Raw genomic sequence first — 144179 nt, forward strand, 5'->3', positions numbered from 1 at the left:
GGTCCAGAACCAGTTCGAAATATCACTCGCCACTGACGTGGTCGGGAATCGAACTCAGTTGTTCAGGTTCATAGCGAAGCTCGCTGACCAATGCGCGAAACCGCTTATATCACGTGCACACACCCGATGCATACAGGCAACCCTAACCGATACGGATACCCAACTTAGACGACAAGCACCATTCCCCCAAACCCCCAAGAGGTAGTGGCATCCACCATAGTTGTTGTGCCAGGCTATGTGCACTTTTTAGGCTATTGCGTGAAGTGTCAAATGCTCGCCGACAGGTGATGGGTCAGGCCCCGGTATTGAAGGCGTAAACTAAGACGACTGTGCCACATCGCTGGGCTTTAGCTGCCCCGGCGCTCCGCTCGTTGTTGTGAGCGTCGCTCCTCCTTCACAGCCGGAGTTCATTGGGTGCAATGTTTAATAACAAAGTACAAGCAGCAGGTAATGTCATTTCAAGTTGCCATGCACACCGGCTCCACCCTACCCTCAGAAATTCACCTTAGAGATCATCCGTCTGGCATTTCACCTCGTGCCAGGCCCCTGATCGCTCTCCGCACATCCTTTGGCAGAAGCCCCGTCAGCCAGCCATTCATCTGGGGGCAGCTACTTCGTTCAATAGTTGAGGCTCCGCAGGTCAATCAGGGTCAGCCCTGCTATGTTCCATAATCCATGAGGCCAGACCGAGACGTTTCACTTGTCGGTACAACCCAGAGGTCGCAAACGGGTTTTGATTCCTTACCCGTACCCGGCCACACCAGGGTCGAAAACGGGTACCCGTACCCTACCCGATACCTGGCTACCCGTACCCGGCCGGGTATCGGGTAGGGTACGGGTATCGGGTACCTGGTTGCGACCTCTGGGATGAAGCCATGTTGCAGACGTGGGTGGGTTGATTCTAGGAACTTGAATTGTGAGAAGAGACAAGACGTTGGGAAATGAGTGACAAACGGTGACTCACCAGTGACTCACGGCCTACCCGTACCCGTACCCGGCCGCACCAGGGTCGCAAACGGGTACCCGTACCCGGCCGGGTACGGGTAGCCGGGTATCGGGTAGGGTACGGGTATCGGGTACCCGGTTGCGACCTCTGGTACAACCTGAGGTGGCATAACTTTAGCGGTTCCAATCGTTGTGGCCAAGAACAGTGAATGATGTGAAAAGCATTTGATATGCATGGGGTTATCAAGTAATTATCTCGTGGTGGCCATATAACATAAATACATCGGTAGGACTCGAGGTTGACTATCTCAGGTGGTACCAAATTCTGCTGTGACTCATGGACTAAATGTTTGGATTGAGGGGTTCCTTCCTGCTCCACGAGCTCACAGACACACCGAGCAAATCTGGCATTGGAGAGGTCGTAAGGTCAGATCGTTATACTGGCAGGAACCGCCAGGTTACACCAGTCCACAGGGGATTATTGTGTCCGTCGTGCAGGGAGGGGCTGGGTGGGGAGGGAGGGAGGGGCTGGGTGGGGGGTTTTAGGGGTGGGGCTGGGTGGGGAGGGGCTCGTCACCCCGTGGTGCCCTTATAAAACTCAACGTTTAACCTACTCACGCCGGCTTGTGCCCGCCCTCACAGTCGGGCATATTTGCGGAATACACCACGCCGCCGTTGACCCTGGCCATTGACCGAGCAACCCAACGTTCCTACCAGCTCCCTCCGCAGGAACGTGGTTCTTCTCCGGAAGGACAGTAAATAGCAGTGGCCTTGCAAGTTACTTTTTGACGGATTTAAAGTGCGATTTGTGAGCGCGGGCTGAGGCGGTGTACATGTCCTCGCGACCCTGTCACCGTTCATCCTCGTAGCGTCGAGCGGCTATCTGACCGTCCACAACAATGCCTGCAGTGAGCTCTCCACTTCCGGGCAAAGGATACATCGATACCACAACAACCGTCGTTCAGCACCAAGTGGCGGTGACGTCACAACAGCGCATGTGCCATGCTAGGTGCACTTTGAGGTCATGTGAAGTGTCGAAGGCCCGCTGGCAGGAGGTCACGGAACAGACCCAGTGTGCCATGGGTTGACCGACTGAGATGAGTGGCAGATGCACCAACTTTGCTCCCCACTGTGCTTTAGCAACCCGGCGCTCCGCTCGTTGTTGGCAGCGTCACTTCTCTGCCCTCCGTTGTCGTTGAAGGGCGACTGCCTCCAAATCCCCCACAGCATCCTTCATGAACCTCCTCCGCAGAGGCCGACGTTGACAGTGCTGGATAAATCATCGTCAGGTCCCAATCAGCTCCACATCCTTCTGCACCACATCAGTCCATCTCTTCTCGAGCCCGTCACACACTCATATCCATGTACGTTGAACTTCTTGCACACCATAATACACATCTCTCCTGTGCTGCTGCTGGTGGCCTGCGAGGTGTCCAGGATAGGGCAGGTCCATTCTGGCGAATTGCCCGATGATGCTGGATGCAATTACCAGCGAAACATCGTACTCAAAAATTGTAAATGTTGTGGTTTCACGCTTCAACACACCGGTGGGCTAAAGCAGTGAACAAATTTGTCTTTTGTCAACGTGACACTTTTTTACTGATTGGCCGTGTCGGGTGGTGGAGGGTTACGACACATTTATAAATAACGCGATCTAAACCCAAAAACGTTGATTATGAGGTCCAGTTCAGTGGGTTCTTGGAAGCAATCTGTGTGACATCGTTGGATGTCACTGTGTGAAGCCGGCCTGGGAGAGGAACGGCGTGCGATGTATGGACATCGCGGCCACCACTTGAATTTGGATGCAGTACCGGCCTTAAGCGGGGCTTGGTGAGCGCTGACAGCGATGGATGGCACCACGCTCGGCGTGCAGTGCCGGCCCCTACAGGATAAGGTGCAAGAGTGCCGGCCACGGAATTGGGTTTAAAGGGGCCATGGCACTCTGGTTGACCCCGGAGGACACGTGACCAGTGGTGTCTACACGGGGGCCCCCCAAAAGGGGGCTAGGGGTGATCACGTGTCCAGGTCAAGATCCTGCTCGACGATTCGAGAAGGCGGCCCGTGGCTAAGGGTGGAGCGAGCCCCACGACACAGGATATAAGCCGGGTGACCAGATGGACCGGTTGCTGTTGTTATCCTGAAGAAGCCTACGTTCTACGTTCTACAAGAAGAGTCTCCAACACGTGGACCTGGACCCAAGCTGTGGTCCTGTCCGTGGTAGCTCGTTACTGTGTGATTAGTGTAGTTAGCCTGGTGGTCACCACCATAGGTCGTAGTGTTTATTGTCAAATAAATGTGTTGCCTCCAGAGAGCACGTCTGCGACTCCGTTTGAGCCCACTACATATGTATGGAGCTTTGCGTGTCAATCCTCTGTATGCATGGGTTTTCTCCAGGTTCTCGCGTATCATCCTGCCACTCATGCCACGAATTACACCGGTCAACACATTTTTTCTGGCATAAGGTATTCGAACGGTTTTAAGGAAATTTTGGGGTGCTGATTCCAAATCTGGCATCAGTTTTTTGTCTATCACATCAGGTTTTTGAGATATCAAATATTGCATTTTCAATCAAAACTGCAGAAGAAAAATATTAAATAAATGTGGATATCTACATAAAATTATATTATAATCACACTATCCTAAAAACACAGCACCATATTTTAACACTAAAGCAGTCACTGACTCGCAACAACTTGCAATCATAAGTGACAGTTAATTTCGGGGAAAATCAATGAAAATGGGGTATGCCGATAGCATAAAAATGAGATGTGATAGAGCAAATCTGAGATCAGATTTGGAATCAGCACCCTGAAATTAGTCTAAAACAGCTGCAAAAGTCCAGGCCAGATTTTTTTGTTGTTGTTGACCAGTGTTATCTGATAATATACAGCATGCGCACATTGGTGTCAGAGAAACACAACAGAATCCCGACATGCTTTGCATGTAAAGATTACATCGTAACAAATGGCACAAGGCCATGGAAACGCCAAGGCTAACTGTATGTTGAACTTCATTCACACTGTACGTGGCCAACTGTGCTAATCAGAGGTGCGGGGGAAGGACAACAAACTAAACAAAAAACGATTCTAAAGAAATTCGTTTTCAATTTTAAAGTGTATAGATCCAGTGGCTTCCTAATATCGGAAGAACGTTCCAGACGGTCGAAGCACATCTGAAAGTGTGTGATGCAGCGACCATCTTTTTCCAATCAGTTTTATTCTTCTTAGGACTCATCAGTATAGTATAGCCAGCTGCTGCCACAGCAGAGGTCGCAACCGGGTACCCGATACCCGTACCCTACCCGATACCCGGCTACCTGTACCCGGCCGTGTACGGGTACGGGTAGCTGTTTGCGACCCTGGTGCGGCCGGGTACGGGTAGGCCGTGAGTCACTGGTGAGTAACCGTTTGTCACTCATTTTGGGTAGGGTACGGGTAGGGAACGGGTACCCGTACCCAGCCGGGTACGGGTACCCATTTGCGACCCTGGTGCGGCCGGGTACGGGTAAGGAATCAAAACCCGTTTGCGACCTCTGTGCCACAGCCATCTGCTGCCAAAACTTCCCACGGGGCTTCTAATGAGCAGCCCTCTCACGATAGTGGCGACAAATTCAGGGAAGCCCAAGGACTGACACATCGCCCCGTCTGCTACTTCAACAGAGCATGCTTGAATTATTTCGCTTTACTCTTATGGGATTTGGTTAAACATGCCTGTGCAGGATCCTCTTGAAAATGGATTTCGAGACTCGGTGAAGTTAAGTGTATTTGCATATGCAGCATTACCTTTAGCGCACGCATGCAATCGAACCCTTACACACCAAACACAATACTGACACCAGCAGTGATACTTGACATTTTCGACTAAACGGTGACGTTGCCATGGCGCTTGTGCCAAGCCACGTGCATTTTAAGGGTGCTGGAAGGTCGTGAAAACCAACGTTGATGTTTCGCGTTCAAGGGAATCATATTTTGGTTCTTTCGGTAAAGTCACGTAGAAGGGAAATAATAAAATAATAAAAATAAAACACAAGATAAAATTCTCACGACGTTTCGGTCAAAACGCAAGCAGCCGTCCTCAGGTGAAGAACAGGGCTGTCGGAAAGACAGCGCCCTAATGAACACTGCTAAGCTTGGAGAATTTTACCTTATTATGTTTTATTTTTATTATTTTATTATTTCCCTTCTACGTGACGTTACCGAACGAACCAAGAATATGAATCCCTGCAGTCACGAAAGCTTTAAATCGAAATTTGGAATCATATTTAAGAACGTTCAGTTGTCGATCTCCTTTGGTCGCCATCTCCCCCGCTAACCGCGTCAACAACAACCGATGCACGAGGTGTCCAGAAAGCTCTCCTTCACTCTTAGTTAATAGGTTACGTGATACCCCCATTATTGATCTCCCTGTTGGGTGCCAAAAACCGCCCCAGTGCGCACGAGACCAATTATTGGACTGTTGATTATCTCGAGTCAGATGGAAGATGAGTCTGCGAGTTATTTGGGCACGCAAGAAATACCTTCCAGAAGAACGCTACACGCTGGATCAAAGTGCGCTTGCGGGAAGACGCCTTTCGGACGATATATGGACCTTGCCCCGAGTACGTATCTTCTGAAATAATTGTAAATATGTATTTGCAGCCTTCCCAAGAAGCGATGTAGAAATTGCGATTGTCCGTCGAGTGGTGAATTCTGGGTGTGTCCAATTGGGGAAGACTGGCTTTGATGATGGCGAGATGTTAATTCCCTCGCCTGGTATACAGGAGGTCGTGGGTTCGACCCTGACACCTGTTTATTTGGAGTTTGCATGTTCTCCCCGTGGTCGCGTGGATTTTGCTCCGGATCCTCCGTTTCTCCCCCTTCACTTTTAGAAACATTTGTTTTAGAGCATTTGGCTGCTAAACATTTCCACATAAGCCACTTCATTGAGCCATCATTTGTGGCCAAGTCGCTTCTGCGAAAATAGCTATATAGCTTTGTGGACCTCACCTGGTAAAATAAAAAATAGTTCACATTTAGTTTCAACTCCCTCCCTGTGGACAAGACAGTGAACCACTGTTGGTCTGTGCTCTCGTGGTAAGTAAACTTCGACACTGGCAATTCTCTCAAACGTATTGCCATAAACAAGAATAGAAAAAAAACCCTCCCTGCATGTCCCACTCTGGCCTCAAGACCTTCACATTTTCTCCGAGGCCTATGCCCGACTGCCTCTCCCTGCTACTATAAAGTGTCTTGAGACGGAGTTGCATTCGGACGATATGTAAAAACAAATTGCATTGTATAGCTTCACACAAGAGACTGTCTGCCTGTTCAAGTACAGGGTCATTCACCTTCTTGGTTCTTTCGGTAAAGTCACGTAGAATGTAAACAATAAAAATAATAAAATAAAACAATAAAATAATTTTCACGACGTTTCGGCCACAACGGCTGCTTGGGTAGTGGCCGAAACGTCGTGAGAATAATTTTATTGCTTTATTTTATTATTTCTATTGTTTCCATTCTACGCGACTTTACCGAAAGAACAAAGAAGATGAATCCCTGCAGTCACCAAAGCTTTAAATCGAAATTTAGGGTCATTCACGTTCCTCTACGTGTCCGCCTACGACTGGCAGTATCTCCGCAAAATAAATATTCGGCCCCACCGTTTGCGAACGGCGCCTTGAGACGCGGTCTCGTTTAGACCACTATATATACACACACGCGTCGTGTTGGACTGTGCGTGCTGCTTCAGTTTTTAATCTGATGTGCCACGGGGATGCACTTGCTGCTGCTGCTGCTGGCAGAGAGCTTCTCCCTCCCTCCTCCTTGGGGGGACATTTCACGATCTTGCTGCAGAAAATGGCCAAGGAAGCTGCAAACGACGGCCAAACTGCGGCACTCACCCCCCCCTCCACCCAGCTTAGGATTGTTCAGACGATGGAGAAGTGCCAGAGACAATCTAAAGTTATAGCATTAATATTGATAAATAGCACACGCCAGGGAACTGGGTGGAAATGCCAGAGGGTGGGACGGCCAAGCGAAGGAAGGCACCCTTAGGATTTTGGTGTAAAAATGCCCGGGCCTGTCTCAGCCAACTTGAATCGGTTCGTGTGCGCTGTAGTCTTACTGCTTCGGTTGCAATATTAGTCTCAGAAAATGGCAGCCCATCGTACGCACGTGTCCGTGTCAATCGGTTTGGTGCAGTGGCCCATTTCTTCACAATGCAGGCCGAGTTTTGACTGCCAACTGTGTTCAACATCAGTGGCAATACGTGGTCGGAGGCTGTCCCGGGACTCGCTTAGGTTAATTTGGCGTTAAACGAGCACCTGGACAGCCAGGCATGGCATTGGCCAACACAACATACTTGTGTGCTATGTTGGCCTTTAATAGACGCCTGCTAACAGCGCTCGTCTCAACGGTCTGTCAGGCTGAACGGGAGATATTTGTAGAATTGTTCACACACACCAACAGTTGGTGAAACAAGAGAGGTGGTAAAGCTGTTTGCACGACACAACTCTGGCAACAAAGGCTCCATTCTCAGCCATGATGCACTTTAGTGGCAAAAGGTACCAGAGGCTGCCTTGGCCAGCGCGGTTTGTGAACACTCGTGAGACAAACGTGGCTGCACCAGGGAATGATCATACCACACATCACGCTCTCATATGACCGGCTGGTCTTGATTGCTCACTCACAGCACTAATCCCCGACAGTCTACAGAAGCCAACGCAAAATCTTTGTCCGTATTGTTTTTGCGTTTGTAAGTTTACACGGGTGTGCAGTGTATGACGGTGGAGTGCTCTCTCTCTCTTTAGTGCTGCCTAACGGCGTGTGCGACTTCACGATATTGGTCCTGGTCTGTCTAATAGTTTGAGCAATTCTACATGGATTGTGTCGGGTCCGCACGCTTTGCCTGGCTTAGCTGTTTTGATTGCATGTTCTACTTCTGCTTTGACACAAGCTCGGAGATTCTTAGCACCCCTGTCCCATTTAAAGGACACCAATACTCAGGGCCTTTGTTGATTTTGCTTGTCATCATTGAAGTTTTCGAGGGAGGAATAATCCAAGTAGTTTCCCGTTGCTTTCTTGGATCACAATTTATTTGAAAAGGTCATGTGGGGACCTTTCGAAACGGGTTTTGTCTGACGTCTCCACTGAAGTCTTCCCGCCTTGGGTGACCCTTCTGAGAGCACTAGGCTCTCGACGGTATAGCGATCAGCTTTCTCAGACGTACACAAACTCTCTCGCCGCGTTAAGGCACCGTTTCTCGAGTGCACCGAGTGAATAATAACTGGCGACGACGTGACTCTCTGGGAAAAATCAGATGCCAGATATCCAAGGTGACACAAGGTCCCCCCCCCACATCCAATCAGAAGAGCCATTGCATGTAACGGTGCACTGCTCCGTTACGGAATATTCGATTAGCCAACGCACCATGTCACCGCGAACGCTGGTAAACGATTGGCTGATCGTCGCCCCATTCTTCTTCGTTCGAGCGTGTGGCAAGTTAGTGCAAGTTATACGTCCCACCTGCATCCCAGCTTAAATAGTCGCTCCAAGCCTGGAGTGTGTCATTCAGACTCTTGTCTACTCGACAGACCTGCTCTCCACCTGAGGACGGCTGCTTGCGTTGTGGCCGAAACGTCGTGAGAATTATTTTATTATGTTGAATTTTGATTATTTTATTATTTCCATTCTACGCGACTTCACCGAAAGAACCAAGAAGATGAATCCCTGCAGTCACGAAAGCTTTAAATCGAAAAATTATACGTCTAGGTTTAAGTTTGCGAGCTGTGCGATGGCTTCGGGAGTAGGGCGACTGCCAACACTGTCCAGTCTGCTGGACGGCGGGCGCAGCCCGAATGTGAACCCATGACAACGCGGGAGACGCAGGTTTGGTCTGGGTTTTCCATCTTTATTTCTCGTTTCGTCGAGTCATTTGGCAAAAATAAACTGCCGTAAAAATGTGCACGAGCCCGATTCTCATACCACGAGAGATTCATTCAGAAAACACGGTGATGGGCTCCCCCTCAGTAGAACACCTCCGCAGCAGCCCAGTGTGGCGCCTGTGTATGACACAAAGAGAACACAACAATCATCGTACGAACACCACACGTCACCACAGCCATCTCTCTTTAGAAGTTATTAAATCCTTTATATCAAGTTCACTCGCTTGCTTGCTTGAGCGCTTACGACCGTGCAAATCTTTCGGTCGTTTTTTAACCCACTTCCCGTGATCCAATCGAGCTGACATTTTGCACACAGACGTCGTTGTGCGTGACAATTTATTTTCGTGAAAAAATTTTTCCAAAATTTTCCACTTTTTAGGAAAAAAAAAATTCATATTTAATTTAAAATACCAATGTGATAAAAATGAAACTCTTACTCAAGAAAAACAGAAATGAATAATAAAATAAAACCGATGCCACGCATATAAAGGATTTATAGTGAAAAACTTTGTTTTTACGGGTTAATTTTTTTTTGTACTTAGTTTGTTGGTTTTCCCCCCGCACCCCTGATGAGCACGCTGGCTACGTACGGTGCGAAAGAAGTTCAACATACATAGACAGCCAATGCTGCCAATGCCACCACACCGCTTGCCATTGGTTACTTCCTTATGCTAGATTCCACAGCTGTTGCAAAAATCACTCGACTTCCACCACCTGGCTCAAGGTCTGTTTTACTCGTTAAACGGTCGATATATCCTTCGGGGACTACTCTCAGTCTCATGATCACCACCACCACCATCTCTGGCTTTGGGACTTTACCACAGTAGTCAATTTTTGCCCTCCTCCATCATCCTCCACATGTGCCCCAACCATCGTAACCTCCTCCTCTCTCTTCTCTGATCTCATCTGCAACCCTTCCAACACCGACTACTTGCCATGTTCTATTCCAGAACTTCCAAGCTGCTTACCCTATCCTGGGATGATATTCTTAGTATCGTCCACAAAGATATTGTGCTAGAAGCACGTTGGGTCTATTTCTACTTGTTATTTATTCGGCTATTGTTAACATTTAGCTGCTTCTACACCCCTCCCGCCCCCACTATGAAAATGTATAGTAAGTGAGAACGCCGACACATTAGACAATCCTCTATTGTGCCAATGGGCACCGAAAAAAAACATTTTTGCTGCAAGTTTGGATTCTTGATGAAATTTTATCCCAGGAAAGCCTCACGGAACCTCTTAGAATTATTATCACGAGGGTCTGTGTGATGATTAGCCAATTCATATATGAAGCTTTGTGTGCGTATATGGCAGAAAACCAGAGACAGCCCATAGATACAAAAGGCGAATAATCAGAAAACCTTTTTCAGAAGACCCCGTCAGAATCCTACTTACTGTACTGCCTCATATTGCAACCACCAGACATCACCGTGAATCAATTCACATGTGATCTCCCACTCCCGCCTCACATTGGCCAATATAAATACTGTTTATGCTGCAAAGCATTTTGTGGGAAAAATGACAACTGTAATGTTTTGGGTTTCGAATGGATTGTGGGTATATTACCCATCATGCCGTGTAGTGTAAATATTGTTACATTTCATTTCTTGTTATTCACCACATAAGATGACACCTAAACTGTATCATTCTATTCATCATCAGCCATGATCTTATGCACTGCTGGATTAATGCCTCCCCAATCTGTCGCTATGTCTATGCCCAGTGTTGCGATGGAATCACTGACTCAATCTCTGCAATGGACATCCTGTAGGGCATGCTCCATTCTTTGTATGCTATTCCCTCGTCAGTCTTGACCACAGGCCATGCCACGCATCCATTCTCGTTATGATGGATCCTGCCCAAGTCCAATTATTTTCCTATTAATGTGTTTACTCCCTGAGCCATGTGTTCCACTTGCTCTATGTGTAATAACCAGCAGAGGTCAAAGGTCAGGTTTGAATCTGTGAACTCTCGGTTTTAGGGAGGGGGTGGAGGGGCGATAGCGCTCACCGCTGAGGCCACTCTACCCACAAATCCAAAACCCTCAACCTCCTCCATCACGGAGTCTCTCGGGTTTCCTCAAAACACGTCCAAATCAATTAGCGATCCAAAGTGGAGGGAATTAGTGGTGCAACAGCGCTGGGTTTAAACGAGTCTTAAAGGAGAGTCACAGGCCAACAAAACAATTAACGTTTGGCATCTGAATGTCGTAACTTTCAATCCACAGAGTGAAAGGACACCTGGTCTTGTCCGGTTTAAATCCGTGGGTGCGGATAAATAGGCGTCAAGGTGAGCTCTGACCGGTAAGTGAAGGTGAGGGAGTTTGTGTAGTTGTTCATGTGAATGACGGTGGGAAGGTGTGCACCTAAGAGTGATCAGGTGCATGTGAGTGGGTGCAAGGAGGTGGGAGAGAGGGTAGGATTGAGGGTGGGCATGGGCAGGTAGGGTTAACTGTGAATTCAGAGTTCATCGACAGGTGCCATGTGAAGTTTACGTGCAAGAAAATGAGAGCGAGTGAAGAATGGTGGTGAGCGGGGGGGGGGGTGAGCAAGCGTGGGAGTGAGGTGGCTGGCTGTGCCGGTGAGCGGGTGAGGGTGTAGGAGGTTGTGCGGGTGAGCGGGAGGGAGGTGACGTCAGTGAGCGTGTGTTTTTAATTTTAATTTTGGCAATAACAGGGCGTGGAGAATGGAGCATGGAAGGGACGAAGCCCAGCTGAGCGGATGATGCACCCACCCACCCACCCCATTCCACGCTATTCAACATACAAAACATACACAGACGACTCATCACACACACACAACTCACCGTACACACTCAACACATGTACACAACATCTAACTATGCACTGCACACACCAATCCACCCACACATCATCCCCTAAATGTAATTCAATGCGCACTCATAGATACGCTCAATAGGCACTAACACACATGTACATCTTACCATTGTTACACATACACAACAACTGGCCATACGGTCAAAAAAATATCCCACCCATCCCTCATCCCGGAATGCCATGTAAATTCAATGCACACATAACACCCACAGAGTGCACCAAACACAATCACTCACACATACCCACCCGTGCCCTAATTTCACAATGCAACTGCCGACGCACGGTACTTCTCAGACTCGCGCACAACTCAAGCCCGAGCACAAACCACAAGACGCAAACTCACACAACCGCGTAATGCAAACCCACGCACAACTCATCTCTGTAAAGATACACAAATCAACAACACACAACTGCACACGCATCTCCACAAATACCACGCCAAGTACACAAACCTACACGACACAACATGGCCACATCATTCTACACACTATATAGTAATATATTATTAAACTTTCTGAATTCTTTATATATACACACACACACACATGTATTTAATTCCCAGAACGGATGAATACATAGAGACTGCCCATCTTTCCCAGTGCTCCCTTTAATCCGTTGTGACGGCAGGATGCTGATGCCCTGGTCTCCATTGCGAGAGAAATGCCAAGATGACAATCGCGCCATTCCCTGGTTATAAAGCGCTCGCCCAAAGAATTTGGAAATTAAGACTCGTTGTCCCCACCTGAAGAAGGACGCCTGTGTTGCGCCCGAAACGTCGTGATTTGATAACATTTAATTCGAGTTGTTTTCATTTATTTTATTTTATTTATTTAAATTTTTATTTACGCGACTTTACCGAAAAAACCAAAGAGTATGAATCCTTGCGGTCACGAAAACTTCAAATCTAAAATTAAGACTCGTACATTAAGGCGAATGCCATCATGCAGATACTGACACCTGGCATAGGAATGTGGAATTTCCACAACCGATTTGAGTCCGCAGACAAAAGAGCTTACCACATCCCAATGCTGCTTTTCACAAGGCCACAGCACCTATTGCCATAAGGTGCAGGCCTGCAATGTCTTGCTCACACACCACTGCTGGCGGAAGGGCGTCCACTAGAAGGAAGCTCTATACAGCCCCTCGGGAGGGGATTTGGCCTACTCTTCCACGCTACCCATACGTCTAGGATGAAGTCGGAGTAACCAAACTTTACCCCACCACACAACATGCCAGTTGACCGACTGCTTCACCCATTTATCACTGCTGGTGATGGTGGTGGGGGGGGCGGCGCATGTGGGGGTGCACGGGGAGGGGGGTGGGGGGGTGTGTTTCGTAAACTAGCTCAATGTTTCAACCGCCGAACCGAGAGATGGAATAGAACCAAACGGACCTCCGGATAGCAAGTCCAGAGTGCAAAACCATTACGCGCAGCCGCAGCATTGATTTCGTCAAAAAATAAAAACAATTAAGCGTTCAGCTTTTAACATGCGAGTAAAAATAAGCGTGAATAATGCTATTGCCGCTTCAACACGGTGTTAAAAACACACGAGCACACGATGGTCAGGCCAATCCATTAATAGAGGCTCCTTTCTCCCCTGGGCGCGAGACCTTTCACCCAGCCTCATCGGCACCAATTGCACTGCTGCGCGAGTGTAACATTACATTTTTTTTATTCCTCAAACATTTGCTATTTAAGAAGTATTCTGTTGCCAATCTTGTCCCCAAAAGCAATAACAATCTGGGCAATGGTATTTGGTAAACAACGTGGTTCCGTAGCGTTCGAATTAGTGGGTTTGTATTATCATAATTGGTTTTTTACCCTTTCATCTGGCAACAAAACTGGCACCTTTTTTACAAGAAGTATACTGATGGTGCATTGTCTTTCAGTTGTGCGCCTTTTGGCATCATCTGGTCAAACACCATATGAAACTAGGCTCTAAGAAAAGCTGTCTCAGGTGTGGACCAATCATACATTATCAGAGTTGTGTTTTTTAGTTTGCATTCCGACCGCAGGTATTGTGGTCAATGCAAACATGACTCCTTGTTAAAAAGGTGTCAGTTTTATTGCCAGATAAAAGGGAAAAAACCAATGATCATATTTTGCTACTGGCAAAGGAGGTTCCAAAGGTGTAGTGGGTTTGTAGTTTTCGTGAGCAGATGTGAAGTGTCCTCTGATAGTCCATGAAGGTTTTCGTCAATTATTCAAGCTTTACAATAAGACAAATTATTTCATGATACTGCTGCTGCTGCGTTGGCAGTGGTGCACAAACACAATTAACAATAATAACACCGTATGGTGTAAAAAATATTTATAGCACAAACAATTACACATCAATAATTTTAAGGCGGTGTCTCACTGACGAATGCGTGGGGCTTTTAGTTGTTTCTCTTGACAATTCGACGGCAGTTTTAGCTGCGTCGATAAGGCAGCAACACTCACACACTTGGGTAGTTTGAAACACTGCACCGCACGCACTTCATTCCTCTAAAACATCCACACATGGGCCGTGGCGTTGGCGTCGCACGTCACAGCAAGGTTTTCAAGTTACAGGCGGTCGGTCGCCCACAACTTCGTTTTGCGACCCGTTCTGAACGCCGCCCATTTCGCGCTTTTCACTCGAGCCTCTCGGTTTCATATAAATAAATAAAGACGTTTGCCAACTTCGTCGTCTCGACCGCACAGTTTAAAACTGCTGTCTAATAATAATTCTTTAATAATAGATACCTTTTTGCACACCATGTATTTTTCCAGTGCACGCCAATAAGTGGCTCTCCAAAGCTCCCCCCCGCCTCCCAACCGCCCCTAAAAATGTAACCGTATATTCAAATATTATTGCAGAAAATAAACACGCTCGGGTTAGTCACGGTTTTCCCATGCCATGAACCAAGTACTGCCGGCCCTAAAGGTCTTGTCGGACAAAACGACGGACTGTAATCGTCAACGAATAAAAGCCCAAGCGGCGTTCAAGAGCATGCCGTTTCGTCTTATCCGGTGGCTTGCGAGGCACGGCCGCTGAGTAGCAAAGGTTGGATGGTCCAATCCCCCGACAGGCCACGCGGTGCATCTTTAGAGCCCCCTCTATAAAAAGCGCGAGAGCCTCGTACAAAGCTCGAGTTGTCTCTCACGCTTTATGTCCTCTCTCCGGCGCTACCTCCGCGTCTCTCCCCGCACACCGCCCGCCCCCCCACCCACCTCCACGCGGTTGTTCTGAGACATTTTCTTCTCGATGTTGACGGCCATCATTTGGCTGCGGAAGGAGAGGTTCTTCGTTTTCTCGATGACCTGCTGGTACGGCGACACTGCGTTGTTGCCCATCACCACGTGGCCCTGCAAGGCAACAGGTGACAGCACATTTAACGTCCGCAAATAAGACACGTGACTGACGCTGGAAAGAAGCCGACGAGCTATGAAGCTCGTGTCCAGCCCCAGTGTCCAGCCCAAGCTGCGGTCGGGATTAGTGGAAGAAAGTGTGTTAACCACACAGCAATCAAGCAATTGACCACACAGTAACTGCATTATTCGTGACAATTACACATGAAGAGCGCACTTACACCATAACAACACATACACAGCAAACACACAATTAACTACAGTGACTACACCATACACCGCACACAGTGATTACACTCCACAACATGTACAGAATTAACCACTCGGCGATTATACGACAGAGTAACCACACACAAAGCAAACCACAACCACAGTGACCCCACTACACAAAGCAACGACAACGACCACACGAGAAGCAGTAACCAAACATACAGCAACGACACCGTAGCATTTTAAGAGACGCACAGGCCCCAGGCTCTCAAACACAGCGAGGAATTATAGTCATAATAATCCTTGCATTTATATTGCGCCCATAATGTAAGTAAGCGTCAAAGATCAGTGCAGAGTTGTAGTTTTTCCTAGCCTAGGTGAACCCCCGGATGGAAGCTGACCCTGAGTGGCACAAAGTGACTCATCAACGAACTGCAAATGGGTATACCTGCCAGAAGGGGGCAATGATTGCAATGTGTAATCTTGAGTAATTTCTGAATATAACATGGCAATTAAGGATCCCTTGAGAGACACACCTAGCCCAGTGGCTCTGACACAGCCATTCTGAACGCTGGAATAGTAAAAAAAAACCCTCCCATCATATAAAATTTGGTTCTGCACTTAATTTCGTTAAATTACAGCTCAGCGCCACAGAAAAATAAAACAAAATGTCAGTTTATCACATGAGCATTAATCTACGTGGCAGGATCAATAGGAAAGTGCTGCCCTCGACTGTGTAGACCCGAGATCACTTAAAGGGATCTCAGAGGCAGCTCTGTGCTATCCACTTCAGTGGGCCATTTTCTACCGCAGAGGGTTTGCACTGCTCTGCAAGAGATTCGAATGGACTCGACAAAGACGAGCACTGCATCGCACGCTTTCAGATGTGCTTCTGCGGCCGTCTGGAACGCTCTTCCTTCCAATATTAGGAAGCCGCTGGAGCTATGCACTTTTAAATCGAGATTGAAAACTCATTCATTTCGAACTGCTTTTTGTGTTTGATTTGCTGTCCTTCCCCCCGCACCTCCGATAAGCACGGTTGGCTACGTACGGTGCGAAAGAAGTTCAACATGCATACGTACGTACATACATACATACACACATACATGATGCAATACCCATAGCACAAGTGGGTGAAAGTGGGGCAGGGGAGGTGGGGGGGTGGCGGGGGGCAGGTGGGCGGGGTGGGTGGGGGGGTGGGGGGCAGGTGGGCGGGGTGGGTGGGTGGGGGGCAGGTGGGTGGGGGGGTGGGGGGCAGGTGGGCGGGGTGGGTGGGGGGGTGGGGGGCAGGTGGGCGGGGTGGGTGCTCAAGGTCTGCACCAGCTTCGAGTCGATCTTGGCATCGAGCCGGGCGTTCCGGATCAGATTCACGATCCAACGCTCCGCCTCCTCCGGGGACATGTTCAGCTTGTCCGCGAGCATGCTAAACACGGGGGACAAGTGGAGGCACAGGGGAGTTATATCGAGGGATACGTGAGGACACATGGGGAGAAACAGACACAGATGTACACGTGGTGGGGGCTACATGGGGTAAACACAGAAGACGGACATGGGGACAAGTGGCGATGCAAAGAGATGCACAGGGAGAGACATAAAGATGTGACACAGAGGTGCATGGGGAGGAACATGGAAGGGCACATAGGAAGGACACCTTCGTAAACACGTGGGGTATGCACGGGGACACATGGGTATGAAGAGGACGCGTGCACAGGGAGTGCGAGGATGCATGGGAGACGCACAGGGGATTGACAGGCACGAATGTTATTTGATGCTCTCTTTCGGCATTCACATTTTTGACGCAGCTGATGGGCATTAACGTCAGCCGACGGAAGCGCTGCCTGCAATGCGGCGCGACGCGTAGCTACTCCGCACTGTTTGTGGGTGGCTGCTGCTTAATGAGGACATGCCTTGCTGGAGAGTCTCAGCCAATGTTGAATCCGAACCAAGGTGCCTTATTTCATAAACGATACACGAAGACTGTAAACGTTGGAACAACATCGACAATTAGATTGAATGTTACTTTTAAGGCATTTGAACAAAACTTCTCAGCTCTTCAGTTACTTTCAAAACACTGGACGGGGGACCATCACCTGGAGTGACACACAGTTGTGTCGACAAGGCAGACACGGAATGGATTTGACAGAACTACGCCAGACTGCACTGCACTTAACTATACTGGATCGGGCCAAACTGGACCGGTCTAGACCAGACTAAAACCTCATCGAGACTAAACAACTTGACGAGACCGGAGCGGACTGGATGGGAGCACCTGATGCTGATGCACTGGTGGATTCGGCAGAAGGTTTCGAAAATGAAGAGGCGGGCGTTCTCGATAAAGTCGTCCAGGCAAGCGACAAGGAAGAAGTCGTTGATCAACACCTGCAAAGGCACACACAAAGATAAATATCCCCCCATATAGACTTCAATAGTCTGTTTGGGGCAAGTGCTGTTAGCGGAGTGATGGGGTCCGGCACCCTGCATGCGCGGACGTATTTGTTTTCCACGGTGCTGATGTTCGCACGCCACGCCGGTTTCTCATTCAAGTCGACCTAAGGGAGGTGTGCAACAAAATCACATGAAATGGATCGTTGCCAGTAACCGAAACCGGGTTTCAGTGTTAGAACCAACTACCACGCCAACTCACACAGTCACACACATGCACCCAAGCACAAAGATTCCCCGTATAGACTTAATAGACTTTTAGGGCAAGTGCCATGAGCGAGCACCTATGAAGACCAGCATGGCACACGAGGGGGTGGGGTGGCCAGCACCACGCCCGGCCGCCTTAAACTACTATATATATAAAAAAATACCAGGTAAGGCCAACTGAGCCTTATAGCTCTTTTTGAGAAGGAAACTGGCCACACATGAGAGCGCAACGGAGTGGCTTATCGTGTGGGCATTCATAGCAGCCAAATACTCTATACGCATGCTTCTAAATGTGGATGGAAAAACTGGAGGACCCAGAGAAAAATCCACACAACCAGAGAGAGCATGCAAACTCCAGATAAACGGGCGTCAGGGTCGGGATCGAACCCACGACCTCCTGTGTACCAGGCGAGGCAGTAAACATCTCGCCACCGTGGCGCCCTTCGTCTCCCTAGTGGCGATGTTTCCATACCGCACCTCACTCATTTGAGGCTGATTCAACCTAGGAGAGGCCCACAGACACATACAGATGCACACAGATACATACATACATACAGAGACCCACCCACATTCACACACACACATATACCTTGATAAACCCTACAGCCAAGTCCCTTAGGACCTCTGGATCTGGCCCAGCCCAGGTTGCATGGTTAGTGTACATGGCTGCATGCTCAGTGTTATGCCCTCAGTGGACAGAACCCAGACCTGGGTCTAACAATGCTGCTTTCAGTGGCCTGGGGAGGGGGGGCGTGTGTGCACGTGGGTGTGCATACATCCCTCAGGGGTTATGTGTACAGGGCCCTGTTTGTTAGGGCGGACGTGGAGGTGTGGGAGCAGTAACGCAGTTCGTCCCCTCAGCGTTGTGCACGTCTGTGTGAGCGTATGCGATCATGTGTGTGTAGGCGTGCGTGCGGCGTCTGCACAGGGTGTTTGCAGGACAAGTCTAATGTGTGCGTCGTGTGTGGGTACAGACATTCGCGTGTGCAAAGTATGTCCCTGGGTGTGTGCAGTACAAGTCAAAGAAGATGTGAACATTTTAACAGGTTAACATCAATTTAACAACTTCTTTAACCCCATTGTTTAAGGTTTCCATGGGTGTCCCGGGGGAATCTGTGCCGGTTTTAAACATTTAGGCTGGCCCTGCCTATGATCCATCCTGGGTTTAACCAGACTGGATTGTGTGAGCTCACAGATCCTTTACAGATCTGGACACAGTCCCATCAGTGACCTTCTCCGGCAGGCGAGGCTGCTTTGGCTGGGTCATGTAGCCTACATGCCCAGCCACCCCATACCCAAGTAAGTTTGGCCAGATAAAGGGGGCTAAACAAGCATGGCACGAGCTAGAGAAAAGATAGACTGATGTGGTACAGAAGGATGTGGAGCTGATTGGACATGCTGATGACTGATACCAGTGGTCTCAAGATTGGTCTCTATGGAGGAGGCTTTTGAAGGATGCTGCGGGGTGTTTGAGGCAGTCGCCCTCCAGCAACAACGGAGGGCGGAGGAACAATGCTCACAACAATGAGCAGAGTGGCAGGTGGCTAAAACACAGCAAGTTGACAGTGCGGAGCACAGGTGGTGCGCATCTGCCAGTAATCTTAGTCAATCAAACCACGGGACCTGGGTATGTTCCATAACCTCCTGCCAGCGAGCTTTCGACACTTCACATGGCCTCAAGTGCACCTAGCCTGGCAAAAGTGCTGTGATGACATCACCGCCACTTAATGACGAATGGCGGTTGTTGTTGTTGAATAAGTGTAATGTGTCTGTGCTGACTACCAGCACCTAATTCTAAAGAATGTGCGCATACAAAGATTCCCCATGTAGTGCTGTTAGCAAGCAGCACAATGCCCGGCCGCATTTGTCTCTCCGGTGTTGATGCTAACATACAGCCCGCACCAAGTACTCATGTAAGGCAGAGTTGACCTAAGAGAGGCCTAGTTCGGTTCTGATAAACCTCACCCATGTCATTAACCACGACAGGGAATCAAAACTCGGGCGACCAAAGTAAAAAACGCAGTGTGCAACTGCAACACAACCACTCCCCAACATCCATACACACATGTAAATGTATATAACACCCAATCACACAAAAAATACAGGCTCGCTCATCCGACCCACATGCATCAAGACAACTACCGCACACAACGTTACACACTTTGCCTACCCGCCCCACAAACAAACAAATGGCAACAATAAATTAAGCGTTATCAACCTACTTAGGTTGAATTTACTGCCTCGTGAAAAGTAAAAAAAAATGCGGGCAAAGTAAAAAAAACATTTTAACGCCACTTACTGGGAACCAACTACAGCTGAAATAATATTTACACTTTAGAATTTATGCAAGACACTCCACCACCAACCCGCCCCACCCCACCAAGGCCCGGGTGCGTGATGAATGCGAGCGCTAACGAGGTTGTTGCATAGAAGCTGGCTTGCGACCGCCCCCGCGGTCTGCACGGTTGCATCATCATCATCGCCCTCCAACACGGGGGCCGCAATCGAAGGTAGCAGCAAGTGCAGCCAAGCTCATGGTTCTTTCGGTAAAGTCACGTAGAAGGGAAGTAATAAAATAATAAAATTAAAACATTAGAAAAGAATTCTCACGACGTTTCGGCCACAACGCAAGCAGCCGTCCTCAGGTGAAGAACAGGTCTGTCGAGAAGACAGAGTCTGTCTTCTTGACCATCAGATGAGTCTGTCTTCTCGACAGACCTGTTCTTCACCTGAGGACGGCTGCTTGCGTTGTGGCCGAAACGTCGTGAGAATTATTTTATTATGTTTTATTTTTATTATTTTATTACTTCCCTTCTACGTGACTTTACCGAAAGAACCAAGAAGATGAATCCCTGCAGTCACGAAAGCTTTAAATCGAAAAATGCAGCCAAGCTCTTGTAGTAATTTCTCCCTCTCCCCATTCGGAACTCTAAAGAGCTCGCAAGAAGCAGTGCAATATCACGCCAAAAACGGGCCGTGGAAGTTGACATTACGGAACTACTTGCGAAGTCGCTTCAACGGAAGTCTTCAGCCACGGAAAGCAGCACCTTTTAAAGGCCCACAACGATTGTTTGTTGCATGTCAATCACAAACTTTGTGTGTATAGGGGTGGATGCGTTATTTAAATTTAGCAAGCAGTAGCTGGGATGTGTGCTTGTGACTGAATATGGCACATTCCAGTATTGAGGTCTTATCAGTGATCTGCACACAGAGCATATATATCGGTGGTGCACCGAGCGTGGACGTTACATAAACAACTTCATGATATGTTTACTTATTTCATCAATGTGCAAAAAAAATCCATTAAGAATGTAATAGTCACTTTGAACCATTTTTTGTCACCAGTTCATCTGATTTGCTCTCACAGTCTGGTTCAACTTAATCGATGCCATGATCTTTGACTTTTGTGATGCAACCCACGTTACCCTTGGGAGAATAAGACTGCGTTTTATGTGCTCATCTTAACAGATGTGCTCCCATCTCCTGGCAAAACGTAAAACATTTTTTTTTTATTTGGCAAATCATCTTTCCCGCAGCCACATGGATGTTATGTGTGCGGTGCCCGACGAAGGATCACGCCGATGACACAACTGGAATTAAGCAGCGGGTGGGAAAATAATCTCGCGACGATGTGGCGGAGGAAAGAGCCCAGGGCTGTTGTCGTACCGTCTCGCACTCCCGCAGCTTCTTCTGCGCGCCGTCAAAGTCGAAGTTGACATAGAGACACTCCACGAACTCCGTGATGGGGTCGCGGTATGTGTACGACTCCTGCAGCAAAAAAAACAAAAACATCTTCCATATTAAAACTAAACTATTTTTTATGTTACCAAGTAAGGCCCCACTTATATTAAGTTCACTTGCTTGCTTGCGTGTTTACGACCGTGCAAATCTCTTGGTCGTTTTATAACCCACTTCCCGTGATCCAATCGAGCTGACATTTTGCACACAGACTCGTTGTGCGTGACAATTTATTTTCTTGAAAAAAAATTCCAAAATTTTCCACTTTTTAGGAATTTTTTTTTTTTCATATTTAATTTAAAATACCAATGTGATAAAAATGAAACTCTTACTCAAGAAAAACAGAAATGAATAATAAAATAAAACCGATGCCACGCATATAAAGGATTTATAGTGAAAAACTTTGTTTTTACGGGTTAATTTTTTCAGAAGTGACCTGGCCACAAATGATAGCTCAATGAAGTGGCTTATCGTGTGGAAATGTATGGCAGCCAAATACTCTCAAGTGCACGATTCAAAATGTGGAGGGAAAAACCGGAGGACCGGAGAAAAATCCACGCGACCACGGGGAGAACATGCAAACTCCAAATAGGCCAGCAGCTACGAAGAAGGCCTGAATGGTGACCGGCTGGCCGCCTTCATCTCCTCGGCGCTGGTACTCATTGAAGTCGACCCGAGGGAGGCCTATGACCGATTCAAATATTCGTCACCGTTATTGGTCGTGAGGGGGAATGGAAGTCTGGTGGCAAAGTTCGTAGCGCAGTGCGCTAACCACTACACTATAGCTCCCCACACAAACAGGGACGCGCGTAAACACACACACACACACGCGCCAAGCACCTACAACAACGACACAAAGACAACGCACACGTGTGTGGATGCCCACCTGCTGGATGACCTTCACCAGGTCCTTGAGCACCTGTCGCCTCTTGCGTGCATCCTTGTTGGCGATGATGGCGGTGGTCAGGTAGCGCAGGATGTGGGGGCACATGGTCTGAATCGTGTTCAGGTACCTGCAAGATACAAATGATGACTGAGGTGAACGGAGGACCAAGCTGGCACAGCTGAGAACCTAAATAAAGACTGCTTAGATGGAGGGTGGAGTTGGCAACAGGCCACATGCGGGCCACCATAATGAGTTAATAGGGGTTACGTTTCCCTACACCACCCATGTTTCCCACTACCCGCCTCCTTGTCGCGTGACACAGCCCGGGAAGGTGAGAGGCCACCACCAGATTGGGTCATCCCACGCGCCCCAGCAGGGGCCAGGGCCTCACATCGCATTCATCGCAGCGGGGATGGATTACCGCGTGGCTCCTGAAAGGTTTTTCCATTTATTTTAACATATTTTGTACATATATATAATGAAATAACAATCGCTGGCTCCCAGGCCTGCACAGAACGTCCTTGAAATGCATTACGAGAGTGAGCAGGCGAAAAGGAGAGATTGCGAGTGTGTACATGCGACACACTTGAGAGTGAGAGATGCAGTTGAAAAGTGTACGAGATCAGTATGTGTGCCTGCATAGCAACGATTACAAATTACTGTACGTGTGCAAGTGCTAATGTATGTCACTGTGTGTGCGTAAATAAGTCGTGGTGACGTCACCGCCACTTAGTGGCGAATGGCGGTTGTTGTTGTTGTTGTAAATAAGTACATGGTCGGCCTCTGTGGAGGAGTTCGTGAAGGACGCTACAGCGCAAGTTGGAGGTGGCCGCCCTCCAACCGTAAAAGAGGGTGGACGACCGATGCTTATAACGGTGAGCAGAGCGCCGCGTGGCTAGAACACAGCACGGGCGATGCATCTTCTAGTCACCCAAGTTAGCCCCCATTACATCTGGGCCTGTCCTGTGACCCCCTACCAGCAAGTTTTGTACTACTTCATGCGACCTCAAAGTGCACCTAGCCTGGCACAAATACCAGAGACGTCACCGCCACTTTTTGGCAAACAGTGGCTGTGAATGTGGAGAGGGGAGTGCAATTAGTTGGCGCGATATATTACCGATGTCAGCCATCGTAATCATAATGATCATTCCCAATGGACAACTGCAATCTGAATCTGGCAAGGGTGTACCCTAGATTGACTCAGCCCAACACTAGTGTCTGGTATAGTGGTGGTTGTGTCGTAAACATCAGCAGTGGCTGAGACAACGGCAGCTGGTCCAGCATGAATAGTGCTGGTTATAAGACCTCCATATGCGCTGTGTTAGCCTAAATAGGCACTCACTAACAGCCCTTGCCTCAACCCACACAGCTAAAAGGGATATATTTTTGGAGTCGGTTAATAACCTCTAATCGAGCAAACAAGAACCCACCGATGTGGGGTGAGAATGGGAAACAAGAGACAGACAGGGAGACTATTAAATGTGTGCGCAAATCAACATCATCATCAACAGCCATAATCTATCGACTCCTGGACAAAGGCCTCCCATAAGTAAATCACCAAAACTGCAGGTCACAACAAGACACTCACCCACCCACTGAACCGCATGGCAAGTTACGAGAGCATGCGAGACAGATTTGGAGTGACATTAAGCAAGAGGTGCGCGCGTGCGCGAGAGAGACTGTGAAGCGAGTGAAAGCGAGACGGAGAGCGCCGGCGAGAAACGGATAGCGACGAGGAAAGGGATGGACAGACACGGAGAGCGAAGTGACACGTAAGTGAGAAAGAGGACAGCTCCTCAAAGATTGCGTGCACATGAGCGAGTTGGCGGCGGGAAAGGGGGGGGGGGGGAGGCAACGGCGATCGCTAGGGTGATTGAAAGGCAGAGATAGTGCGCGCAGTGCAATGAGAGGCAAAGAATTGTTTCAACTCGGGCGTACTTTTACATTAACGAGCAAGGAGGGGAGAGTTATTGATTGGAAAGGGTCTCAGGCTGTTATTAATCACCGCTGGATGCAGTGCTCGCTCCTTTGTCATCGTCCCCCCCACCTCCACCTCTCCCATCAGCCAGCCCAGCCACCGCCCTACCCCGTTTAATTAGCCATGCTGGCAGACAGCCCAGTGGCACCGCTAACGAACCCGCCCAGCATTACGTCAGCCGCCCGTTAGCGCAAGCACTCCCGCGACGCGTTCACTCTGCCGTGTTTGCGTGTTTGCGTGTGTGCTTGAGTGCGTGTGTGCTTGAGTGCAGTGCGCGTGCGCATACACACCCAACAAACTCTGTTAAGGCAAGTGATGTTAGTGAGCAGCTATTAAGGCAGACCGACAGCACAAGAGTGGTTTGTGTGGCCGGCACCACGCCCAGCTGCATTTGTCTCCTCCGTGATAATGGCACAAACGCCGCACCAGGTATTAAATTAAGGCTGAGTCTACCCAGGGGAGGGCCAGGAATTAAACCAGAGCCGCCGGGATTAAACTGCAGTACGCTCACTCTTCTGTAACATTACCAGCCATACAAACACACAAAACCCACTCTCTCTATCACACACACGCAGACACAGATACTCTCTCATGCAGATTCACTATCACACTTGTGCACACTCTTACCCACACTCACACTCTCACCCACACTCACACAGACACTCATGCAACACAGCCGCCATTCGCCACCGAGTGGTGGTGACGTCACCACAGCGCCTGTGCCAAGCTAGGTGCAATTTGAGGTCATGTGAAGTGTCGAAGGCCCGCTTGCAGATCATGGGAGAGACCCAGGTGCTATGGGTTGACTGACTGAGATGATTGGCAGAGGCACCACCTGTGTAAGAACTCAAAAAAAGAAAAAATATTATAATATCCCCGTATAGTCTTAACAGACTGTTGGGGTAAGTGCTGTTAGCGAGCACCTATGAAGGCCGGCATGGCACACGAGGGGGTGGGTGGCCAACACCACGCCCAGCCGCCTTGTCTCCCAAGTGGCGATGTTTAGACAACGCACCAGGTACTAATTTGAGGCTGGGTCGACCTAGGGGCGGCCTTGGACCTGTTTAAATGTTTGCCACGGTTATTGGTCGCGCGCGGGAATCGAACTTGGATCGCCGGATTCGTAGCGTAACGTGCCAACCACTGCGCCACCGCTGCCCACATGCGCGCGCACACACACACCCACTCTTACCCACAGACACTCAATGCACACGCGCGCGCGCGCGCGCGCGCGCGCGCGTGCGCCACCCTTGCCAAGATCAACTTTCCACAACAACGATAAAACCCCGGGTGACACGGGGGACGTTTCAGAAACTCGCTAAAAGGGGGGAACGTAACCCCTGTTTTGATTTAAATGTATTATTTCTCTCAATCCGCCCCACTTTTAAGCCGGCGATCGATGAGCCTGCGAATGCTCGCGCACGTGTGGCCATCGGGGACGTGGAATCTTGGCAAAAGTTGCGGGGCGCTTCGAAGGGCGATGCTCGCCGAGGCCAGGCTGGTCTCCAGGGGTGAAGTATGGCAGCGGGGAGGGATGGATGGCGGGAAGGGGAACGCACGGTCAATGCCAACGCAGAGCTCGCGGCCGACTCCCAGTCGCAACGCGGGGGGGGGGGGAGCAAGCAAACGACGACTGTAATTTATAAGATATTAAATTACATATTTACCCAGGAGAGACACATCTGAGTCAGAAGACTCTTTTACTTGGGGGGGGGGGGGGGGGGGGTGGATCCCGTTACATTTTAACGTTTGACCAACGCCAATAACATAAAAGTTCGATTTAAAGCTTTCGTGACTGCAGGGATTCATCTTCTTGGTGCTTTCGGTAAAGTCACGTAGAAGGGAAATAAGAAAATAATAAAACATAATAAAATACAATTCTCACGACGTTTCGGCCACAACGCAGGACGGCTGCTTGCGTTGTGGCCGAAACGTCGTGAGAATTGTATTTTATTATGTTTATTTTTTATATTTTATTATTTCCCTTCTACGTGACTTTACCAAAAGAACCAAGGCCAATAACATTGTAGCATTCATAGCTACAGCAGGAAACCCGTTACAGAACAGGGGAGAGAATATATAAAACTGCACTCGAAAGGCACCGCGATCAGGAATCGGAACCCAGGCGCTGTTTGCCGTGAGGCAGGAGTGCCAATCTGCCGCCTATTGCACCACCAAATGTGATATACCAAGTGTTGTAGGCCAATGGGTGGAAGAACCTTTCACTTACTGATGGCCACATAGGACTTTCAATTACCGTTGGTGGGCAACCGCACATTAATACGTAAGGGTTAACCAATAGTAGCGCAAAGAATAACAACGCATGTCGACTGGGTCCATGGAGGCCCTTGCAGTGCCGCAAAGCCTTGTGAAGCTTTGCCTGTGTTGGTGCCACGAGACCTGTCAACGCATGGGGCAGCGTGGTGGTTCCAAAAAAGGTACGGCAGCACAGGAAGTGGGTCACTGGCCTGGTGCGAGTCCAGAGGTTCAGAATCGGTGTGACGCTTGCCAAGACTGGAAGGCGTATAAAAACTTTGTTGCGGCTTTCGTACAAGTTTTTTTAACTGGGCATGTAATGATCCCATCGATTAAAATATATTCTTTCGCTCAAGATACTTGCATCGAATGGAGTGTGCAAGCTTCTTCACAAGTAATGTAATTTACACGCAACTGTTTGGGTGGAATGGTGGCACGGCGGTTAGTCAACCGTGCTATGAACAATGGCGTCCACAGTTTGATTACGGGCCATGGCTAAAATCTGTTGTGAATTATATCTGAAGTATTCCTCGACCAACCTGCATTGACCGGCATAGTGAAGTATGGTCAAACAACCCACATGACCCAAAACGGTACGAGGAGTCTTTCAGCCACAGAAGTGCCCCTGATTATACATATAATCATATATACTCTTAGTTCTTTCGGTAAGGTCACGTAGGTAAAAAATTAAATTAAAATTAATACAAATAAAATAAAAATCACGACATTGGCTACCACATCCTGATAAGCTCCCCCCCCCCTCAACTTGTATTTAAGTGCTTGCATCTTGAATCCCTGCCTCACTTGATGCAGCAAATCTGGCTGTGACTGTCCCACCTGATGACGGAGACTTGTGTTGCCTCCGAAACGTCGTGATTTTTTATTGTTTTATTTTTATTAATTTTAATTTCATTTTTTACCTACGTGACTTTACTGAAAGAACTAAGAGTATGAATCCTTGCAGTCACGAAAGCTTCAAATCTAGAATCACATATATAAATAAAAATATCACCACTAGGCTAATGGAATGAGACAGAACACACAAGACACCCAGTAAAAACAAAACTGAAAAGAATAAATTACTGAATAGAACCGTGACCCAGGAATTGTGACATTTCATCGAATCGCAAGGCCCTGCTAATCACTACGTGCCGATTTTAAAAACCATAGATGATATACGCACGCGCTCGCCATTCAAAAGGTTATCGCGTATTCATGTACACTTTTTTGGGGGCTGTACACAGCAAATGGAAGACGTTTCATCACCACTGATGGCACTGCCAATTTCTGCTGTGACCCACTGGCCATGTTGAGAGATTCAATTCGCCATCGACGCGCTCGATCACGTCCGACAGAGGAAGCGGTGCGAGGTCGAGCCTTGCTCGCACTCATATGGGAACGATCTGAGAGGACCAGGTGTTCGAGGCGTGGGTTGTGCCACATAGCCAGATGGCAGCAGGGCAGTGTATTCTTGCATCCATCTGTGCGGAGCTTCGAGTGATACACCCTCCTGCACCCACCCCTGTATCCATTTCTCTAGTTTACTCTCAGAAGCAGCCAAACTCGCAAAAATGGAATTTAACCAAAACTCCCAAAGCAGCAGGACCCTGCTGAAACGGCAGCGAGGCTCTTCTGGATAGGTAGAGCTCATTATTATTGCAGAGGGCTCAAAGTTGGCTCGGCACGGGCCGTCCAAGCATGGGCTTGCAGTCGCTTGGAATCCAACTCGTCACTCTAAAAGAGGTTAAGCCAGTGTTTGGAAGTGCAGGGATTGGCGAGGAGGGAGAGGGTGGTGGTAGGGAGTCAGCAAGAGAGCGCGCTGCGGAGTGGATGAGCGGTGGGGGGGGGAAGGGCGTCCCGTTACGAGCAGCCACGCGAGTAACCCTAGCCAAAGTCTCGCGTGACGCCATCTCTTCTTAAACTATTTAATGAGCTACCTCATGTTCTAATCGATTTGTATCGCTCCTCTCCATGCAGCCTCACCGAGGTGGTGGGGGAGGGGGATGCAGCAGCCTTAACCATTTGTTGCACGGACGTTGGCCTTCAGTCTCCCACTTGCAGCCAAATGAAAGCCTCGTGTTACAGGTGCGGGTGAGTGAACGTGCATCGACTTAACAGTGTACATGTGTATGTGTGTTGAACTTCTTTCGCACTATACATGGCCAACCGCGCTAATCTGAGGTGCGTGTACCTGCTGCAGTGTGTAAGCACCAGCACTGGGGAAACAAGTGGTGGGGCGTGGTGCCGGCCACACGGCACCACCCACCATCCCGTGCACCGTCACAGTACTTGCCACAACAGTCGTTGTAGACTATTAGGGATGTCTTTGTTGAAGGGTATATGATTTTTGTGTTGGTGTGTGCATTCGTGTTTGTATATAACGTCTGTGTGAGTGCACACTATTTTTAGGTTTGTATGCGTGGGTGTGAGAATGAATGCACGCGTGTGCATGATCATGAAAACCGTCACTCCGTGTCCGAGTATGAGTGTGCATTCATTTTTGTGAGGGTAGTGTTTGTGTGTGTGTGTACACGAGTTCACGTTAGTGTTTGTACGTGTGGATCAGCATTTGTGTAACAGACTGCGCATGTGTCAACGTGTATGCATGAGGGGAACCTAGGTCGACTCAGCCATAAATTAAGACCTGGAGAAGTGTGTAAACATCAGCACCAGGGAGATAATGGTGGCTGGGCGTGATGTTGGTCACCCACCCCCGTCGTGTGCCGTACCGGCCTTCATAGCTGCTCGCTAACAGCAATTTTCCCAAGGGTGGAAAGTTACATAGGGGGGATATTTGTCCTTGTATGAGGGAGAGAGTGGTGGTGTACTGGTTATGGCATTGCGCTACAAACCCAGCAGCATAAATTCGATTCCTGGCTAAGGCTAACAATGGTGACTAATAAGGAAAGAATGGGGTAAGTGTCAGATGCATTTTTTATTTAATCAGAATTTTATATTTCTGAATATTTAAGGGAATTGTGCACGCATGTAAAATGCCTTACGCGCTCCCAACAGTGACGTCACCCGATGCCACGCGACAACTCCTTTAGATGGGGGAAATTGTGGAAGTGATGGCACGTGTTTCCGGATCAATTGTAAATGAGCAAAACATTCTCATTATCTGCCCTTTTGTATCAAGGCCTGATATTCCAATTTGTCAGATTATCTGAAAACAGGGGGCAAATCGCTCGTGGCAAGTGATATCTGGACTTACCCTAGGCCTCACTTAAGTCAACCGAGTAAATATCAGTGCCCGAGTGTGGTTTGTAAATATGTAAAGTTGAACTTCTTTCGCACCGTACATAGCCAACCATGCTAATCGGAGGTGTGGGTGGGGGGGAAAAAACAGCAACCTAAGAAGCAGTTCTAAAGAAATTCGTTTTCAATCTAGATTTAAAAGTGCATAGCTGCAGTGCCTTCGAATATGGAAAGGAAGGACATTTCCAGACGGCTGCAGAAGTGCATCTGAAAGCGTGCGATGGAAGTGACCGTCTTTGTGGCCTTTGGGGAGACAAAGGCGACAAAGTTGGCCAGGCATGGTGGTGTGCATCACACCACCCCCCCTTCGTGTGCCATTCCCGCTTTAATAGAAGTCCAGGAGCCCAGACCAGATATTTCCGTAGTCAGTGCCAGATGAGGTGGCATAACTTTAGCGGTTCCAATCTCATTTAACATGGCCAATAACAGTGAATCATGCAATAACCATTTTAAAAGAGCGAGTTATCAAATAATTTCGTGAGACTCAAATGTTTCTACCTTAGGTGGTACCCATTTATGCTGGGCGGAATGTGCTCGCTAACAGCAGTTTTCTCATGCACATGCAAGACTAAATATAAAGCTTTGTGTGTGTGCTATGGGTTTTATGGATTCAATACATACTATATATATTGAACCTTATAACCGAGACGAGCGTCCTACGGTTAAAACCCAGCAAGTTGGCACAGTGGGGAGCACAGGTGGTGCATCTGCCAGTCACGTCAGTCAGTTAACTCATAACATGTGGGTCTTTCCCGTGACCTCTCACAGAGCCTTCCACATTTCACGTGATAACATCTAAATGCAAATGTCTGGCACAAACGCCGTGGTAAGGTCACCGGCATTTAGTGGTGGATAGCAGCTGTTGTTCGAAGAAAGGATTACAGTGGATCCTTGTAAGACACGACACGCCGTCCAAAAGTTTGTGCCTTCGTGTTACATAAGTCCTAGTCATTTCATTTCCCGAGTCCCGGTGTTATGCCACTCACTGTGGCTGGTAGAGGAAGAGGTCGATGATGTTGTCACGCCCCTTTGTGTGGTTGAAGAACACGAAGAGGGACCAGTGGATGAGCCACGTGCGCTGCTGCAGCGCCTGCAGCGGGGAGCTGACCGACTGCGGGCGGAACACGGCGACAACGGCGTGACAACGCGACAAGAGCGTGGCAATGACAACACGGCAACAACATTAATGCATTGTAGCAACACGACAAAAATTGACAACCACATTCAAAAGTGCAAGGGTGCCACAGCCATCTTTCAGCACATGATACAACTGCCACCTAGTGGCAAAATCTGGACACAAAAATATATTGGACACGATTACTGGGGGCAGTGGAGTTGAGATGCACTCAAGAAGGCTCAAGCAATCAACAGCTCCGTCCGTCTCTGTGGCTCCCAAGTAGCCATTACGAGCCTATGGAGACACACCAAGCCTTGGGGCTTGAACCCAAGGTTTTCGCCGTGTGTTTTCTGCGGCAACTAAATGGACAATATAGGCCTAACGAAATACACCCACGGCTTCACCCAAAGATATCGTCCGTCCGGTACCTCAACGGCATAGACACGGTCATTGTGAACCTAAGTCCCATGCCCTAAGCAAGCTGCCCCATGTCTCTCCCAGCAACGCACGTTGTTATCGATGGTGTCCTTGAGCCGGGACAGGTCCTCCATGGCCGCCTCCCAGTTCTGCATCAGGATCTCGGACGCCAGCTTTCCCCACAGCGAGTTCAGAGCATTGCGGTCGTTGGCAGGGACCTGGAAGGGGGTTGGGGGAGTAGGGGTGGGGGGTGACAACCGCAATGGGCGAGGGCGACCGGTGGTGTCAAGGACCCCAGAGTGTAGCCAGAGTCAGGCACGCTAGGAGGAGGCTGTGTCCCTAGGCTGTGTCCCTAGGCTGTAACATAGTATCAGAGTATTGTTTTTTGTTTGCATTTGACTGCAAGTATTGTGGTTAATGTAAGCATGATTCCTTGCAAAAGGTGTCAGTTTTGTTGCCAGAAAAAAGGGGAAAAACCCTATTAGTATCAGGACTGTTGGAGTGTTGTATCGTAATAAAGTTACCTCTACAAGTGTCTCCGGAACCCATTACATTTTATGCGCAGCGACACTAAATTACCAGCTCACATGCCCATTCTACTAAACAAGCACACAGCTCATAAGCTTAAACTGTTTCGAGCTTAGGCTATCGCTTACACAAGCGCCTTTTAACACTAACGCGGTGATGCATGTGGTGATGTAAATGTAAATCCACCCCTGGATGAGGGCTTCCCCACTATGTGCTGGTTGTGGAGGTTATTTAACCATACTTCACTATACTAAACCGCGTGAATTGATGAAGCCAGGGAACAAAGACAAAAAGACAAAGATCTCCCCCCATGTAGCATTAACAGATGCGTTGGAGGAAGTGCTGTTTGCGACCACCTATGGAGGCGGGCACAGCACACAATGGGGATGGGTGGCCAACACCATGCCTGGCCCGCCTTTGGACTCTCAAGTGGCGATGTTAACACATAGCACTGCATACTCATTTCAGGCCGAGTCACTCGGTGAGGCCCAGACTGGTTCAGATAATTCGTCACTGCTTTTGGTGGCCACGAGCGGGAACCGCACAAGGACAAAGATCCCCCGTATAGCCTTAACAGACTGTTGGGGAAAGTGCTGTGAACGAGCACCTTGAAGGCCAGTACGGCACACGAGGGGGTGGGTGGCCAGCACCACGCCGAGCCGCCTTTGTTTCTCACACACGTGCAATGCGAGTGGGGTGTGGTACCAGCACACGGTGGAAGTAGAGGTACTCCGCTGCTCCCGAGTAGTTCCCGCATTCGTACTGGAACTTGGCGTACTTGTAGAGCGTGTCCAGGTACTCTGCTCGGAACTGAGTCGTTGCAGGACAAAGTCCGTGACGGGGAGGAGAGGAGAGGACAAGCCGTGATGAATCAACTCTCACAATCAATATTAGCTTTGGCTACAAATCACCAGCATTTTCCACTTAAGTAGAATAACTCAGTTTGTTTAATCACATTAGGATATTTAGAGCAACTTTTCCCATTTTCCCAAATTATAATTTTTTATCGAACCACGTGGCGTCGGTTTCAAAAGCCTGTAACGGTGATTGGAGGCTACTGCCAATTCTGCCATCGACGCCGAGACTAAAGCTTACACCCTATAGCTTTACTCGTTTAAATGTGAATGCATCTCAAATCGCAGATCTAATTGCGGGAAACATAACGGCAGTGGCGAAAACACGAGAGAAAAAAACTAAACCATACACATCAAGTGACAACAGAAAAGGGAACCGCAGAAGAAGCCAGCTGACAACCCCATACACAAATGACAGGGGAACTAGAGCCGCCAATCATCCTTGCAGCGGCTTTTGGCCAACCATCGAATAAAGACGGTAACTCCATTGTGTACTTTCGGATGCGCTTCTGCGGCCATCTGAAACGCTCTTCCTTCCCATATTAGGAAGCCACTGGGGTTATGCACCTTTAAATCATCTACATTGAAAACTGATTTCTTTAAAACGGATTTTTGCGTATAGTTTGTTGTCCTTCCTCCGCACCTCCGACGAGCACGGTTGGCTACGTATGGTGCAAAAGAAGTTCAACGTCCATACATTCAGCAAGGCCAATGAGGAAACCCAGCTTGGTCACGAGGCTGCTGTTGCTAGCCAAGCGCGGTCACTAAACAGAGTTGGTCGGCACTGGGTTGATGTTGGTAGTCGTAGGTGGTCATGGATACTTAACTTCATAGTCAAATTGAGCTGGCTTTGATGGTCACTGGAATGGTGTCGGTAATCATGAGAACTGATTTGGAAATGAACAGAGTTGTAATTGGTAGTCGCTGAGCTGGGGATGTCCAATGGTGTAATGTCATAGAACCGGTTGGTATTCATGGGGCTGGTCCTGGTAGCGACACGAACGAGTTGGTGGCGACTGAGTTTGTATTGGCGGTCACTAGCAACACGAGCTCTGGTGGGCAGGGCCGGTGTTGCTAGTCACGAAGGGTGCTTAAGCATAACACCGTGGTGGTCACGTGAGCAGGGGAGAGCAATGCAGCTGCGGCGGGATCACTGTGTCCCCTGTTGCCTCAGGAAAGGGACGCGGCCGCCCTCGCTCACCCCGTGGTTCTCAGCCAGGTAATCGAAGAGCTGCCGTCCATCCCTGCACGAGACACAATCACGCGACACACCAGACATCAGCTGTGGCTGCCATTGTAGCTTGGTTCGCGATGTAGTTGGTGATATATTTCGTGATGTAGGTGAAGGTGTACATGGGCGATGTAGGTGGTTAGGTACGTGGTAATGTACGTGGTTCTCTTAGCTGAAGCAGGTGGGATGTAAGATATAAAATATGATGCACTAGTAATGCAACTACAGAGATAGTTTGTCATGATCACGGATATTGTCATCATCAAGCTCATAGTCATTTAAATGGCGATATAGCGAATGCAGCAAATAGTGTAGCTGCGATATATTTATTGACGTAGCAGACTATATAACTTGGGAACTGGCTAACAATATAATTGATGAGAGATATGCTGATATAGGCATGTGTATGTGTACATTGTGCATTTGTACATGTGTATATGTGTATATGGTGTTCACGTAAAAGTTTGTATGCATGTGTGCACACGGTGGCTCAGTGGTTATGGTTCTGCACAAGCTCAACTTCAGGTCAGCAATATCTGAGGTTGTTATGTACCTCCCCTAGGTCGACGAAGCCTTAATTGAGCACTTGGTGCATTGTGAGAACTTCAAAAGTTGAGAGACAAAAGTAGCCAGGACTTTGGTTCGGACAACAGGGCCCACTCATGTGCCATTCCGGTCTTAACAGGGACTTGCTCACAGGTTATCTGTGAACCTTATTGGACATTTGTGAAAAAAAGCTTTATAGCTCATCGGATTCCTCCAGTATAAGTAAATATTCTGATTGTGATATTCTGAAGCATGCGCGTGCATGCAGACGTCACCGTGCGTTCTGGATCTGCCTCTGGACTTCCGCGTCTTCGAACATCTTCACTATGGGCTCCGTCTCCGCTTGAAGCTGCTTCAGTTGAGATACAACCTGTGCTCGTTTCTCCTTGAGAGCTGCAAGGCACAAGCAACATCACACAATGTGGATGTATGTAGTGTCTAAATGTGACCACAGCTCGAGATGCTGTACAGAAACAGAGGGACTTTATCTCATTAGGCAAAGGAAAAAAATTACTTTAGCCTGTGCTTGAATTAGGGCAGGATGTCAAGAGCAGGGATGGCTGGGGAAAATACTTTTAGACTATGGCGGCGGGAAAATTAGCAACCTCCCACTGAGCGAAGGTTGACCAGAGGCTTTCACAGAAAGTTTTGATTGCTGGGGGAACAGAGCGCGAGAGGGGGGAAATAGGTGGGAACAAATCCAGTGGGGTATTTGAAGATTGCGAGTGCAATCTTTAAGTTGATCAGAGATTGCATAGAATGGGCCGCTATTGCGGTGATGTGGTATCTTTACAGGTGTAGATCAGAAGTCTCGAAGCGGCATTTAGAGCTTATAGGCTATATGTACTACCACCACTGTGTGGTGGTAAATACAGTAACACGGTTTAGTGGTCTACGCAGTGCACTTCAATCATGGTCCACCGGCTTGGATTACTTGTTTAGGACTCCCACCATGGTCACGAGTGTTTAGTTTTTTTTGTCCTTCCCCGCACCTCCGATTGGCACGGTTGGGTACGTACCATACGAAATAAGTTTTACATATATAACAATGACCAAGTGTTGCATGGACCTGGCCGTCGTCTCTCGCTTACTCTGTGGGATGTCTTGGTTGGGGTACAGGTTCTTATTTACGTCCATGGCAAAGTCAACCATGTTCGTGTTGCTGAGTAGATCCAGCTTCCCTTGCAGCAGCTCCTTCTCATCATAAATCTAAGGACACACAAAAACGCACGTGTAAACACACGCGCACACACACGTGTGTGTGTAAATCCACACAGGTGTAACCACACACGCACAGGTCTAACCACGTAAGTGTAAGCACGGACACGAACATGGGTATAAAGGAATCGTAGCTGTACACACCGGTGCACGGACTGAAAAAGAGAGTGGCCTCCAACAGCCACGCTAAGAAACGTATAAAAGCTTACAAGAATGTCTGGAGACACGTCCAAAGCCGTGCTGCCTGCAGTGTATAACAAAGAGTCATGTACAGTACACCCCCCCCCCCCCTCTTCCTTTCACAATCAACTGCTGCACGACGGAATACCCACACGGTTTTAGGGATTTGGCAATACAGTACTGTACTGTACTTCCAGGCACTGATCAGTGTGGGGGTTGTGCAAGAGTTGGGGGGGGGGGTTCAGGTATGCTCCATCGATGTTAGCCGAGGCCGGGAATCGAACCTCACGTGGCAGGATGTATTGCGCGGTGTTCGGCTAACAATGGACTCAACAAAATGGGACCTTTTTTTTACCGGTATCAAAGTATTTTTTCAGTGCACTAACCACTGCACCACCGCTCCACCCGGTGTTTGCCTTTGTACATAACGGCATATATTCAATGTTTAGAGCGTTACCATTCACGTTACAACTCCGTAATAACTTCTGTGGGTTAATAACCGCATCGGGTAAACATTAAAATTATAAAAGCTTATTGATAAATTCCACACGTGCGCGGCGACCATTCACACAGAGGCCTACACAGGGCTCCCCATTCAGATTCCCTACACCACATAGGTCCGGCGGCTCAGCCCCCGGCCAATCAAAGCCGAGCAGCGGAACCCCACGTGACCCGGCTCCTCCAATGGCACGCGGCGCTTTTTAACCTTATCCGCGCTACGAAATCAAAACGCGGTTTCGGGCCGCTTCGCTTAGAGCGAAGGGAGGAGATAGCCGAGGGAACGACGTGGGGAGGTTAAAACCTCCCGAGATGGAGGTCCATTCGCCTCGACGGCTTCCCCCCCGCGCGCGCGCGCGGTACCTCTTTGACGGACAGAAATTCGAGCAGCGGGAAGACGAGATGCCTGTCCAGGCAGCGCCCGATGTTGGTGGTCAAGTCGAACTCCGCCATCTTGGCGCGGAGGGGAGGGGGCAATGAGACCTTGCGGGGGGCGGAGTCCCCTGACGTCACTTCTGGGTGGGGGTGGGGGGAGGTATTGGGGGGAGGGGGTGTTGGTATTGGGGGGAGGGGGGTGTTGGTATTGGGGGGAGGGGGGTGGGGGGAGGGGGGTGGGGGGTGTTGGTATTGGGGTGAGGGGGAGTGAGGGGAGTGAGGGGGTATTGGTATTGGGGTGAGGGGGGGTGAGGGGGTATTGGGGTGAGGGGGTGTTGGTATTGGGGTGAGGGGAGTGAGGGGGTATTGGGGTGAGGGGGTGTTGGTATTGGGGGGAGGGGGGTGTTGGTATTGGGGGGAGGGGCGGTGTTGGTATTGGGGTGAGGGGGAGTGAGGGGAGTGAGGGGGTATTGGTATTGGGGTGAGGGGGGGTGAGGGGGTATTGGGGTGAGGGGGTGTTGGTATTGGGGTGAGGGGAGTGAGGGGGTATTGGTATTGGGGTGAGGGGGGTGTTGGTATTGGGGTGAGGGGGGTGAGGGGGTATTGGTATTGGGGTGAGGGGCGGTGAGGGGGGTGTTGGTATTGGGGTGAGGGGGGTGAGGGGGTATTGGTATTGGGGTGAGGGGGGGTGAGGGGGGTGTTGGTATTGGGGTGAGGGGGGTGTTAGTATGGGGGTGAGGGGAGGTGAGGGGGTATTGGGGTGAGGGAGGTGAGGGGGTATTGGTATTGGGGTGAGGGGGGTGTTAGTATGGGGGTGAGGGGAGGTGAGGGGGTATTGGGGTGAGGGGGGGTGAGGGAGTATTGGTATTGGGGTGAGGGGGGTGAGGGGAGTTGTTGGTATTGGGGTGAGGGGGTGTTGAGGTGAGGGGAGTTGTTGGTATTGGGGTGAGGGGGTGAGGGGTGAGGGGGGTGGTGTGAGTGGTGAGGGGGGGGTGAGTGGTGAGGGGGGGGTGAGTGGTGAGGGGGGGTGAGGGGTGAGTGGTGAGGGGGGGGGGTGAGGGGTGAGGGGGGGGGTGAGTGGTGAGGGGTGGGGAGTGAGGAGGCGTTCGATTCCAACTCACGGTCAACACCAGTGACGATTATTCTGAACCGGTCCTGGGCCTCCCATAGGTCGACTCAGCCTCAAATGAGTACCTGGTGCGGTGTGTAAACATCGCCACTGGGGAGACAAAGGCGGCCGGGCGTGGTGCTGGCCACCCACCCCCTCGTGTGCCGTGCCGGCCTTCATAGGTGTTCGCTAACAGCACTTGCCCCTACAGTTTATTAAGGCTATACGGAATGTCTTTGTCTTTGGGTGGAGAGGGGGGGGGTGAGAATTTATCCCAAAGGATGATCCAGAGATACAAATTCCCTCGATAGATAATTTCGCGAGTAAAACTCAACACGTTCGTCAATGACACATTTTCGAAACGTGCGTTGAGATTATTTCGCTTATGCCCACAACATACAGCCCCACAGCCTATAGCACCTGTTTAATGCATGATGGTGGCCGCCCAACCATGCACCATCCAGGCTCGGTCCCTGCTTAGCTTCTGAAATATGACGAGAATAATTTGATGCTTTGATCTTTGGCGAGGCGACCTTTGTACTGGTTTTAATTCACCAACACTCATAATCAAGCCGTGTAGTAGCTCCACACACTATTGCCACTGGCAAATACGAACCTTGCAGAAACGCTTAGGCCAACGGAGCATTTAAAACAAATTTCATATTCCCTACTCTTTTTATTGGAACGGTTATTTGTTTTACATTCATGAGGTAATGGAGTTAAGAAAACATTTTCTTTAAACTGGGTGACGTTTATAGACTTGGGGGGGAAGGGTAAACAGCGGTTGTAACTATTCTGGAAGAAAAAAACCCCCCCACGGTTGTCCAACAAAGGATCGTGTGATTCCCAAAGCCAAACGCGCAAAGCCTCACAGAACCTAGTGCCACCGACGCAAACAACAAAGACAGCCAACAACGCACGCCCAGGTGACAGTTGAGCCACAAGGTTGTCGACGCAGCACCATGATACGACTGGAGTGGTGACAGGGGGGGGGGGCAAGTATGGAGTAGGTATGCAGCGTATTCGACGCATAGGGGCCCAGTAGGTCACAAGGGGGCCCGAATTAACAGATAAACAAGTAGAAAATGTGAAGGAAAATTATTCAACAAAAATATTCATTAAAAAAAAAATTGTCTCTAGTCTACCCGATTAAAGCATCTGGCTATCATATCAATAGGGCAGCATAAATTGGCACGATCCACCCCCTTTGAGTCATAGACCGATGGGGCCGGCATGCAAGCAAGACACATGATAACTTAATTGTGAGTACTGTATTGCACATTTCCATTGTTTGTATTAATAATGTCACTGTGAGACTGTCTTCCTCTAAACCGAATACGCGGTACAACTAAAATAATATATACTGTATAATAAAAATAAAACGTAATAAAATAATTCTCACGACGTTTCGGCCACAACGCAAGCAGCCGTCCTCAGGTGAAAACCTAAAGAACCAAGAAGATGAATCCCTGCAGTCACGAAAGCTTTAAATCGAAATATACTGAATAGTTAGAGCCTGCATATTATTGTATACGGGTTCAAACATCCGTACCTATTTCAGTTAAAGTGAGTCGAGAGAAAGGATGGGGGCCCACAGTGGCATCTAATGGCATACCCCGTTGAACGAGATAGTTGCGACCCTGAGTGGTAATGTAGTGGTGAGTGGCAAGTGTTTGGGAGCGCTTCCTCCCAATCGCATCCTATCGTGTCTGTGGAACGTGTCATAAAAATAACATCCTCCAGATCCTATCCCTAAATTTCCGTGCAACAAGGATCCAGCAGAATCAATGGATTGGACTTATCCTATGAATTAGAAAATACGTGATTTCAATGTATTCATGTGCCCAGCAAACACGAGAACGTTGGCCCAATGTTGGTCTAACGTTCCATATTTACTGGGTAGGTAAAGTAAGTCGAAGCCACTTGCTTTTCCAACGTGAAGTCGGACTAATTACTTCGGGTGGAGGGGGGGGGTGCAGTGATTAGCGCGATGCACTGTGAACACAACAACCCGAGTTCGATTCCCAGTCAAGACTAACAAAAGCTTTAAAGTGATATCCGAACCAGTCTTTGACCCCTTGCCCTTGCGCCAACCCACACTGACCAGTGTGGTGAAGTATGGTCAAGCATTCGTCCAGTTATGTCATGGATGACGTAAGACGGGGAGGGAATGCATTCGTCCAGTCGTGGATTAATTGTCAAAGCACAAAAATAATACGTTTATCCAACAGGCCAAATGCAATTGATCTAAAGGGGGAGGGCGTTCAACTAAGTAAAACATCTCGAGACTATCAATGTGCAAATATCAATAGTGTATATGCACTCGTATTTACCACCTTTGTCATTAATATTAACTAAAATATTGTTTATTTCACCAGGTAAGGCCCACTGAGCTATACATCTCTTTTTCAGAAGTGACCTGGCTATCACAAATGATAGCTCAACGAAGTGGCTTGTCACGTGGACATTTATAGCAGCCAAATACTCTGAACGCGTGATGATTCTAAATGTGGAGGGAAAACCCGGAGGACCCAGAGAAAAATCCACACCACCAGAGAAAGCATGCAAACTCCAGATATACGGGCGTCAGGGTCGGGATCGAACCCACGACCTCCTGTGTACCAGACGAGGTAGTTAACATTCCGTGACCATGGCATTAGCACTATCTGTGATCGTATCACCCTAAATATGCACGATCTCATTGAAGCTTGGCAACTGAGCAAGGATCGATGAATGCTTGAACGGGTGACCACCAGGGTTTGCCAGGTGTTGTAGACCTGATGGTTTGTGTGGCCAAGAGATGTCAATGCTGAGTATCAAGCCCCTCGTGTGAGTAAGAGGGCTTTCTCCAGATACCACCACGTACCAAACTAAACACTCATTCATGGGATTGACCAAACATCCCAATGTAGCAGTACTCAGAGGTGTGAGGAACCACAAACAAGAGGCAAAGTCAGAAGTCACGTGGTCTGCCAGTGCCAAATTCCCCCCCCCCCACACCCGAAGCTCTGTGGTCCTCTATATATGAAGTTGTTTTTGGCCATTTAATTGGTGTTTACGTGTGGGATGAAACCGGAGCATCCGGAAAAAAACCCACGCATGCGAGAAGGAGCAACGCTATGAGACATACAGATGGAACAGTGCGGAGTCCACATGTTGCTGTGTCCGTCTTCTGCTGGCAAGCCAGGGTGGGTATGTGGCACCTCCTCGCCACCCAAGGGAAGGGAGTTTCACAACATTTGTGCGGTGATCCACCAACCCGTTGCTGCCGCGGCAGTGCTGACTTGCAGGGAACGCGCATAGCCACCGCCGCTTTCCTGGATAATGAATTGGCATATAACAGAAAACATATATGTATACACACACACTAATAGGCCCAGATGTCTGTGGCCCCTCTTATGAGCACTGCACTGCACTTTTGTAGCTTATAAGGCGGTGGTAATGACGAAGGTGGTGAGAGGTTTTGGGGAAGGGGTTGTTTGCGCAAGCCACAATATGAGCTTTCAGGTTAAGTGCACAGAGGTCGTCACAAGATCCATAGCTCCAAGTTACCAGAAACGTGCGTAAGCAGCTGCCAAATATTATTAAGAAAGTTGAGCATGCACGTGCTTGAACATTCCTCCACACTCTCTCACGCACACACACAAAGACAAAGATCCCCCTTTATATACTGCTCGGCTAAATACGTACCGCTCGCAAGCACCTATCAAGGCCCGGCATGGTGCACGTGTGTTAGTTGGTGCGTGGAAGTGGAGACTCGTAGAGGTATGAGGAGTCACATTCTCCCTAATGGTGATTCAATGAATTGTTGTGGTTAAGGATCGGGATAACAAATATAGTAATAGATTATTATAATTATTATTTTAACTGCTGCGGTGAACGTAGAAGATTTCACGGTTTGCAGGGGTGACGTGAACCAATTACGTACAACATCTTTACAGTAATTCAAAAACATCCATTCTTACTAATTATTTGGTATGTATCTTGAATTTCTTTCGCACCGTACGTAACCAACCGCGTTAAGCGGTGGTGCAGGGGATGCTACTGCTGCGTTGTCAGTGGCACGCAAGCACAATTGAAAATAAAACTCAACACATTTGTCAATAACGGCAGTGTTATTGACATGGCCATTATTCATAGCGAGCATGTCCTATGAAGAAGGGGCATTGTCCGAAGCGTCGGATTTTATTATTTGTTTCATATACACAATGCAATGCATATACGCAATGTAATACACAAACGACATCTATCATAAGCCTAAGGAAGGTATAGTTAATCCCGATTAGTTTGGCACGAAACTTACACCGCGCATGAACCCGGATTTTCTCTCCTCTAAGCTAACGAACGCTCGAACCCATTTTATTCTGAGTCGACCTAGGTGAGGCACACTCAGGCACGGTCCTGATAGAGACCAGCGACTCGTTATTATGTGTCTCATGATCAGCAATCAAACCCAAGATAATGATGCGGTGAGAGAGCTGATTGCCACCACCATCATTGTCATTATCGTTATACTGGTAGGAACCCACTGGTTCCACCAGCCCACAGGGGATTATTGTGTCCGTCCGTCCATCGTGCAGGGAGGGGCTGGGTGGGGAGGGAAGGGCTGGGTGGAGAGGGGAGGGTGGGGAGGGGCTGGGTGGGGAGGGTAAGGCTGGGTGGGGAGGGGAGGGTGGGGAGGGGCTGGATGGGGAGGGTGGGGAGGGGCTGGGAGAGGAGGGTGGGGCTGGGTGGGGAGGGGACGGTGGGGAGGGGCTGGGTGGGGTGGGTGGGGAGGGGCTGGGAGGGGAGGGTGGGGGTGGGAGGGGTGGGGCTGGGTGGGGAGGGGCTGGTCACCCCGTGGTGCCCTTATAAAACTCAACGTTTAACCTACTCACGCCGGCTTGTGCCCGCCCTCACAGTCGGGCATATTTGCGGAATACACCACGCCGCCGTTGACCCTGGCCATTGACCGAGCAACCCAACGTTCCTACCAGCTCCCTCCGCAGGAATGTGTTCTTCCACTATCATCCACTGTTGGATGAAACCCTCCAGAGACCGTCGCAATCTCTCACAATCCCACGATGCAACAATATCATCCAGCTCCTGCGCACGAGCTGATTTATTTGCTCCTTCATGAGGGCCGTACGTCTTCTTGTGAGAGTTACTTTGGATGCCACCACCACCACAACCACCGCACATAAAACCCCCAACTGCCAAATACACAAACACATTTGAACAAACGCTGACTGTTAAACGGCCCTTCCACCAAACAGTGCAACACGCAGGCTTAACAAGCACACCTCTGTGCACGTATTTGACTCAACTTTAGCTTACATACGTGGCCTGATTTATACACTGTATATAAAAAATAGGCTCAGTGTGCCCCATGCTTTCACTCTTGCCTATAATAATATCCCAACCATCATCATCATCACACACACACACACCTCGGCAATTGTATATGTGGCTATGGTTCACTGATGAGTGCTAAAACATATGAAGCCAATCAGAACCTCTGGTTGCGAAATTATCAATTGAAAAAAAAAACGTTTTACAAGGAATGTCCATTGATAAAATTTCATTCAGTGACTAAAATAAAAATTTCCATTGCTCATGCTCATACTGTGGCATACATTTCTTTTACAAGCACCTATGAAGGCTGGCATGACACATGAGGCACCACACACACACCCTGCCGTCTTTGTCTCCCGAGTGCTGATATATGTGATCACAATCCATTGGGTATTAATTCAAGCCTGAATCGACCTAAGGCAAGCACACCCAAATTGAGATACCAATTGGTCACTGACGTTGTACTCCACGACCAGAAGTGAAACGTGGGTCTCCAGGATTGTACAGCCCTGTACTCATCATTTCACAATCCTCTAAAATCAGCTCCACCTTTTATTAACCAATATTTTTACTACCTTACACAAACTTACAAACACATACCACAGTACACACCACGGCCGTAATTATAATAAAATGCCCCCCCAATATATTGCTATAATAAAAATAATAATTGCTATGCTATGTAAATAAAAACAACAATTTGTTAAATATTGGCCACAATATCTAGACTTATCTTCATATAAATCAATGCATAGATTTCTGTTTATATGATTGTGGTTATGGTTGTACTTTATTAATCCCTAATCTCAAACATTACATACAATGAAACAAGAAATGGTAAAAAAAGGAAAAAAAAACAGAGAAATGTAATACAATACACTATTAGACATTGTAAAAAATAAATAAAAAAAGTCCATGCCATGTGTTAGTGAATTTTTTCAAATATTTTAGGCAGGAAATGAGTTTTCAAATTTAGATATTTTTCTGGGTTGGAACCCCCAGACACCCTGGAAGATTTGATCCCCCCCAATGTTGACTCCATGGCTATGGCCTTGGTACACACACACGCATATACTATACACAACAACGGCGATCCACCACTCATTGGTGATGACTTCATTCTGGCACTTGTGCCAGGCTATGTGCACGTTCAGGCCATCACGGGAGGTGTGGAAGGCTCGCTGCTGCCAGGTCAGGGGACATGCCCAGGTACCAAGGGTTGACTGAGATGATCGGCACTACCCTCCCCACTGTGCCAACTTGCTACGTTCCAGTACGATACAGAATATACGGGCCTGACCCTGCTGACGAGACTCAGAAAGTTGAAACGTATCTAAACTTTTATATAGACAAAGAATAATCCACATTTAATGAAAAAGGGCGTTTGTATTTGTACTCCATATTCCACGCTTTATTTAACCAGGCAAATACCCCCCAACATTAATTCTCTTTACAATGGAGACTGGGGGGGGGGACAAATGTTGGATAGAGACATTCATTAATATTTGGCTATAATTAAATTGCATGTGATTTATTGTTAATCTACACAAGTGATGTAACAATGCAACCACAAAAGGAGAATACAGAGAATGAGTCATTTCCCATTCCAACCACCACCACCATCATCATCAACGTCTCCACCACCTCGACAACTTCCACCAATTAAACTAACTCCACTATCACTAATACTTCCAAGTTAAACATCACCTAGGTCCCATCACATCCGGGACATCAGACATTCGGTCCCATCAACCAGATGATTACTCCAGTGGTCAAGTCAGGTGCTCAGTCTTTACGCTTTTGTGCAGATATGGGTCCCAAAGTTATTTTTTATTTGTCCTCGGAACTGGAATATACCGTGAAAAATTAGAATGTTTTTTTTTGTGTGTGCAGTCATTGGTGACCGGGATGAAAGCAACAACACTTCACACTCAGGAAACCGCTTCAATCTTGGTTGGCTGGACCTGGAATAAAACTCATGTCTTCTCAATCAACAGTGCCGGCTCAGAGCACCTGACATTAACAGCATCAGCCTCCTGATTCGTAGTGTAGCGTGGTCGCCGTGACTCCAGCTGATGCAAGGCATGAAATGGGACCCCCTGTCCAATTCCCCCCTCCTGTGGCCTGTGGGCCCACACTACACCATGGGTGGCGAGATGTTAACTGCCTCGCCTGGTATGCAGGAGAGGACGTGAGTTCAATACGGACCCTGACGTCTGCTGTGTATTTGGAGTTTGCATGTTCTGCTCGTCCTCCGGGTTTTCCCTACACTTTTGGAAACATGCGTTTCGCGTATTTGGCTGCTGTACATTTCCACATGATAAGCCACTTCGTTGAGCTATCATTTGTGGCCAGATTGCTTCCGAAAAAGAGCTATATAGCTCAGTGGGCCTTACCTGTAAAAGAAAAAAAATAGTTTATAGTGTGCTTGTACACTAAATAGCCATGCCATCGATCGTGAGCTCTCAGGCCACCTTAAGTCTCTGTGTCACAACTCCTCTCCGGAAGTTAATTTCTCATGGAATATTTTAAGGGGGCCTTCGATCCACAGTCTTCCAGATTGTGGAAGGTGTAGCGGATAAAACGTTTCCAGATGTCAGGCCCGCACAACTACGGCTGAAATTAAAGCCCTGCTGCACCCGACCGACGCACATTCGTCTCAACTACCTACACCCACACGCCTCCACCACCATGCCTTCGTAATGTTTGTACACCACATTTCCTCCACCACCGCCGCCGGCACCACCGCCACCACCACCACCACCACCGCTGCCATCAGCCACCAGCAGTACTCCGGCGGGGCCGAGCCGCGTGGGCACGCAGCAGCCGGGCGGCGGCGGCGCAGAGGCACGACCTCCCAGCGAGCTGAGCAGCGTCTGGATGACGGCATGGTTGGTGGAGGGGACGTGCGCCGGCAGGGGCAGGTGGCAGGGCCCCTCGCAGCGACGCGCCTCGTAGTGCAGCGGCGCGATGATCCAGCCGTCCCAGCCCAGGGCGCGGAAATCGACGCGCAGGGGACGGCGCGAGCACCGGCTGGAGCCAGCAGCCGCACCGGCGCGGCTCCTCGTCCCGGCTCTCGCCAAATTCGCCGTGGGTTTCTTCCGGCGAGCAGCTGGAGAGGGAGGCCCCGCGGGGGGGCGCCTGCTGCCGGTCTTTCGCTTCGAGCGGCCGACGTCTCTCGACGGGCTTTGGTTGGCGATGGAGAACGCCGCCGGGAGAGAGGTCGATGGTGCGGAGTTATGGGAGAAGGTGGAGGGCGAGGAGGATTTGGCGAACTCGGAGAAGATGTTGCCGCGTCGCTCGGCCCGGCTGTAGATGACGAGGAGCGCCTTCTCGACGGCACCGCGCCTGGCGCGGCTCAGTCCGATCTCGGAGGGAAGCAGAGGGGCACCACCGTCCACGTGGCTGGAGGCCGTGAGCTCCAGGCAGAGCAGGCGCGCGGCGGGGACCGGTCCTCCTCCTGAGAGCGATCGTCGTGTTCACAGAGACACAATAACGAGAATAATTGCAATGATAATGTGATTGTAGACAGCTTACAAGAGTGTAATAATCCTTCTTGAGACGGCTTCGGAATCAGTCCTTTTTATTTCCACTTCCACAATACACTTTACTCACTCACTCTCCGTTGCTGGCAGACAACGGAGAGAGGACAGACTTTACACTAAGTCCCCACCGCGCACGTGGCACCCAGAGCCCCCGTACACGCGTGACCCTGCTCTTGTCGGTTCCCAGTCTGCTCCCGATCGTTCTCCCTCACTCTCTCTTAATCCCTTCGTCACGTGGTCCCCCCAGCCAATCCTCCATGGACAGCCTTGACCATTCTCGATGGTTCCCTGTCAATCCCGGGACCACGCCCCTCATCCGGCTCCCCATTAGCTGGGGCCCCGAATGGCCAGGCCAATCACCCCTGATGACACGCCGTGATCACGCCGGGGCCATGCTCCCTATCTCAACCCTTATTGGCTACAGAGCAGGACCGGCAAGCCAATCCCCACGTGAACCCTCTATGGCTGTTATTACAAGAGCATTACGAGAGTTGGAGAGTGAAACACAAGAGACGGGTCAGATGGAGCAGCAGTGGTGTGACACGCCGTTCGCAAACAGCGTCAAATTGTTCAGCAGAAGCACCGACAATGAGCTGTGCATTGCCACCAGCACCACCAATATCTCCATTGCCGTAACCACTGCAAGGACGTCCATCACCGCCTCCACTACCACATCAATTTCGTCGACAAAACTACCAACGCCTCTGAGTCAACAGCACTAATACCCTCATTAACATCTTCAACACCACCAGTACCAACACTACCGTCATCATAATCACAGCACCACCATCCACCACCTCCAACCACCACATCCACTAATTAAACCATAAATCGTTTTTTTATTTTACCAGGTAAGGCCCACTGAGCTACATAGCTCTTTTTCAGAAGCGACCTGGCCACAAATGATAGCTCAACGAAGTGGCTTATCACGTGGAAATGTATAACAGCCAAATACTCAACGCACGTTTCTAAATGTGGAGGGGAAAACCGGAGGGACCGGTTAAAAATCCACACGACCACGGGGAGAGAGCGGGACATGCAAACTCCAAATATACAGCAGCAGGCGTCAGGGTCGGGATCGAACCCACGACCTCCTGTATACCAAGCGAAGTCGTTAACATCTCATAGCCACCGTGATGATGATGAGAGAGAGACACGCAAACTCAAAATATACAGCAGCAGGCGTCAGGGTATGGATCGAACCCGCGACCTCCTGTAGACCAGGCGAGGTAGTTAACATCTCATAGCCACCGTGATGATGATGAGAGAGTGACACGCAAACTCAAAATATACAGCAGCAGGCGTCAGGGTCTGGATTGAACCCACGACCTCCTGTGTACCAGGCGAGGTAGTTAACAATCTCGCCACCGATGGGGCCATCATTACCGCGGCCCCATACCACCACCATCACCACCGCCGCCCCATACCACCACCGCCCCATACCACCACCGCCCCATACCACCACCATCACCACCATCACCACCACCGCCCCATACCACCACCACCCCATACCACCACCATCACCACCACCACCCCATACCACCACCACCCCATACCACCACCATCACCACCGCTGCCCCACACCACCACCACCCCATACCACCACCACCCCATACCACCACCATCACCACCGCTGCCCCATACCACCACCATCACCACCACCGCCCCATACCACCACCACCCCATACCACCACCATCACCACCACTGCCCCATACCACCACCATCACCACCGCTGCCCCATACCACCACCATCACCACCGCTGCCCCATACCACCACCATCACCACCACCACCCCATACCACCACCACCCCATACCACCACCATCACCACCACTGCCCCATACCACCACCATCACCACCACCACCCCATACCACCACCATCACCACCGCTGCCCCATACCACCACTGCCCCATACCACCACCATCACCACCACTGCCCCATACCACCACCATCACCACCACCACCCCATACCACCACCATCACCACCGATGCCCCATACCACCACTGCCCCATACCACCACCATCACCACCACTGCCCCATACCACCACCATCACCACCACCACCCCATACCACCACCATCACCACCACTGCCCCATACCACCACCATCACCACCACCACCCCATACCACCACCACCCCATACCACCACCATCACCACCACCACCACCCCATACCACCACTGCCCCATACCACCACCATCACCACCGGCGTCCCATACCACCACTGCCCCATACCACCACCATCACCACCACCACCCCATACCACCACCACCCCATACCACCACCATCACCACCACCACCACCCCATACCACCACTGCCCCATACCACCACCATCACCACCGGCGTCCCATACCACCACTGCCCCATACCACCACCATCACCACCACCACCCCATACCACCACCATCACCACCGCTGCCCCACACCACCACCACCCCATACCACCACCATCACCACCATCACCCCATACCACCACCACCCCATACCCAACAACAACAACAACAACAACCGCCATTCGCCACTAAGTGGCGGTGGCGTCACCACGACGCTTGTGCCAGGCCATGTGCACCCTGAGGCCACGTGAACTGTCGAACGCCCGCTGGCAGGAGGTCACGGGGCAGACCCAGGTGCCACGGGTCGACTGACCGAGATGACCGAGATGACTGGCTGATGCACCACCTGTGCCCCCTACTGTGCCAACTTGCTGTGCTTTAGCCACCCGGCGCTCCGCTCGTTGTTGTGAGCGTCGCTCCTCCGCCCTCCGTTGTTGTTGGAGGGCGACTGCCTCCAACTGCCCAGTAGCGTCCTTCACGAGCCTCCTCCACTGAGGCCGATCTTGACACCGCTGGTACCAGTCATCGGCAAGTCCACTCAGCTCCACGTCCTCCTGTACCACATCACTCCATCTCTTCTCTAGCCCGTGCCGCGCCCGTTTAGCCCCCTCGATCCGGCCGAACAAAAGCTGTTTAGGCATCCCATACCACCACCATCACCACCGCTGCCCCATACCACCACCATCACCACCACCACCCCATACAACCACCACCCCATACCACCACCATCACCACCACTGCCCCATACCACCACCATCACCACCGCTGCCCCATACCACCACCATCACCACCGCTGCCCCATACCACCACCATCACCACCACCACCCCATACCACCACCCCATACCACCACCATCACCACCACTGCCCCATACCACCACCATCACCACCACCACCACCCCATACCACCACCATCACCACCGCTGCCCCATACCACCACTGCCCCATACCACCACCATCACCACCACTGCCCCATACCACCACCACCATCACCACCACCACCCCATACCACCACCATCACCACCACTGCCCCATACCACCACCATCACCACCACCACCCCATACCACCACCATCACCACCACCACCCCATACCACCACCACCCCATACCACCACCACCATCACCACCACCGCCCCATACCACCACCATCACCACCACCACCCCATACCACCACCACCCCATACCACCACCATCACCACCGCTGCCCCATACCACCACTGCCCCATACCACCACCGCCATCACCTCCTCCTCCAGCAGCAGCAGCAGGTCCCATCGCTCCGATGACATCAAACACCTCCCACCGCGGAGTTCCCAGTCCAGCTGCTGTCATTAGCTCTACCACCCTGGTGGAGGTGGTGGTGGCGGTGAGCGGGCCACTCGATCCGCACGGCCTCAGCTGCAGCAAGGCTCGGCGAGACACACGCGGGCGGCGGGAAGAGGAGAAGGAGGAGAAGGAGAAGGAGGAGGATGGTGCCGGGCGCTTGCGGAGAACACGAAGCTGTGCGGCCAGAATTGTGTCGCCCCGCGGCAGGGCAGAGACGTTGAAGAGGAGCTGCTGCCTCGCTGGGGAGTTCGCTGAGTCTGGCGAGAGCGGACAGAGAGAGAGAGGTCGTCCACGTTTTGAATTCTTTCACCGGTCGGTTGAATTCTTTCGAAGTTTGGTTCAACGCAGCAGCAGCAACAACAACAACCGCCGTCGCACATTAAGTGGCGGTGATGTCACCACGGCACTTCAGAATCATATGTGTTTTAGACTGGAGGAATCAGATGAGCCGTGAAGCTCTTTTTCACAGATGCCAAACTGGGTGCACATTCAGGCCACGTGAAGTGTCGAATGCTCGCTGCAGACAAGGAGATCAGGGGACACACACCCCCCTCCCCATCCCACCCCCAGGTGTTACGGGGTGACTGGCGAGACTGGAAAATGCACAGGATTAAATTTCGATTTAAAGATTTCGTGACTGCAGGGATTCATCTTCTTGGTTCTTTCGGTAAAGTCACGTAGAAGGGAAATAATAAAATAATAAAACATAATAAAATAATTATCAATGAGAATTAATTCTCAGTGAGAATGATTTTATTATGTTTTTTCTCAGTGAGAATTATTTTATTATGTTTTATTATTTTATTATTTCCCTTCTACGTGACTTTACCGAAAGAACCAAGAAGATGCACAGGATTCATTGGGTGTTTCCACAACGCACCTGTACCCAGATCCACGAAGCCGGACACTGTGTTGCAATTGACAGCCACGTTGCTGCAGCTGATGCAGCTGCTCCAGCTGCTGCTGCTGTTGTTCGTTCCGGCAACTATCGGCGATTTGAGCAGCTCCATCATGAAGCGGTGCGGGGTGACGGTGCCACGGGACGAGCAGTGGCACCGGGACGAGAAGAGCAGCAGCAGCGGTGGCAGCAGCAGCAGCAGCAGCCTCCGTACACAGCAAGGGGACATGGTCTCCCTGCTGATTGATGCTGGCTATGTAGGCGTGTGTGTGTGCTCTAAGTTTGTGTGTGTGTACTCGGTGTGCGTAGGTGATGTATGTGTGGCGGTGCTGGGTATGCGTTCTGTTGGTGCGAGGTGTAATTTAATTTGTGTGCGTGGTTTTGGATTTAGTTGGGGTTGGGTTTGTGTGTATGTATGGTCGGTTTTCTGCTTGTGCCGGGTGTGCAGGTGTGTGTGGTTGGGGGTTGTTGCGTGAATGATTATGTGTGCATGATGGGTGTAAAGTTGGTTCTTGCTGTGTTATAATGTATGTGTGTGCTTGGTAAGTATGCTGTGTGTGTGTATGCTGTTTGGTTTATAGATTGGTGTTGTGCCCTGTGTGATTGATACCATGTGTGTGTGTGATGGGTACTGTGGGTGTGTGTGTCTGCGTGTGCTGGGTGTGTGGGTTGATGCTAGGGATGTGTGTGGTTGGTGATGTACGCGTGAGTGATGCTCCTGTGTGATCAGATTGCCGTGTCTCTCTTTTGTTTCTTTACACCCGGGTCGCCGGGGCTTTCTCAGTCCATTCGTCTGTTGTACTCGCACTGACTGAGCGCATCACCTGTTGACCGTGAAGTATAATCAACGTCAACAATAATACAGGAATGACAAACCATGCCTTAGTAAAAGATTAAAAAATATAATTTCAAAACATCACAAAAATGCAATATATATACCATCACTTTGTCAATCATATTATATTAATACGTTAAATTCATATCCATTAAATTCAGAGCTTAATTTTAGCTGCAGCTCGCTGGAGCTGAGCTCAAGGAAAATGTTTTTTTCTGGCTGTTGGAAGACCCTGGAAAATATTCCATGAAATTAAGCCTCGATTAAAATGTTATAATACAGTACTCATTAATACACATTTTTTTATAAGAACGCACAAGTTTAAAATACTGTATTGATAATACGAAATATAAAGAATTTCATAAATAATCATCATTTAATTTAAACATAACATTACACTATTTTATATTAATGCTAAATTGTTTTCTTTGTAAATATTTATACTGCACAAAGTAAAAAAAAACAATATAGGCTACAAACATTGTTGAAAAGTGGATCTTACTGGTATCGTCCAAAGCTGAACCAAAATGAGCTGTACTCTTAGAAACACAAGGATGAGCCAAATAATAAATGTATCGTCAAATTTGGAGTGACGAGTATCCAATCATACCTGCACACACACACACACACTGCTCCTTGCCTGACTGTGCTTGGAGTCTGTCTGCTTCTGCTGAGGCCCCTTTTATTTTATACCGACCACGCAATGATGTAAAACCTGGTTCCTTTACTCCAGATGCTGACGAGAAGCCAGCCAACCATAACACACATGCACGCGCCTGTACACACACACACACTGGTGCCAGCAAGCATACAGCCCAGCTTTTAACCAGGCACTATAACAACCAACACATATACTCTTATACTGCTGGATGAGGGCCTCCCAAAACGCCCATAAAATTGGGGTCACTTGACTATACTTCATCTTCTTGGTTCTTTCGGTAAAGTCACGTAGAAGGGAAGTAATAAAATAATAAAAATAAAAATAATAAAATAATTCTCACGACGTTTCGGCCACAACGCAAGCAGTCGTCCTCAGGTGAAAACCAGGTTTGTCGAGACGCTGTCGTTGTGGCCGAAACGTCGTGAGAATTCTTTTTTTATTTTTATTTTTATTATTTTATTACTTCCCTTCTACGTGACTTTACCGAAAGAACCAAGAAGATGAATCCCTGCAGTCACGAAAGCTTTAAATCGAAATTTGACTCTACTTCACCACACTCTACTTGAGCATAGACCTGGCAACATAGAAGCACAATACAGCAATGGATTTTGCTGCACTGCTCTATGCAGCCCCATGACGTCGTCGCTTTAAGATGTTCTCTGTTCATTGCGGCATGGCTCACAGGGCTATAATACATACAACTTGAAACTGTTTGCGAATGGTGGTTACTGATCCAGGCACGATCCAGGCTCAACGCTTCCGAGTTGTGGAGTGGTCGGGCGCAATGCAGGTTATATATGGCCATAGACTAATACACGGTACTACTGATATAAATAAGACAAACATTTCCCTATAGCCTTTATATACCGTTGGGATAAGTACTTTCAGCGAGTACCTATTAAGGCCGGCAAGGCACACGAGGGGGTGGGTGGCCAACACCACGCCCGGCCGTATTTGTCTCCCCAGTGTCGATGTTTACACACCTCACCAGGTACTCATTTGAGGCTGTGCCGATCTAGGGGAGGCCCAGGTAATCGTCATTGGCGTTGGCCGTGAGCGGGAATTGAACTCAGGTCGTCGGGTTCGTAGTGCAGCTCGCTAGCCGCTACACTACCGCTCCATACACACACACACAGAGGGATAAAAACGCCACTTGATGTTGATGAGGCGCACTTTTTTTTAAATTCACTGCTACTTTTGACGAAGTCAACATCTGTGCACGTGTGGCAGCAGCATGGCCGGAGGAGACCGCTGTGTTTGCGAGTACACTCGTCAACACGTCGACTCAAACCCGGCGCAAATGTTCGTGGCAGCCGTCAACCATCTCCACACGTGCACAGCCCCTAGTTGACATTCCACTAATGGATGAGGGCATCTCCACCTTTTGAATGGTGAGCACATGTAAAAAATCATCCATGGGTTGTTTTATATTTTTTGAAATGCCGCAATTCGGGGGTCACAATTCCATTCTAAATTGTATTCTTTTTAGTCTTGCCTGTACTGTCTGTCTTGTATGTTCTGTCTCATCCTTTAAATTGGCCTAGAGGTGACATTTGCGATTTCTCACGTAAATGCAGCAAACCAATTTCTATCCAAAATTCGCTATATGCGGTTTGAATTCAATCATATGCGCCTATGCGTTCGGACGTGGGACAACAGTGTAGCTACTGAATGCGCTACTCGGCAGGCAGCCCTCTTGTTGCAGACCATTGTCGGCTGTGCACACCTTTTTGGGAACGCATCTACCGCACACAGCGAGGGAAACCCGCTATATATTACAGCCCTTTGTCAGGGCACAGCTGCACAAAGGCCTCCTTACGACGCCGTGGTGGGTTATGTGGGTTGTTGGACCATACTTCACCACGCTGGTCAGTGTGGAGTTGTTTGTGGGCAAGCATAGCCGTTGGAGCTTAGGAGCACAATTACAGCGTGTCGATGGATTTTGAAACACAACCGTTTGCACCTCGGATTAGCACGGTGGGCTTGATACAATGCGAAAGGAGTTCAACATACATACGTATATCCCCGCATCAACATATAACAACCTGTTCTATGCATTATGTTGGTCAGTCTTCTAAGCACTATCCATCCTCAAATCCAACTTAGCTTCAGAAATCTGTTGGCCACAGGCTGGAACTCCAGCATCCATCATCTATTTAGTGACGTTAGCATCCCCACATCTTCATCCAACGTCACTCCAGCATAGCCCTCAACACGCTCACCAACCTCGACATCAGCATACAACCAACCTCGCTTATCACCTTGCCATGTGAACACAGGAAGAAGACCCCCGTGATTTGTATGGGAGTACCGACACCACTACTTCAACAAGTATCATCAATATACAACGGGTACGTTTTCATAGTCATGCCAAAATTAGAACATTACTGGAAAATTACTCAATTTGGATTATGCATATAGCAGAATTCATTTGCCCCCCCGACTGGCAGCAGACCAATGCACGTTTTCAGGCTCAGGTGCCGCACAGGGACAGCTGACACTGGGGGTGCCTGAGCTAGACCAGATAAAAAGTCATCGCCCGCTCTACTAGTAGCAGTCTAATGTTTATCTTCTTGGTTCTTTCGGTAAAGTCATGTAGAAGGGAAATAATAAAATAATAAAAATAAAACATAATAATTATATTATTTTATTATGTTTTATTTTTATTATTTTATTACATAATACAATAAAATAAGTATATTATTTTATTTTATTATGTAAGCAAAATAAACAAAGACGCCAAGTTTTCTTTGTTCTTTCGGTAAAGTCACGTAGAAGGGAAATAATAAAATAATAAAACATAATAAAATAATTCTCACGACGTTTCGGCCACAACGCAAGCAGCCGTCCTCAGGTGAAGAACAGATCTGTCGGAAATACAGCGTCTGAATGAGAATTATTTTATTATTTCCCTTCTACGTGACTTTACCGAAAGAACCAAGAAGCTTTAAATAGAAATTTAAGTCTAATGTTTAGTTTGCAGGCTCAGGTGCCGAGCCGCCTTGTGCCTCACAGAGACGGCTGCCACTCGGGGTGCCCTTCCATATGTGTCGTGACATAGCGCCGACTGTTGGGCAGCAGCAGCAACTGCAGGTGGGCGCTTAGCGCGCACGCCGCTGAGCATATACGCGGGTGAGCAGGCAGGGCGGAGGAACTGGGGCAAGGGTCATGATATACCTCGTGTGGAAGCCCCTGGAACCCTCTAGAGGGTTCGAGAAGGGAGGCGCGGCTAGGGCGGAGCCAAGCTGCGCCGAGGGGAATAAAAGCAGCAGAGAACGAGAGCTCCGGGCTGCCGGTTCTGGAATTGGACTCGTCTCGTCGTCGCTGTCGTCGTTGTCGCCCTCGTCGCTGCCGCCTTCACCCGATCATTGCGCGGTCGGACAGTAGTTGGCCTTCCCGGTCGACGCCGTCGGTGTAACGCGGGCAGGGTCGTGTCTGGGACGGGGCGCGCGCCAGCGAGGTCGTGTGTGAGAGAAAGGGGGCCCGGGTGGTGGCGTGAGCTCGGCAACAACAACAGCAACAACGAATAAAGAGGGCAGAGCGCTGCCTCCTGGGAACACCTCGTCTCCGGCTGATTGTGTGCGTCGCACACCACCCGCACACGCACGGACGACACTCCATGTGTGTAGAGATGAGACGTGATGAAGGGATAGTATAGGATGCGATCTAAATCCATCTCTAAAACAAATCAATTGTTATTAAATCCTTTATATTAAGTTCACTTGCTTGCTTGCTTGCGCGCTTATGACCGTGCAAATCTTTCGGTCGTTTTTTAACGCACTTCCCGTGATCCAATCGAGCTGACATTTTGCACACAGACTCGTTGTGCGTGACAATGTATTTTCGTGAAAAAATTTTGCCAAAATTTTCCACTTTTTAGGAATTTTTTTTTTCATATTTAATTAAAAATACCAATGTGATAAAAATGAAACTCTTACTCAAGAAAAACAGAAATGAATAATAAAATAAAACCGATGCCACGCATATAAAGGATTTATAGTGAAAAACTTTCTTTTTACGGGTTAATTTTTTTGGTATTACGATATTGCTATCGTCGGGACGACATAGACGTCGGCAGAGGGCAGTGCAGGAAACCCCCATTTTATAGAATTTACATTCACTAACGCCGCCCAGCTTTTACTAACCCATACTGACCAGCGTGGTGAAGTATGGTCAAACAACCCCCACGACCTATACGGTGTGGGGAGGCCCTCATCCAGTAGTGGGATTGACAAAAGCGATACATACAAGTGTAGTCGTGTACATACGCCTGTATGCACGTCTAGCCAATCTCTACTGCCACCTATGGTAGCGTGTCGGTCATGACAATGTGCTGTGCAGATTGGCCCATCATTTATGTGCGATGAAGATGGGCCGTTTCCTGAAACGTCGCCTATTAAATATTGTTTTTCATTTAAGCCTTAAATTGTAAGGCCACACACGGTGTTGTTATGTACGAATGTGTTGAGTTTGAGGCTTTCGCGACCCATGTCCATAGATTGCGTAAATATAAATGTGTCGTTAAACCCGCCACCACCCGACACAGCCAACGAGTAAGGTTTGTCACGTAAACAGAGCGTGGCCAATTCGTTACTAGTATAGCACACACTGGTGTGTTGGAGAGCCAAGCCACAACATTTACAATCTGTTTTCTTGGGTCTTTCGGTAAAGTCACGTAGATAGGTTCAAAGAAAATAACAAAAAATGACAGAATCTATCTACGTGACTTTACCGAAAGACCCAAGAATATTAATTCCTGCAGTCACGAAAGCTTTAAGTCAAGATATGCAATCTGATTACGACGTTTCGCCAGTAATTACAACTAGCTTTATCAGGCGACAGCCAGATTGAGTAGGAACCTCCTGGTTACACCAGCCCACAGGGGATTATTGTGTCCGTCCGTCGTGCAAGGAGGGGCTGGGTGGGGAGGGAGGGGCTGGGTGGGGAGGGGCTGGGTCGGGAGGGTGGGGCTGGTAGAGGAGGGGAGGGGCTGGGTGGGGAGGGGCTGGGTTGGGAGGGTGGGGCTGGGTGTGGAGGGGAGGGTGGGGAGGGGCTGGGTGGGGAGGGTGGGGCTGGTAGGGGAGGGGAGGGTGGGGAGGGGCTGGGTGGGGAGGGGCTGGGTGGGGAGGGTGGGGCTGGTAGGGGAGGGGAGGGTGGGGAGGGGCTGGGTGGGGAGGGGCTGGGTTGGGAGGGTGGGGCTGGGTGTGGAGGGGAGGGTGGGGAGGGGCTGGGTGGGGAGGGGCTGGTCACCCCGTGGTGCCCTTATAAAACTCAACGTTTAACCTACTCACGCCGGCTTGTGCCCGCCCTCACAGTCGGGCATATTTGCGGAATACACCACGCCGCCGTTGACCCTGGCCATTGACCGAGCAATCCAACGTTCCTACCAGCTCCCTCCGCAGGAGTTGCCAGAGTATTCCTGTGTACGTTGAACTTCTTTCGCACCGCACGTAGCCAACCGCGCTAATCGGAGGTGCGGGGGAAGGGCACCAAACTAAACACAAAAAGTAGTTCTAAAGATATGGGTTTCAATCGAGATTTAAAAGTGCATAACTCCAGTGGACTTCTTAATATCGGAAGAGCGTTCCAGACGGCCGCAGCAGTAGCGCGATGCGATGGCCGCCTTTGTTCGATGACCAACCAATAGAAACATGCTGTACAATGGTTTTGCACAGCCGTCAACCCATACGGTTTAGCCTGTATTCTTGTACAGGGAAATTGAGTTTGCAGGTCCATACGACGTGCAGCCGTTTCAATGCGGGCAAAGACACGTTTTTGTCGAATTGTTTGTGTTTCTCCCCTTGTGATGGGGTTTTGTAGGATGAACGTTGAGATTGTGTGACCAATACGGTCGTAATTGGTCTGTAATAAGGTAGGGGTACTGATAATGGGTTGACAGGTATGTCGAGGTGAGTGTAGTGGTGAGTGTGCTAGTGATCGTCTATTTTCTTGGTTCTTTCGGTAAAGTCACGTAGAAGGGAAGTAATAAAGTAATAAAAATAAAACATAATAAAATAATTCTCACGACGTTTCGGCCACAACGCAAGCAGCCGTCTTCTGCGTTGTGGCCGAAACGTCGTGAGAATTATTTTATTATGTTTTTTTTTTATTATTTTATTACTTCCCTTCTACGTGACTTTACCGAAAGATTTCGATTTAAAGCTTTCGTGACTGCAGGGATTCATCTTCTTGGTTCGTTCGGTAAAGTCACGTAGAAGGGAAGTAATAAAATAATAAAAATAAAACATAATAAAACAATTCTCACGACGTTTCGGCCACAACGCAGAAGACGGCTGCTTGCGTTGTGGCCGAAACGTCGTGAGAATTATTTTATTATGTTTTATTTTTATTACTTTATTACTTCCCTTCTACGTGACTTTACCGAAAGAACCAAGAAAATAGACGATCACTAGCACACTCACCACTACACTCACCTCGACATACCTGTCAACCCATTATCAGTACCCCTACCTTATTACAGAGAATTGTTTTATTATGTTTTATTTTTATTATTTTATTACTTCCCTTCTACGTGACTTTACCGAAAGAACCAAGAAGATTTACCGAAAGAACCAAGAAGATGAATCCCTGCAGTCACGAAAGCTTTAAATCGAAATTTAAGATCGTCTATTTGTTTGTGTTTTTCCCCTTGTGATTGGACTTTGTAGGATGAACGTTGCTATTTATAAAGGGGCAGGCTGTGACCAATAAAGTCTTAATCGGTCTGTAATAAGGTAGGGGCACTAATAAGGGGGTTGTTTGGCAGCGATGCATTCGAGGATTATTTATTCTGGACTCGAGCACGTGTTTACGTTTTACGACAGCGACAGTCGTCACACTTTACGACAGCGAGAACTCAAAGTATCTGCCTTACGGCTTCCCCAAAACAGGCCTTCGAGCTTTACGACGCCCGGTTAATAATTTTGCGACAGTTGTCCAGGGGGGGGGGGGAGATTGTTGCTTTACGACTGCTCTACGGCAGCAAGTTGCACGCGTTTGCCCGGCATGGCTTCCAAGGACGTGGGGAGATCCGCGCTGCGCGCTCTCCGAGATTTGCCGCGCGTCTCCCTCATCAACCTCAAGCCCAACCCCGGCTCCCGCAAGAGGGTAACGCGCGCGGCGCCACCGTCGCGGGGACCCATGCCGACGAGCGGGAGAGCGCCTCTGCATCGACACTTTGTCACCGCTTAAGGAGTTAGGCCTCGGTCGGGACCACGGTCTCGCCTGAATTCTCTGCCGGATTCGATGAGCGGTCCCGGCAGGAGGCGTTCGGGGCGGAGGTTATAGAGCGTAGAGGTCAGAGGATTGGGCGGTTGTCCTTTTTAAATCCTTCATATTAAGTTCGCTTGCTTGCTTGCTTGCGTGCTTGCGTGCTTGCTTGCGTGCTTGCGTGCTTGCTTGCTTGCTTACGACCGTGCAAATCTTTCGGTCGTTTTTTAACCCGCTTCCCGTGATCCAATCGAGCTGACATTTTGCACACAGACTCGTTGTGCTTGACGATTAATTTTCGTAAAAATTTTTTTCCAAAATTTTACACTGTTTAGGGAATTTTTTTTCAATATTTAATTACCAATTGCTTAATGCTGGCAGACAATCATCTGACCCATAGGTGGCAGCCATCTCAAGCCAGAGGACGAGATGACTCTAGCCGCCACGCATATAAAGGATTTAGAGTGAAAAACTTTGTTTTTACGGGTTAATTTATTTTGACTAAATTGAAATGCCTTTGCCGGCAGACTTTGCCATGCAAAGGAATTTAGCATATTCATGGAAAACGCATTTCCCATGAATATGCTAAATTCTTCTTGATATGCACATTCTTTTTGTTAAGGCGCTCTTCTTCCACCTCCAACCCAGCTTATATATAAGCTCCTAGCTTGGCAGTGTCTCATTCTTCACCTGAAGACGGCTGCTTGCGTTGTAGCCGAAACGTCGTGAGAATTTTTTTTTATTTTATTATGTTTTATTTTTATTATTTTATTACTTCCCTTCTACGTGACTTTACCGAAAGAACCAAGAAGATGAATCCCTGCAGTCACGAAAGCTTTAAATCGGAACTTTATATACTGTCAAAGCTAATAATTTCCATAGCTGGAATTGAGTAACGCCACATTTTTTCTTTTGTGCGTTCGTTGGTGACCGGCCTGAGACAATGATGTCTCTACACTCTGTTTACTCAGAAGTGACCAAAACCCGGATTCAAAGTCAGAATTTCAGCGGCGGCAGCTCAGTGTCTGCAAAGCGGCGATTAGAACCTCGTTTGATACTCGCAAGAGACGGCCAGACCCAGGGGCTTGAACTCAGAATCTGACCAGCCCTCACACGGCCTCTCCCGACACAGTACACTTAGTCACATATTCACTTTAAGATGTTTTTTGTTCATGTTTTTGTTTGTCGCGGTTATTAACCCCTTATGATTTTCACGACACCCAGGCTGAGGACTCGAACTGATGCATGATTTAGGACTTGAGCATTGCCGATTCATCCATTGTCTCCCGACACGGCCACTGTGAACCCCCCAGCCACCTGCGTACGATGCTGAGCTATGCCGTGTTGCGTGTCGCGCAGGAAACGCAGAGGGGCCGTGGCCGCGTTCACCAGGGAGGCAAGAGCGGCCGCGGCCACAAGGGGCAACGACAACGCAGCACGCGGCCGCGCCTGGGCTTCGAGGGCGGGCAGACGCCCTTCTACATCGTGGTGCCCAAGTACGGATACAACAAGGACCACAGGTACGTGGTGGGTCGCAGACCTTTAAGAGGGTGTTACGGTGCTATGATCGCGCGTACATCTTTGTGTTACCCACGTATGCCCACGTGTGCCTACGATAGCGGTGTGGTCGTGCATTGTATACGTTTACGCATTCTAGATTTGAAGCTTTCGTGACTGCAAGGATTCATACTCTTAGTTCTTCCGGTAAAGTCACGTAGGTAAAAAATGAAATGAAAATTAATAAAAAATAAAAACAATAAAATCACGACGTTTCGGAGGCAACACAAGCTTCCGTCTTCAGGTGAAACTGTCACACTTGATACAGATTTTTTGCTGGGTTTGATTGCTGTTTACACCTAACGTTAGCGGTGAATATCTGAACCGTTCGCGGGCCTCCGTCAGGTCCGCTCAGTTTTTAAATCAATACCTTGTGCAGTATATATATCAGCATTGAGGATAAAACGGCGACTGGATATGGTCCTGGCCTCACCACCCCATCGTGCACCATACCAGCTTTCTTTCGTAAGTGATCACTAACAGCACTTTCTCCAACAGTCTGCCAGGCTATAAGGTGGATCTTTCTATTTGTGTGCGCAGCCTCCGCCGCCAGTACCAGCCCCTGAGCCTGGCACGGCTGCAGTACCTAATCGACCTGGGCCGAGTTGACCCGACGCAGCCGATTGACCTCACTCAGCTCGTCAACGCTCGCGGTCTCAACGTCAGCCACCAGGAGTATGGCGTCCAGCTCGTGGAAGAGGTACGCACTCGCGCAGAGACGCTTGACGACACAGTGATGCACTGTGATGCACGGGGACATGCAGCAACACACAGCGACGCACAGTCACATTGGAAAGCATAGAAATGCACAGTGATGCACTGTTAACGATGCAGACATGCAGCATTGGACTGTAACATACAGCGATAAACGGCAATACACAGCTTTACACTCCTGAGATAGGAGCCATATCAACCCGCCCCAATCACTCGCCAACCCACCAATCCACCAATCTTCACAGCCAGTCAACCATTCGCCCACCCATCGACCCACGCAGTCACCCAGTAGTCACTCCCCCATCAATCCACACATCCATACACTCACCCTGCCCACCATTGGGCTGTGTGGTGTTAGTGGGTTGCTTGTTTCACCGCGTGTCTCCCTGTGGCTGCAGGGGGCGGACACGTTCCAGGCGAGGGTGAACATTGAGGTGCAGACGGCGAGCGAGCTCGCCATTGCCGCCATTGAGAAGAACGGCGGCGTCATCACCACTTCGTTCTACGACCCACGCAGTCTCGGTACCAGGACCGCATGGCACCGCATGGCACCGCATGGCACTGTATGCCACCACAGCACACCACACAAGGTGCATAGAATGATGCATTGAAGCAAAAATGATTCCGAGTAGTGAGTGCGTATGTGTTTGCGGTAGCATCGGTGTGGACGTCTATGTGTGTGTTGGTGGGTAAGCGTCTGTGTTGTCTCTGTGTGTAGCAGTAGCGTAGCGGTTAGCACGCTGCACTACAAACCTGGTGACACGGGTTCGATTCCTGCTCATGGCCACCACCAGTGACGATTATTTTAACCATTCCTGCGCCTCCGCTAGGTTGAGTGAACCTTAAATGAGTACCTGGTGCGGTATATAAACCTTGCCACTTGGGAGACAAAGGTGGCCGGGTGCGATGCTCGTTACCCACTCGTATGCCATGCCGGCCTTCATAGCTGCTCGCTAACAGCACTTGCTCCTACAGTCTGTTTAGGCTACAAGGGGGGTCTTTGTCTTTGTGTTGTCTGTGCTATGCTACGCTTTACTGGACAGGACAATACCACTTAGCAACTTGCAGGCCAGCCCACTAAACAGGCACATGTACTAAAATATAAGAATTGCTCACTGACCTTTTCACCCATTCGCTAGCCAAAACCCTCCAAAACCCATGGACCCACCCACCCAAACCCACCTCTCCCCTTCAACTCATCCACTCACCCACCTTTCCTACCCGTCTTTTCGCCCACCCCCCGCAGAGATCCTGTGCAGGCCCGTGCTTTTCTTCATGCGGGGGCAGCCCATCCCCAAGCGGATGCTGCCTCCGGAGGATCTGCTGCCAGGCTACATGAGCGGCGAGCGGCGGGGCTACCTCGCCGACCCGGCCGCCGTGGCCGAGGCGAGGCTGCTGCTCGCCCGGCGCTACGGCTACGCGCTGCCCGGCGTTTCCCCCACCGCTGCCATCGTCGCCCTCCTGGCCGCCCGCAAGGACCCGCGCCAGATCTTCTATGGGCTCGCGCCTGGCTGGGTCGTGAGCCTGACTGAGCGCGCCATCTACAAGCCCACGAAAGAAGAGTTGTTGCAGTACTATGCCTCGTGAGGGCTGGGGGTGGGGGGGATAGAAGCCAGGGCGGTGGGGGGAGTTGTATAACAGGTAATTTGTTTATCGTAGGGCCGATGGCGTAGATGCAGAGCAACAGCTACAACTTCACATTCAGACGGTCAAGGCAGATGACTGCGTCAGGAGCAGCAGAGTGTCTCGCTGTGACGTCTCCTCCGTATTTGTGGATCGGGAATTGCGTCGTTATGCGTTGTACGGTACGTTCTGGATGACCACAGTTGCACACCGGAAGGTTTTGAATGTTCCATTTGTGCATGAGGTATCCGCATTACTGCCATTCTTGTGATGAAGGTAGAGGTAGACTGGTGCCTTCTGGCTGCACTGCCGTCTGTTCTGCCCACATGGTAATCCTGCAGTCTTCAACACCTGTTGTGAATGGTGGGCACCCTTAAAAAAACTATCCACACTCAACGCAGCTTTGCTTCTGAGGTCCGATGAGGTCATTGGGCCCTTCTAAATCGTGACATCAGAATTGCAAATGTAAATATATGTTCTGGGTGAGAGTCTAGGATCGTAGTAAAGAAGTTTAGAGGTCGACGATTTTCGAATGGGGTGAGGGGAGATGGTCCTGCATTGTGCGCGTTTTGTGGGCGCGATGTCTCTGCTGACGAGACATTCGTGTAAGTATTCGTATGAAAACAACGCGAAGCACTAATAAACCAGTGTCTCTACACTTGAGGTCGTGTCCTTGTCATTTTAGGCCATGTACCACCAGTTAAATTTGGTATGTATGTTGAACTTCCTTTGTACCGTACGTAGCTCAGAGGTCGCAAACGGGTTTTGATTCCTTACCCGTACCCGGCCGCACCAGGGTCGCAAATGGGTACCCGTACCCGGCCGGGTACGGGTATCCATTCCCTACCCGTACCCTACTGAAATAAGTGACAAACGGTGACTCACCAGTGACTCACGGCCTACCCGTGCCCGGCCGCACCAGGGTCGCAAACAGCTACCCGTACCCGTACCCGGCCGGGTACGGATAGCCGGGTATCGGGTAGGGTACGGGTATCGGGTACCCGGTTGCGACCTCTGACGTAGCTATACGTGCTAATAAGAGGTGTCCTGGAAGGACAACAAACTAAACGCACACAGCAGTTCTAAATACATTATTTAATCTAAATTTAAAAGTGCATAACTCCAGTAGCTTCCTAAAATCGGAATAACGTTTCAGACGGCTGCAGAAGCGCATCTAAAAGGTCACGGAGTCTGTTGGTGTGCTTATTGCCCAACGCGTTTATATTGTGGACATTCGCATTAATCGAGACTCGACTGCACGAGGCAGAGTTTCAGGATCAAACTTAGTGGGTTTCAACTTAGTGACCTTGGTAGGAATGCGGCGACATGTTGAGCTGTGAAGACCAGCGGGTCGTGAACATGAATTCATTTTCTTGGTTCTTTCGGTAAAGTCACGTAAAAGGGAAGTAATAAAATGATAAAAATAAAACGTAATTAAAATTTGATTTAAAGCTTTCGTGACTGCAGGGATTCATCTTCTTGGTTCTTTCGGTAAAGTCACGTAGAAGGGAAGTAATACAATAATAAAAATAAAACGTAATTAAATTTTGATTTAAAGCTTTCGTGACTGCAGGGATTCATCTTCTTGGTTCTTTCGGTAAAGTCACGTAGAAGGGAAGTAATAAAATAATAAAAATAAAACATGATAAAATTTCGATTTAAAGCTTTCGTGACTGCAGGGATTCATCTTCTTGGTTCTTTCGGTAAAGTCACGTAGAAGGGAAGTAATAAAATAATAAAAATAAAACATAATAAAATAATTCTCACGACCTTTCGGCTACAATGCAAGCAGCCGTCCTGAGGATCTTTTGAGGACGGCTGCTTGCGTTGTGGCCGAAACGTCGTGAGAATTATTTTATTATGTTTTATTTTTATTCTTTTATTATTTCCCTTCTACGTGACTTTACCGAAAGAACCAAGAAGATGAATCCCTGCAGTCACGAAAGCTTTAAATCGAAATTTAACATGAATACATTGTCAGTGTCGTCGATATTACAACCCCGGAGTGACCCGACATGGCATGCGGAGGTATTCATCCAGCAGTGGTGTAACAAAGATCTGACATTTTTTAATGAGTTTTATATAACTTTAGATTTGAAGCTTTCGTGACTGCAAGGATTCATATTCTTCGGTTTTTTTCGGTAAAGTCACGCAGGTGACTGTCGTGCTGTGACGGTTCCACCTGAAGACGGAGGCTTGTGTTGCCTCCGAAACGTCGTGATTTTGTATTTTATTTTTATTTTACTTTTATTAATTGTAATTTTTTTACCTACGTGACTTTACCGAAAAAACCTAAGAATATTTATATAACTTTGTCCGCGCAAATTTTATCTCAATCTCCGAAGAACCACAAATGAGCTGGGAAAGGCAGTCGGCACGCGGCGAGTTAGAGCCAACAATTTCCTCAGCTCAATAACATCAATAAAACACATTCCTGCTGCGGAGGGAGCTGGTAGGAACGTTGGGTTGCTCGGTCAATGGTCAGGGTCAAACGACGGCGTGGTGTATTCCACAAATATGCCTGACTGAGGGTGGGCACAAGCCGGCGTGAGTAGGTTAAATGTTGAGTTCTAGATTTGAAGCTTTCGTGACTGCAAGGAATCATCTTCTTAGGTTTTTTCGGTAAAGTCACGTAGAAAGTAAAATAAAATAAAAACAAAAATCACGACGTTTCGGAGGCAACACAAGTCTCCGTCATCAGGTGGGACCGTCACAGCCAGATTAGCTGTATCAAGTGAGGCAATGATTCAAGATGTAATCCCTTAAAAGCGAGTTGAGGGGGGAGGGAGAGGGAGGGGGGAGCTCATCAGACTACGTTCCTTTCATTGGCTACCATAGTCTGATGAGCTCCCCCCTCCCTCTCCCTCCCCCCTCAACTCGCTTTTAAGGGATTACATCTTGAATCATTGCCTCACTTGATACAGCTAATCTGGCTGTGACGGTCCCACCTGATGACGGAGACTTGTGTTGCCTCCGAAACGTCGTGATTTTTGTTTTTATTTTATTTTACTTTCTACGTGACTTTACCGAAAAAACCTAAGAAGATAAACGTTGAGTTTTATAAGGGCACCACGGGGTGACCAGCTCCTCCCCACCCAGCCCCTCCCCACCCAGCCCCTCCCCACCCACCCCACCCAGCCCCTCCCCACCGAGCCCCTCCTCACCCTCACCACCCAGCCCCTCCATGCACGACGGACAGACGGACACAATAATCCCCTGTGGGCTGGTGTAACCAGGAGGTTCCTACCAGTATTAATCAGCGTCATAACGAATGTTGTCTACATCAAAAGCAAAAATAATAGAAGCCTGTACACTTGTGCTTTTGTAAAATGAATGTTTATTCGGTAGGATAGTTGCAAAAGGTATGTACAATTCGTCAAGTGTAAAAGTATGTATGTATATATTTACAAAGCAGAACAATAAACACGGTATCATACACCCACGACAGAGCCGAGCTCACGGCACACACGGGCTTCCACAGGAAGTTTCGCAGAGCTTCAACAAACGACGTCACTTTACATCAGCGATGTCAACACGGGACAACAGACGTTGAAAATTACAACACGATAGACACACAAAGTTCACGACCCCTGCTGCTTGCCCAATAACACTGAAGGTGGCACGAATACAATTGACAACACTAACCCTGACCTCTAACCCTGACCTCTAACCCTGACCTCTAACCCTGACCTCTAACCCTGACCTCAAACACCGACTTCTAATACGCTAAGATGAACCATAACATTGACTAACCCAAAAACTAACATTTACCCTCCCATAATATCCCGATCGCGTAGTCTAACACTAAACCTGAATGCTATCACTAACCACCTTACCATAACCCTGACACAAATACAAACCCTAAATCAACACTATATTCCTAACCTTAAACACTGCTCATTTAAAAACAACGTAAAAGGCACAGCATTACACGACACATGTACACGTGTGCAGCAGCAGAGATGACACTCTACACTAAATATATTGCACATCAGTAACTGGCAGCTGAAACTAATGCAGCTGATAAGCCAGTGTATGTCTGCACACACAGCATGGTTGAGTGTGCGTTCAGTAAAATAACACGCAGCAGGTAAGAGCCATGGCCCAACTCTTGCTTCAAACGTTGAATTGATATGACAATGTTCAAACGAGGCACTTGGATGACCCTCAGCCAGTGGTGGAAAATCCACATTTGCCATGACAGGACAAGTCCATTCATAAGTCAAACAGTTGAACGAGTATATTTATTTTAAAAAAAGTGTTAATTTATAGTTTTTTTTTTCAAACGAAATAGTCCAATTACTTGTGCTTTAATGAAAGCAAGTAAAACCACTTTTTCCTGAAATTGCAAAGTAAAAAAAACTCGTTATAAAATCTGCTTTTGCATTAAATTTCACGTGTGTATTTTGAGTCAATGTAATTAGACTAGTTATGCATATACATGCCCTTACATTGTCCTTTGCAAAAAAAAAAATACATTTGAAACAACGTGGGTATGTGCAGATGAGTCATTCGGATGGTTGATGGGCTCTAGATAGGACGCCAAGACTACCATCATTACCGCCAGCCATGACCACCACCACCATCTCCAGCATCAGTGCCATCATCTTCACATTTGATTCCCTTGGGCTGGGATGCAGCTTTCGGCAGCGACGTCAAGCTTGGTGTCTGCGGGCGGGAGATCACGTAACACGGTTATGATACACAAAGACAAAGATCCCCCTATAGCCTTAACACACTGTTGGGGCAAGTGCTCTGTCGCTCCCCACACAACGATCCCCGCACTCGCCTTTAACAGGCAACACACACACACACGATCCCCTATCACACACACACGATCCTCTATAAACACATACACACACGATCCCCTATAACACACACACACACACGATCCTCTATAAACACATACACACACGATCCCCTATAAAACACACACACGATCCCCTATAAACACACACACACGATCCCCTATAAACACACACACACGATCCCCTATAAACACACACACACGATCCCCTATAACACACACACACGATCCTCTATAACACATACACACACGATCCCCTATAACACACACGATCCTCTATAACACACACACACACGATCCCCTATAAAACACACATACACGATCCCCTATAACACATACACACACGATCCCATATAACACACACACGACCCCCTATAAAACACACATACACGATCCCCTATAACACACACACACGATCCCCTATAACACACACACGATCCCCTATAAAACACACATACACGATCCCCTATAAAACACACACACACACGATCCCCTATAAAACACACACACACGATCCCCTATAACACACACACGATCCCCTATAAACACACACACACACGATCCCCTATAACACACACACACACACACACGATCCCCTATAACACACACATACACACAAACGATCCCCTATAAAACACACACACACACACGATCCCCTATAAACACACACACACACGATCCCCTATAAACACACACACGATCCCCTATAAACACACACACACACACGATCCCCTATAACACACACACACACGATCCCCTATAACACACACACACGATCCCCTATAACACACACACGATCCCCTATAAACACACACACACGATCCCCTATAAACACACACACACACGATCCCCTATAACACACACACACACACGATCCCCTATAACACACACACACGATCCCCTATAAACACACACACACGATCCCCTATAAAACACACACACACACACGGGGTAAGCAGCTGTGTCCCTTACTGGGCAGTGATGATGGGAGTCGCCCCGGCTGAGAAGAAGTATCTATCCCACCAGCGCTTCTCTGCGGTCGCGGAAGGGAGATCTGTGGTGCACAGGGAAGACACGTGGGAAAGTTAAGACGGGACTTGGAAACTTGGTGGACCCGAGACGTGGAATGTCTCGCTGCGATGCTGTTATTTCTTAGGATCTTTACTGGGGTCTGTAAACTTGCACGTACGCACGCACGCACGCATCGGCAAGCATACACGTACATAACAAAGACAAATGTCCCCCGTATAGCTTGTAACAGACTGTTGGAGCAAGTGCTGTTAGTGAGCACCTATGAAGGCCGGCAAGGCACACGACACACGAGGGGGTGGGTGGCCAACACCACGCCCGAATGCCTTTGTCTCCCTAGTGACGATGGTTCCACAACCTGCACCAGGTACTCATTTGAGGCCGAGTCGACCCAGGGGAAGCCCAGGGCCGGTTCAAATATTCACCACTGTTATTAGAATCAAACTCGGGTCGCAGGGTTCATCCACACACATGCCCACACACTCAAGACACGTCGACACACACACACTAGTGACGTGACCACTTGTTTACGAACTTTAACACAGATGCTGTAACACACACACACAAAGACAGACACACTGCGATGCAGTCGCGTGTTTATGGACTTTTGGACAGCCTAACCCACACGTATTGGCTTACACACACACAGAGACACGTAAGCACTCGAGTGAGCCATTGTGTACCCGCGTCAGGGTCCAAATTTTGGCAGATTCCAAAATGACCCCACAAATTACTCAATTGGGACCAAACGTAGTGACCATTGCCCGCGACTGACAGACGAATGCCCCGGATCCCACTTGCAAATGAGACTCTTATCCTGGTCTACTGAGCTCTCACCGGCTTCAACTTGAACAGTGACCCAAGCACGTGTTCATGAACTTGAACAAAGATAAATATCCCCCGTAAAGGCTGTAGGGGCAAGTGCTGTTAGCGAGCAGCTATGAAGGCCGGCAGGGCAAACGAGGGGGGGGGGGCAGCACCACGCCCGGCCGCCTTTGTCTCCCCGATGGCGATGTTTATACATCGCACCAGGTACTCATTTGAGGCCGAGTCGATCTAGGGATGGCCAAGGACCGATTCAGATAATTTTCGCTGGTGTTGACCGTGAGCGGGAATCAAACTCAGATCCACCAGGGTAAACGGTACACCGGCCTTCATTAGGTTGGTCGCTAGCAGCACTTGCCCCAACAGTCTGTTCAGGCTATACGGGGGATCTTTGTATTTGTCTGTCGTTTGTGTGTGTGTCAGAGGTCGCAAACGGGTTTTGATTCCTTACCCGTACCCGTACCCGGCCGCACCAGGGTCGCAAATGGGTACCCGTACCCGGCCGGGTACGGGTACCCATTTGCGACCCGTTCCCTACCCGTACCCGTACCCTACCCGAAATGAGTGACAAACGGTTACTCACCAGTGACTCACGGCCTACCCGTACCCGTACCCGGCCGCACCAGGGTCGCAAACGGCTACCCGGCTACCCGTACCCGGGTACGGGTAGCCGGGTATCGGGTAGGGTACGGGTTTCGGGTACCCGGTTGCGACCTCTGGTGTGTGTGCGTCTGCCGGCTGATGTAGGGCGGTGCTGTAGGGGGATGTACCTGGGGTTGGCGGAGGAGGAAATCTCTCTGAAGGACCCTGGTCCCAAGACCCAGCGGAGGAGGAGGAGGAGCTGGCATCAGATCCGGCTCGTACTGAGGTCACGGGGAAGAGGAGAGATTAAAGAAGGGGAGTTAGTACAGATCAATACAAAGACCTCCCCCGGGTAGCCTACGTGGACTTCTGTGGCGAGTGCTGCTGCTGCTGCTACAGAGTTCCTGTACAGCACAGGAGTAGGTGCGGTATAACCAGCAGCACACTTTCACAATAATCATTAGCAATAATACAATTGTCATAATTGACTCACGTATTATTATTACTACATAAATAAAACATCTCAATACCGTAGTTATTAACACTGCCTTGCAACTAACACGTAGAATTAGGATGACGTTTCGGGCAATTGCCCTTCTTGCTCCTTTTGCCGTATACTCTCTATTCGTATCTACAGGCCAGAGACAAAGATCTGCTGTCAAGAGTTGGGGCAAGTGCTGTTAGCGAGCACCTATTATGGTGGGAATGGCGGTGTGGCGAAATAATCTCGAAGTAACATTAACATCTAATGATCATACGTATCATCGTATATATATACACACACACACACAAATACCATCGGATGATGATGGTTGGTGATCGTGAGAGATGGCAAAGGTTTGGGATGGCTTTCATCCAGCAGTGGAGTGAGCATGTTTACGATGTTACTCACTTCTGTAGAACTCTCTGCGAGCCAGGAGGGAGTTCGCGGATGGGATTGAAGCCATCGCTCTGAGACTTTTGACTCTGTGACATAAAACAACAACAGCAGCAGCAGCACAGGGATTAGAACAACAACAAAAATATAAAGGTTCCCGGGGAAGCCTCACACAGGCTATTGGGGCAAGTGCTGATGGGCATGGGTGGCTTGCACTACGCCCCGTCATCAACCACAGTCTCTTTATTTGAGGTTTTTTTTTTAAACACGCAGCACCAAGAACTCCCATTACAGATTCACATATCACGCGACCACACACAGAGGCAAAGATACTAACACACATACAAAGACAAAGACCCCCCGTGTAGCCTTAACAGACGGTTGAGGCAAGTGCTCGCTATTAGCGCCTATGAAGGCCGGTTCGGCACACGAGGGGGTGGGTGGCCAGCACCACGCCCGGCCGCCTTTGTCTCCCCGATGTTTACACACCGCACCAGGTACCCATTTGAGACCCACTCGACCTGTGTAAAAATGCTTAAAGTATAAACACACACAAACACACATTAACACACACACACAAACACACATTAACACACACAAACACACATTAACACACACACACAAACACACATTAACACACACAAACACACATTAACACACACAAACACACATTAACACACACAAACACACATTAACACACACAAACACACATTAACACACACAAACACACATTAACACACACAAACACACATTAACACACACAAACACACATTAACACACACAAACACACATTAACACACACAAACACACATTAACACACACAAACACACATTAACACACACAAACACACATTAACACACACAAACACACATTAACACACACAAACACACATTAACACACACAAACACACATTAACACACACAAACACACATTAACACACACAAACACACATTAACACACACAAACACACATTAACACACACAAACACACATTAACACACACAAACACACATTAACACACACAAACACACATTAACACACACAAACACACATTAACACACACAAACACACATTAACACACACAAACACACATTAACACACACAAACACACATTAACACACACAAACACACATTAACACACACAAACACACATTAACACACACAAACACACATTAACACACACAAACACACATTAACACACACAAACACACATTAACACACACAAACACACATTAACACACACAAACACACATTAACACACACAAACACACATTAACACACACAAACACACATTAACACACACAAACACACATTAACACACACAAACACACATTAACACACACAAACACACATTAACACACACAAACACACATTAACACACACACAACTTACGAGGCTAGTACGATATCGGACCCACGCGTTTGTGCGTGTGAGTGAATGTGTGATAATGTGCGGGGAGCGGTGGTGCAGCGGTTAGCGCTGCGCTGCGAACCCGGCTACTCGAGTTCCATTCCCCCCGCTCACGGCCAAGACCAAGTGACGATTTTCTGAACCGGCCCTGGGCCTCCCCTAGATCGACTCGGCCTCAAATGAGTACCTGGTGCGGTGTGTGAACATCGCTGCCGGGGGAGACAAAGGCGGTCGTGCGTGGTGCTAGTCATGCACCCCCTGGTGTGCCGTAACGGCCTTAATAGGTGCTCGCTAACGTCACTTGTCCCGACAATCTGTTAAGGCTACACGGGGGATCTTTGTCTTTGTGCGTGCGAATGAATTAATAAGTATAGTATCCGTGTGTTCATGATAAAAAACGCACAAACAACAACACACACGCGACACACTAAAACGTACACTCCTAAGATAGCACTCAAAACACACCCACTGAAAAAGACATCCGAGTTCAGCTGGATCAACCAAATTTGCCACGAAGAAGAAGCTATTTTAAACACACGCGTTGCAGCCCAACGTTGTGGAGGTCACAATCAGAATCTGGATTTTTATCCTGGAGAAATCCGATGAGCTATGAAGCTCTTTTGGGGGGGGGGGCGGGTCAGAAAGTTACAACGAACAACACAGGACACAAACAAACACACGGAGTGCAAAGTCCAGGAAATTAAATCAAATCGCACAAAATAAATACCGCACGGCCATGTCAACAAACACACACACGCACATATAAACACTCGACCACACACCCTCACCTCGCCAGGTCCACAATGCACAACGAGAGATGATCAAGAGAGAGAGAGAGAGCGACAGAATTGGACTCACCGGCTCTAGCTAAGTGGGTGTCTGTGTGTTGATGTCGGACCGGTCGGCTGTGTTCAGTGCGTGCAAGTCCGTGCCACTAGCGCCACTCTTATACCCGGAGCACGGGAATCTGACACCGCCCAAGGCACTTCTTCCCCCACCCGTCACCCTCCATCTCCCACCCTTGCCCCTATCTCACTCCTCGCCTCCCTCCCTCCCTCCCCGCCTACCCCGTCGCTGCTTCATTCCCTCTGCTTGCATCATTCCCCTCCTCCTCTTCCCGCCCCCAATTATTCATTCGTACGTCGTCATCCCTCCATGCCCTCCCGCACCTCTTGATTAGCACGGTTTGGCTACGTGCGGTGCGAAAGAAGTTCAACATGCACACGGATAAAGCCACTTTACACTCACCCCAGCCACATCACTCACCACACACTCACCACACACTCACCCAGCCACATCACTTACCACCCACCACACTCACCCAGCCACGTCACTCACCACACACTCACCACACACTCACCCAGCCACATCACTTACCACCCACCACACACTCATCCAGCCACATCACTCACCACCCACCACACTCACCCAGCCACATCACCACACACTCACTCAGCCACATCACTCACCACACACTCACCACACACTCACCCAGCCACATCACTCACCACCCACCACACTCACCCAGCCACGTCACTCACCACCCACCACACTCACCCAGTCACGTCACTCACCACCCACCACACTCACCCAGCCACGTCACTCACCACACACTCACCCAGCCACATCACCACACACTCACTCGGCCACAATCACTCCCCACCTACCACACACCCAGCCACAATCACTCACCACACACTCACCACACACTCACACAGCCACATCACGCATCACCCACCACACACTCACCCAGCCACATCACTCACCACACACTCACCCAGCCACACCACCCACCACTCACTCAGCCACATTACTCACCACCCACCACACTCACCCAGCCACATAACTCACCACACACTCTCCCACCCACATCATTCACCACTCACCTAACCACACCACCCACCACTCACTCAGCCACATCACTCACCACCCACCACACTCTCACCCAACCACACCACCCACCACTCACCAAACCACACCACCCACCACTCACTCAACCACACCACCCATCACTCACCAAACCACACCACCCACTACTCACCAAACCACACCACCCACCACTCACTCAACCACACCACCCACTACTCACCAAACCACACCACCCATCACTCACCAAACCACACCACCCACTACTCACCAAACCACACCACCCACTACTCACCAAACCACACCACCCACCACTCACTCAACCACCCACCCACCACTCACCAAACCACACCACCCACATCACTCACCCAACCACACCACCCACCACTCACTCAGTCATCCAACACTCCCCCCTGTCGCCTCGTCTACGAGCTGGATGCTCTGACCCACCACCTCATTGGCTCCCCTCCCGTGGAGGTGGGGAGAGGGGCGAGGGGATGAGGGGTGAGGCGCGAGATGAGCGAACACGAAAAGTTGTCGTTGCATGAGGGGAGTGGGTGAGGGGAATGGGTGAGGGTGGGTGGTTAGGGGATACGTGAGGTGAAAGGGGGTGAGGAGACGGATGAGTGAAGAGGTGAGGGATATGTACATGGGGTACACGAGTGGATGGGGTGAGGAGGGGGGGGTGAGAATGACGGCGAGGGGGGGGAGGTTATGGGGGTATGTGAGGTGAAGGGGGTGAGTAGAGGGGTGAGGGAAATGTGGATGGGGGGGGGCATAATGAGAGGAGTGGTGAGGAGGAGGAAGCGAGTTAGGGGATATGTGCGCGGATGGGGGGTGAGGGGAGGGGGAGTGGGTGAGGGGAGGGGTGAGGGGAGTGGGGGTAAGGTGAGGGGAGGGGTGAGGGGAGGGGTGAGGGGGGGAGTGGGTAAGGGGAGGGAGTGAGGTGTGGGTGTGTGGTGAGGGGAGGGGTGAGGGGGTAGTGGGTGAGGGGAGGGGGGAGTGGGTGTGGGTGAGGGGGTAAGGTGAGGGTGTGCGGGGAGTGGGTGAGGGGAGGGGTGAGGGGTGAGGGGAGGGGAGTGGGTGAGGGGAGGGGAGGGGTGAGGGGGGAGTGGGTGAGGGGAGGGGCGAGGGGGGAGTGGGTGAGGGGAGGGGGGAGTGGGTAAGGGGAGGGAGTGAGGTGTGGGTGTGTGGTGAGGGGAGGGGTGAGGGGGTAGTGGGTGAGGGGAGGGGGGAGTGGGTGTGGGTGAGGGGGTAAGGTGAGGGTGTGCGGGGAGTGGGTGAGGGGAGGGGTGAGGGGTGAGGGGAGGGGAGTGGGTGAGGGGAGGGGAGGGGTGAGGGGGGAGTGGGTGAGGGGAGGGGCGAGGGGGGAGTGGGTGAGGGGAGGGGGGAGTGGGTAAGGGGAGGGAGTGACGTGAGGGAGTGCGGTGAGGGGGAGTGGATGAGGGGAGGGGCTAGGGGTGGGGGGCTAGGGGGAGGGGCTAGGGGGTGATCACGACTGCGCCGCGTGGTAGACACGCGGTGACGTCACTGCTCGTAGTAGTTGGCCATTGTGAGCCACGCGTGTAGGCACGGAATGCGAGTTAGTGGCTTCGTAATAATCAGTCACGCTCTTCACAGCAACACAGACTAAGGATAGTGTAGAGTCTGACTGCATGTAATGAATGGTTAATGATACTGCACTGATTAATTTATAGCCATCATTGGCAGAAACACTACAATCAGCATCCCCACCACCAAACATTACCACCACTACCTCCATCACCACCACCTCCATCATCATCACCACCACCACCAGCATCATCACCACTACCTACACCACCACCTCCATCATCACCACCACTACCTACACCATCACCTCCATCATCACCACTACCTACACCATCACCTCCATCATCACCACTACCTACACCATCACCACTACCTACACCATCACCAGCATCATCACCACTACCTACACCACCACCTCCATCATCATCACCACCAGCATCATCACCACCACTACCTACACCATCACCAGCATCATCACCACTACCTACACCATCACCAGCATCATCACCACTACCTACACCATCACCAGCATCATCACCACTACCTACACCATCACCACCACCGCGAACATCACCGTTATTAGCACTATACCTTCACCAGCATCATCACCATCATCACCACTACCTCCACCACTATCACCATTAGGACGACCTCCTCCACTATCATCACTACATTAATTATCACCACCACCACCACAACATCCAGCACCGGTATTACCATGCGCTTCTGCGGCCGTCTGGAACACTCTTCCTTCTAATATTATAGGTGACTTTACCGAAAGACCCAAAGAATATGAATTTTACTGCAGTCACGAAAGCTTTAAGTCAAGAAAACAAATTCCTTTAGAACTACTTTTGTGTCCAGTTGTTGTTGTTGTTGCTGTCCTTCCATGCGCCTTCCGATGAGCACGGTTGGCTACGTACGGTGCGAAATAAGTTCAACAAACTCCCCCCCCACCACCCTGATGTGTTACTAGATCCTTGGCCCTCAAATAGGATGAGCACTAGAATCACGTCTGTCTCCCTCCCTGACCTCTCCCCCCCCACTCCTCTCCCTCCACGCATGGCTTCATTTCAGCTGGAACTGTCTGGGGAAGCAGTCGGAACGGTGGGAGGCATGGATGGAGGGAGTCGAGGGGGGGGGGGGTGCTGATGTCTGGAAAATATTCATGCTCCCCTCGGCCAAACGCTGCCACGACACGCAGGCAAATGTCGAGCGATGGAGCGCCAGGCATTGGCCATCCGCGTGGCGTGGGAAGAAGGCCCTCCATGCGGCAGTGGGTTGACAAACATTGGTTTGCACTGGGTACACGAGCATGTGTTTGTCGGTGTATTTTTAAATCCTTTATATTAAGTTCACTTGCTCGCGCGCTTACGACCGTGCAAATCTTTCGGTCGTTTTTTTAACCCACTTCCCGTGATCCAATCGAGCTGACATTTTGCACACAGACTCGTTGTGCGTGACACTTTATTTTCGTGAAAAATGTTTTCCAAAATTTTCCACTTTTTAGTAAAAAATAATAATTCATATTTCATTTAAAATACCAATGTGATAAAAATGAAACTCTTACTCAAGAAAAACAGAAATGAATAATAAAATAAAACCGATGCCACGCATATAAAGGATTTATAGTGAAAATCTTTGTTTGTACGGGTTAATTTTTTTCACTCCTCGAGTGTCGTCGTGTTGCCGGCGCGTCGCTGTCAACAATTGTTGCGTTGCTCGTTAGGACCCTGGAAATGTTGCCCAACCGATAATGCGCATTGCTACTGCTGCTGCTGCTGCGTTCAGCGGCGCGTGCGTTGATGCGACCGCGCCATGCGGTGACCGTGACTCCGCGCGCACATGGCGACACCCCCCCCACCACCACCGGGCCTCCCGTGTGTGTGTGGAGTGCAACAGCAAGGGGAAGGTATTGGGGGGGGGGGGTGGGATGAAGGAGGTGAGTTGGTGGTCGATGGGAGGTCGCTGGGCGGTGAGATCCGTGTTTATTTTTGGGGGTCGCTGTGAGTCAGGCATTCAATCGGCGCGGCGGGGTTTTACTGTCACCGGTGAGCCGGCGCGCACCGGATTTGAGGGCGGTGGGAACGTGTCTCGCTTGGGTTGGGGTTGTGGGACTTGTGGGGTGCGCCGAGAAGACACACGCGAGGGACGCGCCAGGGGACGTCTCATACAGAGACCGAGTATGGATGGATGGGGGACGAGCGAGCGAGTGGGTTTTCTGAGCGAATTCAACGTGGAAAAACAAAAATGCACTTTGGACTACGGGCAGAGTGGTTCCCGCTCCAATTGCCATTTGAACTTTATGGCAGAAGTCAAAATCGTAATGAATTAATGTATTTTTTTTCTAGATTTGAAGTTTTAGTGACTGCAAGGGTCCATACTCTTTGTTTTTTTTCGGTAAAGTCACGTGGGTAAAAAAAGGGAAATAAATTTAATCACGATGTTTCGGAGGCAACACAAGCTTCCGTCTTCAGATGGAACCGTCACAGCAAAGTTGCTGTATCAAGATGATACAGCAATTTTTTTTGCTACGTGACTTTACCGAAAAAAAGGAAAATGTATTTTTGACGACTCCGCCTGGCGCGGATCATTCTGTTGTCATGTCGTGTCCAAGCGCAGCAGCGAGGACGAATGCGCAGAAGAGCTGAACAAGCGAATGCACTCCATGCTCGGGTATGGGCAGGATCTTAATAAGTCTTATCCAAAGCTGCTCAAACTGCCTGCACGACTTAAGTCCTTTATTTGTCATCACGGTATGCATAATACAGTGGAACTGCTCTCTTATCTTCATTATTATTTGTGATCTACCAATGTCTGCAGCCAGGATCAATCGATGACAATCCTATTACCTGCAGATATTCATTGGGTCTTTTTGGTAGGTTCAAATGAATAAAGATAAATATAAAATAAACAACAAAACTACGACGTTTCGATCACAACACAAGCGATCGTCATCAGGAGGGTGCGTCGTGGTCAAATCTTGTAATCTACATTTCGTTTACTTCCCGTTGTCCAATCAATCCCTAATTTTGCACACGTACTCAGATCCGGTGACAATGCGTGCCTGTATTAAAATCCCCATCAAATAATCAATGAATTGCCTCCTTTCAAGCAATACAAATTTTTGTATGGACGGCATATTAATTATATATTTTTGTGGAGGTGAAAAACGCCGCGGTCCCTACTCTGTGGAATCTGCTCGCAACAAAAAAGCAGGTGCCGCGATGTCTCTTGTGATCAAGACGTGGTCCACTTTCCGCTGTCCAATCGAGTTCTTTACTTTTTAGTGCACTTTAAAATAAAACCGTTGTTTTAAAAAAAAAAACATTTTTTTAAGGAGTTTATTACAGGTTTAAAACGGGTTGTGTATTTAAATAGAGGTACTATAGGTAAGTAGTTTTCAGTTTTTTAAAGACATCGTTTAACAAGACAACACTTGCCACCATCCTTCAGAGAGCAAAGTTGTTGTTTACATTATAATGTAATGTTTATGCGAGAGCCGGGGGCTTATGGGACCCCGGAGTCTCACCAGAAGGTTCATTTGAGGCATTGGTGCTCATCTCCTGATCAAGTCCATCCATAGGACAATGTTCATTATCCCCCACAAAACGGTAATGATAGATTTGATTGTAATTATTTTATTTATACTGGTAGGAACTACCTGGTTCCACCAGCCCACAGGAGACTATTGTGTCCGTCGGTCCGTCGTGCAGGGAGGGGCTGGGTGGGGAGGGTGGGGCTGGGTGGGGAGGGGCAGGTCACCCCGTGGTGCCCTTATAAAACTCAACGTTTAACCTACTCACGCCGGCTTGTGCCCGCCCTCACAGTCGGGCATATTCGCGAATACACCACGCCGCCGTTGACCCTGGCCATTGACCGAGCAACTCAACGTTCCTACCAGCCCCCTCCGCAGGAATGTGTTTATTTTATCAACTCCGGAGAGAGGGGGATGATGGATTGAGTCCCAACCAAGTTTTGAACTCGCAACCCTTCAATTGCGAGGAGTGGCTTGCTCTGACAGCCATCTGGAGGATCGCAGACAATGGACAAACAACGGGAAGAGACTACACTGAAGCGATACACAGCACCACACGATATTTTCTTTATGTTTGTCCACTTCGTTGGAAGTTTTTTTCTTCATAAACTCATGTATAAGATTAAAAAAAACATTTTTATGGTCATTTACAATAGTTTCACAACTCACAACAAATTGCCCGTTCAATAATTATAAACATCGTTCATCAGTATTTTAATCAAATAAATTATTACGAGATTATTAGTTTTCAGTTCCGCACATCATTTAGAGTACTGTTTTTCAAAAAAATTAAAATATTCAAAATATATTTCACCCTGAACATCCCTTGAGGAGATGACTTCTCATTTGCAATTAACGTGTCCAGACTCGCCGCCCCCAGTTCCTCAATCTCATTCTAGATTTGAAGCTTTCGTGACTGCAAGGATTCAAACTCTTAGTTCTTTCGGTAAAGTCACGTAGGTAAAAAAATAAATTAAAATTAATAAAAAATAAAAACAATAAAATCACGACGTTTCGGAGGCAACACAAGCTTCCGTCTTCAGGTGAAACTGTCACAGCAAAAAATCTGTATCAAGTGATACGTCGTGATTTTTAATTTTTTATTAATTTTAATTTCATTTTTTACCTGCGTGACTTTACCGAAAGAACTACGAGTATGATTCCTCAATCTCATCCTAATTTGCATAACCCCTCCCACCCACCCCGCCCCCTTCCACCCACCCACTCACCCCGCCCCCTCCTCGTTCGATGTGGCAGGGACCCTCTGTGCGTGTCACCTTGAGGCAGCAACAATCCCAAAATAGCACCGGCTCCACGCTCCCTGCAGCCGTGAAGAGTGACGTGGCTGTGCGCTGAAGCGTTCGCTCCTCGCCGCAGAGCAGAGATCGCAAACGGGTTTTGATTCCTTACCCGTACCCGTACCCGGCCGCACCAGGGTCGCAAACGGGTACCCGTACCCGATACCCGGCTACCCGTACCCGGCCGGGTATCGGGTAGGGTACGGGTACCCGATTGCGACCTCTGGGATGAAGCCATGTTGCAGGCGCGGGTGGGTTGATTCTAGGAACCTGAATTGTGAGAAGAGACAAGACGTTGGAAAATGAGTGACAAACGGTGACTCACCAGTGACTCACTGCCTATCCGTACCCGTACCCGGCCGCACCAGGGTCGCAAACGGGTACCCGTAGCCGGGTATCGGGTAGGGTACGGGTATCGGGTACCCGGTTGCGACCTCTGTGTCGCAGAGGTTCACAATTCGATTCCCAGCGGCCATCTTCATCAATGTGCGCCACGCGGTGGCTAGGAGATGTTAACTACCTCGCCTGGTCTTCTTGGTTCTTTCGATAAAGTTACGTAGAAGGGAAATAATAAAAATAAAACATAATTAAATAATTCTCACGACGTTTCGGCGCTGTGGCCGAAACGTCGGGAGAATTATTTTATTATGTTTTATTTTTATAATAATTCTCACGACGTTTCGGCGCTGTGGCCGAAACGTCGGGAGAATTATTTTATTGTTTTATTTTTATTATTTCCCTTCTACGTGACTTTACCGAAAGAACCAAGAAGATGAATCCCTGCAGTCACGAAAGCTTTAAATCGAAATTTACCTCGCCTGGTATACGGGGGAGTTCGTAGGTTCGATCTCGACCCTGACGCCCTGCTGCTGTATATTTGGAGTTCGCGGTGTCTCTCTCCGCGTGGTCGCGTGGATTTTTCTCCGGCTACTCCGGGTTTTTTCCCCTCCACATTAAGAATCGTACGTTTAGTGTATTTTTTGCTGCTATAAATTTCTGCACAATGAGCCACTTCTTTGAGCTATCATTTGTGGCCAGGTCGCTTCTGAAAAAGATCTCTGTAGCTCAACGGGGAGCGGTAGTGTAGCGCTACGAACCGGGCGACCCGAGTACGATTCCCCCTTACGGCCAACATCAGTGACGATTATCTGATGCAATCCTGGGCCTCCCTTAGGTCGACTCAGTCTCAAATGAATACCTGGTGTGGTGCGTAAAAATATCGCCGCTAGGGAGACAAAGGCGGATGGACGTGGTGCTGGCCACCCACACCCTCGTGTGCCGTTCCCGTCTTCATAGGTGCTCGCTAACACCACTTGCCCAAACAGTCTAAGGCTTGTTTGTTTAAAATATTGCGGCGTGTGTTAGCCGTAAACATATACTAGAGTGGATTATTGATGGTCCCGTGACTTCATTCGGAATAGGATGCCATGATTGCGTTTGCCGGCCGTCATGGGCCTAATTTGAAAAAAATTGGTAATATTACCCGAACATTACTCAATTAGGCAGCAATCATCGCCAAAAAACTTGGCAGGATCCTCCTGAAAAAAAGCGCCAGTGAGGGAGGGATGGAGTGAGATTGGGAGATAGCGAGCGAGGAAGTGATTTGTAGAGATCTGAATGGATGGAGATAGGTAAATGTAAGTGGAGTGAGAGGCGGAGTGAGAGATGGAGGAAGGCAAGAGAAGGTGCTGGGGACGGTGGGAGGGAGGGCGCGAGGGCTCGAGTCCAGGGTCAGGTGGCATGGGGCTCTGTTTAGAGCAGGGGGGCCTCCAGATTGAGAGACTTTTCTGAGAATCGCTGGCACGGATAACTCACTGTGCCATGACGCCTCTCACGAACATCCACACCACTCTCTCACCCACACCCCACTCTCACCACGCTCACACACACACACAAAACACTCTCTCACCCACACCCCACTCTCACCACTATCACACACAAACCACTCTCTCACCCACACCCCACTCTCACCACCCTCACACCACTCTTACCATTCTCACCACTTTCACACACACACACCACTCTCTCACCCACACCCCACTCTCACCACCCTCACACCACTCTTACCACTCTCACACCATTCTCACCACTTCCACACACACACACAAACCACTCTCTCACCCACACCCCACTCTCACCACCCTCACACACACACATAAAACACTCTCTCACCCACACCCCACTCTCACCACCCTCACACACACACACAAAACACTCTCTCACCCACACCCCACTCTCACCACGCTCACACACACAACACTCTCTCACCCACACCCCACTCTCACCACGCTCACACACACACAAAACACTCTCACCCACACCCCACTCTCACCACCCTCACACACACACACAAAACACTCTCTCACCCACACCCCACTCTCACACACACACAAACCACTCTCTCACCCACACCCCACTCTCACCACCCTCACACCACTCTTACCATTCTCACCACTTTCACACACACACACCACTCTCTCACCCACACCCCACTCTCACCACCCTCACACCACTCTTACCACTCTCACACCATTCTCACCACTTCCACACACACACACAAACCACTCTCTCACCCACACCCCACTCTCACCACCCTGACACCACTCTTACCATTCTCACCACTTTCACACACACACACAAACCACTCTCACCACCCACACCCCACTCTCACCACCCTGACACCACTCTTACCATTCTCACCACTTCCACACACACACACAAACCACTCTCTCACCCACACCCCACTCTCACCACCCTGACACCACTCTTACCATTCTCACCACTTTCACACACACACACAAACCACTCTCACCACCCTCACACCACTCTTACCACTCTCACACCACTCTCACCACCCTGACACCACTCTTACCACTCTCACACACACACACCACTCTCTCACCCACACCCCACTCTCACCACCCTCACACCACTCTTACCACTCTCACACCATTCTCACCACTTCCACACACACACACAAACCACTTTCAAACCGACACTACTCTCTCAAACGCCACTCTCACATACACACCACACTCACACCACTCTCACACGTATTAACACCCTGTTTTACACACACACACAATCTCTAATCACAGACCCTCTCCCCTCCGTATAGCCTTTATGTTTTGGCAACTGCTGTTAGCAAGCACCTATTAATTCTGGCACGGCAAACGAGGGGTGTATGGCCAAGGCCACGCCTGGCTGCCTTTGTCTCCCCAATACTAATGTGTCAATAATACTCACCGCACCAGAAACTAATTTAAGGCTGAGACGGCCAAACATTCACTCACACACACCCTGTCTTACAACACAAAGATAACCCGTAGAGATTTCAACAGAATGTTGGTGGCAAGTGCTGTTGGCGAGCACACGAAGGCTGACACAGCACGCACCTATCATCACACACACACACAGTTACCGAAGCCCCACATGCTACATACAGGGTAGACGCGTCTTAAAATCCGGAGAATACTGAAATAAGACTGGCGACGAATTCCAGTTGGGCTTAAAAATAGACAAAGATCCTCCGTATAACCTGAACAGACTTAGGGCAAGTGCTTACGGTCAACACCAGTGACGATGATTTGAATCGGTCCTGGGCCTCCCCTAGGTCGACTCAGCATCACAAAAGTACCTGGTGCGATGTGAAAACACTGCGACTAGGGAGACAAAGGCGGCCGGGCATGGTACTGGCCACCCACTCCCTAGTGTGCCGTGCCAGCCTTTATAGGTGCTACTGCTCGCTTAAAAATAGACACACATGCGCGCGGAATACAATCTCAAAATATATCCACAAACCATCTGTGCGAAGTCGCTCCGCGCAGCTATTTCGTCTAATGCAAGGGACATACTGTGCCCCGGTGTTCCTCCCTCTAAGAATAGCACGGGTGTGACCGTGCATCGGGGTTCATCGATTGAGATTGATTCTCACAACCAGGGCCGGCTACAGTGGGGTGAGGTGCCCCGGGTCAAATCGCATTGTGGGGGTTCCCCACACCCGCCGACGCCTTTAAACCAAGAATAACACAGTCGGGTTTAATTGTCTTTTTATATTAAACCCGATCATCTGAGATTGTGAGAAATCCGGTTTAATTGGTTCTAATTGCAGAACCGCACTTCTCAACGATGGGCTTCATCCATTCCCCAAGCTAAGGAACTCACTGGCGCCCACGATTGTGGAGAAGAAGCTCCTCGTGTTCATCAAGACCAACCTGCCCGCCGCATTCTACGACTACCCCGTGCCCGACGCCCCCCCCCCCCCCCCCGAGTACGATAGCAGCACCGACGAGGAAGCAGCCTAAGCCTTGGATCAAGTTCAAGTTCATGTATTAGGTATAGCCCTGTGAGCCATTCAGCTCTTGAATCGGGTGCAACCGCAAAAAATAAAAAACATGAACAAAAAACATCTTAAAGTGAATATGTGACTAAGTGCAAACAGAAAATCCAAGAAAAGACGGCAAAAATATTGCAGGAAAAACACCGTACACCAACGCTGTGAGTTTCGTATTCATGAAACCAGGTTTTAATTCCCCGAAATCGGGTTTAATTGTATTAAAGAAAAAAACCCGATGCCTGCCGCTGGAAAAATCGGGGTTTTTTCCACCCCATGCTTTAAACTAAACTGAACGTTTTACATCCGACACTGACGTTGGAGCGCGGGGCTTGGGGCGGTCGTACCGGATTCACCATACTCGTGTGGGACAGCTATGCTCACAGAGCCCACCTTGATCGATGCAAGAGTCACACGGGAGTGATTCGTTGCTCAAACGAGCCTTGAGGCGGTGACCATTTGCAGTGTTTAGTCTCGTTAAAAAGATAGGAAAATGAGGGGATTGGGAAAGTTTCGATTTAAAGCTTTCGTGACTGCAGGGATTCATCTTCTTGGTTCTTTCCGTAAAGACACGTAGAAGGGAAATAATAAAAATAAAACATAATAAAATACAATTCTCACGACGTTTTGGCCACAACGCAAGCAGCCGTCCTCAGGTGAAGAACAGGTCTGTCGGAAAGACAGCGCCTATTAGATTTTATTTTTATTATTTTATTATTTCCCTTCTACGTGACTTTACCGAAAGAACCAAGAAGATGGATTTGGGAAAGGTTAAAATAACACTTCCAGAACCCTCCACTGCCTATGATTAGAATGAAGACAATTTTCAGGGTTTTTTTTTTTTGGGGGGGGGGGGGGGTATGGGTCAAAGGTCACACGTGTCGTACATTGGATAAGCAGCACAGTATTCGATACCGTACGGAACCATGGGTTTGAGGGCAAACCGTGAAGGCAGCCACACCAGAGTTCAATTCACGGCCACGGCCCAACATCGGTAGCGACTAATAATGTCTTAAGATTGCGAACCGGCGTAGTTGAGTGTGCTCACTACACTCAACCGGTACGGAGCTGCAGGCCTCCACGGCGGTCTGGAACGGTCTCTTCCAACTTAAGTCCGTGCTCAGACGTAACAATCGGCGCTTTTAAGACCGGACTGAAAATATTTTTCTCTTCTGCTCCTCGTGTTTAGTTTATTTTCATCGGTGCCATCCATGGCTCCATCTCAGCTTTTTTTTGTATGAATACGGTGCTTTACAAACCTTGCATCGCCTGAAATAATACCCCATGAGGTGGTTATGATATAAGGCTGTAATTAAGTCTGGACCAGAGATTCAAATTCCAGCACTCGCGATCCACAACCCTACAACATCTTACGCGCGCACAGCGAGACCTCAATCTTAAGTAAAATAGGCTTACTCAAGAACCGATTCAGGCTCTCTCTCTAAAAAAAGACAGCCGATTGAAATTAAGATTTGAGATTCAAGTGCGTGTATGTACGCGTGACGTGCGCAGCGTTCATTGCCGAACGTCACGTGGGGCACGTTCTACAATCATCAGGCGCGTGCAGTGCTGAACGACTCGGTGTGCAGTTGAACGGCGTTACAACGGTAAGTGCAGAAAGAAGGATCGTGGTGAATTGCGAGGACTGGAGTTGGACAAATCCTGGCCTACTCTTAGTTTTTTCGGTAAAGTCACGTAGGTAAAAAATTAAAATTAATACAAATAAAATAATTTTAAAAAATCACGACGTTTCGGAGGCATCACAAGTCTCCGTCATCAGGTGGGACCTTCACAGCCAGACTTGATACAGCAAATCTGGCTGTGACGGTCCCACATGATGACGGAGACTTGTGTTGCCTCCGAAACGTCGTGATTATTTTATTATTTTATTTGTATTAATTTTAATTTCATTTTTTACCTACGTGACTTTACCGAAAAAACTAAGAGTATGAATCCTTGCAGTCACGAAAGCTTCAAATCTAGAATCAAATCCTGGCCTAGGCTAAAATACTTGTATGTACAGCACACAGCAGAGCTGTGGATTTGATTCTCGTTGATTAATTTAACCACGGGTGCCTAAAGAGTGGATTCGAAAACCATGTTGTCAGCGATGCTGGTGCATGGCTCTAACCATTGCCATCATGAACACCCCCCCCTCCCCCCGTACCACCTAGAAATTTCCATCTCCTAAGCAAACACATACTGCTTTTAGACATGATTTCCACAACACCAGCCCCCACCTCCTCCTCCACATCTATCCTCGCCAGCCACCCCGTGTCTGCCTGCCAACATGTCCTATCTGGGTCTCCCTCTCTGGGGCAAAGGGGACTGGGCCGGAGGTTCTGGGTCCAAGGATGGGGATGGGTCTCTGCCCAGTGTCTGGAAATGACTGGGGCATGGGGCACACAAAGCTCGTGCGTGTGGATTGGAATATTAAAACGTTGCGTCAAGGTCACATTGGACCCATGATCGTCATTATCATCATCGTCGTGCTTAATCATTGGCGTGGTGTCACCATGACAGTCGTCATCTTGAATTAAATCGTCAATTATCATCTTATTCATGGTTCTTTCGGTAGTCATAAAAAAATATTATTTTATTATTTCCCTTCTACGTGACTTTACCGAAAGAACCATGAATATGAATCCCTGCAGTCACGAAAGCTTTATATCAAAATGATCCTCTTCTTCGTGTCATGGTCAGCATCATCATTTCTCGCACCTCCGATTAGCACGTTCGGCTACGTACAGTGCGAAATAAGTTCCACATGGATACATCACTGATTTTGAGCTAAGTAAATAATCTCTGCCAAACTCGATAAAAACCCATGTCAAATGTACGACCTCCGACCGCCAAACTCGACTTCCTTCCATGTCAAGTGTGCGAGCATCGCTTTGTGAACGAAAGCACGCGTCTAAAAAACATTTCCCGGAAAAAGCAATTGGCTACGCCAATTTTTTATTTGCGTTAAAATTCAAAACCGTACAAAATCTGAGCAATCCGAACTGTGCACCCTCGCCGCATTTTATTATGTTATTACCGTTGCACATTAGCGAGCGTTCGTGACGCTCGTTTTTTCGTACAATATTGCACGTCTCGCAAATAAATGGCAATAATTTATTTTTTTAAATGTCTCGTAGACAACTCAGTCAAACTTTACGTTATTTGCTCCATTAAGTTACGGTAGCAGCAGACCTCTGGCCTGGCAGAGGATCGTCAGGTCAGTGGGTCAGGGAACTTGTCCCGAAAGACTAAACCACACTTCCATAATAATAACTTGCAACGCGCATGATTTCGCAAACCGACAAAGCTCTGAGCGCTACTCGGAGGTGTCTGGCCTTCAAAAGGCCTCTCCCACCCAACGCTCGCACGGTGCTTCATCCGCACTGCACAGTGGGCGGGTTCCCCCGCCTGTCAGTCAACCACAAGAAAAATCAACACAGTTCAGTCCTGGGCCTTGGTAGAGCGGCTGAATCAAGGGGGCAATGCAACTAAAAAAAAAAGCAACGACTTATCTCGGTACATATCTACAAGAGCTCTTATCTCAGTAAGCATCTAAGGGAGATTTCGATTTAAAGCTTTCGTTACTGCAGGGATTCATCTTCTTGGTTCTTTCGGTAAAGTCACGTAGAAGGGAGATAATAAAATAATAAAAATAAAACATAATAAAATCATAATTATTATGTTTTATTTCTATTATTTTATTATCTCCCTTCTACGTGACTTTACCAAAGGAACCAAGAAGATCTACAGGAGATGTTCATCACTTTGGGTCGTGGCTTTTAGAGAAAGAACTTATTATAATTGTATTTAAAATTACATTTTGTACAACTGTTGGTCACTTGGCTGAGACATCAAATGCGTGACACCCGAGAACCTGGTTTCACCCGCAGTTGAGCTGCTAAAACCCATATTTGTAACCAAGCTCTCGGTGGTTCTGGCTGTGTCTCCGACATGGTCATTATGAAGCCCTTGTGAGAGAGCGCAAAGACACCAAACCACTGGGGCCTGAGCCCAGGATCTCATCGGTGCTGGTTCAGCAGCTCTGCCACTGCCATTGTGGACCGTCGGAAACTTCCCGCCACCTCTTGTTTACCGACACAATCTACAGCAGCAGGTTACTGCTGATTTGAACATCATTTGAACATAAAGACACTTTGAGAACACTGTCTGCAGGAGTCTGGGAGGGGGGGGGGGTTCAGATGGAGGGATGGAGGGAGGGGACTTCACGTGCACAGGGCCAATGCTTCGTTGCCGAAGAGCTCCACGAAATGCTGCACATACTCCTCACAGTGTTCACCTGCACACGGGGTGTGGGGGAGCACAGGGGTTTGTACACACACCAGCGCACACAGCTAAGAATGTACAACTAAAAAGACAAATATTCCGTTTAGCCGACAGACTGTTGGGGTAAATGCTGTTATTGAGCACTAATTAAAGCCAGCACTGCGCAGGCAGGAACAGCGAGCGTCCTTTTTTTCTCCAGTGCCGATGTTTACACACCACGCCAGGCACTAGTTTATGGTTGAATCGATCTAGGTGAGGCCCAGGACCGGTTCAGACATTTGTCACCGGTGTTGGTTGAGGACAGGAATCGCTGGGTTTGTAGCGCAGTGCGTTAACCGCTACAACACCGCTCCCAACACTCACAAACAAAGATCCCCCGTATAGGCCTTAACAGACTGTAGGGGCAAGTGCTGTTAGCGAGCACCTATGAAGGCCGGAACGGTACACGAGGGGGTGGGTGGCCAACACCACGCCCGACCGCCTTTGTCTCCCCAGCGGCGATGTTTACACACCGCACCAGGTACACAATTGAGGCTGAGTCGACCTAGGGGAGGCCCAAAACCGGTTCAGATAATCGTCATTGGTGTTGGCCGTGAGCGGGAATCGAACCCGTGTTGCCGGGTTCATAGCGCAGCGCGCTAACCGCTACACCACCGCTCCCCACAAACACATACATGCACACATACATACATAAAAACAAGCCCACATTCATACACGCACATTTACAGACACGCGCACACAGTGACACTTCTATATATACGGTACATACCACACTCATACTAAGTGACACTCCATACATAGATACACACATTTACAGACATACAAAATTAAGACACAGGATGTTGTGATGCAGACACACACAAGATATTAAAATCTGGAACACCCCGCCTGCCACCGGACATCCGAAAAGCACCGAACGTCTCTCAATTAAATGGTCTGTGCAAGCCATACCTATTCAGACTTGACTTTACATAACGTCAACATTCAAAAGTCAAAACTGCCTCTTTACTTGTCATTTACTTTTATACTGGCAGGAACCACTTGGTTCCACCAGCCCAGAGGGGATTATTGTGTCCGTCCATCGTGCATAAAAAAATGGGAGGGGTGGGGCTGGGTGGAGAGGGGAGGGTGGGGAGGGGCTGGGTGGGGAGGGGAGGGTGGGGAGGGGCTGGGTGGGGCTGGGTGGGGGGTGGGAGGGGTGGGGCTGGGTGGGGAGGGGCTGCTCACCCCGTGGTGCCCTTATAAAACTCAACGTTTAACCAACTCACGCCGGCTTGTGCCCGCCCTCACAGTCGGCCATATTTGCGGAATACACCACGCCGCCGTTGACCCTGGCCATTGACCGAGCAACCCAACGTTCCTACCAGCTCCCTCCGCAGGAATGTGTTTTACTAAATACCCTTCTTGTGTGATTCGTAGCTCAGTCGCAATTAACTTTGTTCAGCCGGTGTTAGAGCTGGTGATGGTGGCGTGACGGGTTTCTCCCATGCCCCCCCACTCCCCCACCGTACCGCTCCCATTCCGCCGCGACACGCACCGATGCCTACTCATTTGAGGGCGATATCGGAACGCAAGATAAATTAAAGATCGATTGATCAATCGATCAATCGATCCATCGATCTCCCCCCCCCTCCCCCTCTTGCATAGGGCACCGGGGCTGAAGCGAGGGTTGCCGCGCAGGCGAGCGTTGCGCTGCTGGAAGAAGCGGAAGACGGTGAAGAAGAGCGCGCCGTCCTCTGTCGCGCGCGCCGCCTCCAGGAACTTGCGCGCCGACGCGCCGTCCTGGCTGCCCGCGGCGCGCACAAAGCGCACGGCGCCCAGCACCTGCTGCCTCGACAGCAGCACCTCCACGATCTCGTCGTTCGCAGTTCCCAGCCGCTAACCAACGGGGGGAGAGGGGGGGGTGGCGATGAAGGGTGGGGGGGCGAGGGTAGCGCAGAAAGCAAGGGGTCGGCAATGGAGGAGGAAAGGTCGTTAGCTTCATTATTCTTCTTGGTTCTTTCGGTAAAGAAGTCTGCCCAATCCACAGACTCAGCGAAGGCCCTCAAGACAACATTCGCTAAATTTTGAAAAAGAATAAATCCATTCTCATACACATACGCGTTGAATTTCGATTTAAAGCTTTCGTGACTGCAGGGATTCATCTTCTTGGTTCTTTCGGTAAAGTCACGTAGAAGGGAAATGATAAAATAATAAAAATAAAACGTGATAAAATAATTCTCACGACGTTTCGGCCACAACGCAAGCAGCCGTCCTCAGGTGAAGAACAGGTCTGTCGGAAAGACAGCGTCTGAATGAAACACTTCCAGGCTTGGAGCGTATTTTTAAGCTGGGTTGGAGGGGGAAAAGCGCCTTGACAAAAGAATTTGCTTATCAAGAGGAATTTAGAATATTTATGGGAAATGCAGATATGCGATTAGTCAATACTTCATTATTGCTGTAGTTATCATTATCATTGTTGTAATGGTTGTCACTCTTATCTCAGTCGCCGTTGTTATCATTTCACCACCGTCATCGTGAATGTAGTGAGTGTCATCGTTATCCGACTTGTAGTGAGGATCATCCTACGTATTTGGAGTCTGCGGTGTCTCTCTCCCCGTAGTCACGCGGATTTTTCTCCGGACACTCCAGTTTTTTTCCCCTCCACATTTAGAATCAACATCACGCATTTAGAGTATTCGGCTCCATTAAATTTCCACGCGATAAGCCGCTTGGTTGACCTATCATTAGTGATAGCAAGGTCACTTCTGAGAAAAGAGCTATGTAGCTCAGTGGGCCTGACCTTGTCAAATAAAATAAAATAAATAATAGTTTAGAACATTTACAAAACAAATGGAGAGACAACGGACCTTGCCCCGAGCTCAAAGACAGTATCTCAGCGGCGCTGGCTTAGTGTTACCAACAGGGCAATTATTAAAGCTCCACGCAAACAGTGAGCGAGGCACCCAGACCCCCCCCTCCACCCCCGTAAACTTTCCACTCGTTGTACGTACGTGTGTTATTCATGTGGATGTATGTACGAATGTTTAACGTCTTTCGCACCACATGTAGCCAAGCGTGCTAATCGTAGGTGTGGGAAATTGGAGGTGCGTCTGCATCGATACCTCCTGCCGCTGATCGGAGGTGCGGCATTGCCGCTCGTCTGAGCTCAGCTCGACGGACCGATAAAGCTTTGCCCCCTCTATGCTTTCTCAAACGCGACGCTGTGTTGGTAAACACGTGTCCTGTTACCCACTGGCATTGGGCTGCCACGGAACTTGGCACACAACTGAGTTGGGGCTCGCGACCGGTGTCGCAAACCACCATCGTTGTAACTTCAGGCTCGAGGCCATAAATCTCCCGTGCAATCGTCGGAGTGAACATCTGTTGCGCATTTTGAAAATAACTGAAATGTTTCAACGTTTAGCTTTTTTTTCCCAGAAAGCCTCGCCGAGTTGCGAAGTCATGTGTTCAGTAGAATCCGCCACGGCGATGTTTGGCCGAGTTAATTTGTAAAGTATGATGGTTTCGTTTGCTAGAGTTGTTTTGATATCTTCTGCAACGCTGTTGTTTTGCTACGGTTTCTGTTTGCGTCACTGCGGTAATTCACTTTATTGCTTTCAGAATTTTTGGGGACTCGGGTCCACTCGTACAAGTGAAACTTTATCCTGGTCTCTTCTTCTTGGTTCTTTTGGTAAAGTCACGTAGTAGGGAAATAATAAAATAATAAATATAAAACATAATAAAATAATTCTCCTGACGTTTCGGCCACAACGCAAGCAGCCGTCCTCAGGTGAATAACAGGTCTGTTGGAAAGACAACGTCTGTGGCCGAAACGTCGTGAGAAATATTTTATTATTTTATTATTTCCCTTCTATGTGACTTTACTGAAAGAACCAAGAAGATGAATCCCTGCAGTCACGAAAGCTTTAAATCGAAATTTATCCTGGTCTCTTGAGTTCTTTCGCCTGGTCAAACAAATACCATTGAAAATTGAACACCCAAGGTTCCACCCATAAATGTTGAATAATCCACTGCTGTCCCTGCCATCCCGTCGCCACACCGCAGCCAATGCCGACAACCACCCGGTATTCCCAGGCAGTCTCCCCATCCAAGTACTAACCAGGCCAGGCCCTGCTTAGCTTCCAGGATATGATGCGAGTGCATTCTGGGTGATTTCGTTTTAAGTTGATGAGGAAGTCAACAGTAAAGCCTTTAAGAGGCTGCTGCATCACTTGAAAGGATCTCCGAGGTAGCGCTGTGATATCCGCTTCCACGAGCCATTCTATGATGCAAAGGGTCACCACTGCCCGGCAAGAGATCCGAATGGTTTCTTCGTTTTGTGACACAATAATATTAACGTCGTCATGTTTCGTGTTATACAAAGCGGCGGCATCGTTTGTGGTGCAAATTGCAGCTCTCACAAATCGCCGAGCAACCACAGACAAGCTTGGACGGCAGTCGCCAGGACATGAGGAGCCAGCACTACCAACAACTGCCCAAGCTCTGGCGCTCTGTAACTTAAGCTGTCTTTCCGACAGACCTGTTCTTCACCTGAGGACGGCTGCTTTGCGTTGTGGCCGAAACGTCGTGAGAATTATTTTATGTTTTATTTTTATTATTTTATTATTTCCCTTCTACATGACTTTACCGAAAGAACCAAGAAGATGAATCCCTGCAGTCACGAAAGCTTTAAATCGAAACTTAAGCTGTGCTCAGCCAATTAATCGGTATTTATTACACGATGCCAGTAGCAGAATAAGGACATGAAGTTGATTTCTAAAAGAGTTCTGCTCTGCAGGTGAATGAGAAACCGGCCATTCCCTTAGGTTTTTTCGGTAAAGCCACGTAGGTAAAAAATAATAATAAAATAATAATAAATGAAAATAACTAAATTAAATCACGACATTTCGGAGGCAACACGAGTCTCAACACGAAACGTCGCGATTTAATTTAGTTATTTTCATTTATTATTATTTTATTTTATTATTATTATTTTTTACCTACGTGACTTTACCGAAAAAACCTAAGAGTATGAATCCTTGCAGTCACGAAAGCTTCAAATCTAGAATGTTCTGCCATCCCCTGACCACCTCGCATTCAACGAGGCTTGGCAAGGGTGGTGTCACACCCGTCACACTCATGAGAGGTACCAACGATATGCTGATGAAGATAACGAGCGGTGGCACAATGGTTAGCGATGTGGGGAGGGCGGCGCTATGCCTCTCTAAATACAATTTACGCTGAACCACCGCTTGCACATTTCCTGAGATTCAGCGGTGAACGGGGCACGCACCATGCAACTTGCAGACATCTTGCAACGGGAAATGGATAAGAGGTACAACGCAAAAAAACGAAACGGTGACTCCCCTTTGTGTCAGCGACTCGATACCTTGAGCATGTCCAAGGCGAGCTGATGAGCAGGTGGATAGATGCTCTCCAAGGAGAGCATTAGGCAGGCCTGCAAGTACAAAAACAAAGAGCCCCCCCCCCCCGTATAGCCATTAGCGGACTGTCGAGACAAGTGCTGTTTGCGAGCAGCACCTATGAAGGCCGGCACGGTACACGAGGGGGTGGGTGGCCAGCACCACGCCCAGCTGCCAGACACACGTACATATATACACACACGAACATGGAAACGCACGCACAACACAATGACAAATATACCTATAATTCTAGATTTGAAGCTTTCGTGACTGCAAGGATTCATGCTATTAGGTTTTTTCGGTAAAGTCACGTAGGTAAAAAATAACAAAAGTAAAATAATAATAAATGAAAATAAAAAGGGGCACAGCAAAACAACGACAGTTATTTTGCTGTGCCCCTTTTTACACCCGGTGAAGGAAGCTTGTGTTGCCTCCGAAACGTCGTGATTTTATTGATTTATTTTCATTTCTTATTATTTTACTTTTGCTATTTTTTACCTACGTGACTTCACCGACAAATATTCCCCCATAGAGTCTGCAAAGGCTGTTGGGGAGAGTGCTCTTCGCGAGCACCTGGTGCACGAGGGGGTGGTTTGGCCAGGACTACGCCTGGGTGCCTTTGTCTCCCCCAGCACTCGTGTTTTACACCGCACCAGGTTCTCATTTGAGGCCGAGTCAGCCCAGGACCGGTGCAGATATTCGCCGCCGATTGTGGCCACGGCCGATATTCGAACCCGCGCTGCCGAGTCCGTGGCGCATTGCGCTAACCTCTGCGCCGCCACCGCTCCACGTACACACAGGACACATTCATCTAATAAAATAATAAAAATAAAACATAATAAAATAATGTGAGAATTATTTTATGTTTTATTTGTATTATTTTATTACTTCCCTTCTACGCGACTTTACCGAAAGAACCAAGAAGATGAATCCCTGCAGTCACGAAAGGACACATCTACTCGCACGAACGCAATAAAGCTAAAGGTCCCCCCCCCCCCCCCCACTCATAGCCATACACAGGCTGTCTGGGAAAATTGGCTTTAGGTTGCTTGGCTGCACTGTCGTTGCATCGGCTGCTGTGCACGCCTGGCTGCCATCGTCTCCCCAGTGCCGACGATGTTCGTCGTGGCACATCCGACAGCGACGACACGTGGGACCGCCGCGGTTGGTTAGTGGTGGCGAGCGACTACAATACCTCCCCGCCCCCCCCAACGAGTTACTCACCAGCGGCTTTGAGTCGCTGAGCACGTGGTACTGCAGCAGCTGGTGCAGCTGGTAGAAGCGGTTGTTCTGCACCAGCGTGTTGATCACGAGCTCGTACAGGTAGTGCTGGCAACAACAACAACAACAACAATGACCACATGGGTATCGGTATGAGGCTCCCCCAGCTGACCATTTCCGATCTGACTGTGTCCGTCCAGTGCTCGTCAAGCAGTATGGCTTCCGGTTGCCGAATTAATACATTGTTATAAAGTGGCACTTATCACGAACAAAGTGTTTAACGCAAATAAACTAGCTGATCTCGTCAAGGAGCATGAACTACAACGCCATCGAACAAAGACGGTCACCGTATCGCGCGCTTTCAGATGCGCTTCTACGGCCGTCTGGAACGTTCTTCTTTCCGATATTAGGAAGCCACTGGAGGGATGTATTTTTTTTTATCTGGATTGAAAACTAACTTCTTTATAACTGCTTTATGTATTTCGTTTGTTGTCCTTCCCCTGCACCTTCGATTTAGCGCGCTTGGCTACGTACGGTGCGAAAGAAGTTCAACATGCATACAGGAGAATGCCCTCCTGGGAGTAGGCGATCCCGGGGTTAATTTCGACTTGGCTTGTCAGCTGTCCAGTCTGATGTACGCACGGCACCGCTGCGACCCGGGGGTTGGATGGCGTAGTGGTCCAGGTGGTTTTTTTCTCCGATTTACATTTACTTAGCTTGCTGCGATGTTTTGTTTGCAATTTTTCATGATTTTTGGTGACCCAGGTAAATGCCTGCAAGTGAGACGCATTCTGCTACCTCGAGTCCAAAGCTGGTTTCAACAAACTAAACTTGACCCGAGTGCTCGACTCACAATCAATATTTAAAAAACTTTTTTAAAAACACGCTTTTATGAAATGTACGAGTAATGGAAGAACTCCACGACTCCAGGAAGTGGCCCCGAAGCTTGCCACAACGTAAGGGAGCGTTGGTGAATTACAACCAACGTCAGTTTACCGTGGACAATCCGACCCAAGCCGAAACATAACATATAAAAAAAAAAAAAATTTAAGTAAAAAAATTATGATAGAATATAGTATTGTCATCAGTATGACATAAGTATACGAAGTTTGCAGTCGATACCACATTGGGAAGTGGGTTAAAATTGAGTAACAAATTGAGGATACAAAAACAACAGACAGAGTGAGTTAATAGAAAGCGTGTAAAAAGATAGTTTAAAAATCCATTAAACATTTTTTATGATAGAATATAGTATTGTCATCAGTATGACATAAGTATACCAAGTTTGCAGTCGATACCACATTGGGAAGTGGGTTAAAATTGAGTTACAAGATTTGAGGATACAACAACAACAGACAGAGCGAGTTAAATGAAAGCGTGTAATAAAAAGGGTACCAGTTGAAAGCCCAGTTGTGGGCCAACTCAGCCCATCATCGCCATCATTATCTTTACCATCTTTGCAGGGTTCAGAAAAATTACTAAAGCATCTCAGCAAATAAATGCTACTAACACGTCAACAACTATTGTTTGGGCTTAAAAGGAAGAAATATAAGTCGGCGTTACGTGGAATGGCCCTCTTTCTTCACGGCACTTTGTCCCTTGATTGTATAGCCACCCACGCAGAGGCTGGGCCAATGAGCCAATCGGCGTAAAAAAAAAACGCCGTTAAATTCAGTTCCTGAAGAAGCTCCCAGCAGCACGTGGAGCGAAACGTCGGACATCGTGCCAAACAACGCGCGCTGCCCCCGGCCCTGTACAACACGTGCCAAGCAGCTGGGAGCGGCGGTTGGAAACGCAGAGTCCCGTGCCGCCCCCTTGTGAGTGCCGGGCCTCACAGCGGCCTCCCACGTGACAGGGGAGAGAGCACACGTGCAAGCGGCTCGTCCGCCCCTTGTTCATCCCACAGCTCTGAACCAGTTCTGGCAATTCCACATTCCTAGGGTGCGGACAAGTCTATCCATAGGACACGTCAAAATTAACTCGCCACAAAGCAGTACTCACTTTAGCGACCCAACCCCCCCCCCCCAAAAGGGAAGATGATAAGCGGAGACGATACCCGACAGATTTTATTATTTCCATTCTACGTGACTTTAACCGAAAGAACCAAGAAGATGAATCCCTGCAGTCACGAAAGCTTTAAATCGAAATATCCTCCACCTGCATGAAAAGCTCAACACTCACCTACGCACTCACCTGTACTCCTCACCTGCAATCTCACTGGCACGTCCACATACACTGGGGGGGGGGGGGGGGTGTGAGGCAGGGCTGAGACTCACCTGCACGGTTATCTGCGCTTGGTTGAGTGAGCGGATGTACTCCATGAGCACCGCGACGATGAACTTGTACGAGATTTCCTGCCACACGAAGAAAAGAAAAACACGGCCGTTATGAACCCCCCCCCCACTGGTGTATACAAGAGGTGCAAGGGCTACAACCTGAAACTTCAGTTGCACTCGGGCTCAGCGTCTCTGGCATGGACATTAACACATTCCTCCTGCGGAGGGAGCTGGTAGGAACGTTGGGTTGCTCGGTCAATGGCCAGGGTCAACGGCGGCGTGGTGTATTCCGCAAATATGGCCGACTGTGAGGGCGGGCACAAGCCGGCGTGAGTAGGTTAAACGTTGAGTTTTATAAGGGCACCACGGGTGACCAGCCCCTCCCCACCCAGCCCCACCCCTCCCACCCTCCCCACCCAGCTCCTCCCCACCCAGCCCCTCCCCACCCACCCAGCCCCTCCCCACCCAGCCCCTCCCCACCCAGCCCCTCCCCACCCTCCCCTTCCCACCCAGCCCCTCCCCACCCAGCCCCTGCCCACCCTCCCCACCCAGCCCCTCCCCACCCAGCCCCTCCCCACCCAGCCCCTCCCCACCCTCCCCTTCCCACCCAGCCCCTCTCCACCCTCCCCTTCCCACCCAGCCCCTCCCCACCCAGCCCCTGCCCACCCTCCCCACCCAGCCCCTCCCCACCTAGCCCCTCCCCTCATATTTTTGGATGCACGACGGACGGACACAATAATCCCCTGTGGGCTGGTGGAACCACGTGGTTCCTCCCAGTATGAGCCCCTAAACAGGGCACGGTGAGTCACTCAGAATCAGGGATTTAACCGAGGCCCCCTGTCGCTGGCACAGCCATTATGAAACCTGAATTTGACAAGAGGGAAATGCCCAGACCCAGATCTCAGCCATGCTGGCAAAGTATAATTGCCATCTACAAACCCCCTGATAATTGAAACTCCAGGCTCAGTATATGATCCAACAATCTCATTCGTATTGGTGCAATGCCTCCAACACACAACCATAATGAACCTATTTCGATTTAAAGCTTTCGTGACTGCAGGGATTCATCTTCTTGGTTCTTTCGGTAAAGTCACGTAGAAGGGAAGTAATAAAATAATAAAAATAAAACATAATAAAATAATTCCCACGACGTTTCGGCCACAACGCAAGCATAATGCACGGGCAAAACATAACTTTAAACCCCTTGCCAAACCTCCTACGCATTTCACAAGTAGTACTAATCGCATATCTGCATTTCCCATAAATATGCTAAAATTCCTCTTGATATACAAATGCTTTCGTCAAGGCGCTCGTCCTCCTCCCTCCCAGCTTAAATAGACGCTCCAAGCCTGGGGTGTGTCATTCAGACTGTCGTCTCGACAGACCTGTTCTTCACCTGAGGACGGCTGCTTGCGTTGTGGCCGAAACGTCGTGAGAATTATTTTATTATGTTTTATTTTGACTTTACCGAAAGAACCAAGAAGAAGACATAATGAACCTCTTCAGAGGACAAAATTCAGCTTCAGAAGTCAAACCCAACATCTCATCAGTGGTGCCTCAATACCTGACATGTACATTATGCAACCCCTAATCTCTATATATATAAAAGGCAAAGTTGTGAATATGTGTGTCTGTTCAAAATGTTTAGCGTACTTCCCGACATGCAACAAACTGAAAATTTGCCATGTGGGTACTTTCCAGACTGTACACCATGCAACAATTATAAAAATACACTTTTGTTTTTCTTTTTTTGGGGGGGGGGGGGAGCTCAATAATGTATATATTTTTTGCACGGCAAGTGAGCTGTGACGTCACATCTGTCACGTGACCCGCGCACGTGGAAGCGTAACGCATTGTAGTGTAGTGGTTAGCGCGCCGCGCTACGAACCCGGCGACCCGAGTTCGATTCCCGCTCACGGCCACACCACCGGTGACGATTATTTCAACAGCTCCTGGGCCTCCCCAAGGTCGACTCAGCCTCAAACGAGTAACTGGTGTGGTGTGTGAACATCGCCACTGGGGAGACAAAGGCGGCCGGGTGTGGTGGATCCAAGTCACGGGCAAAGCCGGATAGTACAGCTAATACAGTTATATATGAAGCCTCAAGGTCATGAGCCATTTCGGCCTCAGTGTCTCCGATAGAGCCAATACAAATGTGGATTCACGCAGCATTTATGTACGGCCACATCTCCAGACACTGTGCAAGAAACGGTCCGCATGTTATTTGTTGGGAGAGACAGGTCAAGGCAGAGTAAAAAAAGAAAATATCTTGGAAGTCCAGATATGAACAGAGGTGGGGAGTCAACAGCATGGATGGCTGGGGGAAGGAAGTTCCAGACCACGTGACCACCATGGGAGAGTTCGAACCCAATCGGACAAACGCTTAAACCCTTGAGATGACACACAGCCCTGGTGGCTGGCCGTCTCCGACACGGCAGTCGTGAACCCCTTGTAAGTGAGATACGCAGCCTGGCGTCTCTCAGACACGCAGCCTCGTTGCTGGCGCTGCGCCGTACCCGCTTCTCGGTGAAGGCTGACAGCACGTGCGTGTACATGGTGGACTGGTCGATCACCGACTGCTTCTGCTGGTGCCGGCTCAGTTGAGAGGAGCCTTTGTACTGGCCAGACTCCAAAGCCTGCGCACAACACAAACATCAGAGGATGCCATTCGCCACCAAGCAGCAGTGACGTCACCACCACGGTGCTTGCGTCAGGCTAGGTGCACTTTGAGGCTATCACGTGGAGTGTGTGGAAGACTCGCTGCTGGCAGGTGTTCATGGGTTAACAGAAAGGCGACTGCCAATTGTGTCTCTGTGCTCCGCACTGTGCTAACTTAGCACCCTCTATTGGGCAAAGTAGAAGCTGTGCGGATGCCGTGGCTTTGAGTGAGTGTGGGGAGTGGTGATGTATGGGCTGGCATGCTGCGCTACGAACCCGGTCACACAAATTCGATTCCCATTCACGGCCACCACACCCACCCTTTTCTGTGCCATGGTATATTTTGTAAGTGCTAGCTCACACCACTTTCCCCAAACAGTCTAGATTTGTCTGTTAAGGCTATATGGGGGATATTTGTATTTATGTGGTGTTATTGGTGATGATGATGATAGATATGATTGTGGTTATGGTGACCCGGGTGGTGATGGTGGTTTGAGTGCATTCTTAGGTGCTCGCGAACAGACATTGCCCCAAAAGTCTTTGAAGACTATTCCGGGGATCTTTTTCTTTGATGGTGGTGATGATGGTGGTACTGGTGGCAGAGGTCGCAATCGGGTACCCGATATCCGTACCCTACCCGATACCCGGTCGGGTACGGGTACCCGTTTGCGACCCTGGTGCGGCCGGGTACGGGTAGGCTGTGAGTCACTGGTGAGTAACCGTTTGTCACTCATTTCCCAACGTCTTGTCTCTTCTCACAATTCAATTTCCTAGAATCAACCCACCCGCGCCTGCAACATGGCTTCATCCCAGAGGTCGCAATCGGGTACCCGATACCCATACCCTACCCGATACCCAGCTACCCGTACCCGGCCGGGTATCGGGTACGGGTACCCGTACCCTACCCGGCCGGGTACGGGTACCCATTTGCGACCCTGGTGCGGCCGGGTACGGGTACGGGTAAGGAATCAAAACCCGTTTGCGACCCCTGACTGGTGGTGATGATGGTGGTGGTACTGCTGGTGATGATGGTGGTGGTACTGGTGGTGATGATGGTGGTGGTACTGGTGGTGATGATGGTGGTGGTACTGGTGGTGACGATGGTGGTGGTACTGGTGGTGATGATGGTGGTGGTACTGGTGGTGATGATGGTGGTGGTACTGGTGGTGATGATGGTGGTGGTACTGGTGGTGATGATGGTGGTGGTACTGGTGGTGATGATGGTGGTGGTATTGGTGGTGACGATTGTGGTGGTACTGGTGGTGACGATGGTGGTGGTACTGGTGGTGACGATGGTGGTGGTACTGGTGGTGACGATGGTGGTGGTACTGGTGGTGATGATGGTGGTGGTACTGGTGGTGATGATGGTGGTGACGATGGTGGTGGTACTGGTGGTGATGATGATGGTGGTACTGGTGGTGATGATGGTGGTGGTACTGGTGGTGATGATGGTGGTGGTACTGGTGGTGACGATGGTGGTGACGATGGTGGTGGTACTGGTGGTGACGATGGTGGTGGTACTGGTGGTGGTACTGGTGGTGATGGTGGTGGTGGTACTGGTGGTGATGGTGGTGGTACTGGTGGTGGTGATGGTACTGGTGGTGGTGATGTGTTGCTGCGGTGGAATGCCTGCTGGTAGGCGAGCTCTGTGCTGAGCCATTCGTGGTAAACCTGGTTGAGTTTGTCAAACACGGCGGCCACCGTGGGCAGACTCTCCTGCCGCGCCGCGTACAGCACTGCACACGCAGTTCACGCACACACAGCACAGACACACACACACAGCACAGACACGCACACACACACACAGCACAGACACGCACACACACACACAGTACAGACACACACACAGTACAGACACACACACAGCACAGACACGCACACACGCAGTTCACGCACACACACACACAGCACACACACACACACACAGTACAGACACGCACACACAGCACAGACACACACACACAGCAGACACGCACACACAGCACAGACACACACAGCACACACACACACACAGTACAGACACGCACACACAGCACAGACACACACACACAGCACAGACACGCACACACAGTACAGACACGCACACACACAGTACAGACACGCACACGCAGTTCATGCACACAGCACAGACACGCACACACAGCACAGACACGCACACACAGTACAGACACACACACACGGTGACAAAGATCACCCGGAAAGCCTCAACAGGCTTGGGGCAAGTGTTGTTAGCGAGTAACACCTATGAAGGCCGGCATGACACACGAGGGGGTGGGGTGGCCAGCACCATGCCCGACCACCTTTGTCTTCCCAGTGGCGATGATGTTTTACACACCGCACCAGGTACTAATTTTAAGTCGACCTAGGGGAGGCCCAGGACCGGTTCAGATAATCGTCACTGGTGTTAGCTGTGAGCGGGAATCGAACTTGGGTCACTGGGTTCGTAGTGCAGTGTGCTAACTGCGATACTACCCCTCCCCACGATGCGCACACAGTATATACAAACACATAAGCGGTACACACACACCCATGTCTCTCATACCATGTTTATCCATGCCCCCATTTCCTGTGCATCTCTGTGTATCCCCATATCCCTCGTGTGTCCTCATATCCCCTGTGTCTTCTGTATCCCCATGTCTCCCATTTCCCTGTCTACCCATATCCATATGCCTCCCCCGTATCACCATCTCGCCGTGTCCCTGTGTCTCCGTGTTCCATCTTGCGCTGTTGCCACATGCCCCCTGGGTCTCCCAGTACCCGTGTTTCTCCTATATCCTCCCCATGTCCCCATTTCTCCTTATATCCCCATCCCTCACATCCCTTGCAATCCTATGTCCCCTACATGCGTGTTCTGCACATGTCCCCCACACGTCCTGCGCATGTCCCCGTACCCCCCCTCTTCCCCTCCCCCCCATGTCCCCTGCTTGTCCCCCGCTTTCCCCAACTTGTCCCCCGCGCGTACCCCGCGTGTACCCCGCGTGTACCCATCCCCCGCATGTCCCCCACATTTCCCTCCGGGTGTTCCCCCCCCTGCCCCCCGGTGTCTCACCACGTGTCCCCCCCCGGCGTGTCCCCCGCGTATTCCCCATGTGCCCCCCGCAAGCCCCCATCCCCCGCCGTGGTGCCCCCCCCGTGTGTCCCCCCCGTGTGTCCCCCACGTGTCCCCATCCCCCGCCGTGGTGCCCCCCCCGTGTGTCCCCGCGTGTCCCCCACGTGTCCCCATCCCCCGCCGTGGTCCCCCCCCGTGTGTCCCCCCCGTGTGTCCCCTACGTGTCCCCATCCCCCGCCGTGGTGCCCCCCCCGTGTCCCCCGCGTGTCCCCATCCCCCGCGTTGTCCTCCCACATGTCTCCCACATGTCCCCCACGTGTCCCCAACCCCCGCCGTGGTGCCCCCCACATGTCCCCCGCGTGTCTCCAACCCCCCCCGTGTGTCCCCCGCGTGTCCCCCCCGTGTCCCCCGCGTGTCCCCCCCGTGTCCCCCGGGTGTCCCCATCCCCCGCGTTGTCCCCACCACGTGTCCCCCCCGCGTGTCCCCCGGGTGCGTGCGTACACTGGCGGCACACGGTGAGCATGACGGAGCGGCACTCGCGTCGCTGCAGCAGGAACTCCATGAGACGCGAGCGGTCGGAGAACGCGTCGAGCACGGGCTCCAGGCACAGCTGCAGTGTGCACAGACAGCCTGCGCAACGCACACACCATGTACACAATTCATACAACACACACACACACAGGCAGCCTGCACAACGCACACACCATTTACACAATTCATACAACACACACCATATACACAATTCATACAACACACACGCACACAGGCAGCCTGCACAACGCACACACCATGTACACAATTCATACAACACACGTGTACACAATTCATACAAGACACACGCACACAGGCAGCCTGCACAACGCACACACCATGTACACAATTCATACAACACACGCACACAGGCAGCCTGCGCAACGCACACACCATGTACACAATTCATACAACGCACACACCATGTACACAATTCATACAACACACACACAGACAGACTGCGCAACGCACACACCATGTACACAATTCATACAACGCACATGTACAAAATTCATACAACACACGCACACAGCCTGCGCAATCGACGCAACAGATACAGATAAGGGCAACGGACTAATTTCGGGCTGAGTGGACCCAGGGGAGGCCCGGTGAGGCCACTCACCGAGTTTGGCGTCAATGATGATGTTGGGCTGGAACACAATCCAGCTGGAAGAGTCTGGGCAGAAGGTCAAAGGTTAACCCGGGGAGACGCACACCATGGACGGTGGCGGCGGTGCTGATAGCGGCCGTGGTGGTGGTGATAATGATGGTCGCGGCTGTGGTGGTGGTGGTGATAATGATGGTCGCGGCTGTGGTATGTGGTGGTGATGGTAAGAGGTCACGGTGGTGATGATGATGATAGAGGTCATGGTGGAGATGGTAGTGGTTGTGGTGATCTGGTGATGTCAGCAGTGGTGATGTCAGTGACATTAGTGATGTGGTGGTTTTAGCGCTGGTGGTGTGGCCGTGTTGGCGATGTTGATTTGGCAGTGTTGGCGGTGGTGATGTGGTGGTGTTAGTGGTGCCGATGCGGCGGTGTTGGCGGTGATGTGGTGGAGTTAGCTCTGGTGATGTAGTGGTGATACGGCTGTGTTAGCGGTGCTGATGTGGCTGTGTTAGCGGTGCTGATGCGGCGGTGATGTAGTGGCGATGCGCCGGTGTTGGTCGTGGTGATGCGGCGGTGTTGGCGGTGCTGACGTGAGAGCCAATGCTGCCCCTGCGGTGCCGCGTCAAGGATACACAGCTCAAACGGGATCGGTGCGGGCGCCAGTGCAGCCGTGGGACCTGGGAGTCGGAAACAAAAAAAAAAACATCAAACAACGTCCTCCCCCGATCCACCGAGCTGCAGCTCGTGTACGCGAGTCCGAGCGAGCCAGAGCGACGAGCGTGTTGGGCTACGTATGAGCAAATGCGTGAGCGGGCGAGCGGGCGAGCGAATGATCATGCTAGTTCATGGGCGGGAGCATCAGCAACGGGTGCGAGTGAACACGCGTGTCACTTGGAGAGTCTCAGTGAGCGAGCGAGTGAGCATGCGAGTCGGTGCGCGGCCACTAGCGTGTACAATAACACATGCGAGTGCACGTGACCGTGTGTGCAAGCGAGTTGCTGCTGTGCAATCAGTTCATTGTGCAGGTGTACAAGAGCGTGGAATGCAAGTGCGCGTGTGCACGCGTACGCGCGTATGCCGGGCATGGTGTTGGCCACCCACCCCCTCATGTGTCGTGCTCACTTACAGCACTTGGCCCCAACAGCATGCACTTGCGTACGTACGTGCATGTGCGAGTGTGTACATGTGAATGCGTGCGTGTGTGTGTGTAGACCGATGCCACGTGTGTGTGTGTGCATGCGTATTCATGCATTTGCGTGAGTGTACGTTTATATGTATGCATGTTGAACTTCTTTCGCACCATACGTAGCCAACAATGTGAATCGCAGGTGTGCGTGTGTGTGTGTGCGTGTGCAGACCGGCGCGACTCTGCAGGGCATAGGGGTGGATGGATGCTGGTGGCAGCACCGGGTAGTGAATGTTGACGTGGCCGTCAAACTCCTTTCCCATCCGGATGTCGAAAACCAGGGACGTCTGAAACCAACAAATAAAGAATTCACGGTACCTGCATCTGTGCAAGCCTGGGTCGCCGAGGTAGTCAACATCTTGCGACCGCGGCGAGGCCGGGAGGGAGGTGATCGTGATTTATAGGCAGAGAGCGGTGGGAATGTGGAACCGGCTCTTCATGCAACACGTGGCAATGGTAGAAGCCGATTCACTGGGACTCGTCAAGACATCCCTCGATGAGATCCTAGAATCGATCTCCTACCAACAACGGAAAGAGCCGGATGGACCGAACGCCCCCCCTCCTTTCTGATGTCTCTATGGCAAGTTACAGGTTGATAGATTGAAAGGACAGATGTATAAATAAACTCTTTTAGACGGATGGATTTGAATAAAGAGTGTGATGGGTTCATCTATAACCTGACAGATAGATGACTAGACAGCTGGATAGCTACACCAACAGATGGACAGACAAAGAAATAGAAATACTGATTGAAGGATAACCGAATAGTTTGCTATACAGCGAGAACGACTGATACGTGAGGATGACCGAAAGCTGCGTAAGGCAGATGGACAGATAAATCGAAGCGTCCAAATTGCGCATCCACCTTGGAGCTCTGGTGATGGATTATGCAAAGGTTGTCCAACATGACAGACACTGATGATGTATGGAGAAGTCATGTAGAAGGGAAATAATATTACCGAAAGAACCAAGAAGATGAATCCCTGCAGTCACGAAAGTTTTAAATTGAAAGATGTACGGAGAATGAACAGACAACAGACTTATACATCGCGAGGCACAGACTGCGGGCCGAAGATCTGGTAGTCGACTATGCAGACGTTGTCCACCACAACGGACAGAGACCCATCATGCATGTGGAGAGGTAGATGATGGGCCCGAAAGATCAACGAATAGACAGAAGACAGATGTGTGCGTCGTTAGGCACAGATGGTGGGCCGAAACAATCCGGCCCTTTCCCCCGCGCGTCCACCTTGGAGGTCTGGTGGTGGACGATGAAGAGGTTGTCCACCACGTTGACCGCGAAGCGCCCCGTCGTGTTCAGCTTCAGCACGTGCTGCTTGCGGCACGGCCCGTCCCTGGGCGCCAGCGGGAGAACGAGAGCGAGGCAGCGTAAGAGGAGAGTGGCGGCGTCAGCGGCGTTACGATTAAAGGGTTTGGCCCACGCGCGTCGCGGTGGCAAGTCGGAAACCCGGGTGGAGGCCCCTCGGCACGCTCACTTGGGCAGGTGGTAGAGTAGCACCTCGGCGCCAGGCTGCGCCGTCGTGCGCACCGTGTGTCGCAGCACGGCCACAAACAGCTGCCCGTATCTGCCGAGAGAGGAGAGAGCTAGGTCACCACGGGCGCTGTGCGAGGCGTGTAAATCGTGTACGCTACCCAGAGGTCGCAACCGGGTACCCGATACCCGTACCCTACCCGATACCCGGCTACCCGTACCCTGGTGCGGCCGGGTACGGGTAGACCGTGAGTCACTGGTGAGTAACCGTTTGTCACTCATTTCGGGTAGGGTACGGGTAGGGAACAGGTACCCATACCCGGCCGGGTACGGGTACCCATTTGCGACCCTGGTGCGGCCGGGTACGAGTACAGGTAAGGAATCAAAACCCGTTTGCGACCTCTGACGCTACCTAACATTGAAAACTCATTTGTTGAGAACGGCTTTTTTATGTTTAGTTTCTTGTACTTCCCTGCACCTCCGATTCGTACGGTCGGCTACGGACAGCGTGACACAAGCTCAACATACGTACGTACATATACGCAAGACGTCTGTGCAGCAGGACCGAGGGTGTACAACACACGAGCGGCTGCGTGTGGGCAACGCGTGTGCCAGCGGTTGCACGGTGTGCGAGGGGCGACGCACATGGAGGCCATGGAGATGTCTCTCTCTTGCAGGCACAGCTTGGCGGGCTTGGGCACCAGCGGCACCTCCACCTCGAACTTGCTCAGCTTCGTCATGGAGCCCGGCTGCCTCGCCGCCCACGGACCGGGGGAACGAACACAGCTCAGTAAATGAGCAGCGGTTAAGGTCACAAGTGCCGCGCACGTAGACCGGCGATGCACCATCGCTTGTGTCAGTGCTGGGCAAACTGTGGCCCGCGAGTCAGCATGCAGCCTGTGGAGCCCCCCCGTGGTGGTGGCCTGGTCTAAGTGTGTGTCTAGGGCAGGGATCGGCAACCAAAATTACGAGAGACGTTTTTTTCGAATTCGGTAAAAATCGATATTTCAAGAGGCAGAATGCATGCGAATATGAGACGGTCCCTAATGAATAACGGCACGAAACGGTCCTTAATGAGCCGCACGCGGCTCCGGAGCCGCGGGTTCCCAACTCCTGCCCACGGTGAACTGGACTTCCACGGTGAACTGGACTTCCACGGTGATCTGGACTTCCACGGTGAACTGGACTTCCACGGTCAGGGGTGGGCAAAACAAAATAACATGAAAAGCCATTTTCTCGAATTTCAAGGGCTGCACTGCAGTCCTCACAGGGCCGCATGCCGACTCCGGAGCCGCGGGTTGCCAACCGCTGGTCTCGGGTGATGCGTGAAGGTGCATGCTGAGTGCACAAGCATGGTGTGAAGTTTGCGGCCCACCACCAACTGATGTGCTATGAAGAAGGGCCACTGCCCAGAATGTTGGCGACGAATGTGTTGACTTTGTTTGTTATTGGTGCTCGTGCACCACCGCCAACGCAGCGGCATCACCAAATAATTTGTTTTATCATAGAATTTGGACCTTGGGATGGGATGGTGTACGTTACTTGGATCCCAGGGTGAAAATTTCCGGATGATAACAATGTTGCTCTCCCCACATGCTGGCATGTCGCCCCGTGTCGCCCCGCATCACCCCCTTGTCTTCCTTGAGTTTCCACCATGTCTCCACAGTTTCTCGCTATGTCTCCCCCGTGTCTTCCTGCGTCTCCCCTGTGCCCCTGACTCGCCTCCCTGTGTCTCCTTCTCGTCTCCACCGTGTCTACCAAAGTCTTCTCTGTAGCCCCGTATCTCGCGGTTCCACCGCGTCTGCCCCGCGTCTGCCCCGCGTCTCCCCCGCGTCTCCCCCGCGTCTCCCCCGCGTCTCCCCCGCGTCTCCCCCGCGTCTCCCCCGCGTCTCCCCCGCGTCTCCCCCGCGTCTCCCCCGCGTCTCCCCCGCGTCTGCCCCGCGTCTCCCCCGCGTCTCCCCCGCGTCTGCCCCGCGTCTCCCCCGCGTCTCCCCCGCGTCTCCCCCGCGTCTCCCCCGCGTCTCCCCCGCGTCTCCCCCGCGTCTCCCCCGCGTCTGCCCCGCGTCTCCCCCGCGTCTCCCCCGCGTCTCCCCCGCGTCTCCCCCGCGTCTCCCCCGCGTCTCCCCCGTGTCTCCCCCGCGTCTCCCCACAGTCTCCCTGCGCCTCCCCCGTGTCTCCCCCGTGTCTCCCCCGCGTCTCCCCCGCGTCTCCCCACAGTCTCCCTGCGCCTCCCCCGTGTCTCCCCCGCGTCTTCCCCGCGTCTCCCCCGTGTCTCCCCTGTGTCTGCCCCGCGTCTCCCCACAGTCTCCCTGCACCTTCCCCGTGTCTCCCCCGTGTCTCCCCCGTGTCTCCCCCGCGTCTCCCCCGCGTCTCCCCCGCGTCTCCCCCGCGTCTCCCCCGCGTCTCCCCCGCGTCTCCCCCGTGTCTCCCCCGTGTCTCCCCCGCGTCTCCCCCGTGTCTCCCCCGCGTCTCCCCCGTGTCTCCCCCGCGTCTCCCCCGTGTCTCCCCCGTGTCTCCCCCGTGTCTCCCCCGCGTCTGCACCTTGAAGTGGTAGGGTTGGATGACGTTGCCCAGCACGGTGGTGGAGGCCAGCACCACGCTGCTGTCCGGGCAGTACACGAACCAGTTCACGTTGAGGCTCTGGCTCTTGAGCAGCTTGAGCGAGCGTTTCTCTGGGAGGACCTGAGTGCGAGTCGACCCATGGGGCAAAACAAGACGGTCAGAGATTTCACTCGGCAATCGGCTCGTCCATCTGTTCACATGTCCATCGGTCAGATCAAGGATTCGTTAGCCCCATCAGCTTGTAAATTTGCCAATGCACCAGCTTACGATTCTGGCTACAGGTTCAGGCATCGGCTCACCTGTTCGTAAATCCAGCCATTCACGAATCCACCCATTCATTAGTCCATCCATACTTCGACCAGCCCATCATTAACGCATTAGTTGCTTCATCCACTCGCCAATCCTTCCAAGAATCAATCTTGATTTGAAGCTTTCGTGACTGCAGGAATTCATACTCTTTGGTTCTTTTGGTAAAGTCACGTAGGTGGAAAAAATCATAGATCACGACGTTTCGATCGCCACAAAAGCAATCGTCTTCAGGTGGGAGACAGACGATTGCTTGTGTGGCAATCAGAACGTCGTGATCTAGTATTTTTTCTACCTTCCAAGAATCCTTTCAATGATGCATTAATCCACAAATGCATCAGTCCATTCACTCATCTATCCACCAATCAGTGTATTTACTTATAAACAAAATCCACCCATTCTTCTATCAGACCATCCACACGCGGTCCAGTCCACGCCCGTCAACCCGCCGCTTACCATCGCCGCCAGCGCCGAGCTCGTTGTGGGCGCGGACCCCCCCCGATGGTACTGGCTGGCTGGCTGGCTGGCTCGCTCACCTGGTAAAACTCGAGGCTAAAGTCGGTGACAAAGACGATCTCGTAGGCGCTGGTCCAGCAAAACCCTGTCACCTTGGCGTTCCTCGTCTGCGACAAACAGGGCGGACGCGGCCGTGAGTACCGGGTTGGTGGAACGATGCCGAGCAGTAGCTCGGCAATTTCCGCCTCTTTTGCAACAAGAATCGATGTCAACGTCGAAAAGGTCGGCGCCCGCCGCTGACGTGCCTCGGTCGCGGGGGCGGCACGCATCTCCGTCGATATATCCATCAAATTAAAAACCCTGTGCTCAAATAAATCCATGCATCTTCTTGGTTCTTTCGGTAAAGTCACGTAGAATGGAAATAATAAAATAACACAAATAAAACATAATAAAATAATTCTCACGACGTTTCGGCCACAACGCAAGCAGCCGTCCTCAGGTGAAGAACAGGACTGTCGAGACGACAGAGTCTGAAATGTTTTATTTCTATTATTTCCATTCTACGTGACTTTACCGAAAGAACCAAGAAGATGAATCCCTGCAGTCACGAAAGCTTTAAATCGAAATCCATGCATCTCATGGAACAAAGTATGTATGAATCGCGGGCAGTCGGATAACGAAACTTGTCAAAGTAGACTAAAAATTTATTAAAACTACACTGCATGAAAGAGACATTTAAGAATAAGCTCCTGCATTAAACCACAACCCCAGAATCAGAACGGTGACAATTCTTTGAGCTACGAAGTTGACGGCGGGGGTACGGTGGGGGGCCACGGTGCTGATGCCCAAAGCAAGCGTCTCTCCTGTACCACCCCTCCTCACCTTGCATTCCTGCGAATACTCGGAACTACTCAGGTCCGGGATGAAGTTAATGAACTCCTGTTGGGACAGAGACATTAAGAGAGCACACAAGGATACATGGTGGATTACATGCAATGACACATAAGCACACAAACAAGGACGTATAAACAGATACACACACACACCGATACAAAGATCCCTCATTTTTAGCCTGAACAGATTGTTGGGGCTATTAGCGTGTGGCACCTATGAAGGCCGGCATGACACACGAGGGGGTGGGTGGCCAGCACCACGCCCGCCCGCCCGCCCGCCCGCCTATGGCTCCCGAGTGGCGATGTTTACCATACCAGGTACTCATTTGAGGCTGAGTCGACCTAGGGGAGGCCCGGGACCGGTTTAAATATTTGCTGTTATTGGTCGTGAGCGGAAATCAAACTTGGGTCGTTGGGTTCATAGTGCAGCGCGCTAACCACTGCGCCACCGCTCACCACGATAACAGCGTCCATCCGCCACTAAGTGGCGGTGACGTCACCGAGGCACTTGTGCCACTCACGTTACCTTCTGCAGCGCTGATGTTTACACAACGCAGCAGTTACTCACTACAGGCTGAGTCGACCTAGAGGAGGGCTCGAGACCAATTAAGATATTCGTCACCGACGGTGGCCACGAGCGGTTAATCGAACTCGGGTTCCCGTGTTCGTAGCGCAGCGCGCTAACCCGCTACACTACCGCTCCCCACGCACACAGATACAAAGACAAAGAACCCCCGTATAGCCTTAACAGACTGTAGGGGCAAGTGCTGTTAGCGAGCACCTATGAAGGCCGGAACGGTACACGAGGGGATGGGTGGCCAGCACCACGCCCGACCGCCTTTGTCTCCCTAGTGGCAATGTTTACACATCGCACCAGGTACTCATTTGAGGCTGAGTCGACCTAGGGGAGGCCCGGGACCGGTTCAAATAATTGTCACTGATGTTGGCAGTGAGTGGGAATCGAACCCGTGTCGCCGGGTTCATAGCGCAGCGCGCTAACCGCTACACTATCGCTCCCCGCGCACAGATACACACATACATGCACACACACGAAAATGTACACACACAAAACTGTACACACACTCGCGCATATGGACACACATTCAAAGATGCCCCCCCCCGCACCATATCACGAAGCTCAGCAACAGTAGCTCAGTGCTCTGACATGGCCATTATGAGCCCCGGAGGCAGGCGGCCTTCTCGAGGTTGACAGTCTTATGAAACACAAGTAAAGGTCCTCACCACAGATTTGGGCGTCCTCTGCACTGCCAGAATTTTGTTCCCAACAGAAAACTTGATGGACTTAATCTCCCCTTTGTCCTCAAGTCTGGAGACCACACGAATACACGCACACGTGCGCAAAGGCAGAGAGCACAATGAAGCAAACAAAGGCTCATTCCTAGCAGCGTGCTTCAGCCGCACCGAACCTCACAATGGCTCCTCCCACCCTCAACCAGTATATATACAAGGACTGTTTTCTTGGAATTTCTCTCACTTGATACAGCTATCGTGCTGTGACGGTTCCACCTGAAGACGGAAGCTTGTGTTGCCCCCGAAACGTCGTGATTTTTATTTATTTTTATTTTACTTTTATTAATTTAAATTTTTTACCTACGTGACTTTACCGAAAAAAACCTAAGAATATGAATCCTTGCAGTCACGAAAGCTTCAAATCTAGAAGCATTATAGACCCTGTTTGGTGAGCATCTATTAAGGCCGGGAATGGCACCACAGCCCACATGCCACACCAGGCAGACCTAATCAATTTAAGGCACCACCAGAAATTTAACCCAGGTTTCTGAGCTCCGTAGCACGATACACGACCCAATGCACTGCTTGTTCCCAGATACACACACATGGCCATTGTCCGTGGGCCAGATCGGAAACTGGTATGACCTAAAATAGAAAAACTTTATTCGAACCCATTAATATATCCTACCAGTTTTATATTTGGTAACCCTACTCATTTCAAATGTTCTTCGGTTTTTTCGGTAAAGTCACGTAGGTAAAACAATCAATAAAATAAAAGAAAACTAAGTTAAATCACGACGTTTTCGGAGGCAACACAAGCTTCCTTCATCAGGTGTAAGCTTCAAATCTAGAATCATTTCAAATGGTTCACACACAATCCGGCACCTCCGATTAGCATGGCTGGCTACGTACGGTGCGAAATAAGTTCAACATACACACATACATTGTTCACGTACACAAATTAGAACAGCTAAAGTTATGCCACCTCCAGTGGCACCGACAAGTGAGAGATCTGGCCTGGGCCCATGGTCAATCTGTACAGGGCAAGGTGAGTCAACACGCAAAAGATGACACGCAGTGGAGACACGAGGCAGGCGAGGTCTGGTGTGGTTGGGACAGCGTTACCGATGGCCGTAGTCCAGTGTCAAGAGAGAGGTTAGTGGCGGTGCACACAATCGTGGAGTGGTTGCGTGCGGAGCTGTGGAGGCATGGAGAGGTGCCGTGCACGGCAGCTAACCCTTGCGGCGTGGTGTGATACGTGCCAGGGTGATTGACATGGCAAGGTATAGTGTGGTGCACGCGAATTCAATATCGTACACCGCATTGCAGCGCGGATAGTGCAGTACAACGCAATGCGTTCATACAACACGGACTTGCGCCATTGAGTGACGGAGCGGTGCAGTGTTCTGCAGTGCGGTTTTGACTCGATGGGCGCAATGCTACGCGTTGTACGGTTTGACGCAGCACGGTGCTGTGTGGTGGCACGCTGTGGCGCGGTATGGCTCATCACCGGAAGTTGATGGTAATTTTCTCATCGAGACCTCGCACCACCACACCAATGGCTCCGCTGGCACGCACGGCGAACACCTGGCATGGCACACATCACCCACACATCACATGGTACACATCACCCACACATCACTGCACACGTCACCCCACACATCACCCACACATCACCCACACATCACATGGCACACATCACCCAGCACTGCACACGTCACCCCACACACGTCACCTCGCACTGCACACATTACATTGCACACATCGCCCACAACAACCGCCATTCGCCACTAAGTGGCGGTGACGTCACCACGACGCTTGTGCCAGGCTATGTGCACACACACAGCACACATCACCCACAATACACACATCACCCCGCAAACATCACCCACCATGCCACACCGCACACATAACCCGGCACCGCACACATCATCCACACCGCACACGTCACCCTGCACACAATATTTTACATTTATTTTATTACATTTGTTAACCCAGATGAGCCTCACAGAGTCCTACAATTATTTTTTCAGGAGGGTCCTGCCAAGTTTTCGCAGTAGGGGTTGTGGCAATAATTGCTATGTATGCTGGGGGTGGGGGGGGCGATCGTTGCTATGTATATTGCAATGGATTAATCTGCGGTGTAATTTTTCTAATTTGGCAAAGTTGTACCATGACGCCGGCACACAATGGGTCACTATTGCCAATGAGGCCACTGGGAAGCAGACGGCGCGTATGCCTCACTGTGAACACTGGGTCAGTGAAAATTGGCCAAAATGTCACCAAGTACAGAAAGTACCCCGATTTACGTCTTCCCCCCTTTTACGGCGTTTCGCAAATACGTCGGCACTTCATTAACACCGCTACCTGATTTACGTCACCTCAACCCAAACTTGCGTCGCTGACAGCATCGCACGCCGTCGTTATCCGTCGCCCCCCAGCCTTCACCTCCACCACCACCCACCACCACCTACCCACCACCACCTACCCACCACCACCTACCCACCACCACCACCTACCCACCCACCACCACCTACCCACCACCACCTACCCACCACCACCTACCCACCACCACCACCTACCCACCACCCGCCACCTACCCACCACCCGCCACCTACCCACCCACCCGCCACCTACCCACCCACCCGCCACCTACCCACCACCACCTACCCACCACCCACCCACCACCACCCACCCACCACCACCTACCCACCACCTACCTACCCACCACCACCTACCCACCCACCACCTACCCACCACCACCTACCCACCACCCTACCCACCACCACCTACCCACCACCACTTACCCACCACCACCATCTACCCACCACCCACCCACCACCATCTACCCATCACCTACCCACCATCCACCACCACCTACCCACCCACCACCACCCACCCACCACCACCCACCCACCACCACCCACCACCACCTACCCACCACCACCCATCACCTACCCACCCACCCACCACCACCACCCTAAAAATCTTTTGATTTCCGTCGTTTCGGTATTTGTCGTCGCACCTTTTAGGAACGCCTCCCTGACGTAAACCGTAACCCAGGGTTTAACTGTATCTAGTTTTCGTTTCTAAGGCCACGGTCTTATCGTCGCTTTATTGAAACACCGTGTGAGTGGAGAGACGAGAAGCGGCATGTGGTTGGAAGGGTTAGGACCAATGTTCTTCACTAATTTTCAGAGGGGGGGGGGGGCCCACATTCGCCGTGAAGACATAATCAGTGTGAGGGGCCACCACACATATCAAACCATTGGGGGGGTTTGAGACCACGATGATGATGATGATGGGGGTGATGGGGGTGAGAGAGTATTTTCACATTTGTGTATTGTCAGGGGACCGCACTAAAGGCCACCAGGGGACGCCGCGTGCCTCGCATTGAACAACGCTGGGTTAGGCCAACGTTGAACTATTGTCCCAACTTTTGGGGAACGTTTAAGGTTCACTGGGTATGGACCTCAAGTTTCAAGTTTCATTTATTAGGTAGAGCCCTGTGAGCCATTCGGCTCTTGAATCGGGTGCAACCGCAACAAACAAAAAACAAAAACATGAACAAGAAGACATCTTAATGTGACCAAGTGCAAACAGAAAATCCAAGAAAAGACAGCAAAATATTGCAGAAAAAGCACCGTACACCAACGCTGTGTGCACAAATCCCAGTGGGATGCAAGTCAAACAACAACAACCACAAGACACCATTGGAACCTCATTTTACAGTAGCAAAATATGATAATTGTTTTTTTACCCTTTATCTGGCAACAAAACTGACACTTTTTTTTACAAGGAGTCATGTTTGCATTGACCACAATACCTGCAGTCAGAATGCAAACAAAAAACACAACTCTAATAATGTATGCACTGTCCTTGAAATTGATTGGTCCACACCCGAGACAGCTTTTTTCGAGCCCAGTCTCACATGGTGTTGGACCAGATGACGCCAAAAGGCGCACAACTCAAAGACAATGCACCATCAGAGTATGAGAACTCCGGGTAAGCATTTACACCATTGGAACCTCATTTGCCAGTAGCAAAATATGATCATTGTTTGTTTTACCCTTTTATCTGGCAACAACACTGATACCTTTTTTTTACAAGGAGTCATGTTTGCATAACCACAAGACAACTTAGATTAAGGCCATCAGTCGAACTCTGTACTACAACACACAAACCTGTTTGTTGGCCTCGTCAAAGAAGACGTTGTTGATGGTGGAGATCTCCTCAAAGCGGACCGGGTTGGGCCCCAGCTCCAGGTAGAAGGCCTCCTCCTCCTCTTCCTCCTCCCCCCTCTTCATCTCTTTGGTGGCCTCCATTGACTCCCCCACCCCCTCTCGCAACTGCTGCTGCTTCTGCTGCTGCTGATAGCCACACAGATTTCACAAGGACACGTGGTGGTGATGATGGTGGTGGTGATGGTGGTGGTGATGATGGTGGTGATGGTGGTGATGGTGGTGGTGATGATGGTGGTGGTGGTGATGATGGTGGTGATGGTGGTGGTGATGGTGGTGGTGATGGTGGTGGTGGTGATGGTGGTGATGGTGGTGATGGTGGTGATGGAGGTGGTGGTGGTGATGGTGGTGGTGATGGTGCTGCTGCTGATAGCCACACAGATTTCACAAGGACACGTGGTGGTGATGATGTTGATGTTTCATGCTGGTCCTGACGACGACTCACGGTGAAACGATGTTGATGATGATTATGACGCCGCCGTTAATTATGCCCATGCCGAACTTTTTAATGGTCGATGGTCGCGCGACTGATGATGATGATGTTGTTGTTGATGTTGTTGTTGACTTATACAGCGCTGAGTGCGAATGACTGTGGTGGTGGTGGTCGCGATGCTGCCTCTGCTGCCGAATGACGTTGGCAATGGTAACGATGCCGCTCTTACCGCTGTCGTCGCGACCGGCTGCCGCTGTTGTCGCTGCTGATGTATTGTTGTTGCTGCTGCTGCTGTTGTTGTTGTTGCTGCTGCTGTTGTTGTTGTTGCTGCTGCTGTTGTTGTTGTTGTTGTTGCTGCTGCTGTTGTTGCTGCTGTTGTCGCTCCTGATGTTGTTGATGTTGAGCCACCACCACGCCGCCACCCCCACGGTAGCAGTTCCGGTCACGTGAGCCAGCGGCACGTGACGTTCCCACGAGGGGGGCGGGGGCGCGGGGGATGACGTCACCAAAAACAAAGCTGCTCCTCCCCCCCTCCGTGTAGCCTGCAACAGACAGTAGGGGCAAGTGCTCATTTGAGGCTGAGTCGACCTAGGTGGGTAGGAGCGGTTCAGGGTAATAATCCTCACTCGGTGGTGTTGGTGGCCGTGAGCGGGAATCGAAATCGGCTCCGCCGGGTTTCGTAGCGCAGCGCTACACGCAAGGAGGGAGAGATGACGTCATCACGACGCGGGTGACGTCATGTAGTGTGTGATGCGCGGTGACGTCATCGCGTCGTCCGTCGGTGCCCTCCTCAGGGGGGTGACGTCACCGCCAGTTGGTTCAACGAACAGTGCCGCTGCTAATTCATCACCACAATAATTCACAGTGTAACAAAAAAAATATATTTTTTTGTTGCTGGGTAGTAAGTGTTATTTTCTAATTGCTTATTCCTCAAAAGTATAGGAAATGGCTATTATTGCCCATAAACTTTGCTTTTGTGACCAGGACAGTGATATTTTTGAAATGTACCTATTTTCAATGAGAAAAATTGGTGTGCATTTGTGTAATTTCCTTCACATAAACGTTTGTGGGGAATAATAGCCAATAATAGCCATTTTCTATACTTTTGAGGCATAAACAATTAGGAAATAACACTTACTACCCAGGAACACAAATTGGAGGAAGCCCGTTCAATCAGGAAACATTTTGTATTTTTACGAATTATAATCATCATCGGGTCAGATCTCATCAGTGCATTCGTCAGTAACATTCCACTGGAAACGGTTACCGGTTCGATAATGAAACCGGTTATAACGGTTACCGGTTTGTATGTCTACAGTAGACGTGTCCTGTGTAATGCCCTTTCTGGGGAAGTCAACAGTGGTTGTTCTAAAGCTTTCGTGACTGCAGGGATTCATCTTCTTGGTTCTTTCGGTAAAATCACGTAGAAGGAAAATAATAAAATAATAATAATAAAACATAATAAAATAATTCTCACGACGAAACATCGTGAGAATTATTTTATTATGTTTTATTTTTATTATTTTCCTTCTACGAAGAAGATGAGTGGTTGTTCTATGGATGTACTCGCCTCCGCCATAGGAATGTGGAATGTTCACCACTGGCTTGAGGCTCTACATAAAAGGGCACCGCCTCATGCACATTTTTTCAATAAATTTGTTTTTTTTTGAATGCGTAATGTGTGTGTGAGTACGGTCCTGGCCTTCCCCGAGGTCAACTCAGCCTCAAATGAGTACCTGGGTGCGGTGTGTAAAAACATCGCCACTGGGGAGGCAAAGGCGGTCGCGCGTGGTGCCGTGTCGGCTTTCACACATTCCTGCGGAGGGAGCTGGTAGGAACGTTGGGTTGCTCGGTCAATGGCCAGGGTCAACGGCGGCGTGGTGTATTCCGCAAATATGCCCGATTGTGAGGGCGGGCACAAGCCGGCGTGAGTTGGTTAAACGTTGAGTTTTATAAGGGCACCACGGGGTGACCAGCCTCACCCCACCCAGCCCCACCCCTCCCACCCCCCACCCAGCCCCACCCTCCCCACCCAGCCCCTCCCCACCCAGCCCCACCCAGCCCCTTCCACCCTCCCCTCCCCCCACCCAGCCCCTCCTCCCCACCCAGCCCCATCCCTCCCTCCCACCCCTACCCTCCCCACCCTCCCCACCCAGCCCCTCCCCACCCTCCCCACCCAGCCCCTCCCTACCCTCCCCTCCCCACCCAGCCCCTCCCTGCACGACGGACGGACGGACACAATAATCCCCTGTGGGCTGGTGTAACCAGGAGGTTCCTACAAGTGTAGTGGTGATACGCGCTGGGTGTATATGTCGTGTGCCAGCGCGTATGTACGGGTGTGTGTGTGGTGACGCGCGCTGACGGGGAGGAGCAGGCGTCAGTGCGCGGGTGGGGGGTAGTGCTGCTGATTGGCTGTGTGCCGGTGACGCGCCCAGAGGGAGTGATCGGGTAGCAGCGCGGTGTGATTGGTCGGGGAGTGGAAACACGCGCTGAGCGGAACCGGATCGTAGGGATAGCGCGTGGGGATTGGGTAACTGAGGAGCGGTGCCGACGTTGAGGTCCGCATCCGCTCCGTCTCCCGGGAAGAAGGGGTATATAAGGTGATGCACAGAGGAGCAGGGGGCAGAAGTGGAACCATCTAAGAATGAAGACGAAGGTGCAGAGATAGAGCCAGTAGAGGAGAGTAATGGAGAGTAGAGGAGAGTAATGGAGAGTAGAGGAGAGTAATGGAGAATAGAGGAGAGTAAGGTATAAGTGTGTAGCCAGCGAGAGAGAACGGTCTACACGAGCTGAGTAATGTATAGTGTGTAGCCGGCGAGAGAGAACGGTCTACACGAGCTGAGTAATGTATAGTGTGTAGCCAGCGAGAGAGAACGGTCTACACGAGCCGAGTATGCATACGGTGTAGCCAGAGAGAGAGGAAGGTCTACACGAGCCGAGTATGCATACGGTGTAGCCAGAGAGAGAGATGCAAAGTCTACACGAGGCGAGTGGAGAGTGTAGCAGAGGCGCAGAGTCTACACGAGGCGAGAGAGGAGTGTAGCCGAGGCGCGGAGTCTACACGAGGCACAGAGAGCCGCAGCACAGAATCCAGAGAGTCAAGAGAAGCGTAGGGTGAAGAAGAAGAGGTCACGAGTTGTACCGTTGTATGGTGACCGCATTGTGAAGAAGAGAGGCCACGCGTTGTATTGTTACAAGTCAAGATTTAATAAAAGAAGTGTGTTCCCGTCAAGGAGTTTCCTGCCGTCATTTTCCAATACTTCACAAGTATTAGCTTGCCGCTAATCGCCAACAGCACTTGCCCCAGCAGTCTCTGACGAGCTATAAGGGTGGTGGGGGGGGGTATCTTTGTCTTTGGAGGGAGACATATGGTGAGAAGAGATGGATGAGGTGGTTGGTGTGGGTGGGGAATTGGAGAGAGGGAGGAAGAGAGAGAGAGAGGGGGGGGTAGAGAGAAGAGGGGGGGTAGAGAGAGAGGGGGGGGGTAGAGAGAGAGGGGGGGGTAGAGAGAGAGGGGGGGGGTAGAAAGAGAGGGGGGGGGGTAGAGAGAGAGGGGGGGGGGGTAGAGAGAGAGAGGGGGGGTAGAAAGAGAGGGGGGGTAGAGAGAGAGGGGGGGGGTAGAGAGAGAGAGGGGGGGTAGAGAGAGAGGGGGGGGGTAGAGAGAGAGGCGGGGTAGAGAGAGAGGGGGGGGTAGATAGAGAGAGGGGGGTAGAGAGAGAGGGGGGGTAGAGAGAGAGAGGGGGGGTAGAAAGAGAGGGGGGGTAGAGAGAGAGGGGGGGGGTAGAGAGAGAGGGGGGGGGGTTGAGAGAGAGGGGGGGGGTAGAGAAAGAGAGGGGGGTAGAGAGAGGGGGGGTAGAGAGAGAGGGGGGGGGTAGAAAGAGAGGGGGGGGTAGAGAGAGAGGGGGGTAGAGAGAGAGGGGGGGGTAGAGAGAGAGGGGGGGGGGAAGAGAGAGAGAGGGGGGGTAGAGAGAGGGGGGGGTAGAGAGAGGGGGGGTAGAGAGAGAGGGGGGGGTAGAAAGAGAGGGGGGGGGGGTAGAGAGAGAGGGGGGGGGTAGAGAGAGAGGGGGGGGGTAGAGAGAGGGGGGTAGAGAGAGGGGGGTAGAGAGAGGGGGGGGGGGTAGAGAGAGGGGGGGTAGAGAGAGAGGGGGGGGGGTAGAAAGAGAGGGGGGGGTAGAGAGAGAGGGGGGTAGAGAGAGAGGGGGGGGTAGAGAGAGAGGGGGGGGGTAGAGAGAGAGAGGGGGGGTAGAGAGAGGGGGGGGGTAGAGAGAGAGGGGGGGTTGAGAGAGAGAGGGGGGGTTGAGAGAGAGGGGGGGGGGTAGAGAGAGAGAGGGGGGTAGAGAGAGGGGGGGTAGAGAGAGAGGGGGGGGTAGAAAGAGAGGGGGGGGTAGAGAGAGAGAGGGGGGGTAGAGAGAGAGGGGGGGTTGAGAGAGAGGGGGGGGTAGAAAGAGAGGGGGGGGGTAGAGAGAGGGGGTAGAGAGAGAGGGGGGGTAGAGAGAAGGGGGGGGTACGAGAGAGGGGGGGGGGTAGAGAGAGAGGGGGGGGGTAGAGAGAGAGGGGGGGTAGATAGAGAGAGGGGGGGTAGAGAGAGAGGGGGGGTAGAGAGAGAGGGGGGGGTAGAGAGAGAGGGGGGTAGAGAGAGAGGGGGGGGGGGTAGAAAGAGAGGGGGGTAGAGAGAGAGGGGGGGGGGGTAGAGAGAGAGGGGGGGTAGAGAGAGGGGGAATGGGTAAGGAGAGCAGAGCGTGAAATCTATTGTGAAATATTTCATTTAAAAAAAGGGGGGGGGGGGGCGGGTTTACATAAAGCAAAGCATTAAAAAAACCGAAATGATGAACGAAGCAAAGTGCCGACTACACCGAGCATCTTCTTGTTTCCTCTGCTCGTAAAAAAAAAAGCGAAGAGAGGGAGGAAGGGAAGAGAGTGTTCGAGGCATCACGCACGTAAGTGGCTGGAAATAATAGCACGCACGCTCATACACACACGCACTGCTCCAGACGTCTGCACGTGGAGACACTCACACACGCACTCGTGCACGCAAACATCCCCCGTGGAAGCCTTTAACAGAATGTTTGGATGAGTGTTGTTAGCGAGGACGGGTGGGGTGGGGGGTATGGACAGAACCACGTGGGGCATGTATCAGACTCTTTATTTACCCTGGAGGAATCCGATGAGCTATAATGCTTTTGTCCACAGATGTCCTGTTGGGGCGGGTCAGAACGTTACAACAGCAAACAATAGAACAACACGATAGGAGTGTGAATTATTTAAAATGTAAACAAATCACTGAAATATGTACAGTAATCCCTCGCCACTTCGCGGTTCAAGTTTCGCGGCCTCAGTGCATCGCGGATTTTTCGAACTGATTTAAAGGCCTCATTATACCTGTGCAGTAACACCATCATCATCATCATTCATCGAACTGCACAGGTCTGTCATCGTCGTCATTGTCATCGTCATTGTCATCATCGTCGTCGTCATTACTGGAGTCAAGTCTCAAGATGCTACTGTCATTGGTGAGTGTAGAACACCATGATACGTATCGTATGAGAGAGAGAGTGAATGTATAATATTAAGGTTTTATAATTAAATAGATTTAAGTAAAAAAAATATATAAAGTATAAATATACATATTTTAAACATTCTGGTACCCACACACACATATACGGAAATTCCTAGGGGGCCAATCCTACTTCGCGGATTTTCACCTATCACGAGGGGCTCCGGTCCCCATTAACCGCGATAAACGAGGGATCACTGTATACAGTACACATAGAACTAAACAATGTAGTATCTTACCAGGTAAGGCCAACTGAGCTATTAGATTCTTTTTCGAGAAGCGACCTGACCGCAAATGATAGCTCAACGAAGTGGCTTATTCATCAGACCTCCTTTGCCAGTACCCAAAATATAATAATAGGGGGTTTTCCCCCGTTTTTCTGGCAAAAAAACGGACACCTTTTTACAAGGATTCATGTCTGCATTAACCACAATACTTGCAGTCAAAATGCAAACAAAAAACATACTCTGATAATATATGCATTTTCTTGGTTCTTTCGGTAAGGTCACGTAGAAGGGAAGTAATACAATAATAAAAATAAAACATAATAAAATAATTCTCACGACGTTTCGAAACGTGGCCGAAACGTCGTAAGAATTATTTTATTAAGTTTTATTATTATGTTATTACTTCCCTTCTACGTGACTTTACCGAAAGAACCAAGAAGATGAATCCCTGCAGTCACGAAAGCTTTAAATCGAAATATATGCATTGTCCTTGAAACTGATTGGTCCACACCAGAGACGGTTTTCTATTATTACTGGCAAAGGAGGTCTAATGATGTAGATGCTCACCCCGAGCCCTCGTTACTGTGATAGTGCCGCTGTCTTTGAGCTGTGCGCCTTTTGGCGTCCTCTGGTCGAGCATCAATTGGGTGGAGGCTCAAAAGAAAGCCGTCCCTTGGTGTGGACCAATCAGTTTCAAGGACAATGCATATATTATAATTGGTATTTTACCCTTCTATCTGGCAACAAAACTGACACCTTTTTACAAGGAGTCATGTTTGCATAGACCGCAATACCTGCAGTCATAATGCAAACAAAAAACATAACTCTGATAATGTGCACTGTCCTTGAAGTTGATTGGTTCACACCCGAGACAGCTTTCCTTAGAGCCTAGTCTCACATGGGTTGGACCAGATGACGCCAAAAGGCGCGTTGTTGCCAGATAGAAGGGTAAAAAAAACAATTATCATATTTTTTACTGGCAAATGAGGTTCCCATAATGCATATATTATCATAGTGTTTTTTGTTTGCATTTTGACTGCAAGTATTGTGGTTAATGCAGTTACATGAATCCTTGTATAAAGGTTTCAGTTTTATTGCCAGAAAAACGGGGAAAAGCCCCTATTATTATGAAGTGGCTTATCATGTGGACATTTATAGCAGCAAAATAATCGAGACGCGTGTTTCTGGACGTGGATGGAAAACCCCGAGAGCAAAACCCGCTGTCGGAGGAATAAAGTCGATGAACGTGGAAGCACCGGGCAGGGTTGTAGATCGAGAGGCAGCCCTAGAAAACGACGAGGTGATTCCAAATGGTGAACGACGAGGCGAAGGAGTGTGACGTGGACGTGGTAAATGATGGCCCAGGGCAGATGTGAGTGTAGAGAGAGAGAATGCCAAGGGAGGCAGAGCCCAATGGAAGAAGAAGCAGAGGTCGCAAACGGGTACCCGATACCCGTACCCTACCCGATACCCGGCTACCCGTACCCGGCCGGGTACGGGTAGCCGTTTGCGACCCTGGTGCGGCCGGGTACGGGTAGGCCGTGAGTCACTGGTGAGTCACCGTTTGTCACTCATTTCCCAACGTCTTGTCTCTTCTCACAATTCAAGTTTCTAGAATCAACCCACCCGCGCCTGCAACATGGCTTCATCCCAGAGGTTGCAATCAGGTACCCAATACCCGTACCCTACCCGTACCCGGCCGGGTACGGGTACGGTACGGGTACGGCCGGGTACGGGTACGGGTACCCGTTTGCGACCCTGGTGCGGTACGGGTACGGGTAAGGAATCAAAACCCGTTTGTGACCTCTGAGAAGAAGACACAGGGAGGTGGCAAGGCAATTGAGAAGTGTGGAGTGAATGTGGCAATCGTGGCCCAGGGTAGGAATTAGTGAGGTGGGAACGAACCAAGGAGGACAGATCCCCCGCCCTCGCCACCACCGCACGAGCGGACCGCACGCCGCAGGAGAACAAGATGACGAAAGCGATTCTTTGAGATCTTTTAATTCGTCATTTTGATCTGTGCGGGGCGTTTTAATTACAAGTTTGCACTTTGCTTCCGCAGCTCGTTAATGACTGGCAGGACACGCTCAGGTGGTCGTTAGAGCTGGCGGTCACCCGCAGCAGCCAAGCCCATGCACACAGTTGCGGTCTGTTCACCGCAAATGATGATGCACAGAGTTATATAACCCCCTCCACGTTCCTCGCTAAGAGAACACATTCCTCCTGCGGAGGGAGCTGGTAGGAGCGTTGGGTTGCTCGGTCAGTGGCCTGCAGGGTCAACGGCGGCGTGGTGTATTCTGCAAATATGCCCGACTGTGAGGGCGGGCACAAGCCGGCGTGAGTAGGTTTTGTAAGGGCACCACGGGGTGACCAGCCCCTCCCCACTCAGCCCCACCCCTCCCATCCCCCACCCAGCCCCTCCCCACCCAGCCCCTCTCCTCCCACCCCCCACCCAGCCCCACCCTCCCCACCCTCCCCTCCCCACCCAGCCCCTCCCCTCCCACCCCCCACCCAGCCCCACCCTCCCCACCCTCCCCTCCCCACCCAGCCCCTCCCCACCCAGCCCCTCTCCACCCTCCCCTCCCCACCCAGCCCCTCCCCACCCTCCCCACCCAGCACACCCCACCCTCCCCTTTCCACCCAGCCCGACCCCTTCCATTTTTTGATGCACGACGGACGGACACAATAATCCCCTGTGGGCTGGTGGAACCAGGTGGTTCCTACCAGTATTAATATTGATGTGTTGTTACAATTTATTATTGCATTTGTTTACTCTACCCATACAATCCTCGCTGAGTTGCATATCCCTTCTTTTAGGAGGGGCTCTGCCAGGTTTTCACAGGACGGTTGCTACTATGTGTTTTCCAATTGAGTCGCTTCTGAAAAACAAGCTAATAGCTCAGTGGGCTTTACCTGTTCAGGTAAACAATAGTAGTAGGTTTTTACCCTTTAAACTGGTACAAAACTGACACCTTTATACAAGGCATCATGTTTGCAATAACCGTAACACAAGCAGTCAAAATGCAAACAAAAATAAACAACTCTGATAATGGTAATGATATGCACTGTTCTTGAAGTTGATTGGTCCACACCCGAGACAGCTTTCCTTAGAGCCTAGTTTCCATTGGTGTTGGACCAGATGACACCCAAAAGGCGTACAACTCAAAAACACCAATGGAGACTAGGCTCTAAGGAAAGCTGTCTCGGGTGTGGACCAATCAACTTCAAGGACAGTGCATATCATTATCAGAGTTGTTTATTTTTGTTTGCATTTTGACTGCTTGTGTTGCGGTTATTGCAAACATGATGCCTTGTATAAAGGTGTCAGTTTTGTACCAGTTTAAAGGGTAAAACCCTACTATATTTTGCCACTGGTAAAGAAGGTCTCATAGGTAAACAATAGTTTAGTTTAATTAGCATATATTTTAAGTGATGTGCTTACCTTTCCTATACTTTGCACTCCTATTGTTTTTTTAATCATTTGTTCTCGTAACGTTTTGACCTGCCTCTACTGAAAAGTGCTTTACAGCTCATCGGATTTCCTGCAGTATTAAAACTCTTATTCTGTACAGCCTGTCCAGCTTCAGTACACTCCTGGATGAAGACGTCCCCACGATGATCCAGCTCGCCGTGTGGATCATGGTGGTCAGTTGACGATACTTCAGCACACCTGGTCAGTGAGGGCAGTGGAAGTCACGGCAGATGAGCGGCTGGCGGGTGGGGTAGGAAGAAAGTTGAAGGTGGGGAGGCCTTGGAACCGGTGAGAAGATCACTCGCCACTGCCATTGATGTTGGCCGTGGTCAGGAATAGTACTCCTTGTGTCGTCGAGTTCATGGTGCAGAGTACGACACCCCCACTCGGTAATTTTCTAAATAAATAAGCAAGACGATGTTTCCTTTATATATCCGTCTCTGGGCATAAAAACATATTTTATTACATAACCCACTGGTCGCACGGACGGTCTTCTGGGAGTGGCATCATTTCACCAGCATTGTTTCAAGACAAAGAAAGCCCAGGATCGGTGTCAAAACTGCAGTGTCTTATCAGCAGTGACAGCTCAATGTCCATATCTTTGCTACTCGCAGATGGCAGTGAGGGGGTGGTCATTGAGATATTAGTCCTGCCCGTTAAATACGTTTTGCCCGCTCTCCAGATCAGGTCGCATCCTCTGAAAAAAAAAAACACAAATATGGGCGAAGAAATATTCTCAGGTTTTTTCGGTAAAGTCACGTAGGTAAAACATCTGGCTGTGACGGTCCCACCTGATGACGGAGACTTGTGTTGCCTCCGAAACGTCGTGAATTTTATTTTTATTTTTGTTTTGTTTTATTTTACTTTCATTACTTTTAATGTTTTACCTACGTGACTTTACCGAAAAAACCTGAGAATATGAATCATTGCAGTCACGAAAGCTTCAAATCTAGAATGGGCGAAGAAAGTTTACAGATTCTTCGCAAATGTATTGCTCATTCTTAGGCAATGAGCTGAGCCAAATATTTCGGAAACTTTATGATCACGGAAAAGCTGACATTCATTTGCACAAATGTTGCTGTCAGTGCCTATGACCAAATCATCTGGAATGCACTATATAATTACAGTATAATGACGTCAACTTATACCACTCGCTGTCGTAGAGAGAGGGAGGGAAGGAATCAGGGGCGCGAGGAGGAACCACAGATAAGCGGAGGAGGCAGCAGCCACACGCTACCAACAATTGCTCAAGCTCTGATGTCCTTTATATATGAAGGTGTTTCGGCCAATTAAAGAGAAACCCAATGCGTGAGAGGGAGATACATTGTATTCAAGTTGAAGTTTATTTATTAGGTATAGCCCTGTGAGCCATTCGGCTCTTGAATCGGGTGCAACCGCAACAAACAAAAACATGAACAAAAAAACATCTTAAAGTGAATATGTGACTAAGTGCAAACAGAAAATCCAAGAAAAGACGGAAAAATATTGCAGAAAAAAATCACCGTACACCAACGCTGTGTGCAAAAATCCCAGTGGGATGCAAGTCAACAACCAACAACAACCACAAGACAACTTATCCATAGAGATGGAACAGGTGAAGTCAAAACTTTCTTGTACCGGGTTCTCCTGGCCAGCCAGGTTTTGCACCTCCTCCTCGACGCCCAAGGGGAAGGGAATTCCACAACATTTGAGTGTGATCCATCAACCATCGCTCTCTCCAAAGGGCTGGATTACAGGCCATGTGCGTAGCCACCACTGGCCTTGCTGCTCAAACAAACAAACAAACGATCACATCATAAGCTAAGCAGGCTTAAGCCTGGATATTACTTGAATAGGCGGCCGTCAACATTTGGCATGGAGGTTGTTTTCGGCGGCTGCCCGGGTTCGTGTGCTGGGCAGCAGAGGGCAGTGCAGCTGTATCCACTGCTGTGGGGGGCATCGGACAAGTTCAAGTTCATTTATTAGGTGTAGCCCTGTGAGCCATTCGGCTCTTGAATCGGGTGCAACCGCAACAAACAAAAACATGAACAAGAAAACATCTTAAAATGAATATATGTAACTAAGTGCAAACAGAAATCCAAGAAAAGACAGCAAAATATTGCAGAAAAAAACACCGCACACCAACGCTGTGTGCAAAAATCCCAGTGGGATGCAAGTCAAACAACAACAACAACCACAAGACAACTTAGATTAAGGCCATCAGTCTTACTCCGTACTACAACAAACAAACATGGCCAAACCAGTAAACTTTTCGAAATCACCAACAAAGACGGTCACTGCATAGCGCGCTTTCAGATGCACTTTTGCGGCCGTCTGGAACGCTCTTCCAATATTAGGAAGCCACTGGAGCTATGCACTTTAAAGTCCAGATTAAAAACTAATTTCTTGAGAAATACTTTTCGTGTTTAGTTTGTTGTCCTTCCCCCGCACCTCAAATAAGCACGGTTGGCTACGTATTGTGCGAAAGAAGTTCAACACACATCCGTACAACAATGCATCACAGCCAGTACCGTGCACCCAGAGTGGCAGTACTGTACCAGAGGTGTAGTAGACGCAGAGGCAGAGAGCTTGAGGGAGTCTTGAGTGAGGGGGTGATTGCGTGGACAAGTAGGTGAATGGAATGAGTAGCTTAGTGAGTAGGTGAGTGGGTACATTTGACTTTGTACGATGCGAAATAAGTTCAACATACATACAACTCTGTCTCTCCGCATGTTTGGTCCCCGGGTGGGAATTACCAACACGCACTTAACCAGCGTGGTGAAGTATGGTCGAATAACCACAACCACACCCAGAAACGGACTGATAAATACCTGTTTTACATGTGCGATATGTGTTTAACAGTATCTCTGAAGCGATGATGGATATGGAGTTACAATCCGAAACCGCAGGCAAATGTTTCACACAAAAATTGTGTCCCGTACTGTTGATTCTGTGGCTTCATGTAGTCGTCACTTACAGCACTTTACTTGCAACCCAGAGATCGCACCGTTTCGATGCGATCTCCCGGTGTGGCAGTTCAAACAACTGCGAGTTTATTAACCATCCCAGCCCCACGCCAACCCTCATCCCAACCACATATGTCCACACAGCAGTGGGAATGGGTTACACCACAGTCGGTCGGTCTGTGTGATGTTTGCGCGCGGTGGGTTAAAGTGTATGGGTTCAGCCTCAGAATCTCTATTTAGAATCAGAATCAGAATATTTCATCAGAATCTGTATCTAGACTGGAGGAATCCGATGAGCTATGAAGCTCTTTTTTGTTACAGATGTCCGGTGGGGGCGGGTTACTTCCTCATATTGCAATGAGTGTGGCTGGTGTGGGTGAGTCGGTCAACTACCCTCTAGAGATAATTGTTTTTTTTACCCTTTTATCTGGCAACAAAACTGACACCTTTTGGTTTACAAGGAGTCATGTTTGCATTGACCACAATACCTGCAGTCGGAATGCAAATAAAAAACACAACTCTGATAATGTATGCACTGTCCTTGAAGTTGATTGGTCCACACCCGAGACAGCTTTCCTTAGAGCCTAGTCTCACATGGTGTTGGACCAGATGACGCCGAAACGACCAGATGACGCCAAAAGGCGAAACACCATGTGAGACTAGGCTCTAAGGAAAGCTGTCTCGGGTGTGGACCAATCAATTTCAAGGACATGCATACATTATCAGAGTTGTGTTTTTTGCTTGCATTCCGACTGCAGGTATTGTGGTCAATGCAAACATGACTCCTTGTAAACAAAAAGGTGTCAGTTTTGTTGCCAGATAGAAGGGTAAAAAACAATTATCATATTTTTAACTGGCAAATGAGGTTCCAATGGTGTAAATGCTTAACCCGAGCTCTCAAACTCTGATGGTGCATTGTCTTTGAGTTGTGCGCCTTTTGGCGTCATCTGGTCCAACCCATGTGAGACTAGGCTCTAAGGAAAGCTGTCTCGGGTGTGGACCAATCAACATCAAGGACAGTGCACATTATCAGAGTTATGTTTTTTGTTTGCATTATGACTGCAGGTATTGTGGTCTATGCAAACATGACTCCTTGTAAAAAAGGTGTCAGTTTTGTTGCCAGATAGAAGGGTAAAAAAAACAATTATCATATTTTGGGATTGAACCCACGACCCCCTGTATACCAGGCGAGGTAGTTAACATCTCCTAGCCACCGTGATGATGATGAGAGAGAGAGACACGCAAACTCCAAATATACAGCAGCAGACGTCAGGGTCGGGATCGAACCCACGACTTCCTGTATACCAGGCGAGGTAGTTAACATCTCCTAGCCACCGTGATGATGATGAGAGGGAGACACGCAAACTCCAAATATACAACAGCAGGCGTCAGGCTCGGGATCGGGATCGAACCCACGACCTCCTGTATACCAGACGAGGTAGTTAACATCTCCTAGCCACCGTGATGATGATGAGAGAGAGAGAGAGACGCAAACTCCAAATATAAAGCAGCAGGGGTCGGGATCAGGATCGGGATCGAACCCACGACCTCCTGTATACCAGGCGAGGTAGTTAACATATCCTAGCCACCGTGATGATGATGAGAGAGAGAGAGACACGCAGACTACAAATATACATCAGCAGGCGACAGGGTCGCGATCGGGATCGAACCACGACCCCTGTATACACATCGCCACCAATGCGCCCTGAGGAGTAAGTTCTATAAGCCAGTAAACAATGTCCTTCCCCTCTGTCGGACTCCAGGTCGACTTAGCCGCAAGGAGGCGGTAGAGTATGGCCGTCTTTGCTCTGAGCGTCTCACTAGAAATTAGAGACGCGTAACAATGCGCTCATCCAGCGATTACGAAATATGCATAATGTTCATGATACGTAAACCGATACGATTATTTACAACATCGTCGTCATCATCATCATCATTCCACTGCTGGATGAAAGCCTCTCCAAGCCATCGCATCTCTGCGGTGGATGTCCCTGTCCTCACGCTGCTTGTTGTTGCAGAGGCTCACGGTTCGAAATCCAGTGGCCGCCCTGATTAATTCAGCGTTTGTAAAATTTCGATTTAAAGCTTTCGTGACTGCAGGGATTCATCTTCTTGGTTCTTTCGGTAAAGTCACGTAGAAGGGAAATACTAAAATAATAAAAATAAAACATAATAAAATATATTATATTATTTTATATTATAATATTTTATTATGTTTTATTTATTCTTTCGGTAAAGTCACGTAGAAGGGAAATAATAAAATAATAAAAGTAAAACATAAAATATTATAAAATAAAAGAATATCTTCTTCTTTAGTGCTGCCTAATGGCGTGTGCGACTTCACGATGATATTGGTCCCGGTCTAGCACGGCGTGTAGAGTTTGTGATGCTGTTGTTAATTGTAGCCATGTTTTGATGTCACTGAGCCATGTCGTTTTTGGCCGTCCTGGTCGTTTTTTCCCTTCGATTTTTCCTTCCAGGATTTGCTTTAATAGCTGGTATTTGTGGTCGTTTCGGGCAATGTGGCCTAGGTAGCAGAGGTGTGGACTCGAGTCATGTGACTTGGACTCGAGTCAGACTCGAGTCATGAATTTGATGACTTGCGACTCGACTTGGACTTGCATAACAATGACTTTGTCCCACCTCTGAGATGTGGACTCGAGTCATGTGACTTGGACTCGAGTCAGACTCGAGTCATGAATTTGATGACTTGCGACTCGACTTGGACTTGCATAACAATGACTTTGTCCCACCTCTGCTAGGTAGTAACACTTCCTGCTAATGATGGTCTTCAGCAGTTGCCTGTCAGTGCCCATATCTTGCAGAACTTGTGTATTGGTGGTTTTGGCTGTCCATGGGATTTTCAGCATTCTTCGATACAGCCACAACATATAAGATATTTTATTATGTTGAATTTTTTTTATTTTATTATTTCCCTTCTACGTGACTTTACCGAAAGAACCAAGAAGATCCGCGTTTGTAATTACGGTAATACAGTAATCATGTTGCACGCACCGCCTTCTTCACTCACAGTGGACGTTAAAGATCCCCTGATGTCATTCGCAAGAGGAGGTCATTATTGTGCCGGCGTCAAGCGACAAATCTGCCAAATTCTAAAATTACAATCCACCGCAAATGACTCAATTGGGATTATACGCACCGCAGCAATAATCACACACCCCTACCGGCAGACTAATGCCCCACCAGGTAACTCATCTTGGTTAAATACAATTCACTTGGCTGTGTGTTCTCTCCTTTGTCTCCCACTCCATAATTAGTCTTGACCACCGTCCACGATCCCTTCTAGCCTTGACGTGTCCTGCCCAAGTCTGTTTATAGCAGTCAATGTGATCTCTCTAACTGGTGTATGTTCTCTAATCCACGTATTCCTCTTTCTCCGTTCTCATATTTCCACAAGGGCCGCAGCACAGCAGAACAGGTTCCGGCCCTCACCACTTACATCTAAAATGTCTTCCAGAAAAGCCTGAACACCGGAGCTGTCTTCCTCGACCTCACAGCCGCCCATGATACCGTCTGGCGCACTGGCAGAGGTCGCAACCGGGTACCCGATACCCGTACCCTACCCGATACCCGGCTACCCGTACCCGACCGGGTACGGGTACCCGTTTGCGACCCTGGTGCGGCCGGGTACGGGTAGACCGTGAGTCACTGGTGAATAACTGTTTGTCACTCATTTCCCAACGTCTTGTCTCTTCTCACAATTCAAGTTCCTAGAATCAACCCACCCGCGCCTGCAACATGGTTTCATCCCAGAGGTCGCAATCAGGTACCCGATACCTGTTCCCTATCCGTACCCGGCCGGGTACGGGTAGGGGTACGGGTACGGCCGGGTACGGGTACGGGTACCCGTTTGCGACCCTGGTGCGGCCGGGTACGGGTAAGGAATCAAAACCCGTTTGCGACCTCTGCACACTGGCCTCCTCCTGAAGCTGTCGCGGTCCCTCCCCGACTGGGCAATCAAAATGATCACCGCAACTACTGAGCAATAGACGTTTCAGAGTTCAGCTTGGAGAGGCAAAGCGCACGTGGAAGATACATTCCAACGGTTTCTCTCAAGGCCCAGTGCTGGCCCCCATTATTTTCAGCCTCCACACGAATGACCACCCAGAAACCACATCCCAAGCATTAATATACGCTGACGACATCTGTCTGGCAACGCAAGCTCCCAACTTCGACACCCTGGATCAGACCCTAAACGAGGATACAGAAAAACTCGAACAACACTGCAACACATGGCGACTTCAACCAAGCCCTGCAAAAACTGTGCCCAGTGTATTCCACCTCTACAACGCGAAGGCCAATAAAGAGCTCAACATCCAGACGAACAACCACAAGCTACAGCACCACCCCACCCCCACATACCTCGGGGTGACCCTGGAGAGGTCACTCAGCTTCCGGGAGGACCTGCGGACAACAGCAGCCAAGATCAAAACCAGGAACAACCTCATCCCCAAACAAGCTGTCTCAACATGGGGCACCGCTACCACCACGCTCCTCCATACCACATCACGAGCACTCTCGTTCTCAGCAGCAGAACACTGTGCACCTGTCAGGTCAAGGTCATCGCACAGCCAAACACCACCATGCGCATTGTCACTGGCACACTACCATTCACCCCTCTTCCCTGGCTCCCTGTCCTCCTGGCAAACATCACCCCCCCCCCCCCCCCCACATATCCGGAGACTCGCAATAACCCAGAAAATGGTTGAAAAAGTCCACAACGCCGCACACCTGCCGCTCCACGAGGACCTCTTCAACCCACCAAAGATGGTGTCTCCCCCTCGAGAAAGTCGATTTGGAAAGACCCAGCCACTCACGACTTAAATACAAATCTCACCTGGACACAAGAATGAGAGTCACTGGACCTGGCAAATAAGTACCTCATTACTACCCCCACACAACCTCCCCAGGAAGGAGTGGTCCACTCTCAACAGGTTCAACCTCCACCAATGAGGCACAAGATCAAGCCCGAGAAGATGGATACAAACTCAGCAATCACTGGAAGGACGTTATCAACCAGTTGAAGTCATAACTGGCTGTCATGTTTCCATTTTAGACCTGGCAGCCCTTTAATTGGTGGAAGCCCACCACCGTGACCATCACTGCCCACTACTACCATCATCACTAGTTAATTGGTAGAAGCCCACTACCGTGACCATCACTGGCCACTACTACCATCACCAATAGCAGTAGCCCTTTAATTGGTGGAAGCCCATCACCGTGACCATCACTGCCCACTACTACCATCACGACTAGCAGTAGCCCTTTATTTGGTGGAAGCCCACCACCGTGACCATCACTGCCCACTACTACCATCATCACTAGCAGTAGCCCTTTAATTGGTGGAAGCTCACCACCGTGACCATCACTGTCCACTACTACCATCATCACTAGCAGTAGCCCTTTAATTGGTGGAAGCTCACCACCGTGACCATCACTGTCCACTACTACCATCATCACTAGCAGTAGCCCTTTAATTGGTGGAAGCCCATCACCGTGACCATCACTGCCCACTATTACCATCACCACTAGCAGTAGCCCTTTAATTGGTGGAAGCCCACCACCGTGACCATCACTGTCCATTACTACCATCACCACTAGCAGTAGCCCTTTAATTGGTGGAAGCCCACCACCGTGACCATCACTGTCCATTACTACCATCACCACTAGCAGTAGCCCTTTAATTGGTGGAAGCCCACCACCGTGACCATCACTGTCCATTACTACCATCAACACTAGCAGTAGCCCTTTAATTGGTGGAAGCCCATCACCGTGACCATCACTGCCCACTACTACCGTCACCACTAGCAGTAGCCCTTTGTTGGTGGAAGCCCATGACCAGCGCCATCGTTGCCCTCTAGAGTACCATCACTTACCTTAACATCAGCTGCCCCGCACATGCTGATGACACTTGGGCTACGCACATCTAAAACCTTTATAAACAGTTTGCCTTTAGAGGCGAACCTCCTTTTCCTGACGACGACCGCTTGTGTCGCGATCGAAACGTCGTAGTTTTTTTGTTATTTTCTTTGAACCTATCTAAGTGACTTTACCGAAAGACCCACAGAATATGAATCCCTGCAGTCACGAAAGCTTTAAGTCACCATTTAAGAACAAGCCCCTTATATGCTTGTGGGGTGGAGCAAACCACGCACCAACATCCTAGAAGTCTGCCCAATCCACAGACTCAGCGAAGGCCTACTCACCCTCAAGACAACATTCGCTAAATTTTGTAAAATAATAAATCCATTCTCATACACATACGCGTTGAATTTCGATTTAAAGCTTTCGTGACTGCAGGGATTCATCTTCTTGGTTCTTTCGGTAAAGTCGTAGAAGGAAAATAGTAAAAATAAAACATAATCAAATAATTCTCACGACGTTTCGGCCACAACGCAAGCAGCCGTCCTCAGGTGAAGAACAGATCTGTCGGAAAGACAGCGTCTGAATGAACACCACCAAGCTTGACAGCGCATATTTAAGCTGGGTTAGAGGAGGAAGTGCGCCTTGACAAATGAATTTGCATATCAACAGAGGATTTTAGCATATTTATGGCAAATTCAGACGCTGTCTTTCCGACGGACCTGTTCTTCACCTGAGGACGGCTAATTGCGTTGTGGCCGAAACGTCGCGATAATTGTATTTGATTATGTTTTATTTTTATTATTTTATGTTTTCCCTTCTACGTCACTTTACGGAAAGAACCAAGAAGACACACGCGTTGGTTAGCGCACAGCTGCACGAACCAGGCAACCTGAGTTCAATTCCCGCTCGCGGCCAACACCAGTGACGAATATGTGAACCGGGCCTGAACCTCTCCTGGTGCGGTGTGTGTAAAACATCAGGTACGGGGGTGGCGTGCCGGCCTTCATTGGCGCTCAACTAAACAGCACTTATTCTTTGGTTCTTTCGGTAAAGTCACGTATAAAGATAAAATAATAAATTAAATAATAGCATACGACGTTTCGATTGCAACACAAGCAATCATCATCAGGTATAAATGAAATAGCAACAAAAAATCTAACCAGAAAACTATAGACAGAATAATTCCTGCAGTCACGAAAGCTCCAAAATTAAGATTACACAGAACTTGCTTCAATAGTCTGTCTAAGCTACAGGGGGGGGATCTTTGTCTTTGTATGCATGTGTGTGTGTCCGTGTGTGTAGATGACACGTGCATACGCCCACACACACGCACGTGGCAGGCAGGGTCGTCTTGGAGACTAATTCTGGAATGCCTACCAAAGCTGCCCCACACGCCAGTGCGTGAGTGAGTGTGTGTGTGATAGGTGCTCGCTGACATTTATATGGGGTGGAGCGGTGATGGATAGCGCACCGGCGCTGTGAACCCGGCTACCTGAGTTCAATTCCCGACCACGGCTAATATCGGTGGCGAGTGATGTCTAAGCCTGACCTCGCTTGCTGGGTCTCTCGTCTTTCACCAAAGCCGCACTGACCAGCACGGTGAAGTGAAGTATGGTCCAGCATTCCCATGATTCAAACTTAATTTGAATAATTCCCATGATCGATGCGGCGTGGGGTGGCCTCCATCCAGCAGTGCAATGGAAAAAGAGCGAGATGGGTTGTTCTCTGCACGTGTGTGTAGGTGTGTGTGTAGGTGTGTGTGTGTAGGTGTGTGTGTAGGTGTGTGTCGGTGTGTGTAGGTGTGTGTCGGTGTGTGTGTGTAGGTGTGTGTAGGTGTGTGTGTAGGTGTGTGTAGGTGTGTGTGTAGGTGTGTGTGTGTCGGTGTGTGTAGGTGTGTGTAGCTGTGTGTGTAGTTTGTAGGTGTGTGTATGTGTGTGCAGGTGTGTGTGTAGGAGTGTGTGTAGGTGTGTGTAGGTGTGTGTGTAGGTGTGTGTAGGTGTGTTTAGGAGTGTGTGTAGGTGTGTGTAGGTGTGTGTGTAGGTGTGTTTAGGAGTGTGTAGGTGTGTGTAGGTGTGTGCCGTGCCTGCCGAGCGATGGTGTAGCGGTTAGCACTACGGACCCAGCGAACCCGAGTTCGATTCCCTCTCACGGTCAACACCCAGTGACGATTATCTGAACCGATCCCGGGCGTCCCCTAGGTCGACTCAGCCTCAAATGAGTACCTGATACGGTGTGCAGTAAACATCGCCACTGGGGAGACAAAGGCGGTCGGGCGTGGTTCTGGCCACCCACCCTCTCGTGTACCGTTCTGGCTTTCATAGGTGTTCGCTAACAGCACTTGCCCCAACAGTCTGGTCAGGCTATACGGGGGACCTTTGTCTTTGTATGAATTCTCGTAGTCCACGTGAGTTTATATTTGCGTGTGTGATTGTTAACGTTCTGCTGCGGGAGAGTGGATAAACACATCAAACAACGAAGTGCGCTTAATTGCATTGCGACGTTTAGCTTATCAATGTGTGTACCTGTGTATATGCAGCAGAGGTGGGACAAAGTCATTGTTATGCAAGTCCAAGTCGAGTCGCAAGTCATCAAATTCATGACTCGAGTCTGACTCGAGTCCAAGTCACATGACTCGAGTCCACATCTCATAGGTGGGACAAAGTCATTGTTATGCAAGTCCAAGTCGAGTCGCAAGTCATCAAATTCATGACTCGAGTCTGACTCGAGTCCAAGTCACATGACTCGAGTCCACATCTCAGAGGTGGGACAAAGTCATTGTTATGCAAGTCCAAGTCGAGTCGCAAGTCATCAAATTCATGACTCGAGTCTGACTCGAGTCCAAGTCACATGACTCGAGTCCACATCTCATAGGTGGGACAAAGTCATTGTTATGCAAGTCCAAGTCGAGTCGCAAGTCATCAAATTCATGACTCGAGTCTGACTCGAGTCCAAGTCACATGACTCGAGTCCACATCTCATAGGTGGGACAAAGTCATTGTTATGCAAGTCCAAGTCGAGTCGCAAGTCATCAAATTCATGACTCGAGTCTGACTCGAGTCCAAGTCACATGACTCGAGTCCACATCTCATAGGTGGGACAAAGTCATTGTTATGCAAGTCCAAGTCGAGTCGCAAGTCATCAAATTCATGACTCGAGTCTGACTCGAGTCCAAGTCACATGACTCGAGTCCACATCTCATAGGTGGGACAAAGTCATTGTTATGCAAGTCCAAGTCGAGTCGCAAGTCATCAAATTCATGACTCGAGTCTGACTCGAGTCCAAGTCACATGACTCGAGTCCACACCTCTGATATGCAGTGCACTTCCATCCCGGGCAACCCGAGTCAGATTCCTGATTCACGGCCAACATCAGTGGCGAAGATCAGAATTGGTTCTGGGTCTCTCTCTGGATGAGCGTACCCGGTGCGGTGTGTAACCACCGGCAAGTGGGGAGACAAAGACGGCCGGGCGTGGTGGTACTGGTCCCACGAGCCCCTCCTCACGTGCTCGCTAACGCAGCACTTGCCCTAACAGCCCATGCAGGCTATACGGGGTACCTTTGGCTTTGTTGGATGTCTGCTCACCAGCCGCGATGGAGATGGGCCCTGGGTTAGATTCTCGTGCCAGGTCGAATTCATGTGAGTGCTAGCGTGTCTATGCGTGCAAGTGTTCGTGACTGTACATGTGCGTGTGTGAGTGTGTCTCTTTGTGAATGTGTGTCTGTTTATGGGTCTATACACATGTGAAGTATTGGAAAATGACGGCAGGAACTCCTTGACGGGAACACACTTCTTTTATTAAATCTTGACTTGTAACAATACAACGCGTGGCCTCTCTTCTTCACAATGCGCTTCTCTTGACTCTGGATTCTGTGCTGCCGGCTCTCTGTGCCTCGTGTAGACTCCGCGCCTCGGCTACACTCCTCTCTCGCCTCGTGTAGACTCTGCGCCTCTGCTACACTCTCCACTCGCCTCGTGTAGACTTTGCATCTCTCTCTCTGGCTACACCGTATGCATACTCGGCTCGTGTAGACCTTCCTCTCTCGCTGGCTACACCGTATGCATACTCGGCTCGTGTAGACCGTTCTCTCTCGCTGGCTACACACTATACACTACTCAGCTCGTGTAGACCGTTCTCTCTCGCTGGCTACACACTATACATTACTCAGCTCGTGTAGACCGTTCTCTCTCGCTGGCTACACACTATACATTACTCAGCTCGTGTAGACCGTTCTCTCTCGCTGGCTACACACTATACATTACTCAGCTCGTGTAGACCGTTCTCTCTCGCTGGCTACACACTTATACCTTACTCTCCTCTACTCTCCATTACTCTCCTCTCCGGGCTCTATCTCTGCACCTTCGTCTTCATTCTTAGATGGTTCCACTTCTGCCCCTGCTCCTCTGTGCATCACCTTATATACCCCTTCTTCCCGGGAGACGGAGCGGATGCGGACCTCAACGTCGGCACCGCTCCTCAGTTACCCAATCCCCACGCGCTATCCCTACGATCCGGTTCCGCTCAGCGCGTGTTTCCACTCCCCGACCAATCACACCGCGCTGCTACCCGATCACTCCCTCTGGGCGCGTCACCGGCACACAGCCAATCAGCAGCACTACCCCCACCCGCGCACTGACGCCTGCTCCTCCCCGTCAGCGCGCGTCACCACACACACACCCGTACATACGCGCTGGCACACGACATATACACCCAGCGCGTATCACCACTACATCACCCCCTCCCACATAGCTCGCAGCCGGCCCGGCTGCTAACAACAACCAACCGCGACGATAAAACGACAACCAACAAAAAAAAACCCCGTAACCCCCCGAGTGTGCCCCGTAACATAACACAACAACAACAACAACAAGAATAACTATGTACAGATTGACAATGAACCCGAAAAGTCAACAATAACACGATACGAGCAAATTCGAAACGAACGCGCCCCACGTCCCTGCGACTACACGCATTGACGAGGCGCTCCAACTGCCCCGACTCCTCACGAGGCAGGTCATGCAAAGTAGCACGACCTGGCGCGAGTCCGTCTGGCTGGTCCATCGTATGGGGCGGGACACTGACGACCGTCCGGCGGTTCCGGCTGCTCCAGACGGCGCGGAACGGGCCTGAAAGGGCCGGCCCCGCCGCGGAGATCCGGCCGCCGGTGATCGGCAGCTGTCAGTTCCGAGACACCTGGGAGCAGATCAGGCGAAAATACGTGTGGATCAGGCAGAGACATTTCCCCCTCTGGGTCGCCGGTCACGTCACACGCCCGGCCATCACGACACAAGGGGAGGCCATATGGAGGCGAGAACGGTTTCAGTCGGGAGGGGTGAACGTACCACCGGCGCTTTCCCCACTTTATCTGAACGCACTGGGGCCGTGCAACGCGCACGACCTCCACGGGTCCCCTCCACGGTCTCAACAATTTAGGCGACGTAGCCAAGGGTGCCTGAGGGCAATGCAGCCAGGCCCTGTCACCTGGTTTCCATTCGTGCATGGACACCTTCCGTGCCCGCAACCGTTCATTAGCAATTTGGCGAGCCCGCGAATTAAGCCGCGCGGCCTCCCTCGCCTCTGTCAGCTTGTGAATATTAAACTTAATATGTTCTGCCAAATTAGAATTAGTTCGTGGAGCGGACAGGCCAAGTTGCGTTTCTATTGGCGGGTCAGCTTCCCGACCGTACATCAAATAGAATGGGGAAAACCCCGTAGCTGCATGGGGGGCCATTCTATACGCGGCAAGGACTCCCGGGACCTGCAGGTCCCAATCTACATGTGCCTCGCACACCTGCTGGCACAGCATGGAAGTCAAGGTTTTGTGGAGTCTCTCCACCATCCCGTCAGTCTGCGGGTGGTACGGGGAGGTACGCACCTTCTTGGTACCCAACAGATCGCACACCTCTTGCAACAATTTACTCGAAAAATTTTTACCTTGGTCGGTCAGCAGGCGTTCGGGAGCCCCCTTGTCCAGGACATAGCCCTGGACGAAGGCATCCGTCACAGCCGCTGCCGACTGGTTAGCGAGAGGCCACGCCATAGGCCATCGGGTAAAGTATTCGACCCCCACTAACAAATATTTATTCCCTCTCGGCGTGACTGGGAAGGGCCCCAAAATATCGAGTGCAACGAGCTCGTTGGTACGCGAGACCTGAATAGATTGCAGCGGTGGATTAGCTGCCACGGCCGGTGGTTTACGCCTGGCGCACTCAACGCACCCCTTCAGAATATGCACCACATCACTTCCCATTCCCGGCCAGTAATAGTCACGCTGAAGCAGGGCAAGCGTCTTGTTAACTCCCAAGTGCAAGAGGCGTTCGTGTGCCGCCAAGACAACCCTCCCCCTCACAGCGGAAGGCACCACGAGTGCGTTCCGCCGGGACACACTGTCCCATTTCAATAACACGCCCCGCTCAAGTACATAGGAGCCGGTACGCTCCTGGTCCCCCTCGGGACCCCCAACCTTGCGGCGCAATGCTAGCAGCGAGCTGTCCGCCATCTGGAGGCGGCCCCATTCGCTGAGCGACAGCGAGAGCAGCGAGTCCCGACCCTGAGAGGCAGTGGAATCATCCCCGATCGGTGCGCCCGCTGTCGCAGCCAGTGCCCCCATCTCCCCCGCAAGCGTCGGTTTACAGCGCGCCGATCCCGACAAACACGCGCATTCATCACAAGGCAACAACCGCGACAAGCAATCGGCATTCGTGTGTCGCAACCCCTTACGGTACGTAGTCGTAAACTGATAGTCCTGGAGGACTTCCAACCAACGCGACAACTGGCCCGAGGGCTGGGCGACCCTCAATGAATACTGTAGCGCCGCGTGGTCCGTTCGGACTGTAAAGTGACGACCATAAAGATATGGCCTAAACTGCTGCACAAAAAAAACAATGGCAAGCAGCTCGCGACGGGTGACACAGTAGCGCTGCTCCGCCGGAGACAACACCCTACTACCGTAGGCGACAACTCTTTCGACACCCCCAACGACTTGGGATAGCACCCCCCCAATGCCCGTGTT

General features: G+C 50.0%; 5 protein-coding genes across 8 annotated transcripts; 1 reads left to right on the forward strand and 4 right to left on the reverse strand.

Annotated features, from left to right (window-relative positions):
- Positions 1–8811: 8811 nt before the first annotated feature.
- On the reverse strand, positions 8812–37086 carry EIF3E (eukaryotic translation initiation factor 3 subunit E). The gene is made up of 13 exons (XM_078866918.1): positions 36964–37086; positions 35796–35913; positions 34980–35097; positions 34129–34171; positions 32779–32883; positions 31638–31763; positions 30998–31122; positions 22520–22646; positions 21562–21663; positions 17516–17625; positions 16567–16669; positions 14899–15033; positions 8812–8983 (listed from the first exon to the last, which is right to left on the reverse strand). The coding sequence occupies exons 1-13, from the start codon at positions 37051–37053 to the stop codon at positions 8948–8950; spliced, it is 1338 nt and encodes a 445-aa protein (XP_078723044.1). The 5' UTR covers positions 37054–37086; the 3' UTR covers positions 8812–8947.
- An 8994-nt stretch (positions 37087–46080) lies between these two features.
- LOC144940892 (growth/differentiation factor 6-B-like) lies at positions 46081–51745 on the reverse strand. The gene is made up of 3 exons (XM_078867390.1): positions 51499–51745; positions 50537–50875; positions 46081–46877 (listed from the first exon to the last, which is right to left on the reverse strand). The coding sequence occupies exons 1-3, from the start codon at positions 51743–51745 to the stop codon at positions 46081–46083; spliced, it is 1383 nt and encodes a 460-aa protein (XP_078723516.1).
- An 8224-nt stretch (positions 51746–59969) lies between these two features.
- Positions 59970–64778, forward strand: MRPL15 (mitochondrial ribosomal protein L15). The gene is made up of 5 exons (XM_078867391.1): positions 59970–60119; positions 61581–61741; positions 62319–62478; positions 62891–63014; positions 63739–64778. Exons 1-5 carry the CDS (start codon positions 60018–60020, stop codon positions 64077–64079), a joined length of 888 nt encoding a protein of 295 aa, XP_078723517.1. The 5' UTR covers positions 59970–60017; the 3' UTR covers positions 64080–64778.
- A 2660-nt stretch (positions 64779–67438) lies between these two features.
- Positions 67439–74608, reverse strand: LOC144940651 (pancreatic progenitor cell differentiation and proliferation factor-like). The gene is made up of 5 exons (XM_078866926.1): positions 74503–74608; positions 72251–72324; positions 71547–71639; positions 69895–69976; positions 67439–68783 (listed from the first exon to the last, which is right to left on the reverse strand). Exons 2-5 carry the CDS (start codon positions 72303–72305, stop codon positions 68771–68773), a joined length of 243 nt encoding a protein of 80 aa, XP_078723052.1. The 5' UTR covers positions 72306–72324; positions 74503–74608; the 3' UTR covers positions 67439–68770.
- A 13499-nt stretch (positions 74609–88107) lies between these two features.
- RMC1 (regulator of MON1-CCZ1) lies at positions 88108–119700 on the reverse strand. 4 transcript variants are annotated; one of them, XM_078866923.1, is made up of 21 exons: positions 119314–119691; positions 118595–118780; positions 115921–115997; positions 114402–114486; positions 113149–113205; positions 112347–112433; positions 111484–111624; positions 109588–109691; positions 108947–109036; positions 108700–108805; positions 107623–107737; positions 106897–106941; positions 106280–106333; positions 105628–105756; positions 103749–103813; positions 101936–102055; positions 99420–99497; positions 97147–97251; positions 95889–95957; positions 92170–92395; positions 88108–90530 (listed from the first exon to the last, which is right to left on the reverse strand). In XM_078866923.1, the coding sequence occupies exons 2-21, from the start codon at positions 118733–118735 to the stop codon at positions 90457–90459; spliced, it is 1968 nt and encodes a 655-aa protein (XP_078723049.1). In that variant the 5' UTR covers positions 118736–118780; positions 119314–119691; the 3' UTR covers positions 88108–90456. The 4 variants fall into 4 exon arrangements, with proteins under 4 accessions (XP_078723049.1, XP_078723047.1, XP_078723046.1 ...); XM_078866921.1 differs by having other exon boundaries at positions 103707–103813; positions 119314–119690; XM_078866920.1 differs by lacking the exons at positions 88108–90530; positions 92170–92395; positions 95889–95957; positions 97147–97251; positions 99420–99497 and having other exon boundaries at positions 101971–103813; positions 118595–118777; positions 119314–119700.
- Positions 119701–144179: the final 24479 nt, after the last annotated feature.

Source organism: Lampetra fluviatilis, chromosome 23 (genome assembly GCF_964198595.1).
Source record: "Lampetra fluviatilis chromosome 23, kcLamFluv1.1, whole genome shotgun sequence".
In the NCBI taxonomy this organism is placed as follows: domain Eukaryota; kingdom Metazoa; phylum Chordata; class Hyperoartia; order Petromyzontiformes; family Petromyzontidae; genus Lampetra; species Lampetra fluviatilis.

Coding starts and splice junctions, on each gene's coding strand:
- LOC144940892 (XM_078867390.1), bottom strand. CDS start 51,745: ATGTCCCCTTGCTGTGTACGGAGGCTGCTGCTGCTGCTGCTGCCACCG. Junction 50,876..51,498: donor CTTCGTGGATCTGGGTACAG/GTGCGTTGTGGA, acceptor CGCTCTCGCCAG/ACTCAGCGAACTCCCCAGCG. Junction 46,878..50,536: donor TGCTGCTGCTGGAGGAGGAG/GTGATGGCGGTG, acceptor GATCGCTCTCAG/GAGGAGGACCGGTCCCCGCC.
- EIF3E (XM_078866918.1), bottom strand. CDS start 37,053: ATGGCGGAGTTCGACTTGACCACCAACATCGGGCGCTGCCTGGACAGG. Junction 32,884..34,128: donor ACCTGGCTGAGAACCACGGG/GTGAGCGAGGGC, acceptor GCAACGACTCAG/TTCCGAGCAGAGTACCTGGA. Junction 21,664..22,519: donor TGGTGAAGGTCATCCAGCAG/GTGGGCATCCAC, acceptor TTTTTGCTGCAG/GAGTCGTACACATACCGCGA.
- LOC144940651 (XM_078866926.1), bottom strand. CDS start 72,305: ATGGCTTCAATCCCATCCGCGAACTCCCTCCTGGCTCGCAGAGAGTTC. Junction 71,640..72,250: donor TCGCAGAGAGTTCTACAGAA/GTGAGTAACATC, acceptor CCGTGACCTCAG/TACGAGCCGGATCTGATGCC. Junction 69,977..71,546: donor TCCTCCTCCGCCAACCCCAG/GTACATCCCCCT, acceptor TGTGCACCACAG/ATCTCCCTTCCGCGACCGCA.
- RMC1 (XM_078866920.1), bottom strand. CDS start 118,735: ATGGAGGCCACCAAAGAGATGAAGAGGGGGGAGGAGGAAGAGGAGGAG. Junction 111,625..112,346: donor TTAGCCTCGAGTTTTACCAG/GTGAGCGAGCCA, acceptor ACTCGCACTCAG/GTCCTCCCAGAGAAACGCTC. Junction 103,814..105,627: donor GCTCACCGTGTGCCGCCAGT/GTACGCACGCAC, acceptor CTGCGTGTGCAG/TGCTGTACGCGGCGCGGCAG.
- MRPL15 (XM_078867391.1), top strand. CDS start 60,018: ATGGCTTCCAAGGACGTGGGGAGATCCGCGCTGCGCGCTCTCCGAGAT. Junction 61,742..62,318: donor GGATACAACAAGGACCACAG/GTACGTGGTGGG, acceptor TTGTGTGCGCAG/CCTCCGCCGCCAGTACCAGC. Junction 63,015..63,738: donor CTACGACCCACGCAGTCTCG/GTACCAGGACCG, acceptor CACCCCCCGCAG/AGATCCTGTGCAGGCCCGTG.